The following is a 121,896-nucleotide window of genomic DNA, read 5'->3' as shown; positions in this document are numbered from 1 at the left end:
ACAATCTATTTTGCACGCAGTGGCTAGATTGATTTTCCTTGCAAATCGTTTTACATCTGCTGAGTCACTTTGTCAGTCTCTACATTGGTTGCCTGTTTTTCAACAAATCCAATATAAAATTCTTCTACTAACATACAAGACAATCCTCACATTTGCACCGACATACATCTCCTCACTTGTCTCAAAATATCTCCCAACTCGACACCTCCATTCTGCACAAGATCTGCGTCTCTCTTCCACTCTCATCACTTCCTCCCATTCTCGGTTATAGTACTCCCTCGCACAGTAAGACTTTCCTCTAGTCTTCAAACCTTCAAGCGTTTTTTGAAAACCCACCTCTTCAGACAAGCTGATAATATTCCTCAACCACCCTCTTAATCTCCCTAGGTTACCCTATTACCACCCTCTACCCAGCTAACAAGACAACAACCCACTAAACATACAGCCCACTAAATACTTTGTAACCTTTGCATTCTAGCTGGACAAATATTCATTATGATGTAGCACTTACTCTTGTGTATCAAACTATTGTCCCATAGATTGTAAGCTTGTGAGCACAGCCTTTTTACCTCTATATATGTATGTATTACCCAGTATTGTTTTATTACTTTTTGTTCCCAATTGTAAAGTGCTACGGAATCTGTTGATGCTATATAAATAAATGTTGATGATGATGAAATACGTCTATTTGTTAAAGGTTTCAGCTCTTAATTTAATCTCGGGAGTGGATGTGAGAACTAGTTCTATTATTAAATGTGAATACTATGGGGGATGTTCAACCCTGTGCAACGTGTCTGAGTGAAGATTCCTACCATAATGTTTGGCAATGTGTGCAGCCGGACATCACTGCGAGCTGTTTCAAATTTAACAAATAAACCTATTTCTCTCCAGTACTGTCTGTCCTGAATCTAGTGAGACAGTCCCAAGTTTGGGTGCTTGTCCCTCTCAGTCAGGATATGCTACTACTGTGACATAATATGAACTGGGGGCACTTATCTTTGGCCTAATGTGAATTGGGGTCACTACTGCATGGTATAATATGAACTTTCAGCACAACTGTGGCATAATATGATCTGGGGACACTTCTAGAGACCCTCCCCCCTAGGCGGTGCTAGACACCCCCTCCGACGGCAAGCTGAGTATCCCTCTCTAGGTTTGCCTGTATGCACGCCCTAATGAAATGTGCTGTACATGCCTATGCATCGTATATGTAGAAATGAGATTCTACATTATATAAGTGTGTAGGTCAATATGTTCAGTTTCCATAACAAAAGGCAACACTTTACTCCTACATACATCATGCAATATATATTTCCAAACATGTTGAACCCACTTTGGGCACAACCATGGCTTTGAAACCATAAATCCCAGGAAAAATCAAGAACACATTGATTGTAGCCTAGATCTGACTGTGCGGAACATTCACTGCTGCATGCAGCTGAACAGGTGACTGATTTACATAATAACAGCCTTTGTGATGTCACTCAGCTTTGAAATAAAAGTAACTGCTTGGTATAGAACAGTCAGTTATGAGTTGCTGATTTGGCATCTTACAATCTAAACAGGACTTAGGCTGGGTATACACTAGAGAAAATTTCTCCCGATGCAATATCGTAATGATTTTACCAACGACTGGGGAAAAAAAAAAAAAAGTCCGGATCAGCATGCCGATTCATGTGTACACACTGAACATGTTTTACAAGATTTACCTTCAGATCTGGGCTCCTCATCTGTCATAACCATCGGCTGAAAAGACTGTGACTCTGCACACTCCACAGAGATCTATGGACACTGCTGGTCGTCAGTGCAGACACTGCAGAATTGGAACAACATCGTTCAATCATTGAATAAAATTTTTAGTTCAGTTTAAAAATCAAATTAACCGATACAATGTGTTTTGGAATGAGAATCATTCATCTTTGAAGCGCACACACTAATTCGATATTGCCAGTCGTTTATCGTGTGATTGGCCGATAATCGGGTAAAAACACTGTAGTGTATACCCAGTCCTATCCTTGCAATGTAAATATGTAGATAATAATAACAACCTGGAAAGCCATCCAGGAAAGAGAAATCTTACACCAGATCCTGATAAAGCGGTCAGTGTGTCTGTTGAAACTAAATGTCAATCAGAAGAAGCCAAGGCCAGAGCAACACACTTTAGAAAGGAACAACATAGAGACAAACTTGCAATGTCAGTGAAAACTATAATAGAACATTATAATACAGAAGAGAACACAAGCAGAAGCCTTGATGGATCATCCCAAGAGGAAATGTCCTCTTCCCTCTATTATAATGGGCAGTAGTGATGTCCTAGGAAAGATCGCTCACCTAGCTTACATTGAAGATGAGGAAGTAACAATAATAATATCCTGACACTTGGCTAGCGACATGAACTGTGTGGTGCTGCCTGTCGCATATATAACAGGACACTGGGCCGCTAACAGGTCCTACCATTGGATTCTATTCATCAGAGGCCTCTGCCAAACTAGTGATAGCCTTTATCACACCAGTGTAATGGAAAGAGCTGATTTCAGGCTACATGTAATCCAGTATTTGACAGAGATCTCGTGCTATTCCCAGAAAATAAAGAGCCATGCAATCATTCTGGATATCCTAGATACAGCTAATGCATACTGAAAGCAGCCGGTCAAATCCTCAAATCTGCCCAAAATTACTGACCAGGGACAGAGGCAGTATCCACAGCAATGGAAAGCTTGGTGGGTTTCAAATTACAGCTCTTACTCTGGATCAACCTAGAGTGTTGATAGTTGGAGCTGCCCAGAGAATATGACATCATTTCTGGTGAAATAGATCTGTTACAGTAGTATTGTGAAGCAGTTTTTCCTATCTGAAGACCTTAAGAAGCACATGAAGACCTTTAACTCTCTGTCTATCCAGGAGAGGTTTGTAACAGAGGTTGTTAAAAAAAAAAAAAAAGATAGGTACGACTCCAAAAAATTCAGATAGAGGAGTGGAATATGTGTCTAACTGGCCAATGCCATATAAACGTGCAACAAGAGACAGCACAAATCAAACATCCAGAAGATTTAAACAGTTGAGAAGTTTATGGGTAAAGTCTGATGTACCACCTACAGGGCAACGAAAGAACATCAAACCTTGGTCATTTTAAATTTTCATTTATTCTGCATTTCTGTATGTAATCGTTAGAAACAGCCTAGTATTCATTAATAGATCAGTTCACAATTTTTTTCTGTAAGGTAAACATGGAATCTATGTTGTAATTTCAGGGGCCTGCCAAACCTGTACAGTAATGTTACCTGCAGCTGAAGGCTTTTCTTTTCCTAGGGATTGTATGCAGTCTCTACAAACACACTAGCACATATCACAGCGTCATCTGCAGATGAAAATCATTTTAAAAATATTTTTCATCTATATTTTACTAGTAGTTTAGTTTGGATTTGTACCTTTAAACCATTTATGTAAATCACCCTCATTATAAGATATTTGTTTTTCAAAAAACACTTCTAAAAATGTCTTAGAATACAAGTCAATGTAACTTAAATATGATGTTCCTATATTAAAAGGGATATCCACAGACAGAATACTTTTATATAGGACACAGAACTCAGATACTGAATTTTACTCCTTTTTTGCATTCTGGGATGGGTGGTCCTGCAGTCATACATGCTCTATAAAGCTTGATCACACCACCTACCTACTTACAAGTTTACTAGGATCCATTAAATTAAAATTATTTGTAACAGCTGGACAAAGACACAAAATAATGAAATGGTTATGTACAAAATCGCGTAAAAAATACACAGATATATGTATTAAGGAAAACAGATGAAAACATCATAAGATTACATGGATGTAAACATTAAATGAACTGGTATTTTACAGTATACCAAGGGAAGGGGAAAAACAGGAACAGAGGAAAGGTAGAAAAGAGGCAGGAAGTGAGATAGGGGACATGGGAAATGAGTACCTACACCGATCAGCCACAACATTAAAACCGCCTGTATAATATTGTGTAGGTCCCCATCGTGCTGCCGGAACAGCTCAAGACCTCTGAAGGTGTTCTGTGGCATCTGGTACGGAGACGTCAGCAGCAGGTCCTGTAAGTTGCGAGATGAGGCCTCCATGGCTCAAACTTGTTTTTCCAGTACACCCCACAGATGATCGCTCAGTGTGAGATCTGGGTAATTTGGAGGCCAAGTCAACACTTTGAACTCTTTGTCAGGTTCCTCAAACCATTCCTGAATAATTTTTGCAGTGTGGCAGGGCACATTATCCTGCTGAAAGAGGCCACTGCCATTAGGGAATACCGTTGCCTTAAAGGGGTGTATTTGGTCTGCAACAATGGTTAAGTAGGTGGTACATGTCAAAGTAACATCCACAGGAATGCAAGGCTTCCCAGCAGAACATTGCCCAGAGCATCACACTGCCTTCGCCAGCTTGCCTTCTTCTCATAGTGCATTCTGGGGGTCATCTCTTCCCCAGGTAAACAAAGCACATGCACCCGGCCGTCATGTAAAAGAAAACGTGATTCATCAGACCAGGCCACCTTCTTCCGTTGCTCCATGGTCCAGTTCTGGTGCTCAAGTGTCCACTGTAGGCACTTTTAGTGGTGGACAGGGGTCAGAATGAGCATTCTGACCGGACTGTAATATAAATGCACTCTGGGAGTACAAAAAAGAGCAGTTGTTTTCAGTGCTTATCCTGGCAGATCTGAATATAAACAGCACAATAGAAATCTAAGGTTACTTAGATGTGGTCTAAACACCACTGTGGCACATTTTTGGCAACTTAAATAGTAAGGTTAGGGCACATGATTATAAATAAATTTTAGTGACATTTGAAGAATAAATGTCACTATAGGAACTCGCAAACTAAGACCCTTCATGTTGGGTTGCAAGCTTAATTGGTTTGAAAAAAATATGAACCAATACCTTATATTTCTATTGTGCTAGATGTATTCACATCTGTACTGGTAATGGTAAGTCCTGACAGGAGCTCTTCTAATTTTGTATTGATGTAGTTCATATTCATTTATATTGTCATGCAGCTGGCTCCCCAAAAAATGCAGATGAGGCACCGAAAACCTCCCACACAGTGACAAAGTATTTGACCACGTATGTATTTTTGTACATATGACAAGCACGATTTCTCTAATACTCCATAAATGATTTTATGTTGTCTCCCTTAATACCTTACACAAAGTCTCATGTGAAAACAGTTAAATAATGATTTTCACAGAATGCTAGTTTCCTTGTTAGTGTCTTGGACACTTTTTCAAATAAATACCTTTTAATAGTGCTAGTATATTTCATAAAAGCAAATGGCTTTTCAGGGTTAATCTTAAAGGTACACTAGTCATATTTCTGTGTCTGTATTAGACATTTAATAATATTATTTTTTCTAGAATCTATAATAGTATTAGCAAGTCCACATGCAGAGTTTAGCTTGCCTACATAGTCATGTAGGGTTATAGAAGAACTTTGCTAAAAGGTGCAAAATTCCACTGAAACCATAGTAAACAATCAAACAAATTAGATGATCTGAAGACCATGTTTTTATATGGGGTCAGCTACACAGTTGACTTGTGTGACAGAATTGTAACGTTGCTTTGTAAGGCATTAAATATCTAACCTATTACGTGTTACTAAAGTGTATGGAAGTCGTCTGAAGTTACTTATGGAAGCTGTGTTCTGAATTAACATTTCTACCTAGACAGATATCTGAACAGACATCAATAGGTTACATCTACAAGGTGATAAGCTGGGTACACACTACAGAAATTTATACCAACTTTTTAAGCCGAGCGATTTTACATGCGATCGATGTTCCGATCGCTCGGTCCATGGACTGCATACATACTAGCCTTGTTTAGGACGATAAAGGGAAGAGCAGATGTCCCTTTAGCGACTTTTTACAGCCATGTTGTCAAGAGCAATGACTGTAATTTCGTACTCACTGTTGTGGATCGGTCGGAAGTTTATACACACTACACAGCGGAAACGAGATTGGAACGAAAATATTAAACGGTACGACCAACCAAATGAGGCGATAATCGTCCATTTGGGCAGACTTTCGACCATCGTGTCACTGCACACACTGACCTGACTTTTGAACGAGCGGTCGTATGTCGGCTGTTTGAGACGATTATTGGATGAAAACAGTGTAGTGTGTACCCAGCTTTACTGCTGTATAATACTAACAGTTAATTAAAATAATGCCTAAGGGCTCTATTGTTGGAAGACCTTTCATGGCTTTTACTGAGGCTTGGTACGCACTGCAAAAACTTTCGACCAATTTGTTATCACCAACTATTTTACACAATTTACCTTCAGATCTGTCCTCTTCATCTGATCCAAAGACAGTGTATTCGGTCATTCCTATCACACTGATTATAGCACACAAAATAAACTTTGACTTTTCACAATGTCATTCTAAAGTTTGTTAGCTTCTGTGATTCTGAAATTAAATACTCAATCTCGAAACCAACGGACGAATTGATTCAAATACAGCACTCTACATTTAACAACACAGACTCAGTGACAAGTTCCTACTCGGTCTCTTGGCAGACAGTCGTGTGAGTGCATACACACTGCAGGGCGGTTGGAACGATATTTTAAACAGAACTAGGAATTAAATGAAATGCCTATCGTACCTTGGAACGACTCTCGTTCATCATGTAAGTATACACACTAATGCGATATCGGGCTAAATGGTCATTTATCGGGTGTTTGGCCCGATAATTGGCTGAAAAACCTTTAGTGTGTACTTAGCCTTAGGCTGCACTTTTAAAGATAGATTTTTAAAAAATGCCTGATTTAGCTTGCAGAGATTTGTTGCACACTATTGGTATAGATATTGGGTGCTATAAAACAATCACAAGAGTAGCCCTATTCTTAAAGAAGAACGCCATCCAAAACTTTACATTTAGTTTTAAGTGGAGTTCACAAATTTATGTCAAAATACACACTTACCTGGGGTGAGGCTTTCACTCGATCTAAGATTTACCCCAAAGGCTCTCAAACACACAGCATATTGTCAGTACCTATACCCCATGAACTTCCAATTCACAAAGGGAGAGGCATTGACAACACCACTGCCTGCCTGTTTAAAATACACAAGTGGCAGTCTGAAAAGGAAATTAGGGATGTATGTCCCTATAAATAGGCAATATCTTTTCTGGGTTTTTTTTTTTTTTTGTGGGGGTGGAATCAAAAAAGTTAATTTGTAATAATGATTTTTACCAACTCCAAACAGTAGTGAGCCATTTTCCACCTCATCACAAATCTCTTTACTATCCCTGTTATTTAAACATAGCACTACCCCTCCCCACACCAACTTTAATGTCTTGTTAACATTCTTCAATTCTACATGATTAGGTTGCTAGTATATGTCCTATGTTTATTTCATTTTGTCTAAGCAGAACAAGCAATATGGCAGTTCTTGTGCAAAAATTATACCTAAATCTACTCAGAAAATCTGCACTTAGAACAATCCGTATTTTCGTGATCAATAAGAGAAAATAAAGTGAACCGTAAAGGCCTGAGCTTCTTATTTTATCCTCAGAGCACTAGACTTCTATTTTGAACAGTAAAAAGATTTATTAATGTGCAGCAATGTACATAGAGATGTCTGTTCTGCTCATCAGACTGATCGAATGTCCAGCATGCGCCTCAGCACGATACGTACGGAGCTCAGCACAAGAACAGCTATTTTGTTTTCTGCTTTTTTGAAGCTTGAAATTGCTGGGTTTTGTTCTTCACAGATTTCAGTAGCAAAGAAAGAGCTGGATCAACAGTCTTAGCAGCAGATGTCTCCGTTTTATGAACAGTCTCCAGACTTGTCTTTTGTTTCTTTACTGTCTCTGTGTAATTCTTCTCCTCCTGTTCTCGTCTTCGAGCCTTTTCTTCCAATACTCTGCTCATCGCTTTGGTTTTCTTGAAGCTGGGATCCGAAGGGTCCACGTTGTATAAATGTGATGTGTACAGCGCTTGGAATCTTGAATCTTCAACGTTTATCTGCAACAGGGAATGACAGACATTATTTTTTCTATGCAGGATGTCATGGGTTTATAAGCCGACAAACTTATAAGTCCCCCTTACATGAAAACTAACGAACATACATTTTGCTTTTCAATATCAGCAGAGTAGCGGTTTACTACAATTTAAAGCTCAGATGCTTTCAATGTCTATCTTATAAAAGAGCAACTATTTAATACAAATGATTAACATTAAAGGAATAGTAGTATTTCAAACACACTAAATAAACATATTTTGCGCTAGTTATTTGGCGAGTGTTGTCAAGATAACTTTGGTTGGTGATGGCTTCTGGAGGGACTTCATATAAACAAATATAACATCAACAGGTATACTTTGGTAGTGTCTAGCTGAAGGTTTCTAAGCTCCTGTACTCATGCCACTGCTGCCTATTAATTCAGCAGAAACTATTGACATCAATGGGACATGAGGCATTTTGTGGCTCATGTTTCAGTGATTTCATTAGTTCCTACCAAACGGAGAGACTGCAATTCTTAAGAATATTGGTTCGGTCCACAAAATGGCTGCCTCCACGTGTGTAGCTTTCAGAAAGCACCTGCAGGATCATTGTAGCACATGGCTTGTTCTCCAAGAGTTAGGAGTCAGGGCCAGAAATTTGTACTTCGCTTAGTCTTTGCTGTACAGTAATGTGAGTGAGAGTCTGGCAGCGAATCAGAATGCAGCTACATAATACAGATTCACTTTCAGACTCACAAGTGCCTCCACCCGGTAGTGAGAAGCCCAGCCTTAGAATGCTCCATTAAGGTACATCTCTCTCCTTTCACGAAGGATCAGCCTGCTATTGTCCGACATCCCTCAACTAAGTTAGTAGATAGTCTCTGCTAGTAAGGGATCGTAGGAGTTTTATTTTGACAATAACGGGTTGGAGATTCTTGTAGAACGACGAAATTAAAAGAAATGGTTGTGGATGGGAGCTGAAATAAACGGTGTTGGCAATATGTTTTATAGAGTACACAAGCGCCATCAATATCATAAAAAGTCTGTAAATAAAAGTTGTATAAACTGAGCTTAGTGATCTCATGCATTATAATGAAATACATATTTACTTGTTGCTGGTGTAAGAGCAGCTGGGCTGCAGTTCTGAGCATTCTATGGTCACGGAAGTGCACAGTGACTTAGAGTTTCCTTTACCATTTACAGGCGGGATACATTACTTGAGGCTCCCGATGTATCTTTGTTTTCCAAGGACAGCTTCCACCCCCTTTTCCAAAGGAAATCTTTAACTCACAACATTATTTTCCCGTCACTAAAGTCTTCTAATTAAATCAAAGTACTAGTATAAAGGATATTTCACATTGCACTTTATTTGGCACCCAAAGGTACTATGGGGATTGGGGTGGGAGCAATGACCTAAGAAAGCCTCATATCGTATCTTCATCCAGTTTTCATTTTCCAAATGATGGGAGCCCTAATATTGTCCCAATACACCTATAGCCCATATCCTGCATCTACTTCCAAACCAACAATTTAAATGTATTATTTCAATAAGACAAGCCAAGTAAAAACTAGGAGCCAGTTAAATTGCTAATTAATAAATGTTTGGGGTAAATGCACCGAAGATTGCAGGTTCTAGCCATAACATTATATAAAATATCCTTGGCATAATTGAACAGCAAAGTAAAAAAAAAAAAGAATACCCCAAGAACTTTGGGAGGCAGAAAAAACATTGATACAATCTACAGAAATAGAGGGAGTAATGTTATTACATTTTTGCTAAAATTAGGAAATTTATGTCTGCAACCAGCTACAATGAAAACACATGGTGTTTTGTGGGCAGAAAGGGACAGACTAGAACTAGACAACAATAGCTGAGTTTTATTTCCTTTTTAGAAGAATGCTATAATAAAAATATGGTTGGATGGACCCTCCCCAAATACTAACCAACTTGTTTCCTGTGTGTATCATTTTTTTTTTTTAAAGATTTGTATAAAGCACAAACGTTAACCACAGTGTATAATATAAAAAAAGAGTGTATAATAACCACCATCTAACCCTTTCCTTTCATGAGAATGATTTCCCAAAAGGACATGCTTAATATATTGACATTTTCATCAAACAGAATTTGTGGTCTTGGTTCCACATTATGGGAAAGACAGACAGACATAATAAAGAAATGAATGAATTTCACTAAACCTAATTATACAAGTTCATCCAGCATAAAAGTGCATCTTGTAACATATGTTCCCAAAACATAATATATGTTTAAAGCTGCAATACCATCTGGAGCCAGTTAGCTTCTCCCCCAGAGCCCCAGTGACTGATCCAATCAGCTGTTTTTACCCCAGGGCCCTGTGGTTTGTCTCCCGGCCAATAACTGTGGCTGTGTGAGCAGGAGGACCAATCGGAAGCTGCAAACACAGACATTTCGCCTTCTGATTGGTCCTTCCGCAGCCATTTTAAAGTGGTGAATGAAAATGTTCATCACTTTAAATGGCAAATGCAGCTTATATGTCTTAGTTGTGAAGCCAAATACACAATATCGTTCTCTGCTCAGCAGTTTTAACTTCAATAAGTATTGCAACTTTTTTAACAAGAAGCGTATGCATCAGTGGCAAAAATAGTATACTCTTAAAGAACTTTACTAAATCTGTCCAGCATGGAGTCTGTTCTTTTCCTTAGGTACAGCAAAAATTACATTAGAGGGTCAGGCTACTCTATCTTACATAGGCAGGGAAAAGGGGTAAGCCAGTGAGATTGTCTGGCTACCTTCCACAATAACAAATATCCTTTACAGACTGTATAACAGTGGATTTATACACAATGAAGTCAGTGATGTCGCAACAAGTTAATGCTATGCTTTGCAGTTTAACCTTTTTGTCAGACCCCCTCTATTCTAATGATTAATCTAGTGGACACGCATTCATAGAGTCCAAGAGCATTAACTAAAGCTATGGCTACCAGGCTAGAGAACTATCATGCCAACCCTCCTCTCTATCAGTATTGGCTGTTACAGTCTAATGGTATGGTACTAATAGTACTATGGTGCTATTATTATTATCATCATTGTTTAGTTATATAGTGCTAGTCATATTAGCCAGCACTGTACAAAGAATATTGAATCATTCATATCAGTCCCCAATTCCTTACCACACAGACAGTCTAGGGCAGTATTGGCTAACCTGTGACACTCCAGGTGTTGAGAAACTACAAGTCCCAGCATACCCTTCCAGAAATAAGCTGCTATATATTGGAAAAGGATGCTGGGACTTGTAGTTTCACAACACCTGGAGTGTCACAGGTTAGCCAACACTGGTCTAGGGTCCATGTTGTCAGAATTAATTAATTAACTTATCAGTATGTGTTTGGAGGAAACAGGGGGACCTGGAAGAGACTCACATACACACTGGGAGGATACAAAAACTCCTGTTCAGAATTATGACCGCAGGGCTGTGAGGCAGTACTGCTAACCACTGTGCCGCCCTTTATTAGATCTTTCATTAGCCCACTAGCAGACTGAAAGGATATATCCCTGACGCACCATAAAGGTACAGTGATGGACAGCATCGTAAGAGCACTGTCTATGGCCATACCTGGAAGTTATCTTCCAATAACTCTTCCTTATTCTTCAGCTTCCTTTTCTTCCTGCGACTCAGATTTTGTTGCTCGACAATCGTATCATAGTTGAAGTGTTTCCGGTCATCCTCGACATCATCCATCATCAGCAGCGCTATCCCTGCCTACAACATAGGGAAATGTTATGTCTCAATACATCAATGCAATTTCATTAGAGATTATTTTTATTAGTTGGAGGAAAAGTGTCCATAATGTAACGTAAACATGGTCCATATCCCATTTATTGATTCAGAGGCGGCATATGTACCATGAAACATCTTAAAGAGAATTAAACATCAATGTATATAGATACAAAAATATATACAGTATGCTTACATATAAAGGTGTAAAAATTATATTTATTGAATAGTAAACGATCCATTGATTACGGCACACGCTCTTTCTCTGCAAACCAATTTTATAGCATTACAAGTTCGTCTCATTTGATGGCAGCTTAGAGCCCCAGTTCACCAGTATACTAGGAAAGAATGGACTTTAAGTGACTCCTGAAGTGTTTCAGGCGGCCCATCACTGCCTCAGGCAATATGTCATGGCTAAGTTTTGAAATGAGGCTTTAATTGTGCTGGACCTGAGCTTAGGAGACAGGGTCACCTTAGAGGACGTCCCTTGCACATGTTGTGTCTGGTAACAAGCATTATGGGCAGCACGATGGTGTAGTGGTTAGCACATCTGCCTTACAGCGCTGGGGTCATGAATTCAATTCCCGACCATGGCCTTATCTGTGAGGAGTTTGTATGTTCTCCCCGTGTTTGCGTGGGTTTCCTCCGGGTGCTCCGGTTTCCTCCCACACTCCAAAAACATACTAGTAGGTTAATTGGCTGCTAACAAATTGACCCTAGTCTGTGTGTCTGTCTGTCTCTGTCTGTGTGTGTGTGTGTTAGGGAATTTAGACTGTAAGCCCCAATGGGGCAGGGACTGATGTGAGTGAGTTCTCTGTACAGCGCTGCGGAATTAGTGGCGCTATATAAATAAATGATGATGATGATGATGATGATTATGGGTAATACAGTATAAATGGCATCATATCTTATACGTTTTGAGCATGCGCAAGTTCCAGGCCTGTCTCGGTTACCAGTAAGCTAGGATATGCAGAGTGATACCATAAGCTGCAGCCCTGTCATGTTTGTTAGACTAAATCCTGCAGTAATGTACCGTGCACGATCACTGTCAAGAACACGACCACTTCCTTCAAACCAGTAATTTCATTAGCATGCAGTGTAAACATTCCCCGGCAAATGGGAGAAAGACAGCAGCGCGGACAAAAGGTGTCTGACTAAATAAACCAAATGGATATATAAATCCCTTGTCATGTGTTTACTCGTTTGAAACAAACCATGAAATGTATCATTACACACTGTGGTGGTTTCTGATCCGGCTGCCAGTCCACAGGCATTTCAATGAACAATTCAAGGAACAAACTTTCATTTCAGTTTCCAGCATTACACAGCAACCCTATTTTCCCTTAGCTAGCCATAAATTCAATATATTTCACTTTTTCCTTTCCGTTTCCTTAACCTAACACAGATACTTAGGATAAAATAGTTTTTCTCCCACTAAAGTTGCATTTTCCACTCATACTTAGGTTTAATGGCATTTTAGCATAGATATAATAAGCTATGTATAAACAGGCAATCTGTGGAAGCCTTGGCGATCCGTGTCATTAGTAAAGTAGAAAATACAGGTAACAGTCCACAATCAATGGAATTGTTGGGGGGGGGGGGGGGATACAAGGAGTTCTTGCCATAAGAAGTACACTAACTTGAATAAAATACCATAGTAGGCAATTTGTAATAGTAATAATAATACAAGACAAAATATCATTAGATTCATAAATCACAAATAAAAAAAATGTCAGTGCATCTTAACATAACATGGTTTACAGATTTACCGGTAGCTTAAATAACAATTTTCCCACACCCCCATTTTTCTGTTAGTGTTAATAATATTCCCGTTAGGAGTCATTTTATTTCTATGGTACTTAGTTATTTGATGTGTTAAGTTTGGCTTTGATTTCTCATGACAATAGCTACGAAAAACACTGCTTTGATTATCTAAAATGAATTTGCTTTTGCATTTTATCCATTTAGTAGATTTCATCTGAAATTAATGGTTATTTATAAAGTAAAAACAAACAGACATGGATGTTTTGTTAAGAATGTACAAATGGCAGACTACTAGGCCAAAAAGGGTTTCTCCATCTCTTTCATGCAACAAGCATAATTGAATAATTGTCTAGATTGCTGCTTAGTGTTTCGGCATAAGATCATAGTGGGGGCATTGGTAGAAACTAGTGCACAGGAAACGGGTGGGGTTGTTCATTGTAGGCAGATTGTATATTTTATTAGTGAACTTTATAAAATCAAACTCTGGTTACTTTGCATAACACACCACCTACTTTTATGCACCTTAACGATTGGTGATTACTGGGGTACATTTTGGAGGAACATCACAGCTTACTGTGTTTCTTATCTCACCAGACTGATACACAACGCTGAACACCACTCACATTTGATCCATTATCTATCTGCAATGTCAGTAAATATAAGACAGGTGTGTACATCGCTCACACTCACTTTCTGTTTCTCTCTTTCCTCTTCACCTCCAGATGACAACCGATCTTCCTCTTTTTTGCCACCCGCAGATTTCTGCTTCGGACCTGAGACACAATTGCAAATAAAATTTTTCCCAATTTAATACATCCACAGGAAATGTAAACGGACAGAATATGAATTCAGCTTTCCAACAAGCATGCAGAGGATTACGGGTAAACCGCACTGAAAATGAAACTGAATATTACAATAGCTCAGATGACTTTTCAGCAGTGGTACAGTTGATACGGCCCCTCTTTCTTACCCCTACACTATGTCCAATCATTGTGCTCTATAGCAGAGTGTATCTAGAACTTACCTGTTCTGCAGGTTCTCCATCTTTTACTTATGCCTGTTCCCCAGCAGCGATAAAGCTTAATGGTCACTGGGTTTGAACTGAGTAGTGAAAATGGCTCTGACATTCGCCAGATAACTGCATACGCCCAGCCCTCTGAAGATGAAGTGTCTGCAGAAAAGGTGATGCTAGATATACTATCTAGCAGAGTGTATCTAGCAAATGATTAGACATACAATTGGGGTAATATCTATTAAATAAATTTAAGGGTCTATCGTGCACATTAAACCCCTAAAATAGTCTACCTATATGGAGAGGGTTGCTGGTATGGGAAAAACTATGCCACATCTTCCAAAATAAGAAACCAACCCAAGCTCAAATGTAGTCAAGCTCTTAATTATGCATTGAAAGATGACTGGATCATTTGTAATATATTCGGATAATTGAATACCTGACTTCTGAAGCTCCTCAGAGAAGTATGGATCATCGAAATCAACATCAGATGGGATGTCATCTTCTTCATTTGTTTCACCTGCGCTCTCCTGCGGAACACACATGGAGCAATAAAGGTCACTTTGGCCAAATGGGCAGATATAAAATGAACATGTCTAAAACATAGACCAAAAATACCATACAATACAGGGAGAATTTACTCGAAAATAATGCCATCAGGGTTTAACTTTTTTGCAGAGCCCTATGTAGAAATCTGTGAGTCCAACTGTTCTCCTGTCTCTATGGACCAATAAAGTGCAGGTTCCTTCCAAGGATCTCTTTGAAAAGGCTTTTGAGAAAGTATGTCAAGTATTAAAGGCAAATTATGACCTTAAAAACAAGTGTTTGCCCACATCTTTACTAAATGCCTTATTTCCACTGCCTGTGTTTTTTGCAATGTAAATATTTACAATTTGCTCTAATTTGTCTACTGACATTTGTCAGCAAAGTTGCCTGGTCCCTGAGGTCTTAATCCAGGATGAAGGATTCACACTGCTTTACTGAATGCAGAAGTGCAGTGTGGCTCTTATCCAGTATACACTCATTATTCCACCTCTACCTGCTGTAATAGAACCCTACACCTGTGTTTGAAAGCAGGTGGAGGTAGCGAGTCTCACTGCCAAGCCTGTGGACTGATGAACTAATCACTGTGGTGGGGACAGGTAGGCAGAGTGTGTAGGTGGGGACAGGTAGGCAGAGTGTGTAGGTGTGGAGGGCCCAGTCAGCACTCACAACGAGTGCCCTTTAAAGATCACATACAACAAAGCTAAGCTAGAGAACAGACAATGTAAAGTAATATATACCCACTTATCCACAACTGCACTTTAAACAGATATCTAAACAGACAACTTATACCTGAACTGATGTATACAGTTAATGAGTGTTACAGCTATGTATTTCCTACTATGCTCCCCTTTCTACATGCTAGTACGAAGCAACTTACGAGCAGCCATAAATAATATTCATGCATATTAATAAGAACATGAACAGCTAATGTACTGGCAGGAGCATGCTTACCGTGATCCTGAAGTCTCATGTGACATCATCAAGATGCCAGCTCTCATTACATTGTTTGTTTGTTTGTTTTTTAAGTACGTTATATTAATAACATCTTATCTTGAACAGTGCTACAAAAATTCTTGAAAGGTACATTAGTGACACAGTACACACACATGTAATTTTATTGATCACATGAGCTCAGTGTCTCAGGAAATTCTGCCCACACCAATGTCTAACTGAATAATGCCTAAAGTATTTAAGACATAGAGAACATTTTAAAAGCTGAGTTTTCCCCTATAGTGGTATGTGTGTGTTAATAACTGTACATTGCAATTAGTCTTTTATGCAGGCTAAAATATTAAATATTAGATTTTTCAAAAAATGTATGACTTAAGGTGTTAAATAAGTCTCTGACTTAAGTATATATACGGCAAACAATGGAAATTCCGCACAGGTTTTAGGCCATAAATACTATTACGTTTAATTCCCAACCATGGCCTTATCTGTGTGGAGTTTGTATGTTCTCCCTGTGTTTGCGTGGGTTTCCTCCGGGTGCTCCGGTTTCCTCCCACACTCCAAAAACATACTGGTAGGTTAATTGGCTGCTATCAAATTGACCCTAGTCTTTCTCTGTCTGTGTGTGTGTATGTTAGGGGATTTAGACTGTAAGCTCCAATGGGGCAGGGACTGATGTGAATGAGTTCTCTGTACAGCGTTGCGGAATTAGTGGCGCTATATAAATAAATGATGATGATGATGAATATTGCAGGAGAAAGTAAATATTAGAATTACACTATGTTAAGCGTCTGTACGACTGTGTTTCAGTACTCTATCCTCGGTCTGTGTTCGTGCAGCAGTGTAGTGAGATCTTGACATGTTCGCAGACACAAATGGATTTTTTAGTTCTGAGGCCTCTCCAACATTCCAAAACACAACGAAAACAAAGATCAAAGCCGGTGCACGGCTACAGCCGTAACAAGCTTATTTTTCTCTCTGTCGCATATGTTTATGATTGATGTGCAAGCGGAGTGCCAGGCCGACATGAAGACACGTGGCAGGCAGTAGAAATATACACAGCTTCAGTAGTATGGCTTATATCTCGTGATGGATGAGGTGGGGGCCAGCAATTACTGTTAACCCTTAGCTATCAGACCTCAGTGTTACGCAAGTGTCTGAATGGTGACTGCATCCATAAGGATTAAACAAATCACAATGTATAACCGTATTCCTGTACTGTTGCTGCTTTCACACCAATACCAATGGGTCGAAGTGACAGTGGATTTAAAACACCATTTCACAGTGCTGCAGTATGTTTACAATTGTTGTATTATATATTGATCTATAAAATCCTAAAATGCTACTTTTGAGAAGTGCAATACATTTATTTTTAAAGGTTTATTGAATCAGAAAGCCCACTCAAATAAATGATGCCCTTATTAATGGAAGCAGCATTACTTCCTGACTACAAACTGATCATCAATGACAACTCATATGGTATTCCCATTATCACATAATGCTGGTAGATGAACTGAGAAATAATCTACTATAAAATGCAGCCCTGAGGGGCCCATCATGGCAGCAATTTGGGGTATGTTATATCTATTCACAAAAGTACTCCATCTACCTTCTGTCAGGTGCATTTCTTTTCTGTATGCATATTTTAATTGTATGTTCATTTATATGCATGCCTCTGAATATCGGTACCATTTCATATCTATGTGTGTCTCCTCAATATGTGTTTTTATACACGATGTATCTCTATGGTATCTTAGGGTGTACTTATTTCTGTATTTATAGATTTCTTTATATCCCTTTATCTAGCACTATCATATGACGTAGTGCTGTACAGAGAATATTTAATCACTTGGTCCCTGTCCCATTCAAGTGCACAATCTAAATGACCTTCCACACAAACGCACACTAGGGTCTATTTTGTCTCACAATCTAATTAACCTATCAGTATGTTTTTGGACTGTGGGAGGAAACCAGAGTTCCCGGAGGAAACCCACACAAACATGGGGTAAATACAAACTGCTCACACACAGTGCCCTGGTTGGTATTCAACCCATGACCCCAGTGCCGGAAGTAGTGTGTGCGGAGGGAAGTGGGGGCCAGGGACCCCATTACAGCACAGAGACATTGTTTTGTCTTTACAGATCATGTTTAGGGGACTTCTTGAATTATGCATAGGTTCACTATTCTAGGTGACTTAAAGGGGACGATTTGCGGCTTTAACAGTACATCGCAGCAATATTTTAGGTACATCCAGCAAAGTCTCATCACGCAAGGCTCCGTCGAGAGTTTGCCTGGAATTAAATCCCCCCCTCTCTTGAATGATTGTCTAAACATTCCACTTAAATTAGGAAACCCTCAAAACACGAGTCGTGTACTTAAAGAATTGTCTGAGAAGTTGTGCTACGTATTACCTGCATACGTACTCACGCATCAACATGTTTTGCCACCATTTTGCTTGGGGAACATTAAAGATTTCCTCACACACACACACCACACAATTACCTTTTTCCTCTTCTTCATCTTCCTTTTGTCTTTTTGTTTCTGCAAGTATTTTTCCCATGGAGTCAGTTGATCTTTGCCCTCAAGTTTTTTTTTAACCATCTGTTCTGCACTTTCCTTTAGCCCTGTGGAAAAGAGGAAGCCAAGTATTAATTGACACGAGTAAATTGTTTACAAGTAAAGTGTCCACTCTTATGTTGCACTGTTCCCAGAACATCGCCACCTACTGGTTGACTCCTTGTTACTGTCTGGAGCACCGTTGAGCACAGTTGAACTAATTTTAAAAGGAACTTCAGCAATCAATCTAAAGTTCAAAAACGATATTATAATGCTAATTTGTGAGCCGTGATACCACTGAAGGTTTAGGATTTCTTGATTTACTGTTGCAGTTGTAACTAGGAATATTTTATGGGTCATTTAATATGAATGCAGATTTCCTTTGCATCTGGTATCTTAAAAGAAACAAAAAGTGTCACGGTGACATAAATCAGGGTTATTTTTTGTTATCTAGATTTCAATTCCATCTTAAAAAGGCTTTGAAAATGCTGGCGATCATATATTTAATTACACGATCTTTCGCAATGCCTCATTTAGCATCGAGCCTGGAAATATATAACATCAGAAAAAGAAAATAAATTATACGTTGATTACCTATGTCAGACAGGGACGCTGGATGGGGCCAGAGACTATATTTAGTGTTAATGAACCACTTCTTCTAAGTAATGTTAGGTTCTTCTAGCAATAACAAAGTAATCTGTCTGGAAAGAAACCATCCACCTCTCTGGTCTGCAAGTCTGGATGTTTATTAGGGCCACCATGAAATATAAATGGCCGGTCCCCAAGCAAAGGGCTCATGAAACTATAGCTGTGCATGCCAAGTCCCTCCACTCCCGTAATGGGAGAAAGCAGTCAGTACCTGCATCACAGGGTGCCATATATTTAAGTACACAAGCCAGCATTTCATCCATTTAAATGGAGATAAAGTTGGAAAAATATTTTTATACATCGGTAAAGTGTCTGTCCTTGAATGTCAGAATAACTCTGGTCATTCAGAAAATTTATCTGAAGCTGCTCACTGCATGTGCAGGCATATTTCTGTGAAAGTCCATCCCGCATCCAGACGAGGCCCGGGGGGAGTCCCAGGCCAGACGAGGCCCGGGGGGAGTCCCAGGCCAGACGAGGCCCGGGGGGAGTCCCAGGCCAGACGAGGCCCGGGGGGAGTCCCAGGCCAGACGAGGCCCGGGGGGAGTCCCAGGCCAGACGAGGCCCGGGGGGAGTCCCAGGCCAGACGAGGCCCGGGGGGAGTCCCAGGCCAGACGAGGCCCGGGGGGAGTCCCAGGCCAGACGAGGCCCTGGGGGAGTCCCAGGCCAGACGAGGCCCGGGGGGAGGCCCAGGCCAGACGAGGCTTGGGGGGAGGGCCAGGTTAGACGGATGCACAGGCAGGTGAGGAGGAGACATGTTGGGTTATGGATGGTGCATGCCACAGAAAATCGAGCTGATTTTTAGGGGTCATGCACTGTCCCCCACAAACTAACTGGTCCCCTATTCCCATATGTCACCCACTGCCTCCTCATGGTGCAGCACTAACTGGAGGCAGTGGAGTATGTACCCAACCTGCACATACTTTATTTTAACAATTACGTTTTAGTGATAGGAGACACGTTACCTACCCTGTGCCCTCACAAATCCTAATACTGTCCTCAGTCACTACTTAAATCAATGATACTCTTACAAAAACAGACAGAAAATCAGAGCAGAGATAAGTATTCCTATTATCATCATCAACTATTCATATAGTACCGCTAATTCCGCAGCACTGTACAGAGAACTCACTCACACCAGTCCCTGTCCTATTAAAGCTTACAGGAGAGAGAGAGAGAGAGAGAGATCGAGAGAGATCGAGAGAGAGAGACTAAAGTCAATTTAACAGCAGCCAATTAACCTACCATTATGGTTTTGGAGTGTGGGAGGAAACCAGAGCACCAGGAGGAAACCCACGCAAACATGGGGAGAACATTCAAACTCCACACAGATAAGGCCATGGTTGGGAATCAAACTCATGACCTCAGTACTGTGAGGCAGAAGTGCTAATCACGAAGCCACAGTGCTGCCTCGCCCCCAGAGACTGGAGAGTGGTACAATAATGAGCGTCAACAGGCAACTGTGAAGCATGGTGAAGGTTCCTTGCAAGTTTGGGGCTGCATTTCAGCAAATGGATTTGGGGATTTGGTCAGGATTATTGGTGCCCTCAAGGCTGAGAAATACAGGCAAGTACATATCCATCATGCAATACCATCAGGCAGGCGTCTGATTGGTTCCAAATTTATTCTGCAGCAGGACAAGGACTCCAAACATACAGCCAATGACATTAAAAACTATCTTCAGCATAAAAGAAGAACAAGGAGTCCTGGAAGTGATGAAAGGGCCCCCACAGAGCCCTGATCTCAACACCATCAAGTCTGTCTGGGATTACATGAAGAGACAGAAGGATTTGAGCAAGCCTACATCCACAGAAGACCTGTGGTTAGTTCTCCAAGATGTTTGGAACAACCTCCCTGCTGAGTTCCTTCAAAAACTGTGTGCAAGTGTTCCTAGAAGAATTGATGCATTGATGCTATTTTGAAGGCAAAGTGTGGTCACACCAAATATTGATTTGAGTTAGATTCATGTTCGATTTATTCACTTTGTATTTTGTTAATTGATAAAAAATAAACTATTAACACTTCTATTTTTGAAAGCATTCTTACTTTGCAGATAGATAGATATATATATATATATATATATATATATATATATATATATATATATATATATATATATGTATGTTGTAAACATGAATGGTAAACCTACCACCATTACCTGTCCGCTAGCAGGACATCGGAAACGATATACAGTAATGATATTGCGTACGTCTTCCATTCATTTAATAGAGAACATTTACAGGGGATGGTAATATTTCTCGGAATATGTAAACGGAACAATTTTAGACTTATTTGTTCAATTTTATCATATTACTCAGATTTTACATTTTACATTTAGCAGCGATGCATAGTGACAGATCAAAGTGCTCTGGGGGACCTTTCATCCCCCCACAGGTATAATTACCAGACCATGACCTAAATCTCTGTCCTTTTATCAGCTCTGTGCACTATGAAAAAAGTGATTAAATTAGAATTTCCTTCACTGTCAGCGGTGGAGAAAGGTTTGATCAGAGGCAAGACGCTGGGTAAAGAGAAAAAATAAAGAAGTCTGCCTTCCTCACATGTTTTCACAAAGCACAATCAACTGGGAAAGTGGTGTTAGACCATATTAGTACCACAAAATAGGATTTTTGTACTCATCGTAAAATCCCTTTCTCGTAGTCCATTGGGGGACACTGCTATACACAGGGGTATAGTAGGTGGTACCAGGAGTCCAGGCACTTAAACACTTAAATCTGTGAGTCACACTCCACCCCTGCTATACCCCTCCCACAGGAAGGATATTCAGTTTGTGTCTAACAAAGCCCCAAGGAGGTCAACTAAATTAGTTAATAACCACCACACAGTCAACCATACAACATTCAGAGCAAGGGTGGGCACAAAGTGTCCCCCAATGGACTAGGAGAATGGGATTTTATGGAGAGTAGAAAAATCCTATTTTCTCATACGTTCAATTGGGGGACACCGCTATACAAAGGGGACCTACCAAATCTGCCCCCTAAGAGAGGGACTGCTCGCAGAACCCTACGGCCAAGGCTGGCATCCTGTGATGCAAAGCCCTGTAGCCTATAGAATTTCACAAACGTGTGAACAGACGTCCACGTAGCCGCACGGCACAGCTGTTCAGCAGAAGCTCTGTGACGCGCCGCCCAGGAAGTACTAACAGCCCTAGTCTAATGACCTGACAAACCTCATGGCAATGGTCTATCTGACCTTGAATAAGCCAGCTTGATGGTGGAGGTAATCCACCGAGCTAAAGAAACTTTAGAAGCAGACCGACCTCTCTTCTTCGCGTCATAAAGCACAAAAAGATCTGTGCTTTTGTGCAAACTAGCTGTGCAGTCCACATAACACCTGACTACATCCAAAAACAACAAAGACTGATCCCGTGACCTAGTACTTTGAGGAAAGACAGAGATAAACAATTTCTTGATTTAAATGAAAACGGGAAACAAAAGAGGGCTTAGTGCAAGCACTGCCCTGTCTTAAAGAAAAATAAAAAAAGGGGGGGTAAGAAGATAAATCCCCCAACTCAGAAACTTGGCGTGCTGAAGACACCGCCAAAAGAAAAGCCAACTTTCAAGTAAGGAAACGAAGTTCCACCGATCGTAAAAGCTCGAAAGGATCCTTAATCAAAGCCTGGAGAACCAAATTCAAGTCCCATGGCTCGACAGGATGAACAAATGGAGGCAAAATATGAAGCGCCCCCTGTAAGAAAGTATGAACTTCCGGGAGGGAGGCCAGTTTACGCTGGAATAAAATGGTCAATGCTGAAATCTGTGATTTCACCGAGGCTAAGCACAACCCTCTGTCCAAACCCGCTTGAAGAAAGGAGGCAACCTAGAAAGCTTGAAATGGAAAGTTGAAAAATGATTTGATTCACACCATACATAAGTCTTCCATGATCTGTAATAATTAGAAGCTGATGAAGTGCCTGGACTTCTGGTACCACCTACTACACCCCTATGTATAGCAGTGTCCCCCAATAGGACGTATGAGAAACATCTTTTAAGAATTGACTGTAGAGAAAACTAATCAAATCTAATGTAATGTCTACCTAAGAATAAAAATCATTCAATCCATCTACTAAAACACTTAACAGAGTTAATCAACCCCAAAGTAAGAACATTGTACTGAGAACCATACTTTTCAAATATAGTGTGCCTGCCTGGCAAATCTTAAGAGTAAAAAACTAAATAGCTGCCTGGAACGTAGAAACAAGGACTTCCCGCTGGCCAGACATAAGCTGATCCTTCCACTTGGCGGGTGCCTATACTGGACAGCTTGCGGCTGTTTGTCAGATGGACGGAGTGATCGGATATCTTCGCAACTGGAAGATTACCACACACAGAGAGATGAATGGCGGTCAGACCACAGCTGACTATTATCGGGCATTGCACTGCTTTTAGGCAAACCCGTGCTGCGCTACAGGGTCAGTTGACAGTTTTAAAGAGAACTTTTCTGTTTTGAATATTTATTTTATTACGTAGAGCCTCGGGACAGCATAAAACAGCATGCTCGCACCCAGGGAGGCTTCCTTCAGCTTCCCAGCCCTGTGCGCATGTAGGACATAGGAAGAAAGCTGCCAGTACGTATTGAGCAATATGCAGAATAACATGCTCTCAAACTGTAGGGAGTCTCCCAGCTTTTAGCACATTGGCTCTGAACAATTGTCCGAGAACAGGACAAGAGCGATGGACCACAAAGAACTAATTTGCATAATGCTGAAATTAATTTTAACAAAAAGTAGACAGAGAGGGAGGGGCTCCATTTTATAACAGATTTTCTTCATAACAGTGTGTATGTAGTAATAACACAAAGAAATGTGACTACTGAATCAGTTATCAAGGCAGAGCATCCAGTGACTCTTTTCAATGCTCATAAAGTATTGAGGCAAAACGGAGACTGGTATGAGCATCATGGAAAAGTCAGCAATAACTACAGAGCTAAAAGTTTCTCCCGTTGTGATCTATGATATCTATATTTATAACTTGTCCAGCATCAGCCAAACATCTTGTATATTTTTACGTGTAGAAATCCATCTGTTAGCATCTACCTCCATCACTATTCACAAACATCTAAACGAGAACGGAGTTACCGCCATTGAAAGGGTTACGTGCTAGGGCCCTATTTAGAATGAGGTTCCTGTAAAGAAGTCAAAATGTTTTCTCTTTTTCTTTTACCATCTTCTGGATCTTACAGTAAATATTTCCATTATAAAAAAAAAAGTGCTCCCATGAACAAACTGTTTCAAATTTATACTTCAGATGACTGGCAATTACAGGAAATCTAATCAAAATAGAAGCCTGAAAGTATTAGTGTGTTCTCATACAATATGAAGGAAATGAGGAGAATAGTTTCCATACAGTAATATGATGCATTATAATAAAACAAGAATAGACACTATGGGGCGGAGCGAGGTTCAGCTGTGCCTATTTCCAGCCAATACGGTCATCTCGCGCTGTACTGAGTTCTCCCTATGAGCGATATGCATTTGTCCTGAAAGCTAGATATGTTACATATATGTGATAAATGTCTGCCCTGTCAGTAGATGTGATCATGAGGCCACCAAAGTCAAGTGGTTTAGTAAGCAAGGAGACATCAGCCCGGAAGGGTTACTTGTGAATTTTTTTTTTTTCGTTTTATTGCAGAAATTGAGACTATTGTCCCCTCTACCTAGTGTTAAAGACTAGGTCAAGACAGGTCCTATATTGTCCTAAGCAATAAACTTCACCACTCCCCTACACACAGTGGAAACAGCCATTTTTCAGGATGAGCCACAATGAAAGAAAACGCAGCCAACCAACTCACTAGAAATCAGCACCATAGTGCCTAACGGATGCCGCAGTTTCAGCACCTTCTGAACACACAATTGCTGGTTGTATACAGCTGAGGCCCTGTTGTTCTCTAGCGGTGGTTGAGCCAGTCACTGGCTGCATAAACCTATTATAGTACACAAGTTAACCCGTCCATGATAATCATGCATTCTAGTCAAATCAAGCTACTTAAGGTGTTAAAAAGGTTATTGTCATGCATTTGGGCCATAGCCCAGGCCTCAACCACTCCCCACTGTCACCCCCGGCAACCACCAACCACTCCCAACTGTCACTTCTCCTTCAAGAAATATATATATTTTTTTAAAATCTTTATAAACACTTTTAACAATTAAATTAACAAATTAAAAACATCTTAGTATACCAAATTTCAGCCCTTTCTGATTTTTTTTCCCCACACACACTAAGAATTTAGTAGGTCAGTGTATAACTCCGCCCAGCAGGTGGCGCTGCAGCTTGGTTTTATTTTTGCCACTCACACACAGACAGACTAACACACGCCACTAGACATTTATATTATAGATACTATAAAGAAATAAAACAATACCACCATCCAGCCAATGGTCTGAATACAGAAACATGAAGCACCAATAAGCGTCCTGCACTTTGGTCTTGTAGACAGGACACATGCTTACAGGGAACTAGCAATAGATTATAATGTAGTAGTTGTTACATAACCTCCTATTACTGGATGTGTGGCTTTGCATTACCTTAACTGACAGATGACACATTGTGCTTAAAATCTCTAAATACCATAGAGAGAAATAATCTCACCAATGTACTATAAAAAGAAAGTAATAGGGACGGATGGGACAGATAAAATAGATAATTAAAAACACATTTCAGGAGCATATAGATAGTTGTAATACAACAGGAAGTCAGAAAGCAATGTATTAATATTTAAAGTCCTCTTTAAAGCAATATGTTTGAGATGACAGCTGTAATGGCCCTAAACTCTTATCCCTGTTATTAACTAGTTCATAAAGGAAAGGTATAAATTGGGACCTCAAACACCAGTATGTCATGTTTGCATTATAGTGTGAACAAACACCAAATCATTTACATCAAAGCCCAATTTACAAGAGTTTAGTGGTCTCAACCAATGTTTCTTAAACCTGGTCCTCAAGTCCCCTAACAGTGCATGTTTTCCATATCTCCTTGCTTTAGCACAGGCGTACTCATTATTGACTGACACACTGTAACTAATCCATAGGTGGTATAATTACTTCCCTTGTCACCCTGAAAACATGCACTGTTAGGGTGTTCTGAAGACTGCGTTTGAGAAACACTGGTTTAGATTAAGGGGTTGGAGACACTTCCCCGCTTGCATAAGACTGAAAAGAACCATTGCACATTTCATGTTAAATGTTATAGTGTCCCTTAGTGGTGATTTGCTGTATTACCACACCACAGTAATATTATTATAATCATTGAAGTAGAGGGATATAACTATTACCTGGCACCCATTTTACTTCCATTCCTATATCCTTGTCCTGCTGCTTCTTTTCTTTTTCCTGGATGCTTTTAAGCAGCTCCCTGTAATGAGCAATTTGTTCTTCGTCGTCTTTTGGTCCTTTCCTAGCCTTGGCCTCTCCAATCACTGCAGAGCTTTCATTGTCTAGAGGGGGAAACGGAACGCATAACAATTTCAGAAACTCTATTGCCCTGGTTTGTTTGAGCCTTACATAAGCTTTGCAGTGTCTTTATACTGGATATTTTATCTCACCTTGCTAAGAAAACCTGTCATTACTATAGCTAGGTACACACTACACGGTTTTCGTACAATAATCGGCTCAATCAGCAGACATACAACCGCTCGTTCAAAAGTCGGGTCAGTGTGTGTAGTGACACTATGGTCGAAAGTCTGCCCAAATGGACGATTGTCGCCTCGTTTGGTTGGTCGTACCGTTAAATATTTTTGTTCCAATCTCGTTTCCGTTGTGTAGTGTGTACAAACCTCCGACCGATCCACAACAGTGAGTACGAAATTACAGTCGTTGCTCACGACAACATAGCTGTAAAAAGTCGCTAACGGGACAGCTGCTCTTCCCTTTATTGTCTAAAACAAGGCTAGTGTGTATGCAGTCCATGGACCGAGCGATCGGACCATCGATCGCATGTAAAATCGATCGGCATAAAAAGTTGGTGGAAAATTCTGTAGGGTGTACCCCCAGCTTATCATTGAAAGCTGTTTCTGCATTTAGTAAGACTAATCATTGAAGATACATTGTTAGCATGCGGCTACATAACAACGGTACATAACATGTCAAATATCGTACGTTCTTTCATGCGGTGGGGAAGCATTACACAAATATTTGTGTCTATTATGGTACAGCTTTTAAACAAATTTTGTTTTGTTTTTCCCGTTAAACACTGGCTTTACAAAATACACCTACTACTCAATTATTCCTTATTTTGTTTACAGCTTCCATTTTCTTATTTTTTCTTAGTTAGTATATTTAGTATAAAGCAATGTGTTAACCAAAATAAAGTAAATTATGGTGATAATAATGAGATAGAGAAGCATATTTTGTATTTAAAGCAGACACCTAATTTAGACACAACATTCATAAAACTCACTACCCTGTTAAAATGATTGGATGATTATGCTAGAATACATGTTTGCAGGACTAACATTGATGATCCCCACTGTCACCTGAAAGCAATATAAAGAAACCATGCTAGCAATTACATTAGCTACCTATTGCATACAACCAGAAAATCACTATGGGAGTTCTGTGTTGATGGGATATAACATCTATTTAACACATACAATATTAGATCTCAGGACCAATAAAAACAGACACTGTTGTCAAAACTTAAAAAAACAATTATAAATAATATTTAAAACAATTGCAGGCAGTGTGAATTGTTGCTCCCTCTCACACTACAGCGAATACACTGTATGAATGTTGCAGGAACCTTTTCCAGTGGATAGATATAATTGCTTGTGCAACATAGTACAGCAGTGATGTTGGCATGAAATCTTATTCCTGCACAAATGAGGAAGACATTTATATACAGTGCACTAACAACTTATTTAAGTATGTTCCCTTTACAGTTTTAGAGAGAGAAAATTTTCTGATAGGCAACAAACAAAAGAGTTTCCAGCATCAACATGTGTTTTTTTTTTTATAGTACATAAGTAGATAAAATATATACTCAAGTATTAGTAAAATACAATAGAATACATATAGTACACTAACAAAGATAATTATGTAATTCCCTTACTAGATGCATGTAGCGGTATAAGTATGATGATTTTCCTGGTACAGAAATAAAATTACATTTCTAGTGAGGGGACCTCCTCTACAGGCCAGGATAACGGTGTGTGCCAGTACTCAGCATATACATGGTCTCTGGAAGCACAGGTTTAGCCTCTCCTTTAGCTAGACATTGCAGACAGTCTACACACCACACACTAGCTGATACACTGTACAAATGATGCAGACATACACATAACTATGAATGGATTGGATGAACTTACCAGGTGGAACCTCTTCTTCCTCTTCTTCTTCACTAGAGGATGCTAAATAGGCATTAAAATCCATGTCAAGAACCTCATTTTTGCTGAAGGGTCTGTTTAATGTTGTAACCCTGTCCTGATCAGTCTCATCCCAAGTCAGCTCCACCTGAAAATTGATGTAAAATAATGACTGCTATAGATAGATAAATGCAGAGTACGTTTCCATAAATAGAAGGATTTAAACTCCGTTCCAGTGAACCTAACTAAATTATTTAAAACATATATGTCAATGTTTTGTTCTTTTGTACAATCTGGTTCCGTGTGCTCCCATGCTCAGAAGAGACACTCCAGTAGTTGTAATATACATATGTATATACTACATACACTCTCTGTCTAACTGGACAATCAGATCAGTAATGATTCATGTGCGTGAGATCTCATTGGCTGATCAGGTCAGTGCATATTTTACATTGTTGTCCCTCCATATATGTGGTAGAACTGTCTCATATGTTAGCACCATAACACATAAAATAGTCTGTTCAATATAAATGAGGTGGTGAGCAAATGTATAATAGCTGTGCATTATGTTAATACCAGTGTGTATAACTGAGCAGAACAAAGCACACACAGGGCCAGGTACAGGAAATGTAATAATGATGATACATTCCTATGATCATGACACAACTGATTTAAAGTCACATGTTTTACCATTACATTACAGAAAGATGCTACCTTTTCTGTAGGTTACTGCTGTTGCTGCATTCCAGCACTTTCTTTGGGAAGAAAATGTGAGATTTTGATTTTAAATATGTCACTACATTAGGAAGTCCTCAGCCACACCACTCTTAGTAACAGAAAATATTCAGACCCGCCAATTCAGGTGATATCACACAGGTCTATTCTGTCTGGTCACAGAGGTAGGTGTAGCTAGGAATATATCTAACTATGGACTGTCAGAATGCTTAGAGCTAGAGATTACAACCATATACACCAATATACAAAGAATGTTTTGTCTCTATTGCGCTAAGACAGCTGTGATTTAAGAATGACATACAATGGATCATATAAAACGCACTTGCAATGAAGAGACAACATTATTTTAATGTTCAATTTTTCTGCAGAGATCTGTATACTAGGAAGAGTTTATACAAGTTCCTGAGGAACATATGAAATATATAGTATAGAAAGTGCCAGTGATTAGCTATACGTGCTTTTATGTCAGGTTACGACAGGATGGCCTACTTACTAACGTTGCATTTTGGTGAAGAGTTGCCCTAATCCCCAGCAGCCAATCAGTAATTTGTGTTTTTAATAATAATTCTGTATTTATATAGCGTATATATCTCCCAGGCAGCAATCTTGGACACACTCAGCTACTAGTCTATGTAATCATCAGTCCCTTCCCTCACCAGAGTATGCTTTTGGACCCATAAGAACTAAGATAGGGCCATGATAGGAATCGAAAACCCAGCGTTGTAAGGCAGCAATGCTAACCACTGTGCCATTGTTCCACCGCTTTATAGTGTCAGATTGGTTGCTATGATGTAGTACAAACTGTGCATCTAAATACATCTAAGTTAGCAAACGATAAAACCCAAGAATCGTGCAAAGTAAATAAAATGTAAATACCTTGGAGGTGACCATAGCTGCAGATGTGAACAACTTGGGCTTGTAAGCCGACAGATCCACATCTACAGCAGAGTCCTTTGGCTCCTCGTCAAACTGCACATCATCAGGAATGAACCTGCCAAGTGAAGCAGAGAGGACACTAGAAGCATAGTATTTACTGACATATAGCATCTGATAAGGCTTCTTCTCACATCATACACAAAACACGTTACATTACGGTGTTGTGTGCACTATATAGTATTTTCAGTCACTTTAAGCATTATTCCACCTACTCTGCTTGGAGTAAACACTAACTTGGTCTATGACAGCAAGATTCCATTTTATACATAGATTTCACACAATTTCAAGTCCAAAATCCTATTGATCTCCCTCATTAAAAGGCCCCTATTGCCCAGGACATACAAATACTAAACTTCTGCTTCTAAATACCAGAACAAAACATTCACCACACAAGCATGTCCTGAATTCCACACTAAAGCCATATGTTGTTATGTATGAAGAAAACATATGAGCAGATTTGGCAACAGAAGTTGTGTCCTTTTATTTTTCTATAAAATCTTCATTAAATCATATAGGCATAAGTCAATCTGTACAGAAAAGCTTAACTGCGCTTATTAACACAGTGGAAGTAGCTACTGGTTTGCTTAGACATATTAAACACAAGTTAACCCGTGCATGATACTTATGCATTCTAGTCAAATCAAGCTACTTAAGGTGTTAAAAAGGTTCTTCTCATGCATTTGGGCCATAGCCCAGGCCTCCTCAGGGGAAGAGCGTTACTTCCCGACGTAAACGCCCTTTTTTAACGTGGTTTTGTCCACATGTCACCACCTCATCATTCTTCTCCATCACCTCATCCTTCATTTTCATCGCCACATCTGTCCAGATGTCTATCCAGACACAGGGATCTCTCTCAGCGGTCCTGAGTATCACACTCCTCTCGCTCTGTCACCCCCGGCAACCACTCCCCACTGTCACCCCCGGCAACCACCAACCACTCCCAACTGTCACTTCTCCTTCAAGAAATATATATATATATTTTTTAAATCTTTATAAACACTTTTAACAATTAACAAATTAAAACCATCTTAGTATACCAAATTTCAGCCCTTTCTGAATTTTTTTTTCCACACACACTAAGAATTTAGTAGGTCAGTGTATAACTCCGCCCAGCAGGTGGCGCTGCAGCTTGGTTTTATTTTTTCCACACACACACACTAAGCATTTATATTATAGATATATAAATGCAAACAAAACTTTGCCCCTTGGTCAATATGTCAGGGAGACTGTAGAACACATGATTTTCTTTATTTGCTGTTGGTCTATTCTTTAAAGTTATTTGACTATAAAACTAAATAATTCTGACAACCCTCAGAGTTAACATTACATCCAACCTAAGTGCAAACCCTAAATGTAGAATAGGTCACAATTATAGACCAAGATCAACTTATAAAATTATTTCAAAAACTAAGGTCTTGATAACTAAAGGTTACCCTTTATGTTTTGCACATAGCTATGGGGGCCACTGATGTGGTCTTTGCCCTAGGACTACTAATGTAATGTGGCCTTAACTCTAAACATAATTGTTCAGACAGTTTACCTGTCCTACCAAGATTACAATCTAGTTTCTTGTACCTTGGGAAAGGACCTTGGGCTAGATTTACTAAGCTGCGGGTTTGAAAAAGTGGGGATGTTGCCTATGGCAACCAATCAGATTCTAGCTATCATTTATTTAGTGCTTTCTACAAAATAACAGCTAGAATCTGATTGGTTGCTATAGGCAACTTCCCGACTTTTTCAAACCCGCAGCTTAGTAGATCTAGCCCTTTGTCTGAGGTTAGAAGTGTGGCCTGTAGTAAAACAGAGTGCCATACCAACATTAATATGTACCTCTTAAAATATTCTCTAATATATGTCAAGTGAGGAAAATTAGTTCTCCTTTCAAAGATAATTCCACCCCAAACTGAAAGTTTAGTTTTGTGTGGAATATCACAAATTATACCCCATCCCTAGAGTTACCTGCCTGAGGTCCGGTGTTCTCAAGATACACAAAATTCCCGCTCATGCTCTGAATGCACAATGCCGGTCTTCTGGCTCCCACTCCGTCCAGACTGGGTCAGAAGGAGCCAGGAGAGTGTGGCAGACAATGCTGGACTCTCATGCTCCTATCAGTCTTTTACTAGACAGGTAGCATGTTGTCACTGCTTACAGAAATGCTTAGGAGCCGGGAGAGTGGTTGTGGGTGTTCACAAGACATTGAGGGATAAACCGAATCTAGAGAACGGCAGATCCCAGCTAAGTAAACTTTTAAAATGGAGAATAACTTGTAATATTCCACACACAACTGTAAATTCAAACATCACTACAGTTACCCGGGTGCAGCATTTCACAGAAACTGGCAGGTGGCCCAATGTCTTCCACTATCTAGCAATATTCTCTGCCAGTGTGGTGTCAATAACAAGACACTGCCTATATTAAAAGACCACCTTGATAGGAGAGAGGAGGGCATCGCTGGTAAGATTCTGTATAACTTAGGGACACAACTAAACTATAGACTTAAAGTCGGGCAGCACGTTGGCTTAGTGGTTAACACTTCTGCCTCAAAGCACTGGGGTCCTGAATTCAATTCCCGACCATGGCCTTACCTGTGAGGAGTTTGTATGTTCCACCTGTGTTTGCATGGGTTTCCTCCAGGTGCTCTGGTTTCCTCTCACACTCCCAAAACTCGTAGGTTAATTGGCTGCTATCAAATTGACCCCTGTGCGTGTGCAGACTGTAAGCTCCAATGGGGCAGGGACTGATGTGAGTGAGTTCTCTGTACAGCGCTGCAGAATTAGAGGCGCTATATCAATAGCTGATGACGATGAAAGATGAATAAGGCCTTTATTTTTACTGTATTTACCTCAGATCCACAAAAGAACAGCTGCTTTCAAACTCCAGCCCATCACATTCCTCGTAGATTGCACTGGCCGTCTCTGGAGTGTCACATTCTACCACCGCATAGAAGTACTTGAGACGTTTGAATTGGTATTCACGCAATTTCTCCTTATTAACCCTAAAAAAAACAATCAGAAAATCAGTGTAAAGGAGGACATTCCTTATGTAAGTGCAGGGGGAAAATAACAAACAATAGTGCTGGCATATTCTCATATAAGTGTTTTAATACCATCTTTTGTTACTTGCTATAATGCCATTTTCGGACTATGTTATAAGGTGGCAGTATGAACTTTGTATTTTATCTTCGCTTAGTAGACTGGATGTAAAATGTATTCTTGCTTTTGATGGAGGTTTGATGTTTGGCTTTTTTTTTTCTTTGTAGGTGCCATGAAGGACGTTTTTAAAAACTGGCACGTAGGCAACTTAAAAAAAATAAAAAAATATATATATATATATTTTGCTTTAGAAAATCAACTGGTAGCATGTCCCCGTTTTTATAAATGTCCAAATATGAATAAACTCTCTTTGGTTACTTGATAGTAACAGAGGACAGACGGACGTATGATTTATAACCAGCGGTGTTTTCTTCCCCCATGTTTGGCACCAAGCAGTACTTCTCAGGCTACACAGTAATTGACTGCTAAGCATACACATGAAAGAAATCAATACTTTCAGCACGTTTATGTTGGCCGGGCCACGACGGTCTGTTGTTTTTCTGTCATGTGCGTGTACAAACAAGGCCAACTTACAGCGGCTCAAGAGATGTCTCCTTTTTTGAAAAACATAGAAACAAAATATTATTTTAAGTGAAGCCATTACACATTTAATCCCCCTGCCTCCAAATGCAAATGAATGAGGTCATCCGGAGCTCTCTACACAAACTCCAACAACAGATTGAATCTTGTTAAAAGCTAGCTTATTGGGCCAGCATCAGACTGAGTTATAGAGCTCTTAAGAAAAGGCAGGGATAACGGCCATGTTTGATCTCCTGCATGACACACCGTCTGACTAAAAACATGAGGAATACGGACACGGGTGGACAGCAACATAAAAATATAATGTTTTATAGCTGGCAAGTACTACATAAAAATGGTACTAAATCAAACTTCATGAAATGTACAAGTACTATGCAAAACACAGCAACAGTAAGCTTCATATTTCCAAGTGAGAGACTGTCAATAACTCCCCACTGTGCTAATTGCTGGGGTACAGCTGGTTTTCGTTAAAGCCAGAATCTCCCCCTCTCTCTTTATGTTTTACTGTAGTCTAACGATGCGGATCACGTACAGTTGCTCTGCGGCATCATCTTCTGAAATGCTCTTTAGTTCCACGGGTCCGTGAAGCTCTTCCACCTTCAGCCTTTCCTTTCCAAACTGTGAGGGGTAAATCTGAGCAATTCATAGGGAATAAGACATAAAATGAACAAAAAGGTTATTTAAGGGGACTTTATAAAGAACAACGGTTGCATAGTTTAATACAACATAAGTTTTGCATGACTCAAACGCTCCAGGGTCACAGAGGCTTAGTTACGGCCTGGAAAAGCCAACATGCTGTTTCATGTGCACCCATCATCTACACAAAGCGGAGGCACCCATGTTATGGGCTGAACGAATAATCATCAGAATATAGCCTATCAATTCACTAATAACAAGTGACATCACTGAGGCATGTGGGACAAATAAGGTTTATCTATTGGGATTATATAAGGAAAAGAGTTACGAAATTGGTACATGATACATTTGTGCATGGTCTCATCCTTTGTTGCCCATGCAGTGCAAAGCCAGATTTATAGCCCGAACTGTATTCTATAGTTTCATTATTTATCTGGATACCAAATATATCTTCTTGTAATAGAGTTTTGGCCTACACACAATAAAGTGCCTTAATATTTAAAATAGCTAGGAAAGCTATGAAGGCATTAATATATAGCCAGAACTGTGTATTAATGAGTTGAATGATACACACAAAGCAATTGGAAGGATTACACTTGACTATGTTATTTTAGGAAAGAGATTCATATCTAACAAGGCAGACAAGCAGTGACTGACAGCTTTGCTGCAGAAATGCACTGTTATGATTGGTCGATCAAACACAGGGGTGGGCCAACTGGAGACACATGAACCTGTTTCAGCTTTGTGTTCTGTATCAGATCTCATTAGGACACGGTCCTAGTAACTGGTAGGGGTTACAGCTGCCTGTAATGAAATGTGATGAAGTGAAGAGACAATACCTTACAGAGATGCATAAAGCAAGTTAGCTGCCAGCCAACATTAATTTTCCTTTTTTTATAAATACCATTGGTTTTTTTCCTTAAGTTTTGGTCAATCAAAATCACTTACCTTCACAGAGAAAACAATTCCCCCTTTAGGTTTAAAGGAGTTTAACAGGGCGAGCAGGTCTTTAGCTTTAAGCCTATCCCAGTCCATGTTACAAATAGCCAATCGTCTGGTTACCTATAGAAAGCACAAAACAAATTGGCAACATAATGTAGCATAAACACCAAAGAGAATAAGCAATAATAAATATATAATGCATGCGTTTTCAAACATAAACTTAAAGCGTACCAATCATCTAGAGACCATGGAGGCAGCCATTTCATGGAATTAGACCCACAAAATGGCAGTTTACCCTGTTTTACTGTAAAACACAGAGTATATTTAAAGCCATCTATACCGATGGTCTGATTCCTCTGCATGCACTAAATAATCAGGCTCTGGGCATTTATGTCACTATAAAATTGCTGTATGTGGACCACCTGTTATACCTAAGTTGCCATAGAAACATCTAAGTTGCGGAATCTCAAGGAGCAGTGTAGGAAGGGATAATATGCCATTGTCCCATGATGTGGTGTTTTGTTACAAGAAATCCTCAATAACATAACACAAGGGTGAGCACAACAGTGTATAGGATCGTGGAATGATACATTACGTTTACTTGTTGCATGCTGGGAGTTAGAAAAGGTCTGATTATACACGAGTAAGGCCCCATTCATGTGGATGTATTATTCTTTATACAAAAAAGTGTTAATTTTTTTTTTTTCAGGACAAGTTCATCTTTTAATATGCATCTTACTCTAACTGAATTTCGTACCTTGTCTAAATTTACAGCATCATAAATGCACAAAAATATCTTTCTTTCCTCTTTGTTAAAGATGTGTTCTAATAAGTATGATGACACCAAATATCTGTTTATTTCCCATAACATGTGACCGTCACAGACCCCCCAAAATCCAACAGCACTAATGAGTCTAGTTGCAAAGGATTATTTAATGTTCACCTGTTCATGCAAGCAGCACCACTCAGAGAATAAAATGACGTTCGAGAACAGAAAAACAAATGTAATAAACAAGAACACAACATAAGAACGACATCATACAAGATGACATTTCCACACGCAGCAGTTTTTCTAACAAGCTATTCCTGTCCGAGACTAGTATGATGGAAGAAAGGTTAGTACTCTATCAGTGGCATCAGATTGTTAATCTGTGGCACTCCTCAAATACAGTATTTCACCAGCAGCAGAAACTGTCATACGCTGTTACTGGTTAACGACATAGGTGCCAATATAGGAACATCACCATTCTGATAATAACAAGGTTGGAGGGTTCATGTTTAACCAAAGTAAAAACTACAGCAGTTGGACATCCCCCTTTAAAGCACCATAAATGAATTAATTAAAAAAGCAATCTTTAAACATTCATAAAGATATATGTAAACATTTTCAGGACAAAATGGTTTGCATCCTATTCATCCACATTTTGTGCTCGAGACCAAGCTATTGTCCACTGCCTGAAAGCCTCCTTTACAAGTATGTTTACACAGATGTATTTTAAAAGACTGTGGCTTCTGATTAGTCCTCCTGATCCTCAGATCCTCCCACCGTCCTTGTGCCGGACAAATGGAATAGATTTTGCCAATTCTGTATTACAGACCCAGCAGAGCCGCTGGAAAACGGCTGTATGGAATAACTCCCGGGTTCCGGCTAGGGGAGGAGCACATAGATAAAAGGTTACAGGAGGCGGTAATGGAGCTTTAAAATTTTAACCTAATGGTATTTGTGGATTCTATACAATGTATGATGTATACATGCCAACTCTACCGGAATGTCCGGGAACTCCCGGAATCCTGGGAGTGCTGAAAATTCTCTCGCATCTGCAGATTAGAGCTGGCGTGTAAGGGCGGGGCTTCGTGAATCACGTCATTTTGGCTCCGACTCCAGTGACATAATGTCTGTTTTGGGTCTTTTTAACACTATACCACCACGCCTCCTGCCCTCCAGGATCTCCCGGACGTGGCCAACATAAAGTTTGCAAGCATGGAATGATGTAATTGATTAAACAAGACTACAAATTGCTTTCTTATAATAAATGATAGAGAGATTTTACAGTAGTGTTATCCATACTCGTCATATTGATAACGGGTAATTGAAAAGTACATTAAATAAAGCTTAATACCTTTCTCTAAAACATGCAATATGTATTTAATACACAGAAGATATATATTATGATGTTGAGTTTTCCAATACTCATATCTGGGTATAAGATAGTATTAGCACACATTTTATACTGGAAGATTTTAATAATGGGGAAGGAAGGATATACGGCTACCATCAGTACCAAATGTGTGAACAACCACGCCATATTTCACCTTTTTGTAATGTGATGGTTTAGCCAATAATTTATTTTCCAACTTACCTAAGGAAATGGTGTTAAATACACTGTTCCATATCCTTCATACAATTAATTCATCCCATGAAATATACCCCAAAAATTCAAAGGGAAAGGAAGTTTGGGAAATACAATTGCCACACTGTTGAATTTACACCTACAAACCCATGGAAGCAGATTGACGCTGATGTAAATTTTACTTTTATGACAGTCAAAGGGATTAAAAAAAAAAGTGAAACTACAATTAACCAACCCTCCAAGCCAAATACATTTCAGAAATGTTTTACACCACATACCAGAAGCCCAACTATGAATCTAGAAAATGAATAAGTAAATTTAATGTACAATTCTAGGCTTCTAAGTTTCACGTATAGCATAGCAGACCAAAAAAGCTTTCCGAGTGCCAAAATTACCTGGTCTCCACGAGGGGCATCTTTGTCCATTTCTCTCCAGGCGTGTTCAATTTGTACATCTTTTTCTGATTTACCAGCTATGTACTCTTCATCATCTTCATCTTCAGAACTTGTTTCAATGTTCCCTTTACCTCGAGCAAGATCAGGACCACTGTCACTGTCTTCCTCTTCTCCTGAACTAGCGCCTTCATCTTCCTCTGACTCTTCCGAGTTCTCACCATGATGCTCATCCTCCTCACTTTCTTCATCAGTCTCCCCGTCACTTACTTCATCACTCCCCCCAGCACTTTCTTCATCACTCTCCCATTCACTTTCTTCATCACTCCCCTCCTCGTCCAGGCTCATGCCAGCCCCTTCAGATACTTGTTCTTCAGACTCAATCTCGTCATTGCTGTCCTCTTCACTCTTATCTTCAAGACCTGTAAGTTTAACAAAACCTATAGTGATTAATGAACATCCAGGATACTTCTGAACATCAAATAAATCCCACCAAGTCTATTTTTATTTGGGAATAAGTTTCAGGAACACAACCAGTCCAATTTAAGAACACACAGGTGGCTAAATTGGTCAGAGCCAACCAGACACGTCAGTCAGGCCAACAGCCCAGATGTCATGGGACTCCAGTTCTAGATAAGGGCGATGTGCATGCACACAGAGCAATTAATGGCCAACTATTTTCAAATAAAAACGATTCCTCTGCCACGTCTGGCGGGCACTGGAGCCCCACAAGCTACAATTTCAAGCCAAACGTGTTGAGACTTTAAGAGCAGGAACTGTGATTAAAGAATAATAATACATCTGAAACTCTACAAGGTGACCATGTCCACAGCTGCTGAATACATAAACAGAACTTACTTAAACATACTTGTAGGTTAATTGGCTGCTATTAAAATTAACCTTAGTCTCTCTGTGTCTGACTGCGTGAGTTTGTGTCTGTAAGCTCCTATGGGGCAGGGACTCATGTGAGCGAGTTCTCTGTACAGCGCTGCAGAATTAATGGTGCTATATAAATAGCTGCCTATTATGATGACAACTCTGCTCATTGGCTATGAATGTTGAAGCAAATAATTGTTTATACAACTCGCAAGTACACAATTCCTAAATTCACTTTTCTTTTTATCTGACATTTCACTGAACTTATCAGTCATACACATGCCCCAACCACATCATTATTCTAAAGAAGTTAGTTAGCATATAATCACAATCAGTTACTTGATTTTGTTATAGATAAAGTGTATTGGAAACTTATAACCAAATGCTAATGATTTTAATATTACATACATGTCTAATATAAGGACTACGCTTTGGTGACTGGAGGAGAAATTCCAGTCATTATTTGGGGAAGCACGGTGCCACCGTGGTTAACACTGCTGGCTCACATCGCTGGGGTCATGAGTTTGATTACCAAACAGGGCCCATATTAGGGTTAATTTTGTCAGCAGCCAATTAGCTATCTGTTTGTGTTAGGGAATTTAGACTGTAGACATATATTCTCTGTACAGTGCTGCGGAATTGGTAGCACTATATAAATAAATGATGATTATTTATATTTTCTAAGTCAATTGTGCAACAGGCTATACACCACAATAACCATTAGCTCAGAAGACATGAATATAATCATCAGATTTCCTTAAAGATACCTGATTCTTCTTCTGATTCATCTTCTGATTCTTCTTCTGATTCATCTTGCTCCATCACTTCTACAGATTTTTTATTAGTTTTTAGAGGAATGTTGGTTGGTGGTTTCTGTTTGGCCTTCAGACATTCAGCCTTTCCCTTGTTTATTTCTTTAGGTAATTTACTCCCTTTCGCTTTTAGTTTAATGTTATCATTACTGTTATTTGTTTCATCAGTTGACTGTGTTTTTTTCTTTGCCTTCTGTGTTTTTTGTAATGTTTCTTTGGACTCCAGCTCAACCTTTTTCTTTAGTTTAGCTTTTTGTTTCCCTTTTTTTGTCGCTAAAGCCGTTTCTTTATCCGATGACGCATCCTCATCTGAATCTGATAGATCATAGAAACGCTTCAAATCCTCAGTGGTATTGTGGTTAATTGGCCGTCCCCGTTTATCCACTGTGTATTTAAGGTTAAACCTCTTGTCATGGAACATTCCTCGAAAGCGCTTATCAATTTTAATTTTCTTGTCCTTTTCAGACATTTCCCAAAATCTGGGATCCTTTGTGACCCTATTAAATCGCTGGTCAGAGGTGAGTTCTTTTGAAGCCATCTTTACGGTTTTCAATAAAACAGACAAATGAAGAATCAAATCTAAGTCAGAACCTTAAATGAAAAAAGAGAAACAATTTATAAATTTAGCACATGATAAGCTCATCAAAATACAGTAGAATTTACAATTTAGAGCATGACAAAGAAAATGGGCAACTGATCTAGTAATCTTCAGTTTCCCAAAGATTGATTTTATTGTGTGCCTGATCAATTCTGCCGAATAGAGACTAAATTTCATTAATAGTCTCATTGGATTGTGCATGTAGAGGTGCAGATTGCTAGCACATATGGCATGATACGCAAAAACATGATTTCCAGCATCTGCACATTAAACCTGGCTATACACCGGCTGGTCTTGCCTATCAGCCTGACCTTCGTCGGGATGGATCAATGACACAATATCATAATTATCCATATATGTACATCCGAACATTTGGCAACTGGGAAAAATATCCAGATATGATGGAGCACCTACTATGCATCCCGGTCAATAACCGGTGCCTTCCACGCCCCCATATCAGATGTAGATTGGGTGTTTTTTTATGGGCATAACCGTAGTGATTTTTGGCAAATTAGGTCTAAAATGGTACAAATGTTTGTCCAGATTACAGTGTGTATGGAAATTTTGAGTGTTAAATGGAGTGTTCATACAGGGACAGCTCCATGTGGTTTCCATTCACACAATGGTAACTTTCACATATATGTTTGAGGACTCTACAAATTGCAGTTACATATAATCTCAGCTTGCATTTTATATGTAAAAATATGTGTGTTTAACTTGATTAGCATACAAATGGTGAAAACAATTATATTTATGATATGAATTTATAATTAAGACAACTGTGACTTCATTTACCATTATTTTTCAACAAGTCTCAGTTTTTAAATTGTTTCTGGTATGAGGCTCAATAGATAATTAAAGATTCAAATATTACAAGACAATTTTTCAAGGAGCAAGAGATTAGGATGGAGGCCTGTGTATATATTTACAAAAGTAAACAATAACCTGAAATGGAGAATTATTTGAGGTCATTAAACTGCAGTCAGCCCTTGAAGAGTGCAAATCTAGGCTCTAAATAGTTAACTGACCAGGGCATCAATCACCTTTTATAGACTAGGCAGAAGGCACACTAAACAGTCAGACATCTATGTGTGAAATATGAATACAAGGAGCCTGCTTCATTAAGGATCTTAACTGGAGAAACTTCTTATTTCAGTATCCTGGACAAAACAATGTTACAATGCAAGGGGTGCAAATTAGTATTCTGTTTTGCACATAAGTTAAATACTGACTGTTTTTTCAAGTAGCACACAAATATCAACTTTAAATTTCAGTGTACAAATAAGCTATCAAGTATTTGTGTGCTACATGAAAAAACAGTATTTAACTTATGTGCAAAACAGAATACTAATTTGCACCCCTTGCATTGTAACATGGTTTTGTCCAGGAGACTGAAATAAGAAGGTTAAGATCCTTAATGTTAAGATCCTTAATGAATCAGGCCCAAGGTCTTTGTGCACTTTGAAAAAATGAGTGTCATCATTGAAACCATGCAAACCACACATTTTACCAGTTTAATCCTTTATTTAAAAATGCTAGAGCATGCAACCATAAGTAACAGCTTACATGCTTAAGTAAACTATAGACCAGGCTTGTGCAAAGCTGATGCTTTCAATCTGCTGTTGAACTACTAGCTCCAGCATGACAAGTAGAGCCTGAACCTACTTACTCCTGACTTAAGTAACTACTGCTGATTATTTAGTAAGCAGTGTAATCCCCATGTGCTATGACTTGTGCAAGTATAAGGCATGGCATAAAAGGTGCAGCCATAACACGAGCCCAGATAGTAACATGTTATTCTGCCTGCCAGATGTGTAAGAGGCCTGCACCTCACATTACACGTTATATCAGGCTGGGCGACTCTTCAGCGGCTGTACAACTACAAGAACCAGCATGCCCGGCCATGCAGCCACTTTCAGCCCCACAACAGCTGAGGAGTCTGGACACTCTCGACCATATGCCCAGTTATACCGATCTCTGGCGGTGGGTGAAGTCACAGTGCCCACCTCGGCGATACAGAGTCTTATCCCATCTACATGTAACCTGGCAGCGTTACCCACCTCTCCTGCTCCTTCCTCACTACTCACCATGTGTTTCCTTCCCACAATGCCGTGCGTTACATAACCTTTCACCCCGACTACGGCAGCCGCGAGAAATCAATATTATTCAACGCGTTTCCATGTCCTGGTCTGGTGTCCTTGGCTGTAATACTTCCATGTGGGGTATTATATCTATGTAGCACGGAGACACCACCCTGCATGCCTTCAGCGATCAGTGTGTGACTGTAGGAGGCTGGAGCTGCTGCTTTCTATACTTATGTATTTATGTGTTCTGCTCTTGTGCACAGAGCTTATAATCCATCCTCCATACAGATGCCATGTTTATCCTGAATGTCATGTGATGCAGTGTAGTACTGGTTAGTAATAATTGTTCTTAACTTGGCATAGTAGTGGTGGGCTTTGCCAGTCATTGCTATGGCCACAAGCCCTTTGGGGATGTCACTGTGCAAGAAATGTTCTCTCCTAGTTTACAGAGGGGGGCGCAGAGTACTTGGAACCAGTGGATGGCAGACTTATAATGTCACACCTCCTGATGTACCTCATTACTATTTGCCCCTGAGAGCAGCATCCACCTCTAGAACAGAGAGTGTTTTTAATGTGTTTGACAGATGCATGAAAAGGAAGCAGAAGAAGTGGGCAGCATCTCAAGCCAATGCCCAGCAGTATGACTACCTCCAGGAAGAGGTAAGTCACAGACCTGCACACTTTCCCTGTGTTGGACTCAAATCTCTCTATCTCATTATGTACAAATCTGCATGAATAAATCCGTTCATTGACTTTCAAAAGTCTTAACTTGGTTAACTTTTTAATAGCACCAATTGTGATTGTTACTCCTCTTCCTTCCAAGTCGTTTGCTCTGGTAATGATAGTGTTAAAACTGAATTATTTAGGAGAATATCTTTATGCAGGAGGGAACTGAACAGCAGATGCTCACTGTTAGCACTTCTGCCTTACAGCACTGGGGTCATGAATTCAATTCCCAACCATGTTTCTCCGTGTTTTCATGTGTTTCCTCCGGGTGCTCTGCTTTTCTCTCACACTCCAAAAACAAACTTGTAGGTTAATTGGCTTCTATTAAATTGATCTTAGTCCTTCACGGTTTGTCTGTGTGTATGTTATGGAATTTACTCTGTGTGTATGTTATGGAATTTAGACTGTAAGCTCCATTGGGGCAGGGACTGACCTGAGTGAGTTTTATATACAGCGCTACTGGGTTTTTGCCGGGGCTTGCCCATGCATAACGGGTCGAGGCTGCAGTATGAATGACTCCAGGTCTAATTCCTGGGTCAGCTGACCCGGGAATTAGACCTGGGTCTTTTGGTGGGGTAATTCTTGGGTCCGACCCGGGCCGCCCGCACTATGAACGGTGAGACCCGGGTTTTTTAACCCGGGTCTCGCCCACTAGTGTAAAAAAAAAAAAAATGTATTAAAAAAAAACTTGAAATTAAAAGAAAAAGAATAAAAAAGTCCTCTTACTACCTTAGTATTTCCTCATTGCTGACTGTCCAGCAGGTTACATCAGTCCTATTGGCCAGGGAGAAAAAGTGGACCCTACACCCGGATTACATTATACAGGCATAGGGTCCGCTATTGCCGCTTTAAATGCATAATTTTCTCCCTGGCCAATAGAAATGACGTAATTTCATCATGTAACCTGCCGGACAGTCAGCAATGAGGAAATACTAAGGTAGTAAGAGGACTTTTTTATTCCTTTTTTTTTTTCAATTTATCTTTTTGTTTTTGTCAGATCCGGGTCTTCCCGGGTTCAGTGTGAACCCGGTCGACCCGGGAATTTGCCTGTCTGGGAGCCTGTCCCCCGGCAATATCCCAGGTTCATATACCCGGGATATTGCCGGGGCGGCAGTATGAAAGCAGTATTAGTGCCGCTGTATAAACAGCAGATGATGATGATGACCCCCGTCATTTGTTCAGTGCAGCTTGGCCACATTGCTGTCCTTTATTTATATTGGGACCACAGTATAATTATTTATTAATATTATCCTTCATTTATAAAGAACTGATATATTACACATTACTGTTTTATTATTTATTACTTTAACTATTTCTTAATATTTATTTATATAGTGCCTACATATTGCGTAGCACTATACAAAGAATATTCAAATAAAGAACCATTCACATCAATCCCTGCCCCAGTGGAGCTTACAATCTATGTTCCCTACCACACAAACGTACACTAGAGTTAATGTTGGCAGAAACCAATAAACCTACCAGTATGATTTTGGAGTGATAGAAAGCATGAGCACCTGGAGGAAATCCACACAAACACGGGGAGAACATAACTCCACACTATACTATGAGGGGTTCATGATACAAAAAATGATGTACAATGACATTAATTAGAAGGTAACTATGGACCTGCCCCAATTACCTTACAATCCAAGGAGACCCTTGAAACAACTGTATCCTTGGTGCAAGGACAGCATCTTTCTCGCAGATCTTTTACTGTCGCACATCTGTAAGACAATGACCATTTTACAGATAGGGCCATCAGCTATCATTAACTTAACACCATCCCTAACAATAGCTCCCAGTACAAGTATATACTGGAGAAAGCTACATTACATAAATGTCAGTGGTTAAAAGAGAGGCAACCCCAGTATTTGACTGGGTAATTTGCCCCTACTGCCACCCCATACAGTGGAAACGCATTTTATTAGGCCAGTTTCTACAACTAACTTTTTTCATGCAATTTAGTGCTTTGTGATGTTTTTTTGCCCTGTTTTATGATGATTATTTTTACTATGTAGAAAAATTACTTTTTCCTTTCTTGTCCTTCATAGTAAGTGTTATTTCTTTTCTTACAGGTAGGAAGCCAAATTGCAGATCGCGTGTTTGATGTAGCAAGGTAAGTAGCAAAAGTTTTGTTACCCGGGTATGTCATAGTAATATGATGTAAAATATTCAAATTAGTCTTTATTTCACTTTAAACACAAACATATTGGCGTTTTAAGTGTTCCTATCACCTAGGGCAGTACAAGTCTTTCCAACCATCACCATTATCTTGAGGGACAAATCCAGGATGCCAAGTTGCCATGGTAACAGAAAAAGGCAGCTGTGTTGGCTACTTGTAAAGGGTCTGATTTGTTGCAGTATAGTATATGTGCGATCCTACTCCATTTAGGCTATCTGGCATTTAGTGGCTTGACAACTGAACTAGAGAACCTGTAACAGGTATGTTTTCACCACTTAAAGTTCTGCTTTCACACAAGATTGCTCTCATTCCTGGTCAATAGAAGGTGATGTTGGCCTCCAAAGCCCTGTGGAACACTTTTGAGTGAAGGTATCTTGTGTGGGGTGCCTGGGACAGCTTCTAAATTATGTTTAGTTAAAGTCAGACAAGTGTTAGGTTGGGGTTTTTTTCTGTTTCTTTTTTTTGTGTGTTTTGTTTTTCTGCACTGCTCGCAACCTTGAAATAAAACTGTCTGCAGTCACTTGCACCTAAGCTGCTGTGTGACTGCTGCCATGTGCCCTGTCATCCCCCTAGAGTCCCAATCCCGCTGGCTGATGTCATTACATATAATAGTATAACTCTGAAGAATGGAAAAAGATTGCTCCTCAAACATTTCAAATGCGTTCAACTTTCCCTGTGTGATTCCTTTTTATTTCATGTATTATTATTAATTTATTTGTGTGCTGTAGTACTCAGTAGCATTTGACTAGGATTCAAATAATCCTCTAAGTTAGTCACTACATCAGAACATTCTATTAGAATGTACGTTTACTGGTTGGAGTGTACAAGTGTGGGAGGAGCAATATTCTGGTAAATTCCAAAAGAATACTTTTGCTACAGTACAAATTTCTCCTGATATGAAAACCTACTAGATAAATCTATATAGGAAAATTGCTTTGGTTTGACAGAACTTAAGATTTTTACATTTCAATGTCCTCTGTTTGGAAATATTTACTTTGTGAGCTTGGTGGTGGTACTTTTCCCTCCATTAGGTATGTTTACAAAAATAAATATACAAATATGCAGTTAATGTCTATGTGATTTACTGCTTGTTTAAAGTGCGCCTGCCCTTTACACATAGTGGAGGCAACTTCATTAGGATCCAGTGATGCACCTAAATAACTTCCCAACTGTCAAAGGACTCAGAATAGCAGTTCAACAAAGTTTTCAATGATGATTTCGTATGGTACATAAAATATGGTACATAAAAGTAACGCCCCTATCAATTCCATTAATTATGAATGCTATGCAAGCTATTTCTCTGCATTAATAGATCACTGAGATGAGTAATCTGTTGCTATCTACATACCAGCTACCATTAACTCAATATTACAAGTGATTTATTTCTACAGAGGTGCCACCCCCTTGCCTCGTCATTTGCCCCCAATAATAAAAATTATGTATTTTTTTGAAGATAGATTGAAAACGGTCCCCATGCTGTCTTCGTCCCTTCCTCTGTCCCAAAATGATGTCACCCATTCTCTGTGCCACGTATGACTGTCGCTCAGGATCCATGTGATCCCAAATCTGAAAAAAAAAAAGATGCAGTCACCCCAAATTTTGTGCACACTACTGGTCCTATCCCCTAATTGCTCCCACCGAAGGATTTGCGCACAGTTCCAATATCATTTAAAAACAGAACAAAAAATACTTCTAACCCTAAATGTATATCTATTGTCTCTGGGCCTTTAATTCCATCAAGACTTGTAGATATTTGGTGTCTCTATGCTCTGGAGAACGACCTAATTAAACTGTCCATTTGCCTAAAATTAATTTTGGGAAGAATTAATCAGCGAAAATGTAATTTGGTTTTCTCATTTTCCCTTTTTGTTTTTCCATTTTTTCTGTATTGAAATCCCTTAAAATAAAAAACAAACAAACATTTATTCCAATATGCTACCATATGAAGGCCTGATTTGTTCCATAATTTTTTTTTAAATAAAATGGGCTTGGATAGATTAAAAAATAGAAATCTCTTGAACTTTCATAAAAATGAGTCTGGTGATGAAGAGGTGAAAACCCTCAGGTTATTAAGTGGTTAAGGAACACAGAATATTATCAGGTCATATCTTCCTCATAATTGTCCAGCTGTTCTCGAGTTGTTGATTTATTAAATCATGACATGAATATATTTGTATTTCCTTTGCAGAACCTTTCCTTTTGCTTTAGATCTTGGTTCTGGAAGAGGTTATATACCACATTATTTAACAAAGGTATGTATAGTACCCTTTTCTGAAATATGTTTAACACAGGTCAGACACTTTTAAATGAGTTAACCACCTTAGGTCCACCCATGTTATTTAGGGACATGCCCCCTGTTCCCCTTTCAGAGGTGGAGTACTACAAACACCCAGCCGCCCCTTCCTGGAATTAGTTTGCACTAAATACTGAGCAGAGTTTTTTTATTATACGAATAGTAATTGCTGTTTTCTTTGTGCTACTTATTTGCTTGTGGAGTTCTCCACAGTGTATAGCAGATGTGTGATGGGGTATTGAACATAACTTTGTGTGTTTGGGAGGATTGCTGTGTGTGTGTGCAGATGAACTTTACTGGCCTTTTGGAGAGAATTCAGAGTCTGTTACTACAGGTCTGTTCGCCCTCTGTGGTTTAGTGTTTCTTCCCTGTACCCTAATGGTCTCTTTACTGTTTCTAACTCCAGTTTCTATGCATCTGACAAGAAATGTACATGTTTCACTTATTATTTTCACAAATGCATATATACAAGTGTCCTATTATGGGATCATTGACAGTACAAGCAATAACAACGAAAAACGTGTTCTGAAGGTGTATTTGACTCTTGGAGCAGTATCCATGATTAATTGCAGGGGAATAATCTTTTCATTTGCAGGCAAGACAGGTGGTGGTTTCAACAGTCAGGGATGGTAATTAAAGGTGTGGATCTGTTGCTCAGAGACAGCATGACTTGGATATTGTATGAATGGGAGAAGTAAAGGAGAATGTAGTCAGTAGTCACACCTAGACTGAGAAGGATAGTATCATTGTGTCACGGTCTGGAGACAGGATAGGAGCACAGTGGCAGGGAGTAAGGCTGGCTAACAGGAGGTAAGATGGTAAGGAAGGTCAAACAAGCCGGGTTCGGTACACAGAGAGGCGGAGAGGTCCAAAGGTAGAGGCAGAGGCGAAGTGGAAGGCAAGCCGAGGTCGGTACACGAGTAGTAGATGCTGGTAATCAGGAGCAGGAGCTAGATCACAGGCACAGAGCACAATAATCAGGCACTGGAGATAGGAACTGGCCAGGCTTTTATAGGAAGTCAAGGGGTGGAGCTAAGGCATGCTGGAAGATCAGGAGATCACTGGAACTGATCTATAACACTGAATAAAGGCAAGGAACTGTCCAGCAGCCAGAATAGCTCAGTCAGTAGAGCAGCAGTCCACAGAGGCAGAAGCCCTGGGTTCAAATCCTGACACATTGACTGTTAAAGAGATATCATGAGGAGCAAACCTGGCCAACCTGTGGCTCTCCAGGTGTTGTGAAACTACAAGTCCCAGCATGCCCCTCCAGCTATCTGCTGGCAGAACTACAGGTAAAGCATGCTAGGGTTTGTAGTTTCACCTGGAGTGCCACAGCTTGGCCAGGCCTGATGTAGAGCTTTGGAAGACAATGGAGGGAATATAATCAGTTTATATTTTTATATGTTTAAATATATCGGATATAATTTATATTTTGAACCATTCCTGAACAGATGGCTGTTAGACATTTAAGATGTTGGCTAATACAAAAGGAGTAAGTTTATGAGTGGAGAGTTAATTTGTGTACAAGGGACACTGCAGCTCTTATGTGGATACCAGTTTACCTATAGAGGTGGTGTTAATAGAGGGCTTATGACCAATCCTTGGAGTAGTCCAACAGAGAGAGGTTGGGGAGAGGATGACTAATTGATGGAAACTGAATAATTGATTAAGTATGATGAATACCAGGGGTGGATCACCGATTCCCATGAAATGGAGTCTGGTGGTACAGAGAGTCAAATCAAAAGATAGATCGAGGAAGATTTGGACGGAAGATTCACCTTTTGATGTGTCTATTAAGAGATTGTTCATACATTTCTCATCAGAATGCAGATTGTTTTTTATATGTAGTAGTCTGCAATGTCACTCAAAATGTACTCGTATGAAATACATTCTCTGAACATTGTTTACATTCGTTTTGGACAAAAATGTGCAAAAGCTAGGAGCAAGCATCATGTCAGGAGCCAGCAATATTGTAGGGTGGAGACATTACACACACATTTGTGTCCCCACACACCTGCTTATTTTTTTTTATCAGTAACTAGATTAATTTACCCCTTGAAGATGTAGCTGCAGAGTGATTCCTCTCCAAGGTGTCACCTAAGGCTAGGTACACACTACAGGAAAAGTGTAACGATTAGTGATTTTAACAATGATGGGGAGAGAAATCCCATTCAGCATGCTGATTCGTGTTTACACATTATACCCGATTACCTTCAAATCTGTGCTCTTCATCTGTCATAACCATCAGCTCAAAGTGACAGCTGTCATGGGACCTTGGCTATGTGTGCCTGTACCCCCCCTCCTCCCCTTAATCTCTTAATCTGTCGTTCCAATTCCGCAGAGTGAATACATACTGCAGAATTGGAACGCTATTGTTTCATCGTTGAACATCGTTTTCAAGTCAGTTTGAAAATCTCAAACAACGATTTTATGAGCTTTGGAACGATAATTGTTCATTGTTCCAGGGCACACTACTGTGATATCGGGTCAGTCAGTAGTTTATTGTCTGATTGGCCTGATACTCAGTAGTGTGTACCTAGCCCAGTGTGTACCTAGCCTCTTCTTTACACAGGGCAGAAATATCTTGGTGCTTCTTATCAAAGCATTTTTGTAGGTTAGAGTTAGTTTTACTAATCAGAAGGCAGCAAACATTGGACATGGTTTTAGTGTTTTTCCCCAGGGCTAGGAGCTCCACATCATTATGTTCTAAAATAATTCTGCCATTAACAAATTGCTGAGTAGCATCATGTCGAATTTGTAAGTATCCAAAGAACTAATTGAAGGCACTCATTGGTCAGGGACCATGGACATTTAGAAAGTGTCTGTTTACAGTCTCCAAGGTTGGCTCTCATCATCTATGGTATTTTAGTGTCTTACAGGAGCCATGCAGGGCTGTTCTCCTTTAGGCTAGGACATGAGCAATTTTTAATATGTACTTTAAAAAAAAAAAAGTAAATCAAATTATTTTTATATAATGTGACTAAATTCTTCCTGTTTCAAAATCAGCATCTTTTTCTACCTCACAAACATACCTGGATCCCAAACTTTCTCAGTTCTAGGCACCCTTAGAGTCTCCATCATTTTTTCAAGGCACCCCTAAATCAATATAATTGCCAAGTAGTCCCCCTCCTTGCTTTCCACTGGCCCTGGCCGCTGCACTCCAGGAAGCCACGGCGCACAGTTTGGGAACCACTGCCTTACATATTGTAAACATGGAATAAAAATATTTTTAATATAGTTCTGTAAAGACACAACATTGAAAAGGAATGCTTTCTTTTGAATATTATTGTTTTGCTGTAAATCCTGTTCAGTATGTCAGATAGGAGGGATGCAAAAGCACAGTTTATTTTCTGAGGTTCTCAAACAGCATGGACAAAATAAGATACACCTCATACGTTTACCTTTTTAGAGCCAGCAGGTGTCACTGTTGCTGCTTAGGAATAAAATAAGTGTAGTTACCACTGAGTGTGTTCTAATAAGCCCCACTAGAAATAGAAGGGACTTCTGAAAGACGCATATGCGTAGAGCTGTTTTATTTTAATGTTAGTAAAAACACATGGTGTTACTAATGTTATAGACATTCCTGAAGAAAAGAACAAGAGAAAAGTGCCAGTGGGTATAGTTATACTAGAATTAATGATTTCTAGTGTCACATCTGTATACAGACATTTTACTAACATTAGGGGGCAGATTCAATTCCCTAAATATGCGCAAGTGCCTCCGTAACAGCTGCGGATATTTTTTGTCAGAAGTAAAGCTGATTTTATTTGTTCTTAGGAACATCGCGGACAATTGAATCTGCCCCTAGAAATGCTAGTAAAAAACTCATGTAAAAAACATCAGTTGGTTTGAGCCCTTTGGGGCATATTGAATTGTTGGTGTTACAGCCAAAATTAACGCGCCCTGCGCACTATTACCGTCATTACGGTTATATTGCGCGTAAATACCGGTATTACGGTACTTTTCTCGCTGGATTTCAGCTTGCGGCTCAGGGAGCTGCGAGCTCAAATCCGGCTTACTATTACCGTAATACCGATAATAGTTTTTCTGCGGCGGAAACCGCGGACAATTGAATATGCCCCTTAGAGTTTTTTTGATAAGTCTCAACTCTAGAGAATCAGACATGTGATGCAAAACAGTTCCTAATCTGACCACATACCTACTGATGGGTTTTCTTTGTGTGTGTGTTTAAAAATGTAACTCATTTGACATAAATTTGTTACTACTATTTTCAATAGCATTGAGGAGCTGTACGCTTCCTCATTGTGTTTATAATAGCGAAGAATAAAACACAATGTGGATTGCTATCACTTAAGTAACCGCAGCAGTGGAAATGATTAAACAACAAAACCATGGTTTCTAATGTCAAACCCGTTTTTCATGCGTTAAAAACACATGTAATAAGCGCCAGTGGGTATGAGCTCTTAGAGTTAAAATAGTTAGCAATACTATACCAGGATTATGTGCTGGGACAGACGTATAAAGCCAAATATCGTACAATGGGCCTGTTTCATTAAGGAAAGGAAAGCAAAAAAATTTGTACGTTTTCTCCTGGACAAAACCATGTTAGAATGCATGAGATGCATATTCGTTTATTATTTTTCACATAAGTTAAATACTGGCTGTTTTTTCATGCAACACACAATACGTGATAGCTTTATTTTTACACTGAAATTTAAAGTTGATCTAGGACATGCCCTACTCCAACTATAAATATGTCCCCACGTTTTAAATTTAGCTCCCCCTCCAATGCAGCATGGTTTTGCCGAGGTACAAAGTTACTATTTTTTTTGCTTTACTTTCCCTAATGAATCAGGCCCAATGTGTTTAATACTTTACAAAACAGGAAGGTTCCATGTTCCTTTTAACCAAATGCATGTGAAAAATGCATATGCTGCTCATGGCCAATATATATGGCATGGACCATATAGCTGAGATATATGGCAATGGGAAAGTAGTCAGATCTGCTTTTCGATGGCTTGCATTCAGGAAGACAGAGGTCTTTGCAGACGATGGTTCACCACATCCGTGAGGCATCCAAATATCTGGCAGATTCTATCTGGTCACGTTTCTCTTTTGGCTCTAGAATTTCAGTTTTCAGGGATCTCGGGCCGCCACTCTCTCTGGCATATCGTAAAAGACTTTCGATTATCTGACTTTTTCAGGAGATGTTTTCTTGGTCCTAAACTGGACAAGATGATCAACCAATGTGGTTTTTTAGTTCCTTTCTGCCTGCCAACATTCCTAGAGTGCAGTGCATTAGGCAGTGTCCTTCACACAGCAGGGACATTTAGGGGTCAGACTTTGGTGGCTCAGTCTTTTTCCATTCGTGGAGGGCAACTATGAGGAAAGGAGGTTGTGCTAAGTGCCCAGCTTCTAAATCCTTCAGAAAGTCAGTCAACATGACAGACAGGTGGTCCACCGAGTTACGCCTGTGGGTGGGAGCCCGTCTACTGCTTTTCAGACATCTGTGGGTCTGTTCCACTTCAGTCTTCTGGGTGAGAGACATTATAGATCAGGGTTACCGGATGGTTCTCCTTGGTGCATCACCCTGACGTTTTTTTCCCACCGGGCTTCCTGGCACTGAGGGAGATATTCAGGTATTTATTTCCTCACGGAGGGGTAGGTTATTCTAAAACCGGAAGAGCATAAAGGAACAGGGTTTCCTTAAAACTCTTTCTGATCAAATAAACAGGCGGATTATTTTGTCCCATTTAGAATGTCAAGTCTCTGAATTCTCAGGTTCGTCTGACAGATTCAATGGGGTTTTTGAGGTCTGCCATACATGGCATGAAATAGAACAAGTTTATGGTGTCCAGGAACACCAAATATGCTTCCTACGGGTTTCGATCTGGGAAAGCCGTAAAAATCTTAATCAGTTTCCAGTTTTGTGCTTTACTTTTGATGTGTCAACCACACTGCTGTCAGCACTCCCAATATAATACCACAGAGAGAGCGTAGTGAACTAAGTGATTTTTATTAAACACCGATTACAAGGGTTTCAGGATGCAGTACGGTATGGTATGGTAGAAAAAGCAAGAGAACTCTGTAAACAACAGATGCAGAATGCGATGGTCTGCCGGACTGAACCACGGAGTAGTGATGACACACAAGGTGCGACGGTCTGCGGAGAAAAGCACTGAAGGTAACGGACACAGGTTTCCAGCTAGATAGCAAATAGAAGCACCGGTGAGCAGGAGGTGGAGATTGCTAGTAACAATCTACAACAGGTTAGTCCTCTGTAACACTGGAGAGATGAGAGCAGGTATTGATGGTAATACTCTGCAGCAAGATAATGCTGAAACAGTGGAGAGTTGCAAGCAGGTACAGAGTCACAGACAAGCCGAGTTAGGGGTCACAGGAAGAGGTGCAAAAAAACAGAGGGAAGAGTAGAGGTCAATACCAGGAGATCAATCGGGATAGCACACAGGAAAAGCAAATTAGGTAAAGGCAACAGATGACCTGGCAAAGGCTGCTGGGACAAGCAGGCTTCAATAGGCCAGAAGCAAGTGTTTAGCATCCTGGAGTAACGAGTCAACTCTGTTAGGTAAGAGAGCAGTCTAAGTACCACAGTGGCCCCTTTGGTGAAAAAGTGGTACTACAGGCAGGATACATAAAGACAGACAGAGACACACACACACACACACACACACACACACACACACACACGTCCAACATAGTTCCTGGCAGACAGGAACTACAGGATGCAGATTGCGACAGCTGCTAGTTATCACAAAGATCAGGGCAATCCTTTCTTGTATGGAAGATCTCTTGATCACAGCGGTATTTCCAGCCTTGCTTCTAGCCCATGTACAAGAGACAACAAAGATGTTTGAGACCCATGGGGGGATTTATAATGATTGCTAGCCTAGCCTTATTCCTACTCAGAGTCTTGTACTTCTAATCCTGTGATTCGCCTCTCAACAGCAGAGGGTATTCTTGTTAAAGGACAAAATAGGCATCAGTGTGGTAAAGTCTCTTTTGGCTTTTAGTCAGACATCTGTCCTCTTTCACACGTAGGTCTTCAGAAGGATGGTCTCAACCTATCAGTCTGTACAGTTTGCACAGTTTTGTTCTAGGAAGTTATAGATGAAGGTAATTTCATAAAGGAACAAGTCAGACCACAGCTTAGTTCATCAGACTCTAGACTCGTCAGTCACTCATTGGTGGCAGAGAGTAGACAAACTGAACAGGGGTTGTCTTTTTGGTGGCTTACATCAACCTTCAGGAAGGCATCAAGAGATCCATTGCAATGAGAAAAACAAACAGGGTCTTGCATGGGGTGGAACATAATGTTTCAGCAGTATCGGTTGTGTTCATCCTAGGGGTAGCCACTAGAAGTCCGTTTTTTTCTCAGCGGGAATACCATACGTTCTGGAGAATGGTCTGCATATACAAAAGTTTTTTCATCAGATTGTGGAAAGTTGTGTCGGCCAGTTGTAGACATGTTAGCATTTTGGTTGAACCGCAAGGTGGAACAGTTTTGCTCAGTGACAGGGGATCCAATACCATACTCACTAGATGCAGCATCGGTCCTAAGGAAGTTTTTGCTGTCTGTTTTCTCCAATAGCAATGTTCCCATGTCTTTCAAATATTTGAAAGAGAGAGGTACCAGGTGCCACTGGTAGCACTGATTTGGCCATGATGGTTGTGGTATACTGATGTCTAAAAGTTGGATAGGCCAACCTTGATGACTGCATTTAAGTTAGGATCTGTTGCATAAGGGACTGTTTTCCATCATGGTTTAGAGCGGCTGGTTTTAATGTTATGGTAGTGATAGCCATGATTCTTAAGGCAAAAGGGTTTTATGACAGTTCTTGTCAAGACCATGCTTAAGAACACCAGTTTGGCAAATACTATGACAGGGTCTGGAGATGCAAAAGAAGAGTTTTCATATCACTTCTATTCAGTTTTTGATGGACGGAATAGACAATGGTTTATGACCTAGTTCTTCATAGTTCATCACCTTTCTCTTCAGCCTAAAGTGGGTAAAATTCCACTTAAATCAGAATATTGTGATTCCTGCTTTGAGCTGTGATTAATTGGTGGAAGAAGAGCCGTTTTCTTAACTTATTTGGATGTTGTCAGCACTTTAAGAATCTATGTCAAGAGGTCTCTTGAGATTCGGAAAATTGATGATTTTTTTTTTTTTTTTTTTAAATATTTCTTTTTGATGCCTTTGAAAGTGTCAAAGCCCTGTTTTTGATAATGGTAAGGCTCAATCTAGCAGGTCAGTAATCACATCTTGGGTGGCAAGGCAGCCTTGGCTGAGCAACTGTGTCAGGCAGGTTCCGTGTGTTTGTGTCCAAAGATGCCAGTTTTTGTGGGAAGGTGGTGCGCACTGTAACATATGAGCATACCCACCCTAAGGGGCATATTCAATTCTTTAGTTTCCCCGTGGCGTTAAAACTATTACCGTTATTACGGTAATAGTAAGCTGGATTTCAGCTCGCACCTCCCTGAGCCGCGAGCTGAAATCCAGCGAGAAAACTACCATAATAACGGCATTTACGCACACTAATACCATAATAATGGTAATAGTGCGCGCGCCGCGAGATTTTTGACTATAACGCCAAGAATTGAATATGCCACTTAGAGTTGGTTTTCAGATGTGCCCATGATCCCCAGAGTCCCCCAATTGAATAATAGAGTACAGGATTTTGGACACACAGGTTGTTTAGCATTTTCTCCCTCCCCTGACTTGTGCACCCACACACCCGTGCCCTCCCCTGACTTGTGCACCCACACACCCGTGCCCTCCCCTGACTTGTGCACCCACACACCCGTGCAGTTCCCTCACTTGTGTACCCACACACCCGTGCCCTCCCCTGACTTGCTTAGCACATGCAGACATTTTAAAAGTTCCAGGTAGGTGCCAGTATACCCCAAGATCTCCAGTGTCATCCAGTAAACTTAGAGAAAATGATTTTAGCAGAAGTACAAAATTACTGTTTTTAAAAAATAAACAGAGCCAGGGGCAAAACATAAAGTGCAACTCTGCATAAACTTATGTAGAGTAGCTTACCAATTAATGTTTTAGAGACAAGTACAGCAAATGAATATAAGTAATCCTAGGATATATACAGTTCTATATAGTCGCAAGAAAACACCTCAGTCCACAAGAGTTAAGGGAAATAGTGACACCGCTATCTATGTTACAGGCCATGCGTAAATAACCAATGTCTACTACTCGCCCACTGTAACAGGACTGTGGAAGTCTACATCGAAAATTAAGTGCTGCTAGGCATTTTAAACTCAATTGTTGTGGACGGTAGACCTCCGCAACATGGGAGACAGCTAGTGCCTCTTGAAGATGGGATCCTGGCCCACAAATGTGATATTTTACAATCAAATAATAACAATGTGTATTTTTAAATAAAAATGGGCTTTTATTGCTCAATATTTATTCTTTGTAGGTCCTTTTACAGAGCAAAACTTTTGTTCAAAACTGTATTCATCAATATCGCCAGCCATGGACTTTTACTTCTTTCATATCTAAAATAAAATGAAATTTGTTTAATTAAGAGCCACTAGTTTAACTGGGATAACATAGACCTTGTGCAGAACATGTTTAAATGAGGGAGGTATGACCGTGCAAAAATAAGACTGACTTAGTAGACTGAATATTTCCGACCTGCCATTAAAATCTATGTTTCTGCTATGATCTAGCTGCAGATTCTGACACAGATGTCAAATGATAATACACCCACTCACTGGCTGCTGTGGGTACTCCATTCCATCCCTAAATACTGGAGACAAGCTGTTCACAGGAACACTTGGCATTTTTACTGATGTTATAAATGAGCAGACTACAGTTTGGCATGTAAGAGACATAGTAGTTACCCCTGCAGCTTATAGCAGGTTCATGTCATGTCTGGTGAATGTTACCTGAAAGCCAGCAGAAAGAAATCACCTTGCCTTTGACTCAATATTTTGATTTTCCCTTCTTGTTTTTTTCATGCTCTCTGGAAACCATTTTGCTGTAGCAGTTCACTAATAAAATCTTGTTTATCAGTAGAGACGCCAAGTAATCCCTGTCAAGGATGCTAAACAACTTCACTGCTGTGCTTTATTTTAACTTTGTTGACACAGCAGTTATAAAGCATAGTGATATTTTTCTACTTTAATGGCTAAACTAATTTATTGCACAAATGCAATCCTGGAGCATACTTTATAAACATGCCACTTCTTGTTTTACATTTATATTTTATTTTACCTTGTTTTGGGTCCCCCCCTCCCTCTGATTTACTTTTGGAATCATTTTTGCGAGCTCCAGTGGTCCACAGTAATGCTCGCATGCATAGTTTTGCATTAATGTCTGTCGCATATCATTTACCATCTGCTGGCCTCCTTTCCATACATCAAATTGTTGTTGTAGCTTAGTGGTGAATAAACAGCACTGTTTAGTGTCTGCATGCCTGCTAGCAGCTCCAAAATAACAGAACTAAGTAGTGTGGCAAAATATGCTTCTTGTAATTTTGACATTTTGATTTAGTGATATTCTTAATGACATATTTTAATTCAGAATTCGCAACTGTCAAAAAACAATTCATGCTTCAGCAAGCAATATTCACTTACCATCATTGCAGCAATGTACAATAGATTCTGAACATCTATAGGACAAAGGACAACCTGTGACTTTCCAGCTGAAGATCTACTATAACCCCCAGCATGCTTTGACTGGATAGAGTAGATAACTGTATAAAATGGTATGTTCCTATTTGGATGCATAGAGTGATAGCAGTATTAGGAATGAGGTCTTGATTCTACTTTACAGGCAGATAAACATCATTTTGATTATTGTGTTTAGTTTTGGAAACCCGTTTAGTAGGATATTTGAAAAGATCTACAGAAAGGGTACAACAATGGTGCAGGGTATAGAACAAACATTACATGGAACACTTATGCAGAATAATTGTACAGCTTAGAGAAGAGAAACTTTAAATTACATTGTAGGTTTTACCAAGATTTAGGAGATATGTGTCTCCAGAACTATGTCGAGCTGCAGAGAAAGGGGGCACAACCTTACATTTGTGGGGGAAAGCTCAGGAGTACTGTTGGATGCAACTTGCTCTATTTATTTGAGTTCACTGCAAGTGAATGCATTGGGGTCACCAGAGTATCCTCCATTGCTCCACACCCCATCTAACTAACTACATTGGAGAGCTGCATGGTCAACACATTAAAGTGGATGCTGGAACAGGGGCTGTACTTTGCCTCATCCCTGCTCAGTCATCCAATTTGCGGTATCTGTTCTAAAAGCATCAAGAAGTATTATTGAACCATAATGTGATAATCATGTTGAGTTTTGCTGCAGCACAGTGGAATGGTATCATAAAGGATCACAAGAACTAAAATACAAGTTGCCTGATTTAGAGGAACTGCTAATAATATTCTTAATTAAGTCTGTAATGTCTATACAGAACCTTAATATTTGACTTTGTATTTACCCTTGCATCCATACTTCAATTGTTATTGCCTAAACTGGAGTCACTTCCAGACAACACTAATGGCGCCAAATGGGGCCCTGTTATTTGGATTGAGCGCCAAGTGACCAGGTTTTTCCAGTTTGTCCATCCCAGCTGGACATAGATCTGGAGGTTTGGCAATCAGCGAATTGTCCGCATCTTAATTTGTGCATCCATCTTAAGAGGATTTGTGCAGTGTCCATGGGGGAAGGGAGATTACCCACAGGAAATCTGATTTACATAGAAAAGTATCTCTGCCCATGATCTAAATCTTATCTCAAATATCTTCCATTCTGATACACTTCATTTACATATCTACTATATAAAAGCCTAGTGGCGTGTGTCTGTGTGGGAAAAAAAAAACCAAGCTGCAGCGCCACCTGCTGGGCGAAGTTATACACTGACCTACTAAATTCTTAGTGTGTGTGGAAAAAAAACTCAGAAAGGGCTGAGATTTGGTATACTGAGATGTTTTTAATTTGTTAATTTAATTTAATTTGTTAATTGTTAAAAGTGTTTATAAAGATTTTCTTGAAGGAGAAGTGACAGTTGGGAGTGGTTGGTGGTTGCCAGGGGTGACAGTTGGGAATGGTTGGTGGTTGCCGGGGGTGACAGTGGGGAGTGGTTGGTGGTTGCCCGGGGTGACAGAGCGAGAGGAGTGTGATACTCAGGACCGCTGAGAGAGATCCCTGTGTCTGGATAGACATCTGGATAGATGTGGCGATAAAGATGAAGGATGAGGTGATGGAGAAAAATGATGAGGTGGTGACATGTGGACAAAACCACGTTAAAAAAGGGCGCTTGCATCGGGAAGTAACGCTCTTCCCCTGAGGAGGCCTGGCCTAGCCCCAAATGCATGACAAGAACCTTTTTAACACCTTAAGTAGCTTGATTTGACTAGAATGCATGAGTATCATGCACGGGTTAACTTGTACTGTATATGTGCATATTGGTTGTATCTCCTTTATATAGGCCTAGTTGTACTTCAGGTTATTGGCCCTCTAAATAACAACACTCTCGATAGTATAACAGATTTACAAAAACATATAATTGTAGAGAACATTATCTTCCCACAAACCCTGCACTATGTAAGAAATATTTGTGAAGATGGAGAATCAATGAACATAGACATCACTTACATTCCAAGACATATTTACTACCACTGTGAGTTCTAAGTCTTGTCTAAAAGTATCCGTGCTTGTTCCATTTTCTGCACAAAACACAATGGGCCTGCTTCATTAAGGACAGCAAGGCAAAAAAAGGAGTAAATTAGTTTTATATATTGCACATAAAGAAAATACTGACTTTTCTGTCATGTAGCACACATATACTTGAAAACTTTATTTTTACACTATAATTTAAAGCTGATCTAGGACATGCCCTACCCCAACTATAAATCTGTCCCCACATTTTAAATTTACCTCACCCTCCAAAGCAACATAGTTTTGCTGAGATGCAAAGTTACTTTTTTTTATTTTTGCTTTGCTCTCCTTAATGACTAATATATCACAAACTTAAATAAAGCTATACAATGCACAGTGACTGTGATCTCCAATCGTGTTTATATAACAGTGTTATGGCTTCCAGTTTTGCTTACGAGATTGGAGTTTGTGCAGTACTTTGTGCTTAATGGCTGATATCTGTGTGTTATTATCCCAGTAAAAGATGTGTGTGCAGAAATGTCTGTAGTAAACATGACTGGGGCTGACTTATACTGTGATGTATGGGCAAGTTGCTGCCGGCGCCTTGGAATAATGCCATAGGCAATTTAGAAGGTTAAATATCTCTGCAAATGCGACTGATACATGGGATTCTATATATTTTGTGGTATGTGGTTATTCTTATCAGCACAATATTTGTAGGAGCTGTTTATTGTGATAGTAGTACAGACTGGATATTCATGGCCTTGTTTTCTTTTATGCACAGGAAACCGTAGAGAAATTAGTTCAAGCCAACGTGTGTGAGGAGGCTCTGGTAAGAGAGATGCTTCTCTATTCTGTAACTATTATGTTTCACCTTATAAAAGTGGACCTGTTACACACACAGGGGCAGCCATTTTGTGGGAGCCAATATTAATAAGAAGGCAGCCTATCTACAAACTAGTGACATCACTGAGGGGGCCACTTTTTGCCTCATGTCTCAGTAATGTCACTACTTCCTAGTGAATTGACAGGCTGGATACTGGTTCCACCAGCAGAATGGCGGCACCCAAGTCCACTTTAAATTCTGCACATTTTTTTTTTAATACATAATTGTTATATTTGTGGCTTTCTATGTCTCTAGAAAAACACTGCGGTTTCTGAAATTCCAACAGTAAATGTTGTCGCGGATGAGGAATTTCTGCCTTTTAAAGATAACACCTTTGACCTTGTTGTCAGCAGTCTAAGGTATGAAGTTTCAATATCTGTCATCGAAACATTTTGCATCCAATCACTACATTATTATATATGAGCAACACTACAGTCAGACAGAAGATATTTGGAGAAAGGGTTTTCCCTCCTTGTCTTGCAGAATAGTGGTGGCCCCACGTGCACAGTTTCTAGGAACCCTGTTATATCTTCAGTTCTTCAGTCACTGTGAAACACACTGAGACTGATTCATCTTCACCCACAACCTGCGCTAAACTTGCATTTAAATAACGAGCACGCAACTTGAGCATAGTTTCAACCGTATTCAAATATAAGCGGATCTCCATATACGTTTCCATTTGAATCTGGGTGTAGTACGTTCTGGCTAAACCGTACTTGACAGAACAGAGTGCAGGAAACGCGCATGTATATGTGCAATGTAATGTCCTATCCAGAACGTATGCACCAAAGAAATATTTTATATAGCAAATTAACAACTATTTATACTATAATAAAAGTATTTGTTAAAAAAATCAAAATTTTTTCTTTAATAGATAATACATAAATCAGGATGTTCTTAATGCGTACTGTACATACAATGCATTTTTTTTAATTCTGTCTTACTTGCATACACATGTTCCGTGCTATCTAGTGGCACGCATATATGTAGTTTTTAATACAAAGACGATGCCGTGAGCTTCATCACTATCAGTCAGCACTTTACTGCCCTGGAGCTGGTTCAAGTGATACGATTGAAACCAGTCATACTTAAGAGAACCCAGGACTTGAATCAGCCGCATCTGTGTTGGCACGCCCTTACTATACATTGTCTACGTTCACCTGCCGCTTGCCTCCCCCAGTTAGTAGGGGTTATTTGCATTCAGACATGAATTGTGATCCATTGCGCTCATTGGCGTAAGGTCTGTTTCTGAGCATGTGCAGGGCTATTTCATGCAAGATACGGCACACAAAGAGACTTGCTTCCAATGATGAATTATGCCCATTGTGTGTAATTAATCTCCTCTTCTTATCCCAAGAAACCACTGAATGAACTTCTCAAATCCATATTCTCTAGATCACTACCACATTTCAGGTTCTGCCTGTTACATTATTGCACCACATTCGGGAAACTCACTCTGTCTGCTGTCTGTAGCCGAGATGCACAGCCTGTGAGTGAGGACCTCAAGTGGGGTTCTACGTAGGACTTCCTTATGGAATCTCCTGATTGTCAACCTATTCTATTAGGAACCTGCCTCCATTCAAGGTCAAATATCAAGTGTGCATTGACCGTTGATGTTCCAAAACAATTCTGATATTTGTGACCCTAGTTAGAAAAAGAAAAATTGAACACTGCTGATCTTTAGTGTACTTGCTAGTTTCTAAATATAATGTGGAGAAAAAAAATTGCACGTCGTCACTTCTGCAAACATCTGTATCTTGTGCAATCAATGTATCTGTTCTCTCTACATTAGTAGTTATTATAAGTAACCAGAGTTATGACTGCAATTATTGTTTTACTTCTACCAAAAGTTAAGTGACAATTTTATTAATACGGTTCCTTTGTCTGTGTTTTTTTTTTACTTATTTGTTTCAGTTTACATTGGGTAAATGATCTACCTAGGGCATTTCAAGAGGTAAGAAATGTTGCATCCCAAAATGTATGTCTTGTACAGTTACTTCCCAGAATGCCATAAAATGTGTTTTATTTACTAAGGACAGGATGGTCTCACTTATTTTCTTACAACTCAGAGTAGTCCGTTCAGTAGATTCAGTTTTCACTTTGTGGTTCTTTAGTCGTCCTCGAACTACAACTAATTGCTTACTTTTTTAATTAGGATTAAGGACTATGCCAAGTAATTACATCTTCATTATTTAAATTACTAATAGGCTGTAGGATTTGCTTTATGAATCATATAGAAGTCACAATCAGGTAACTCACAGTGAACATTGCAGTACAGATTACATAGGTTACACCAGCAGCACAGGTAATGTGTTTATAATAGCCAGAAATGTTTGCTGAACAAAACAAGTGAGTTATGGTGTTTAGTTTCAGTATGGAATATATTTGGCACATTTTATAAAAGTCTCACGTCTCCTCTGAAGAAAAGTAATCTGACCATTCGGTTAAACCATCTGCACCTGTTGGGATCGATACAGATGACCACAGTTAGGTGTCAGCTGCCAATTCTATCTGGACCTAGGCCTGTCTGGTTGATGTAGGATCAGAGGCAGTTGGTGTAAACCATTGTCTGATAACGACTTAGGGCTAGATTTACTAAGCTGCGGGTTTGAAAAAGTGGGGATGTTGCCTATAGCAACCAATCAGATTCTAGCTATCATTTTGTAGAAAGTACTAACTAAATGAAAGCTAGAATCTGATTGGTTGCTATAGGCAACATCCCCACTTTTTCAAACCCGCAGCTTAGTAAATCTAGCCCTTAATATCATGGTGAAGTTATTTTCCTTTTGTCTTTCAGATATATCGTGTGCTGAAGGAAGATGGAGTGTTCATTGGGGCCATGTTTGGTGGAGAAACTCTGTACGAGCTCCGCTGCTCCTTGCAACTGGCAGAGATAGAACGGGAAGGAGGATTCTCGCCCCATGTGTCTCCATTCACTGCTGTCAATGACCTGGGAAACTTGTTGGGAAGGGCTGGGTTTAACATGTTGACTGTTGTAAGTAAAACAATAACCTAGGACTAGCTGCATTGTCTAGTTGTGATTGGCATCATGCAGGGGAGTGCTGGCAATAAGAGCAGACGGGTAATTGCCCATGGCCTCTCATGTTTTAACCGACAAGGGCGATCATGATAGATTGCCAGGGCTTCCTTGAGTCTTACACACAGTCACTCCCCATAATCATCATAAGCCCATATGAACAATAAACCGGAGAACTATTTATGGGAGAGGAAATATTAATAGCCATCCTGCACAGCTTCTGAACCATGGCAACTACTTACCTTTATATACCTTCCCATAATAACCTATGAATATAAACCTGTAGGTGGCGCTGCTGTTCCTTGGGCCACACACTACTGGTTGCAAGTTACCAGCATTCCCCTAACACCATTGTAGTACTTGGTGGACCAGAGTACACGCAGGTTTTCATTGCAATTCCTTCTGAGGTTGGTGATGTTCTAATTAGATTTCACTGTGTCTTGTAACTTTAACAACAAAAGCTACATGCTTTCAAAAGAAATGACAACTCCGTATGAGAAGAAGGTAGAATAAAATCTTCCAAATACGTCCTTGACGGTCTCTACTTGATGTATTGTGCATCTGCAGCAGATAGGGAATGTCAGCCAAGGTTATTATTATTATTGTTTATATAGCATCAATCATATTATACAGCACTGTGAACGGATATGTAGTCATTCACATCAGTGAATAACACATGCCCCGTTGGAGCTTGCAATCTAAATTCACTATAACACACAGACTAGGGTCCATTTTGTCAGAAGTCAATTAACCTACCAATATGTTTTTGTGTTTAATTCTATCTGGCCAATGCCATTCATTTTATGGGCACACCATAGAATGTGATGAGACCCCTATAAAGTTATTACAGTCCCCTCTTTTTAAACCGCCGCTCCCAGTACATAACGTATAAAGACTTTGCCGTGCCACAGTGTTTACATTCAGTTGACAGGTAAAAGATGAACATAATCAGTAATGTAGGTTTGTGTAATAACACTCCTATCTGTGCAGGATACAGATGAAATCCAGGTTCACTATCCTGGAATGTTTGAACTAATGAAAGATTTGCAAGGTCAGTACCCCCACTTATCATTTTTACTTGTTTCTGAACATTGATCAGGTTGTAAACTTGCCGTCAGCCATGGCAACCAATCAGATCATTTCTTTGATCAGTCTAGTGAAATGAAATTACTGGTTGCTATGAGTTTCCAGGCAGTGAAAGTCTTGATGTCATTATTGGACCAGAGACCCAAATGTGACGTATCTGAAGCCTGGGTTGATTGCTGCTGACAGTATAGCAGATTTTAAAGACCAGATGCTATAGTTTGTGTTGCCCAAAACTTTCTATTATCAGTCATAACAAGCAGAAGTAATCATGACAGATCTTTGTTCACGGCCAGTATGTTAATCCTGACAACTGTGCAGGCAGCAAAAAGCTGAAATCTGTATCCGCTTTCCAATATAGTATAATATATATCTGCCGTATAACATATTGTTGGCGGGAAGTCATTGAAAAACACAGACCTAAAACTAAGTAATATTCTTACTTTAAAAGCTTAGTTTTGTTCCATGCTATAGATTACAGTTTCCGCGGTGTGCTTGTTTATAGGATGTTTAAAATTACTGAAAATGTTGTAGTAAAATTGCATAAAGTCACTGTGACCTATCTTATAACTTCTACTTTCACCACTAGGTGGTGGTCAGATACAGGATTAAATATTCATTGCTGCTAACCCAGTTTCACCGCTGTCTGTTTTACTTTGTCAGATAAAACCTAGTTTGTTTCATGGCTAAAAAAAATTCTTCATATGTGTATTTTATTTTCAAAAAGGGCCTTTCACTTCCAGAGCAGCTTGCAATGAAAAATTATGACTCTATTATATTTTTGTGCTCATTCCTAATGGAATTAGCACTATATTATCGGAATCAGTGAGCAAACTTAAAGTGTAAATGTGATATGTAATAAGTGGATAATGGTATTTCAAATAGCAGATTTGTTTTAATATATTGCATTTTTTTATATTGAGGCAATATGTGTAGTTCTGTATAATGTGGTATGTATATATTAATAAATGATCACTAGACTGTATCCTGAATACTGAGCAGGGCTTGTTAATCTGCATCTCTCCTGGTAGATGTATGCTGACAGTAACTGAAGAGAGACAGGTCTCTTTCATTTCATAATAGTTCTATTTTCTTCCCCCGTCTCCTGTTGTCTTTAAAAAAGCTACTGACAGATGGGGGCATATTTACTAAACTGCGGGTTTGAAAAAGTGGAGATGTTGCCTATAGCAACCAATCAGATTCTAGCTATCATTTTGTAGAATGTACTAAATAAATGAAAGATAGAATCTGATTGGTTGCTATAGACATCATCTCCACTTTTTCAAACCTGCAGTTTAGTAAATATACCGCAGGGAGTTGTAGTAACTTGTGTGTATTCTAGGTATGGGAGAGAGTAACTGTGCTTGGAACCGGCGATGTTTGCTGCACAGGGATTCAATGTTAGCAGCCGCAGCCATATATCAAGGTAACATTTGTGCTGTTGTCCTTGTTCTTTTATTGCAGATTTTCTACTATTTCTGTAACAGCAGATCCCATCTTCACACCAAACACATTACTTATAAATTGTCTTCAACAGTAGGTTCAGCATTCTCCTTTGTCATCTGCCAATATCAGTAGCAATGCTCTTTTATAGGAAATAACATCAACATATTTTGTTCAAAGGATAATTAGGCCTAAAGTTGTTTTATATAAAAGCTTTAATAATACCAGTCACAAATCTGTACATAACATTTCCAGGAACTCATAGGAACTGTTGAATCAATATTATGTAGTGATTATGGGGGAGATATTTTCCTACACACAGCAGACTTCCTGTCAGTAATCCCATTGAAGGACACTGCAGTCAGCCTTTCACTGAAATGGTTAGTGAAAAAAATGAAGGTTTTACTGTATTTAAATGTGTGATAATACTTTAAAATGAAATAGTATTTGTTTTGTAAAGCTGCTCTTGCTGCATAAATCAGATCCTTCCGTTGCTGGGAGATATCCTGCTGAAACATTACTAATTGATAAAAGCAATCATGTAGTCTTGTATTTCCATTATAATTGTTAGGCTGCATTCTAAATATTGGCTCAGTGTTTAAAATGGCTGCCTCCACTGTATGTGACAGGCTCAGTTTAACTTTATCTCGGTCAAGAAAGCTATGTGGATGGTTCAACTCCATACTTGCCAACTCTCCCGGAATGTCCGGGAGACTCCCGCATTTTGCGAGAGACTCACGGACTCCCGGGAGAGTGTGGCAATCTCCCGCATGTGGCAGAATTCTGCCCACTTCCTAGTGAAGTGGGCAGAATTAGGTCCAATACGCCGCGATTCACCGGGAATCGCGGCATTTGGCCCCGCCCCCTACTGTCAAATGACGCGTTTGTGTCATTACGTCACGGGGGCGAGGCCAAAATGGCACGAATTTTGTAGCCCCCGCCCCCATCACGCCCACCTCCCCTGGCAGGCTCCTGGAAGCCAACTTAATAAAGTTGGCAAGTATGTTCAACTCATGTTAATACACCTGCACATATGAATAACATAAAATGAGCAAAATATAAGATTTTCTGTGTAGACTTACTTATCTTCAACGGAAAAAATAATGATCCCCTTATTATGAATGCTCCATTTTCCTGATAGTTGATAGTGTATGTGCCTCCCAAGCAACACAATATAAAATAAGGTTATCATCTCTTGCTCTAGATACTTTTTATTGCATATAAGATACTACCCCATTTATAGTGTAAATTCTGAAGCTGTCATTCTGATGTTCCAACAACTTCAACTACTATCGCCTGATCTTTAACCCCTTCACTGCCGAGACTGTCTTTTTGGGAGGGAGGGGCTGCTTCCCACTCCTCTGCTGAACCTATTTTGGCACTGTGTGGGCTGCTCAAATTCCAACATAAATGTTATATTTATTTTTTTCGGTGCTCACCCACCAATACCCTGTACACACATCACACCTTGTTTTTTTTCCAGATAACCATTACTTTCAATGTATCCCAAAACTAGTTTCCAACAGGTGATAAAATAGTGGAAAAATCATGTTTTTCATACATCTGTATTATAAAAGTTTAGAAAACGTTCACACAATGTGGATTGCTGAATAGCTTAAGGTCTCTGTCATTTTTCTTTTCTTCATCACACATTCATGTATACGGGCTCTTTTTTTTATTTGCTGTATTATAGTGGTATATTGCCCAGTGATCCTCAGTCAGTAACTACTAACGTGCCCTGCTGTTTACAGGATCAAACTCCATTCTTGTAAACAAGGGTGTCCCTGTATCTTGTATTAGCCAGGATGAGGGTGATAGAGGCTTTTTTCAGAGCAACCTCTATCACTGGCCCCTTAGCTCCCATTGCTTGCAGTACTTGGACTATGACAAAAAGAGGACTGATAGAGAACAGGCAGATAAAGTGGAAAAGTTTAGAACAGTTGCTATTGTGACATCACTGGCCACGTCCCTGTGTGGGAATCCACCAGTCTGTACAGTCCATTTCTCTTAATTAAAAGGCTGCAAACCTGTTACTCAGGTGTCCGTACTGCCCCAGAGTGATGCAAGATAATATCTGCCATCTGATCCACCTTTTAGCAAAGGGATGAGACATAAAACTTGAACAGATTATTAAGTTCAATAATGCATGGGCTTTCATGTATAATAATGTTCAATAGGGAGATTACTGGTTCTTAATGATCGTCATGAGCCAAATGTAGTTAGAAAACCATTTTCCCAAATATAAATAACATGTAAAAAGAAACCTGGTTAATTAGGTCCTGTGACTGGAGTGAGCAAATATTTCAGCTGTTTCCGGAACAGCAGATAAGTAAGTATCTTATTCCTTTCATGCAAACGAGTCCCAACAATATGTTTTCTCTTTCTGTAGAGATGTATGGAGAGAAGGATGGCTCCGTACCAGCCACATTTCACATCTACTGTATGATCGGGTGGAAACCTCATAAATCACAGGTAATAACTACTTATACGGATAATAAAGATGATCAATCACTGTTTGCTAGATTCTTATAGATATTGGGTCAGCCAACAAAATGGCTCCGTCCTGTGTGTGTAAATCGGAGTATCTGTTTATGATTACCCATAGTAATAGTATTTTTATAAATGCTCTGCAATTTTATCAAAATTGGGTGCTCTTGGCAATCACTTACAGCCCACATGTCCATCTGCTGCATTTACCAGTACCAGCAAAAGTTCAATAAACCTCCAACTGCTCTTTGGCGCCGCTCCCAAGGTGAGAATTATATTTACCGGAACTCTGTAACCATCAGTAAATACTACCATGACAACCCTGTTATAAACAATTTCTTTTGAAAGCTATTGCTTGCAGTTGGACATGCCCCTTTTAATTACACATTTTCTACTGGCTGGCAGTGGTATTACAACTATTTAATTCTTCTTGACAGTAGAAGCAACATGAAAGTGTCCATTCTTTAATACATAAATTTCTAATAAAGTGTATATTGTGTTGAATATAACTATGTATCTTATCATACCCCAGTGCTCACTGTGTACAAGATGAGTATTTAGGGATCTATTACATTTACATGCCGTACATGAAGGAACTGTTTTCCATAATAAAAGTGTCCACTGCTATTAATTATTCTTTTTACCGTTTGAGAATCTGAGGAATACAGTCATAAAATGGCGGCATTGGTGTTTTAATGTTGACGTGAACGTCGACAATCACACTGTCAAGTTGTCCCTGCAATGGAAGTGTCTGCAGTTAGCCTGCCAACATTTTCATGTCGACAGGTTAACTGCCGACATTTCCTGTGACCGCATCCACTTTCAGGGTGTCTTATTTGCTACCCTCTCATAAAAGCCCTTTTTTTGGAAAGCCTTGTAGTTTTTTATACATTTACATTATCTTAATCACAACCACCAATTTCTGTAGCTCTTCAATGTCACAATTGGTCTTGTAGTAGCTTCTCTGCCCTAAGATGCAACTACAAGCCTGATCTAGGCACTGTGGCTGTAGTTTTGTACTTACGCTTTTGTACAGTGGACTGCACTGACGTATGTTTGATGCCTTTGCAATGGCTAGAACTCTTGCTCAGATTTGTATTCTCATATTTTTGACTTGTTTGGAAAGCTCTTTATACTCAGCATTTGCTAGATGATGGTTCCATTGATGGCTCATTCAAAGTACTATAAAATGTTGCATTGTTTCCTCCTGATGACAACCCAGAGGACAATTCCTATCTGAAACATTTAAGAATTTTAAATTACCTCTGACAAACATCTTACCATGCGATGAAAACCAAGCTACTGTATGTAGAAAAATCTTTGCTGGAAGTCTCGACCCATTTAAGAACTTTTAACTTTCCTGAAAAGTTCTATCCACACAGTCTCTGAGTGCCAGCTGGGAACAAAAGAAGGTCCTGTATAATTTAAAATATAGTTCTTTACTTGACTTATTCTCAATATACTTGGTCTCAGAGACATGAGACCAGATTCCAGATATGGTGGGAGGTAGTTCTGTGTCCATCTACCTCTTTGAGACTACCACCTCACAACCAAAATTTTCCAAAAGGCAATATCCAATTCTCAATACTGTTAGTCCACAGAGAACTGACAAATGAGTTCAAGTTTCTAAAATTTGCTCATAGAAACAAGGAGCCTGAGTCATTAAGGAGAGCAAAGCAAAACAAAAAGGAGTAACTTTGCACCTCGGCAACAACCATGTTGCATTGGAGGGGGAGGTAAATTTAAAAGGTGGGAACATATTTACCGTTGATGTAGAGCATGTCCTAGATCAACCTTTTAAATTTCAGTGTAAAAATAAAGTTATCAAGTATTTGTGTGCTACTTTACAAAGAAGTCAGTATTTTCTTTATGTGCAAATAAACTAATTTGCACCCCTTGCATTGAGACATGGTTTTGTCCAGGATCAAATGTACTCCTTTTTATTGCCTTGCTCTCCTTAATGACTCGGGCCCAAGGAGTCTAAGGAAGCCCTTGGTCTTGACATATTCAAACCACCTTCTTTTCACTGTAGGTAAGTAATCCTTCTTTTTATTTTATGCAGTCTGTTGCCCCATAAGAGTTGGAAGAACAGACTAGAGTTTTGCTGAGAAGATTTTGGCAAAGGAAAATTTACAGCAGCATACAAAATAACAGGAACCAGGAAAGTCTTTAACATTGCCATCCTTTCTCTGTAGGTCAGCCTCCAGTTTTTTCATCACTGAACCTTTGCATTTTCAGTTTCCAACTTTGCCTCCCAATTTAACTTGGCATTATCTTCCTTATCGAATTTCACCCCTAAGATCTGTATATGGGCAGAGGCCTTTGCAAATTCAGGCAGATCAAAATCAAGATCACCTTGCTGTATCCAGAAAGCTTCACTCTTTTCAAGGGTGACCAGAGACCCTGAGGCCCCTAAATAGCTTCTGATGGGTACAGATAACCTCTGACCCTCAAGAGGCTTAGACTACATTACACTTGCATCATCCGCATATGTGACTACAGTCAGAGGCAGTCGGTGGGAGAGCGGTACCCCTATAAAACCACAAACTTGTAATGACCTCAAAAATGGGTCAATGGCAAAAACATACAAAAGTGGACTCAAAGGGCAACCCTGCCTCAGCTCTGAAAGTGTCACCCTGCCAGCTATTGGTCAGAGGGAAGCTCTCCGCCTCCATTATACAAAGTTTTTAACCAATGTCCTGGGATACCGTACTTTGACAAAGTTGGTCACAGATAATCATGGTCTACTCTGGCAGCAACAACATACTACCCACACCCAAGGGTTTTGCACCTCTCAAACATCTCTCTTATTGAGACATCCGCTTCAGAGATGTTCTGCCGTTTTACTGTGCCAAACTGACAGCCTGATAATAATGGCGGGGACAGACACACTAATCTAGAAAAGAAGATTTTTGCAACAATCTTCCTATCAACATTCAAGAGGGTTATTGGCCCCCAATTATAGATGTTGCCAGGCTCTTTATCCTTGGACAACAGAATAAATGATGACACCATCATGGACTGAGGCATCCAGGGCTTTCAAAGCAACTTTTATACACATCCACCAGAAGTGGAGCAAGGAGGTCTTTTTTTTTTTTTGTATAAAACTCGGCTATTATACAGTCTTGTCATGGTGCCATCTTTTGACGCAAGTTGTCAAAAGTCTTCTTAACCTCTTCCACCGTTGATTCTGCTGTCAAGAGAAGAAATCCAAATTATCAGTATCAAGTTCAGGAGTCGCTTTCAAGAATTGAGCAATCTTTTATTTATCCAAAACAAGTCAGTATAGTATGACTTCACGCTCCCAAAATACCCACCCAAGACTCCTGTAAATTACCTTGGGAGTCAATGAAACCTGCTATTAATTTTTTTGTTTCCCTCTCTCTCTCTACCCTGGTGACCCATGATCTATTTCCAAGATCAAAGATTTGTATTCAGACTTCAGCCGGTTAATCTTTTGTCCAGCATCTCTCCCCTCTGAAAAAAGTGACTCCAATTCTTTACTTAGATACTGGCTAAACTTCCCTACTAGCTGACAGAATATAGAAACAATATCTTTCTTGACATCCACCCGCCAATCAGCACTGCTCTCATAAACATCCAGCCGTTCCTGTTGTCACTCTTAAGAGGGATTTTACCCGACCCTGTACAACAAAATCCTTTAACAGAGTGATATTAAGTCTTCACAGCCCTTTACATACATCTGGGTGCTTTCTTGGACCCAGGCAGAAATAGAGGGCCACATGATCAGAATCAGGAACTCATTTTTTACTAATCCTATTAACAGGTCTCACAAAAGCCAGATCTATTCTACTACTTCTTCCATCATTAGAGTAAGTGAAGCCTGGTTTTTCTACCATCTTGTTCAAAAACATAATCGGCTTCCAAAATAATCCTAGTCAGGACCTTGAAATCTTTTTTCAACATTCTACCAGAGGATCCACTTGGCATCCTAACAACATTAAAATCCTCAGTCATAACCACTAGAACAGATGTAAAGAGATGCTGCTTAACTTCATGGAATAAACTTGATTCTTTCTGGCACTGTCTGGGGTCCATAAATATTGATGAGCCTGAGTCTCCTGCCCTCAAGGGTTACCTCCAAAGCAGACATCTACTCATCACAACCTTTGTCAACCAGTGGACAATCACATTCTGAGTGTATGACAGCCAGCGATCAGAATGATAGACCTGTTTGCCTATCTCTATGAGCTTCACGTAATTGCCCTACTACTGTATATAAGCGTGTCTGCTGTAAAAAGAACACATCTGCATCCAGATATTTCAGATGGTCATAGATTGCATGTCTGATTTTCCTGCGCTTAATGCTATTCACATTACTGAAGATCACTCGTAAGGAAAAATCTGCCATTAGAGTAAGAGACAAAAAAAACAGCAGAAAAATGAGTATCCTCATTATAAATCAGAGTCAGAGCTACTTTCCCAACCTCCCGTTTACATATGTGACTCTACTCGCTACTTCTCCGGAAGAGACCTTTTTGTTGGTGGGTCATCTTCTGAATTTGTATCGCATTTCTGTTCCACTCTTTTCAACTCCTGCTCCAATTCTAAAGCATCCAATCAACAGGCATCAGTATCTGACTCAGAGAACACCTCATATATATTGGAAGTAACTGTTAGTTCTACAACTGCTCCTGCCTGAAGTTTTTTTTCTTTTTAGCTGGTTTTTGGACAACACTCCTTTCACCTTCAGGCTTACAAGAGGATTTATTTTTTTTCCTCCCCTTATTCTCTACACCCTTACTCTCTCCAGAAAGAGACACTGGTGAAGAAGAAGATGGTTCGATTGGTCATTGCTCAACCTGAATTACATTTTCTATTGACTGTTGGACAGTTTATGTCTCCTCTTCCAAAGCCTCTTCTTCTACCACCAAACCCGCATCCGGAGAATCCTTATAAATGTTATGCCATGCATTTGGCCAATTCTTCCACATAAATTGCACCTAACATTCACACAGGTAGCAATTACATGGCCAACCTCACCGCACAGATTACACTTAAGGGCTGTGCAAACAGTGGGCACTTGACCAGACTTCCCACATTTAAAACATGTCCTGGGCTCACCTGCATAGAAACACGCCCCTCTTTCACATCCAATGAAGAAAGAATTTATCAGATGTTGGGTTACTTGGTTATACTGCCCCAGTTTAACTAAACCAACCAACCACCAATCTAGACACCATCAGTATGGAGCTTGGAACAAAGCTAAACTTATTCTGCCTTCTGCATCCCTAAACTTGCTGAAAGTTGCCCAGAGTTTATCCATATCAGACATAAGTTTAAAACTCGCATCATTCCCTTGTCTATCTGGTAGGTTTATTACTGCCAATATGTTTGCTGGTACAAAACCCATTTGGTGACACAATAACTCTCATATGACATACCTTCTGTCTGGCAACTCCTCTCTGATATATTTGTTCCTGAATCTGACCATATTCCTCCTAAAAGCCTGGCTTGTATACTTTGTATTAGAACTAAATGTTTGTGACCGCGGCTCCAGGCATTCCCAGGAGGAACCGGGCTACATACACTACTTGTATTATTTCCTTGTGTACCATTTTGTGTATGGTCCAGAGCAGATTGACCACTCACTGTTTCAGATATATCTGCTGACACTTTCCTGCTCAAAATAAAGGGGGGGGGGAATCTAGTGTAGTATTCTCTACTGAAACTTCCATCTGATCTCTCTGTGTTCTGATTCCCTAATTGCTCCACTAATTGTTCTATTTCTGTGGAGGATTCAACTTCCCACATTTTATTGCAAACCTTCCTCGCCTTCATTTACTATCACTTCCTTACTACCTTTACTACCATCTGTATATCCTACTTTATCAGCATCAACTCCATTATTATCCACAATATTGTCACCATTATCACTATGCATGACAGAAGTCTCCTGTATACAATGCTCAGGTATTTCGTCTCTACCCAGCTGTTACGTCTCTGTGCTGGGATCCAATTTTGTGAGGTGTGCTGACATCTCCACTCATCTGTTGTTTACCAATGTGAGGCTGCAGGATTTCCTTTGTTTGAAGCTGTTCCATTTGTTTGCTGCTAGTTTGACTTTCCAAACCTTTGTCTTGTTTAGTAACTGCACTTACTTTCAATGTCACATTTCTCCATACTTGCCAACTCTCCCTGAATGTCAGGGAGACTCCCTGAAATAGGGGTGATCTCCCTCACTCCCTGAAGAGTCTGTCATTCTCCCTGATGCTGAGCCAGTACAAGACGTGGTTGGCTTCGCCATCTGTGGCATGATGACACAGTTCAGAAATTGTGTCCTATGTCCATGTATTGATGCCTATGGAGGTGGCCATTTTCATGGAGACCAAGAGTTAATCAAAGACTGACAGGTAAGACAACATGACTTGAGTAATGGAGACAGAAATGTAAAAGACACTTCAGTATCTAGAGGTTCATTAGCTGCTTTTCTTTAACGCATAGTTGCCTACTCTCCCGAAATGTCCGAAAAACCTCCCAAGAGAGCTGGGCAACCTTCCGACTCTCGGGGCTTAATGACGCAAATATTGTCATCTTAGCCCCACCCCCTGCTGTAATTGGCCAAAATTGTTACATTTGTATAGGGGGCGGTGCCAAAATGGTGCGTTTCATCAAGCCCCACCCCCGCACTCCCACCTCCCCTTAGGTCTCCCTGAAGCAAACAAGGAAAAGTTGGCAAGTATGCATTTCTCTTTATTTCCGTTATCCTTTCTTTTTCCACAATCACTGAACTTGCTCTGGTGACATTCACCAGATTCTCTGGCTGAAAAGTAACTTTAGGTTTTGAAAGCACATCTGTTTGGACCTGGGAGTTGTTTCGCAGAACAGGCCTAGAGGCCTGGGGCTTGCCTGAGGCGTTTACCTGCCCACGGAGGCCCAGCCCAGGGCTTGAACCAGATATAAGACTTCCATAAGCACACTTCCTATCAGGAGTTACAGGGAGTGGCTACAATGAAAGCAGTAGGAGAAGTGGCGTTATGGCATACCACCATATACACCCCCACTTCATTTATCCCTATTTTATCTTGTGATTTCAGTGTTTTTCAGTATATAAAACAGCATAACATATATTACATGTAGTGAGCAGGATCAGATTGTGTAGTGATTCAATTTAGTGCTCCACAAGAAAATTGTAAACAGACCTGAAAATATTTTTTTCTCTCTCATTTTGTACTTGCAGGCAAAGCCAGCCAAGAGAGGTTCTGCTACAATGTCATTTGGAGATCTTGGAAAAGTAAATGAAGTTATATCGAAATCAAAAAAAGATGAAACCTAATAATGCCTCTTTTCACAATACATTGGTCTGAACAGAACAGTAGAAATGGTTTTTATAATAAATGTTTTCTGAAATTGATAACCTTAAATATGTTGGTGTTATGCTTGTATAATTAAAGTGTATCGGTCATGTGGTTTTGAAAAATCTAGTAAAGGGCTCGTTCACACTTTTCCCACTGCTAATGCACTTTTCATCCACTAACTAATGCCAGAAAGAGTGTTAATTTCAGTGGCACAACTATAGGTATATATAGATGTATGTGTGTGTGTGTGTGTGTGTGTGTGTATGTGATATATAGATGTGTGTGTGTGTGTGTGTGTGTGTGTGTGTGTGTATATATATATATATATATGTATATGTATATATATATATATATATATATATATATATATATATATATATATAATATATAAAGAAATGTTATGGTATATTGGTATATAAACTTAGCTTATCAGACAGGATCAAATCATGAGAATGCACCTAGTATATAAAACAAGAAAAGTAGTCCTCTGCAGATGGTCACTATTCACGGAATGTAATATACATTTATTTAGTTTGAAAGCAATTATCTGACTTGTCTCGGTGAGTAAAACTACACAGCCGTGTCTTGGAAACGCTTTTTTGAAATGTAATTTATCACACCTGGCTGGGCTGGTTAACTCTTCTCTTTGTAACCAAGCTTTTACCCTCCTAATGTACAACTCAGAATTGGTGTGAGAGCTAAACATCTCTACCTGCATTGACCTTCTCTTTAGCATTGTATACTGACAGAGATGTATCTGAATTCACTATCCCAGATACAGAGGGGCTTCTGTAGAGTTGGCTGTACTTCTGTATTAACGTAATACGCATTTCTGTACTGTGCATGTGCACCAAAAAAGATGGACGCATACATCTGTGTGCAGATTTTGTTGCATCTCTCCCTTGTGACTCCTTACAACAAGGCGTAGAGGCATGTCCGCGTAATTGCGACTGACGTAGCCCTGTATATAGATGGATATGTCCCTGCCAGCAGGCGTACCTGTTGCGGGTGCAGGAGGGATGGTGCAACAGGACACAATGCTGATGACAATAGGCAGCACTAAGTAGCCGTTTCAGATTGTATGTTTGCAGATTCACATCTCCATTTGATAGTACTTAATTAATTATAATGGCTGCTATAGTATATCAATTTGTGGCTTTCTTTTCACAATGTTTTATATTTCCATTTAGACTGCAGCAGACAGCCTAGATGCTATTCTCTGTTGTGTATTTGAAACATTTACTGGTTACACTCTCAAACCACATCTCTGCGCTTTCTCTACGTTACGTTTGTTGCTTGCACCATAAACCTGCTGTATAAGCTTGTGTTGTAGAGCTTGATGCATTTAGAGACATGTCTGATCTGATCATATGCATGTACATAAACTGTTTAATGTGTGCGTCATTTACTGCTAATGGTCAGGGGGCAAATGCATCCAAGTACGTGAGGCACTGAGTTCTTTCAATACTCCCTCACTTCACTTGTAAGGGTGGCAGTGCTTAGCATTGCTAGGTCCCTGCTGTAATATACATACCCAAATGTACCTAATGTGCAGTCAGGTGGGCAAATATGTGCATATTCATTGGTTTCAGCTTTGGATTGGCAGAATTGTTTGCTGTTTGCCACACAGGTGGATTTGAGTTTCAATGACTCATCTTTCACTATGCTGCAGATGTAAAAATAAATGAAGGTCAGAACCATTAAACGTAAGAATAAGTTGTATTTCTTTCCTTGCCTTACTTGATAACAGAAAGGGATAACAATTTGTGCTAATAATATGGAGGAAATTTCAGGTTATTGATTATTAATGCTCATAATAATTATGGCACAATGGCCCCAAAATTAGGTTCACTGGCTCAACCTCATCTACATTCATCCAACAATGGAATTGTATTATATTGCAAGCTCTCTAACCTACAAAAAAAATGCATATTGTACTGCTACAGAGGACACATAATTGATTCCAGCGTCTAGCCAATCACATCTCACCAGAAAGAGCAGCTTAGCAAGCAGTGACAATGCTAACCCTTAGCAGTGGTACCTCCTAGTGGAACCTATGTTGCAGGAGCAGCTGTACAATCCTGGGGCAGAGTGAGTACTCTGGCAATGGATGTGGTGATATTCATGTGCTATATGGTGCATTATAAAACAATGGGAAGGTGATTGAGGCTATATGGTAACATTTAGGGTTGTATGATATAAAGGGGCATTATGATGTTATATGGAGCATTATAGTGGCAAATGGTCAAAATTAGTCTATATTGTAAAATTAATAAGATTAATTAATGGCTATTAGAGTCATTAAAAGGTTATAATATTGCTTTGAGGTATATGGAAGCATAATGAAAAAATATATTGGCATTATTGGGCAGTATGTTAGGGCATTAAGATATACTGCATTACCTGGAAATTGGTCTGATGTGCACAGTATTTACTTTTGTGCCATACTACTCATGTTACATTCTAAAATCTTTGCTGTATACTAAGTTTACACAATACATTTTGCCTGATACCTGGTTTTGCCAAGGTTCAAAGTTACTCATTTTTTTGCTTTACTTTCATCATCACCATCATCACCATTTATTTATATAGCGCAACTGATTCCGTAGCGCTGTACAGAGAACTCATTCACATCAGTCCCTGTCCCATTGGAGCTTACAGTCTAAATTCCCTAACATTCACACAGACAGATAGAGAGAGAGAGAGATAGACTAGGATCAATTTTGATAGCAGTCAATTAACCTACTAGTATGCTTTTGTAGTGTGGGAGGAAACTGGAGCACCCGGAGGAAACCCAGGCAAACACGGGGAGAACATACAAACTCCACACCGATAAGGCCATGGTTTCCTTACTTAATCAGGCCCATTAAGTTTACCTTATGTTGCAGTAAGTATTTTCTTTATTGCTTTGCCACACATACCAATGATATGTTAACTGTGTTGCAGGTGGCATATTAAGTAAATCCTTCTTGCTGTAGCACAGTGTACTCAGCACAGAGCTAATTATTTAAACCTGCTGTGGGTGATGTCCTAGTTTAATTCTGTAGTTGTATCATTTACTCACACTGTGAACATTTTTTGAAGTTCCACGTTTGCAACACTCATATTGTTTAAAGGGCTATGTGCACTTTTTTAAAGCTATACAAATAAAATATTTTATTTTATTTACCTTGAGCTGCGGCTCGTTCCTGAAGTAGTAGCATCAAGTAATGAACATAAATTCTCCAAAACTCGAGTCTTGTCTTAATAATATACAGAAATTTCATCTATTTATTTTGTTTTTTTAACGCAGTAGTTTTGTACATGATTTTACACGTAAAACAAGGAAAAATAAAAATAAAGCAAAAATGGTATACATGGCATTATATCAGTTTTAACATTTTTACACAATGGATATTAAACATATGCAAGTATTACCCTGAATCTCTAGAACCCATACTTCATTTTCCAGGGTCCTCAGTTTGTGAGCAGTCTTATGTTCATTTTATTTATATTATTATTGTTATTGTGATGTATCATATTAGATGAATTACATAGGTGATGAATTAATAAAAAAAATATTTTATTTACATTCAAACTCTGCTGTTTCTGTATTGATATCCAAGTAAGTCTGTATAATATATATCTGTAAAGGTGCCCCTTTCTTTATATATTTTTGGTTTTCTCCTTGGGATTGGCATGCCTAAGAGAGGGTGCGACATTAGATACATTATACAACATGTATAGCATAATACACAAAATTTGTATGGTGAATCATCAGCGCTTGAGAGTTGTCAATTCTTTATTATGTTCATTTTAACTCCACTATAAAAAGTAATTTCAAAATGCAAATACTGATGTATCTTTTCACAGGGACTGGGTTGTTTTTTTTTTATTTTAAACTGTGCACTCCCTTAGTCTAAGAAGGGCCAGGATCCTGATATGTGGGTGGGGGATTGGGAGCGAAATGGCCTGGAATTATGGGTCTGTCCATGGCCTAAAAGAGTCCAGTTCCACCATTGCTTAGATTTCTGATGGTTGATCCCTCCCCCGGGACTAGCCACCTATATACTGTGACATGGAGTAGTCACCCATTCCTCTTCTTCCTTCCCCTCTCTATATCCTGTTCTCTATATACATTGCCTACTGGGCCAGACTTCTCCGAACAGTAGATGGGTGTACCTGGGTCCCACTGTTTTTTTCCAGTTCTGAGCCGAAGGGCTGGAGAGCGGTACAATAATGACTGTCTGCAGGCAACAGTGAAGCATGGTGAAGGTTTCTTGCAAGTTTGAGGCTGCATTTCAGCAAATGGAGTTGGGGATTTGGTCAGGATCAATGGTCCTCAATGCTGAGAAATACAGGCAGGTACTTATCCATCATGTAATACCATCAGGGAAGCGTCTGATTGGTTCCAAATTTATTCTGCAGCAGGACAAGAGCTCCAAACATACAGCCAATGTCATAAAGAACTATCTTCAGCGTAAAAGAAGAACAAGGAGTCCTGGAAGTGATGATATGGCCCCCACAGAGCCCTGATCTCAACATCATCGAGTCTGTCTGGGATTACATGAAGAGACGGAAGGATTTAAGCAAGCTACATCCACAGAAGATCTGTGGTTAGTTCTCCAAGATATTTGGAACGGCCTTCCACCCGAATTCCTTCAAAAACAGTGTGCAAGTGTACCTAGAAGAATTCATGCATTGATGCTGTTTTGAAGGCAAAGGGTGGTCACACCAAATATTGATTTGATTTAGATTTCTCTTCAGTTCATTCACTTTGCATTGTGTTAATTGATAAAAATAAACTATTAACACTTCTATTTTTGAAAGCATTCTTACATTGCAGAAATTTTTTGTACACCTCCCTACAACTTCTGCACAGTATTGTATATGTTATATACATATATATATATATATATATATATATATATATATATATTGTACACGTTAAAATGTTAGATATTAGGAGAACAAAAAGAGAATTTTGGGCAGGGGAGACTGGCAAATGTTAGCCTTGGGGGCAAGACATGATTTAGCTATTAGGAACATTTTAAAGGGAAAAAAATGCAGGTGGCCCAGTGACTTAGCCCAAGGTATACCCCCCCCCCCCTTCCCCCAGGCACAGCCTGCCCCTGATATTGGGCATTTTCACAATCCACCACTCACCTGAGCCTGTGTGACAAATGGTTAATCAAAAGCAACCACCTGGTCTGTTTAAACATGATTAAATCAGTTGACTTACGATGGACGGGACATTGAGTATGGCCGCTTTTTATCTGAACTCTGTACTCTGTAACACTATCTTGCTCCATCTACCCCTCTATGGTGGCTAATTTCGATACTTTTACCTTTATTGGTGCTGCAACAGTTTAGGACAATACATTGACACAGATTTGTGCTTACAGAGTACTACTGATTTCCAGGAAGTCCGACCACGCTATAGTGGACTACACAGACATTCTCCCGTCATACTGCCTGCATAGTTCCCAGGAGGGCTAAGTGGACTATATTACCGGAGATCATCCATCTGGCTAATTTATTAATCCCTGAATAATCCTCATCTGACACTTTGGATGCATCCTGCATATTCCAAAATGACAGGGGAGATAATTTGGTTAGCCAAAATCGAGACCTACCTACCCCATATCCAACTGCTCCTGCACAGGAGAGATCATCCCAGCAGTGAGTTACCATCCACTTAGGGATACTGTCTTGGGATATTTTCACTGAGTAGATGTATGAACTGGTCCAGAGTGTTGTGCAGTGGAACAAATACTGCTGCCGCAATTGGTGAAATTTACTTTCCAGCTCTGCGACATCTAGTCTTCATTATTGAGATTGAACCCCCTGTAACTGAATTGGTTGCACAGGCTTTTCTCGCACTGTGGGATTTACTCCTGAAAGAGTTAATGATTTTCTTGCTCAAAAGATAAATAAGTATGAAATGAAACTACAAGCAGTTTAGTTTCATTGCCTGCATCTGTATTTTGTCACTTATTAAAATCAAGTTTTGTTTAGATAATACATTGTTTCAGTGCCTGGTACAATACACAATAGCTCTCTGTTACTTGTTGACCAAGGTCGTATGATGTATATAGATAAGGCACCTGTGTGTTAGAGGAGTTTCTAGAAATACGTTATAATATCATTATACCCACTGTTAGGAACCCCTCCAGCCGGCACAACACAACCCGGAATCTACTCTGCCAGTCAGGTGTTCACTGGAGCCCCTGATGGTGGGGACAGACTGGGCTGCAGACTAACAGGGTCGTGAAGTGTGTACCGGCTGGGGAAAACCCAAGCAAGCGGAGTGGAATCCAAGCAGAGGTCAGGGGCCGGCAGCAGACAACAGTACCAGTATACAAGCTGAGGTCAAGAGTCACGAGCAGACAGGGAGGTCGGTATTCAAGCCAGAGGTCAGGGTCACGAGATTCACAAGCAAAGTCCAAATCCAAGCCAAGGGTCATACACGGGTAAACAACAGCAAGTCCAATAGACAAGAACAGGGCAGAGAACAGGTACAGCAGACTGGATACAGAGACTATAACCGGCAATGAGGCAGCAGACCTCATTGCCTTAAATACAAATACAGACCAATCAGGAGTAGGATACACTGCTGCAGGCTAATTGCTCATAAAGAGCAGGGCCAATCAGGGCTTGTCCCTGAAATACACAGATGCAGGCTAATGCCTGTAAATCAGACCTCTAATCAGCCCACAGGCTGCCTGTCATGCGCACGCGCCCGCCTACCGCCAGGATGCAGCGCTATAGTAGAGGCGTTCGGCCTTTGCCCTGGTGACGGCCCTGCAGGAAGAGGAAATGACGTCCCGGTCGTCAAGGTGACGACCGGGACGCCAGGGACGAGCCGCGGCGAGCCAGAAGCGAGCCGCGGCGGCTGTGAGTACCGCCGCGGCTCGTGACACCCACATCTAACCTATTTCCTTTAGTCTACTTTGCCTTGATATGTACTTTTCTACTCGTTGGCATAATGCTATATATTATACGCCTGCATGATTGTGATATGTCTACGTAATGTGAACTTTAAAACTGATGTCTTTTGCCTGAGTAAGTCAAAGTTCTTGCAAACAACATACCTGTGTTTCTTAACTCCCAGGTGACTGTATTGATCTGACCACTCAAGAAATAGCGCTATCACTCCCTTGCTGTTTGTTTAACCCTACCATCACCGCTGCTCAGCGCCCCAAAGAAAACTAGCTGGGCTGTTTGAATGCAGCTGCATGACTCTGCCTGCTTGGTAGACTAAAGTTGGACTCCCTTAAAAGCATCTCATTTTACTGACAAGCCGCCGTGGATCTGTTTTCTGCATCGGTGGGCACCTGCCGCCTACTTGTACTGACTCGGATTCTCATCAGCACTAGTGAGCTTCGGTAAATGGCATTCCTCAAGAGTCACACTGCAGGCTTGTTTGTTACTAACTGAGGAGCTAAATCCTCTGTTTGAGCTTCTGCATATGTTGCTATTACATTCCTTGTTCACTGGACCCTTTTTGCTTTCCTTGTGAATACCAACCTTACAGGTTACAGGCAGGGCCAGATTAACCCGAGGTCTAACTGGGCTATAGCCCAGGGGCCTCGGGCATCCAGGGGGCCCTTCAAAGTCCGCAGCAGCATTATTGATCGGACTGGGGGCGCCTAATGCTGTTGAGCACTGTCAGTCCAGTCCTCCGTCCCCGGCGCTCAGTACTCTGCTTACTGAGGAGATCTCGCGAGTGAACTCTGTGACACCGTCCTGCTCATACACAGTACTCTGCTATTTACACCTGCTGCCCTGGGACTACAATGTCACATTCTTGTGACAGTCTGCTCAGAGCTCTTCTTGCAACATCCCCTTATCTGATATAAAGATGGGAGATACTTGGGTTACATCGTTTATAGTGTACTTTTCTTTGACAATGGTGAAACTCACATTTTTACCAATTCTGATCGTGCCAGAGAATTTATCCATGCTATGAGCATACTTGAAGATCTGTCACGGAGGTCATTACCATAGGCTTAAAATGTGCACACTCTACATAGGTTTGTTCAATATGTTTTAGTTATTCGTTTTTCATTCTCCCGCTCTGGCAAAATGGGGGCATGATTTCTAATTGTGTTGAAAATGGAAAAATGGAGTTGAAGGGAGGCAAATACGCTTTGTCCCAGACTCTGTATTCGTTTCTGCATGTTTTACTTACTGTATATTTTTTTGATTCAGGACATGTTTGGTGTTTACAAAATGTTTTTGGAAAAATTTAACTACATCAATGTTCGCTTTGTCTGTTCCTTTCAATTAGATGTACTCTGTTTTGGTTACACATCTTTTTATTCTATTTATTCAGCTTGGTATACCAAGCTGTCTGACACTTAAATTCATAAGAACACAGAGACATCATTTTGATTTAATATGGAAAATAAATTCACAATGCTTAAGTTGAAAAACAATTAACAAAAATGACATACATATATATGATAGAATAGCTCCTTGGAAAATAAAAAGGAGTAAGCAACATAATGCAACACTCACGAATCATCAGATTTCTTGTTGCTGGGAGAGCATGAAAACACTGGAACACTTCTCAATATGACTCCCAAAAACAAACAACTGTGTTAGATTTACAGGACATTTTAAACATGCTTACAGTGACCACAGCACCCACCCCCTTCCAATAGGATGTCAGCACCAGAAAGTCTGTGTTCTTGCAAATGAGTTTTATGACCGTCTATTCACAACACCTTTCAAAACAAGGATTCTTTACACTAACCTAACTTCTTACCAGAATGGCCTACAAAGATGATATTACCTCAACACAACAGGTCATAAGTTTCCCTTCATTCAAATAATAGACATGACTCATGTAAGATATTTCAGAAAATAGGAAGTATTACTGTGTCCTTATTTCCCTTCATTCATACGCATCCCAGCTTCCTGTAACCAAGTTGAGATGTCCTGAGATATCACAGAGCCACAAAGAATGTGAAGAGTCTGTTGTTGAAAATTATACCCTTAGACCCTTAAAGATAACTTAACTTAGTTTCCTCCCTCTCAGGTTTTAACCCATGGTTGGAAACAGAGTTCCTGTGAGCTACACTAAGCTAATACCGTGAATTAAATCACACACACCTACTTGCAGTTTTATATGACCAGTAAGTAGCCTGCATATGACAGGCATGTATAGGGTAAGTATTGAAAATAGACTAGAGTTCCAGGGCACAAATAAGTATGTATTGGAGGATGTGTGATGGTTATGGGTAATAGTGAAAGTGAATGAAGTTTAATGAAATGTGATTTTTATTAAAACTATGAGAAATCGAACAAACAAAGCAACTATACACTAGGGAGTAGTTTCCCTTTACAATGCAGCGCCGCTTGAAATTTAATCGCCGAACATGCGGGTGTTGAAGAACCCGCATGTTCATACATTTACCCCTTAGAAGTGCATAAGCAAGGAAATGTTGACAAGGTAATAATCACAAAGTTCTGGCCAGAACAACATAGCTAGGTAACAAAATTACTTGCAAGCATATATGTAGGTACCTATGGTAGCTGGGGCAGATACACAATGATGAAAAATGTGTGAACAATTCTATTATCAAACTCCCAAGTGGAATGTCCCACAAAAGAGAGTCCATCAAACATGCAAAAAGCAAGGAGACATGTATTCAAATGGCAGTCCAAGGTAACTGTTGTAGCAAATGGGCAGTCCCTTGCTTTTAGCTCCTTGGCATCCTCCAATGGAATGATTCACGGGGCTAAAGCACCCTAATCAAGCATATGGTCTGCAGAGACCTAGCCCATATAGTTACAACAAGTGTGTAATGACGGTATGAAATCTGAAGAAGACCGAACTCCAGAGTTAGTGCCACTGCTGTATACGAGTCTCCAAGAAAGTAAAATCTCCACTTCACCAACTAAACCAGCCTAGAGAGGGTAGAATTCTTAGACCTTGAGATCTGTTGTTGAAGGCCATATTTAAACCTTGCATACTTGAAGCAGGTGGATTACAACTCCTTCATACCTGCTTAAAGCAACCCTCTCAAAAGATGGCTCGACAATATTCCCAAAGGACAATTCACTCGGGTCAGGAGAAACTGCACCAACCTTACACTCTTTGATAAATAAGCTGAGACACTTAAACAAAGATTGATAGAAAGGAACTACGATACCAATATTGTTGATCAGGAATATGTACTTGTATAAGGAAGTCAGACAAGTGGAGAGCGAAACACTCCTCAAACCCAGAGTAAAAAAGGTAATATAGGCCAATTAGAATCTACGTTCATTACTAAATATAGCCGAGATCACAGAAAATTAGAGAGAGTCATCCAGAATAACTGGAAAGTATTACTGATGGATGAATCATTGAAAACTATCCAACCCGACAACCCAAAAATCATCTATAGAAAGTCAGAATCCCGTAACAGTAAACTAGTCAAATGCTGTATCCCCACCGGCAATAAAAGTAATATAAAGGAAACCTGGCTGAAACAGAACAGTGACGGTTTCTACTTTTGTTATAGGTGCCAGACATTCAGAATCACTAGACAGAGCAGGACCCAGTCTATCACCCATTTTCATTCCAATGTTACAGGTGAAAATTACAGAGGCAGAATAAGTTGTGACACTATTGGGGGTTGTCTACCTGTTGGAGTGCCCGTGCGGTAAACAATATGTTTGCCGCACGGTCCGCAAATAACATATGAGGATGTCAGAACACCTGAGCAATATCAGAAAGGAGGAGGAAACACATAGTGTGTCAGTCCATTACTCTGCATGTCATAACCATGATCCATCCACTTTAAAATGTATGGGCATCTGTAGAGTACCCAAACAATGGAGGGGGGGAGTTTATTTTGCCCACATTTCAAAAGAAGAGGTAAGGTGGATTTTCAACCTTAAGACACTTACTCCCAGGGGTCTAAATGTGGACTTCGATTTGGGCTTCTTCCTAAACCCATAACACATAGCCATATTAATCAACATTCAATGTCTGCTCCTAACCTGTTTAGGATGAAATAATTAGTTAGAAAAAAATGACCAACAACAGGAATATTTCATGCAGATTTGGTTTATTGAAGTGGACAACACCGCTCAGTCCAAATCCCCGTATACTGCACCATCATTTTTGGTAGACAGCACATTGGGTTCAGAATGATCTCGGAATTATCTTGGAATTTAACCTAGTAGATATTATAATAATGCAATCATGCGGACATATGTGGATTTACCACAGAATAGTTTTCCCCATCAGTGTCCTATTAACTAGGACACAACAGCTCAATCTACAAGATTTTCGACCTCTGTTGATGAGTGCAATCATATATATACATGTGGATTGACATGACCTATCTAGTACATATCATCTGAGCCATGTTCTTGTCATTCACTGATTGATTTACATTTCATTTTAAATATATATTTATTTTATGTGACCCCTACCACTGCACCATTAGGTGAGCACAATCTCAACCGAAAGACTTATTATTCAGTGTAACCCTTTCAGGAAACCACATAGAGCTCCGCCCACCGCACTGAACAACACTTATTGCCTCCCAATAAAAGCACATTTGTTACCCATTACCGCATATAAATACTGGCAAGGATGGCCAGAAACTCACTATTATTCCTGAGGAAGCCCGCTATTGCATAAGGGGCGAAACGTGTTGGATATTATTCTATCCGATACCATACTACCATTTGCTAATACACTGTCCTTTGGTACAGTCTACTAACACACTTTTTGTCTCCGTTGAAGCCTGCTATGCTATGGATCTACATTGAGAATGGCCGCAACCACCAGCAGCTGACAGCCGAGCTTACATCCAGGGCCGCTACGGACTACTACGACCCCTCATTTGGACCTTGAGACTGCTAGCAAACGCAGCCCTCCACGAATTCGGAGAGGTAAAAGATGTGTTCCGGAGGAGAATAGAAGAGGGGTATGTCTACATAGCCTCATTAGGCTGCATCACTTCACAACCGTAATTTCAGCCATTCTCTACTATGAAAGACTTTCATGGAGACTCATATACAACAGTGGAACAAATTCTAGAGTTCGGTCTTGAACAGATTTCGTACCGTCATTACACACTTGTAACTATATGGACTAGGTCTCTCCAGACCATATGCTTGATTAGGGTGCTTTAGCCCCGTGAATCATTCCATTGGATGACGCAAAAGAGCTAAAAGCAAGGAACTGTCCATTTGCTACACCAGTTACCTTGGACTACCATTTGAATACATGTCTCCTTGCTTTTTGCATGTTTGATGGACTCTCTTTTGTGGGACATTCCACTTGGATAAGAGAATTGTTTACACATTTTTCATCATTGAGTATCTGCCCAGCTGTCCTAGGTACCTACATATATGCTTGCATGTATTGTTGTTATCTAGCTAGTTTGTTCTGGCCAGAACTTTGTGATTATTACCTTGTCAACATTACCTTGTTTATGCACTTCTAGTGTATAGTTGCTTTGTTTATTTGATTTCTCATAGTGTGAATAACATTTCACATTTCATTAAACATTTCATTAAACTTTATTCACTTTCACTATTACTCATAACCATCACACATCCTCCAATACATACTTATCTGAGCCCTGGAACTCTACTCTACAACTCCATTTAATACACATATGCATAGGAAATATTTAGGGATGTGCACCGGCCACTTTTGGTGTCTCGTGTTTTGTGTTTTGGATTCGGATTTGCTTGAGGTTTTGGGTTCGGATTTGTTTTGCAAAACACCTGACGAAAGGTTTTGGTTCGGATTTATTTTGAAAAAAACATAAAAAGTGTTAAAATCAAGTTTTTTTGCTTATTTTCACTCCAACGCTATTATTAACCTCAATAACATTCAATAACAATCATTTCCACTAATTCCCAGTCTATTCTGCAGAATCAGTGAACTTTGTAATATTGCAGTACCAATGGACTTATACTGCAGGATTGTTTATGGATATTTTTTTTTAATTTCTTTTTTTTATAACTTTTTTAAAAATTTTCGTGCTGGGCTGTGCTGGGCTGGGCTGGGCTGTGTCCTTCTAAGGGATTGTTATTTCCCCAGCACAGCACAGCACGAGATATAGCAGGACAGAGGACCACCTAACACATCCTCCCTCAACCCTGATCAATGCCGAGTGAAGATGGCGGCGACTAGCGGGGAATTTATAGGATCCGAGTATTGCGAGATCCGACAGCGGGATTACGACTCATAGCCTCGGTTTCAGTTTTGCAATTGGCGGGAATACCCGGATCTGTCTCGGATCCGGCTCGGATCGGCAACGTTCGGGTGGGCTCGGATTTCAGATATCCGAGCCCGCTCATCTCTAGAAATATTATTATACTGAATGGGAAGATGTCTTGACTCCACAGCTTCCTGTTTTTAATCCATGAAAACATGTCATGTAGCTGATATCACTGGTTACAAATATATACATAAGTCTTCATTGAACATGCATTATGGAGACTACTGCTATGATACATTAGGTTTTCTATATAAATATACAATGCACTTTGAGTGACCACAGCTATTATCCTTTGTGCTTACAAAGGAATACCCAATCTTGTTGCATCTGTGGCTGGGCCATAAACCATAGGTAACTGGCAGTTTCTGACACTCAGGCATCTCTGTATAAATATTAATGCTAGGTTACACATAGCAGGTTTCTGCAGTAGATATCAGCATACATTAACCCATTTTCTACTTACACACAGTAATTTCACATGTTAAAAACAACTCATATCTTTGGGGGAGATCAGGACCACATTAATATTTTATTTTCCTAATTCCTGATAAATCCATAATAAAGACAGGGCCCATGAGTCATGGGGCATCCCATGCTGCCCCCTTTCTATATGCTGGAGTGAAGCTGCTGCTCCTCCATGTTGGTTATGGGCTGAGAGTGTGGAGGGTTCCCTGAAGGGAAGGGGGGTGCCGAACAGGAAGTGGGGGTGCCGCCAAGAGTGTCCAGGGGACACTTGCTGGTATTGGTGATGAGGTATTAATGTCAATTAGTTGCATAAAGTTATGTGAGGATTGGTTATTAATGTAATGTGCCAATTGATGGCAACCACTAAAGCATTGTGGGGGTATTAATGTAATGTGTCTTCTGTCGAGGACTATTTATGTAATGTGAGGGCTGGCAAGATGTTATTAATGTGATACAGTGGCTATTAATTTAATATATGTCTCTTTATTAAATGTGAATGATATTAATTTGTTGGGAGCTATTAACATATTGTACTGGCTAATAATGCAGTGTGTTTGTCTTAAATTTGAGGATTTAATGTCAGTGTGAGTCACCGGTGCTATGTACAGAGTTCCTTCACACATGGTGCAGCAGAAATGAGAACTGCTTTGGCTTTGAAGACCAGATCCCTCCTCCACCAGATATCAGAGCAAGTAGGAACCTATATAACATATTCCATCCCGACTCTCCCATTGTCACATATGGCCCCCACCCTCCCTGGGAGAGAGGTCTCAAGCAATACTCTTGCACATATCCACTGAATTCATAAAACACCACTGGGCAGTATGTAGCTTAGTGCAGTCTGGAGGAGAATGAATAACTGGGTCATTATATAAGTTATAGCCAGTGATACTCCTTGTATTTTCCTAATAATTTTGGACCAGTGTTTGTGTTTGATTAATGATCTCAACATCTCTTGACCACTGACATTTCTTCCTTATCACTCTCCTGTCAATGCCTAACTTTCATTATCAGTGGCTAGTTCTTTACTGTCTTGTACATCCTCTACAGTCCTCTCCAGTTAGTCATGATGTCCTCCACATCCCTTATCAGTCCCATTTATCACCCCCAGCTTTCTCATTTTCCCTTGCCATTTATGATTCCTGGACACAGAATGGTGTAGTAAATAATTACACTGCACTGTCACTGTATATATGGATATTTCTAATAAAATACTGACTTATCAGATGCCAAGATACATGCGGCACTGCTTTGTGCAACCTCGTACTCACTTTCTGCCAGTAATAAGTGCTGAATGAGAGAAATTAGTTTTTGCTCCTAATAATTGTTCTATACAGACGCAAACATTTCTCACCACATATTTATAGAGCTAAAGAAACAATATATTAAACTATGATTTATTTATAATAAGCAATTATACAGAATTCAGCTGTGATTGTGTTACTTGCCAAACATTACAGCATAGTTTATATGACATTAACAAAACATGACACTTTTTAAAGTAGGATCTATCTATCTATCTATCTATCTATCTATCTATCTATCTATATCTATCGATATCTATCTATCTATCTATCTAACTATTTATATTTCTGTAGATCATATTCTGTTCATAAGTTCTAACTATTTCTCCTTCTTTCCCTTAGGAGTAAATATATGGAAGTACTCTCATTAGTACATCAAATTTACCTTATATTTAGTTTATAAATGGGAGGTAACATCAATCAAAGGTTTAAGTTCTATAATATATTTTATAATGTACAAGTGACATGAATATATGTAAAATACACATAGGGGGGCATTCAATTCCCCTCGAAGTACCGCCGCATTATAGATATTACCATAATATTAACCCAGCTTTATTATTATTTAGCAAATTATATTAGAAGTCACCTTAGAGTTCAGTGAGGTCACTAGGCCATGTGCATTTACATGCTCCTTATATTTTACAATGGGGGTACATTAGTCACATGATCTATAATGTACCTTGCAAAATTAATGGCATCTTAGTGAACATTATTAGTTCCATGTTTGAAATTACCTGGTGGTTCAAAGCATTTAAATCAGTGTTAACATTTCCATGACCGTTATATTATGGTCAGTTATTATTGTTTCAAATATTCTATTTGTTACAAAAACCCAACACATTCCACTAAAAAAAAAAAAATCCCTCTGTGACTTAAACGGAAACTTCAAGATACCGAACAATAAATAATAGGTATGTTACAGCAAATTAAAATATTTTTGCGTTTGGTGGTCATTGAATCTCACAAATGGGAAGAAAAAATATATATCACACTTTATATAAACTCTTATACTGGGCAAATACTGCTTGTCTGGCTTAGCATACTGATTAAGCAGTTGCTGGTGTTATTAGCAATTATGCTAATGATTACCATACTTTTTTATAGATAAGTCTGACTTACGTATGTTTACATATGTGGTATTAAACAATAATCAAAATTTAAAAATATATTATTTTGCTTTAATAAATGTATTATTACTCTTTTAAATTAATAGTGTAATAGTTCCCTTTAATTATTTGAAATGGGGGAGCACCACATTATCATGATGACTATGGGTTTCATCCCCCTACTTACAATTCCTGAGCCCTGTTTCTTCTAGATTCTATTACTGCTAGGTTTGGAGAAATTTAGCTAGGAGTGGCAGTATGGAAAATGTAAGTGAATGGAATGTGGTAGCTTCACAGTGACTGCAGTAGTAGAAGTGGTTGTATAGCATTAGTTATATAGATATTAACTTCCTCTTTTTGTATATAATGCATTTGTAAACCCCATTTGTAAACCTGCTTTCCCCCTCATTAATTAGTGGGTGTAATGCAATTCCCTGTTTTCAGTTTCTTTTTAGGGTTAGGATCAATTTATCAAATGCCTCTTGTAAAAGACTGTTGGGGGCATATTCAATTGTCCGCGGGATTGCCGAAAATCCCGCGGTCCGCGCAGGATTACCGTAATAACGGTAATCCTGCGCGGAAAAACCATTAATACGGTAATTTACTCGCTGGATTTCAGCTCGCAGCTCAGGGAGCTGCGAGCTGAAATCCAGCAAGAGATTACCGTATTAACGGTAATAGTTTTTCCACGCTCGAATCCGCAGACAATTGAATACCCCCCTTGGAATGGGTATACTTTGTTTGTATTTTTTCCAAATATGATCTATATTTTTATACTTCAAGTGCAGTTTTTGGTTCAGACTTAGTTAGGCCTGGCATGAAACTGAAGGAGGAAAATTCCTTTATCTTTTATTGTGTCATCCCAACCTTTTGGGGTCTGTTTATCAAAATACTAAAAAGCCCATCGAAAACTATTGATTGCTATTGCGCGGTCTGTCCAGCTAAGATTGCCCATGGATATCGAAAGTACAAGTAACGCCGCTGTCCTCCTATGGCTGTTGCCATCTGAGGATAAATAAAGCAACTTTAATAAATCATTTTACTGTTTTTTTTCTAATTTGTTTTAACCTTTTTTCCCCATGAATCTGGAACTGGAAGACCAAACCCTGCAAGCTGGAACAGACTCCCTATACTAACCAGACAAGCGGTCAGGCTCCTCTCACTGCTCCCAGCTGCACCGGGGAACTTTTATTAATAAATGGTGCTGCTGAAGATTTTCTATTGCTGCGATAGGTAGTGACAGGAAGTCTTTGCACCCACAGGGTTTCGATAACTAGACCCCTATGTGTCTTTTTGACCAGTTTGTTTTAGTTACAAGAGGGTGGCATTTTGTGTGGTCCTTATTCACATTATCATCTTTTAGAATGAAGATGTTGTGCTATGACATAACCAATATCAGTCTCTGATTGCACACTGTTTTGCTCCTGTTATGTCTTCACTTATCATAAGAGTGACCATGTTGTGTTATTGGTTAAGTAAGGGCAACATGACCCACCATTGTTCATCCACATCTTATCCTGTTGGTAATCTAACAATAGGCAATAGGAAGGCCAGGGAAACGGACCAGCTGGGGTTGTGTTTGTGTCCTAGCTGTAAAAGTGGGGGAGGTGTGGCAGACCTGCCCTAAAATATCCTCCTTTTGGGACCCTCCTCTCCTCCCATGTTCCATCCGGAAAGACCTGTGGTCCTTTCTCCTCTGATATCCCCTGACTGACGATGACAGACAATCTGCAAAATTAGCTTCCCATATCCTTGCTGCAGCGCAATGCTTAGTGGCCAAGTCATGGAAACAAGCTGAACCCCCCACTGTGGTGGCCCTATGCTCCTATATCTGGTTTATTGCCCAGTGGAACAGATCACACACCATTTACACGATAAGGATGATAAATTCCACCAGATTTGGGCTCTCAGGCTTTACTTGTAACCCCTTAACTCCTTCACCAGCTCCCTCCCTTTAAGTGAACCCCATTTTGTCCCCATTGCCGAGCGGCTTTTATGTTGTCTGATCCTCGGAGTTGTCCCCCTAGTTTTTGTGAAGTACTTTCCTCTGCACTCTATTTTCCTCCTTCGGCGACAACCAGTGTCTCCCCCTTTCCCACCTCATATTCTTGGAAAATGTTATAGAGTTTGAGCAATTGGTGCAACAATTGTTCCTCATTTGTTTCTCATATGACAATGTGTTTTTGTTTTTGCTGTTTTTATTCGACTGTTTGCCTTTTGCATCGTTATCTACCTATGCCTCTTCTTGCAATGTACTAATTGTTGATTCCTGTTTGTATATCAGTGCTATTTTTCAAAATACATAGTTAAAAAAAAAGTGGGGGAGGTCTGATAGGAATGTGTGGGATGTCAGATGGGCAAGTTGGGAGGTCTGATGGGCATGTGAGCAGCATGTAGGGATGTCTGGGGGGCATGTGGTGAAATCTGTATGGCATGTGAGGAGTTCTGAGTGGCATGTTGGGGCATGTGGGATAGTTTGGTAGTACATGTGGAATATGAGGGCTTCTGAGGGTCTGAGGCCACGTGGGTCTATTTTGGGGCAGATTGGAAGTCAGAGTGGCAGGATAGCGTGCAGCCATTTTGAAGGTTGAAGTCCCTTGAAGTACACCAGGTCACCCAGCACAGGTATATAACAATATAAATGCAGGAAACGTATAACATACAAAACATACATAATACTTATTATTAATATTAAGAGGTCAATAAAAAATAATGTAAGGTGATGATAAATTAATAATGAACAAGATATGCATATATAAATGTGTAAAATAAAAATAATTTCGTAAACAAATATATACAAGATAGAACCAGAAATAATCGCTGCAAATATTTAGGCATCTACATTATTAGCATCAGAAGACTAGCGATCATTACTGTAAACTAGCAACTTAATTCATTTTTACTCCCTGCAGCTTTAACAATCAGCTGTGATTAATATTTATTGACAGACAATTAATGAAGGCATTTCAGCAAACTTGATAAAATTTCAGTTTATTGCATTTTAAATTAGACAGCTTGTCCAAGATGTCTCAATTGCTCAGCTAGGTGATTACTGAGCTCTTAGATGGCAATGATTTAGGTGCACGCTTAAAAGCAATCTTATTACCATCACTTCTCTAACCTATTCCCGGCTGATTAAAAACACTCATTGGAAAATGAAAATCTATTAGAAAATGAAAGTGGAAGTTTCAACTGAAATGTCCCCTTGAATGAGAATGTTAATTTACTTTCTAAGGAAATAATAAGTCTAATTATAATGTTCATGTTTGCCTGCACTGCATTATGACATGACTATGAAACTCCAGTTCATGTTGCATAGATCTGAGCCAAGTAGATATCTGCCAGAACATGTATGTCCTATGAGGCTATCAGGAAATATCTATATAATTTTTATTATTTGTTTTGTACCCAGACCAGCTGTAAAAGGAATAGTGTAATGTACTTTAATGCAGGACCAGATTAAGGGTGGGGGCACAGGGACCCCTCTCTCAGGGGGCCCCTCGGGCTGGATTTTTTTAAACATTTTTTTTGTCCAGCTCACCCGCAAACTGGGGAGGGGGCAGGCGCGGGCTGGCAAATTTCAGCCCGGGGGGCGCACAGGCGGCCGCATAACATGACACTCGAAGCAGCCGCGACCAAACAGCGGTCACTCTGAGCGGCCCGGGGGGGGGGGCGATGCCCCCCGGCCCAGCCTGCCCCTGGTAGAGCGGGTGGGATGGGTCGGTAAACTGACTGGGGGAGGGGTAGTGAGCTGACAGGTGGGGTATGTGATAGCGAATGTGAAAACCCCGACACTAGTTACACCGGTATGGTAATCACGACTGACCTAATTTTCGACATCACTTGTAAGGGCGGCAGTTCAATTCATGCTATTAAGCGGGCAATGGAAACACCCGCCCACTGTATAATGTACAAGCCTTCCGAAAAATCATTATACAGAGGGCAGGTGTTTCCATTGCTCCTTTAACTTTAACAGCATCAATTGAACTGTCGCACTTACAAGTGATGTAAAGGTCACTGTTGCTATGTGTGTTTGCCGTAATTATTCTATGTCAGTATTTCAAGATGTCTAATTTGATGACAGTCGGAAATTAGATCAGTCGTGATAAACATACAGGTGTAACTAGTGTCGGAATTTCCGGCTTCATTTTAATAACTACCCCCGGAGCCGACAGCTGTCAGCAGCTCCCAGTACCCAGACAGTGTGTGACATCACACACTGTCCGATGAGCTCTTAGTTTCGTGATATTTGTTAATCTCATGAGATTTACAGCTTTCCTGCTCAGGCAGTACCAGCAGCTCAGCTTGAATGCTGTTCTGGGGGGGTAGTTATGATGTGTCTGAGGGGGTTGTGTGTGTGATGTGTCGGGGGGGTTGTATTGTCGCTGGTGTTTGGTATGATGTGTTTGGGCAGTGACATGATGTGGCTGGGCAGCGGCGTGATGGGGCTGGGGGTGTTATGATGTGTCTGGGGGGGCAGTCTGTGATGTATCAGGGAGGTTGTGATGTGGCTGGTGTTTGGCATGATGTGGCTGTGCAGTGGCGTGATGTGGCTGGGGGTGTTATGATGTGTCTGGGGGGGTAGTCTGTGATGTATCAGGGAGGTTGTGATGGGCAGTGGCGTGATGTGACTGGGAGATGGTGTAATAAATGTAATGTTTTATTATCATATATGCAATTATACTACGTGATCTGTGTTATGTTCTGTGCTCACTTTTTGCTCGGTTTTCAATATTTTATTTGCCTACATAATTTCCAAACAGGTCCCAACATTCCAGGATCCATACAAGAATCCAGTACCAGGTTGTAAAAGCTGCATTAACAAGTAGGTTAGAGCAACACTGTTTTGATACATAATATGTTATGTTTAAAGCGACACAGTCATGCCCCATGTTGACCACACCTCCAAAACTGTGGCCACGCCCCAGGGTGTGTGTCATCACACACCCTTTTACCTTCTCTTCTAGAGAGGGGCAGCCCAAGTGTCTATTACTTGGTGGCTGACCCCTCCCCCAGGACTAGCCACCTTACTTCATTGGCTGTGGATCCTTTTGATCCTTCCCCTATGTGTGGCCTTCGAGAGACCCAATATCACATGGGACGCGCACCACATGACAGGTGCCGTCCCCTGTGTGAAGAGCATCAAGACCACTCGCGCGCGGGTGGAACAAGTTAAGTAAGAAGGGGGGGGCGTATGTTAACATAATGTGTGTCGGGGGGGGAGAATGTTAATATAATGTGTGTATGGGCAGGGTATGTTAATATACTGTGTGTGCAGGGGGGAGTATGTTAATATAATGTCTGTGGAGGGGGAGTATGTTAATATAATGTGTGTGTGGGGGGAAGAGTATGTTAATATAATGTGGGAGGTAGACAATTTAATGGTGGAGTGCAGGTGGGGGCGAATTATTTAATGGGTGCTATTTTATTTGTGGGGTGATGGTGGGGCAATTTAATGTATTGCTGAGGCTATTTAATTTAATAGTGGGGCCTATCAATTTAAGATGGGGAGAATGGACCTTTTAATTTAACGCTGGGGTGGTTGGGGCTGTTAATTGAATATGCGGCTAAATTTTATGGAGGAGGGCTTTTTATTAATTGTGAATATGAATTATTTAATGCCGGGGATAGTTGTGGGAAATGGTTATATGTATTAAATGTAAATTATTGCTGGGACTGTTTGGAGGGACGGCAATGGGTTTATATATTAAATGGGAATGCTATTAATTTAATGTTGGGGCTGGTTGGAGGGAAATAAATCTATTTAGCAAATGTGAATATTATTATCTTAATGTTGGGGCTGATGGAAGGCCTGATTATAAAATGTGGGTGCTATTGGGCTGGTTGGAGTTTTCTAAATTTCATTTACCCATTTTTTTTTCCAAATAGGGCCTCCAACATTCCAGGATCCAGGCAAGCAGCAACTGATCTAAAGAAACCAGCAGCCACAGGTGGTCAAAGTGACAAGAACAGGTAAGAGAGAGCAGGACAGTCTGCCAACGGTCATGAATCTGTGGGGCAGTCCTGAATTTGGGTGACTGTCTAGCTTAGTCAGGATTTGGTCCGACTGCAAGGACAGTTGGGAGGTATGTCCCGCTTCACAGTGTACTGCTCGTGAAGGCAGAACTGCGTGCATATAACACTAGTGCACACAGTATTGCCTGTCTATTTGTCTAAAGTGATGACTATATTACATCATAGGGGCCCCCCTGTCTAAAGTGCACCGGGCCCCACAGAGCCTTAATCCATCTCTGCTTTAATGTACTTCTCATTGAAGGAGGTTTCATGTGAAATTGCAACACTGTGGGTCATTGATGGTCAAAAAGAATTGCAGTACATTTTATATTGCACAAGATCATCTATTTTTTCATCATTGGAGAACTCCCGTATCACTGTTCATTTGTGCAGATACTTTGCACAGCATTTTAGAGTATTGTCTACTTGCATATTTGCACAACTCTCTTAATTAATTGGAACTATTACTTTTTTATCCTAAAATAGTCTTCCTTTGATGATAATTTAAGTCATATATAACATGTGACAGTAAACACTGGTTTATCTGTGTAAAGTGATGTTGTTCCTTTATAAGGCCAGGATATAAATGTTTTGCTCCTTTAAGTCACGTATATGAGCGGCCCCAAAGCTCTGCCATTGTCAAAGAGTTTTAGGCACCCGAGCTCCATTACATCCCATTTTTAAAAACTGTATAATTAGATGTAAATACAAATGTTATACAAACATGTGTAAAATCTATGTTACTAAATGTAATTTACCCCATCATTAAAAAGAGGCGTTATAGGGGCCTATTTAAGAAAGGGAGAAACACCAGTTTTCGCCGGTATTAAGGCTTCTTAGTATTCATGAAAGGGTTGTGGTCACTCCCATTAGCGGTCCTCAGGAGCCAGTTTCAGCAATAACTACTCCACATGCAACTCATCAGCACCTTGGACAGTGTCCAGAACTTGGATCTGTAGCTCTCCGGGGTTACCACAAAATGGGCCAAGAGTGTGTTGTGGACCTTGTGTTGATCCTTATAATTGCTGCATTCAATGCATGGAATGCCTCGAGTACATGATCTGACACACATGGACCGAGGTATCTGGGTTAATCTGCCTCTTCAATACTGTGTACATCCATCATGGACTCAAACACCAGAAGATGGGTATCAATATCCATCAATGTCTAGTTGCAAGCAGGAATGTCCCAGTATCCCAGACAAAGTCCCAATCTGATGTCTCATCCTTCTGAGCAGCTGGATGTGGAAGTGCTGGTAACTGTATAGGCAAAAAAGGCCCTGTCTGCTAATCCTAGGACTGCCAGGAGCCTCCTTAGCAATGCAACAGTGTAATTGGGATCCTCTCATTTAGATACCCGCGGGTCATATATGTGAATAGGTGGATGCGCCACCCCCACCTTTGTGTAGTCATCATTGTCTCTGTGCTCTTGGTCTCACTCTACTAGGCAACTGATCAGCATTGCCTTTATAACTGCATGGCTATATCTTATTCTGTATTGTTTACACAGATCCTCAAGGCTTTTCTTGTTCAGCCCTCAATAGGACTCCTCAGCGCTTCTTGCTGTGCCCTCTCTGCGTCTGTTACAGTGTTCCTCACAACTCTCACTTCCTGCGACATTGTGTGACATGCTAGATAGGGAGGACTTTTTAGTTAACCATGTGCGCTATATGTTAACTATGAGCGACACAAGGAGGAGTGCCTCCCAGGATTGAGTACTGTCACCAAATGTGATGGGGTAATGTTTAACCCTGAAACCCCTCCCAGCCAACTGGTCTGCCTGTAGGTCAGCACAGCACATCATTCCCGGCACTTCAAAGTGGGTTAAATAAATCACCAAAGCAATAAGCGGGTGAAAGATGTACCCTTTTATTATACATGGAAAACACACAAATCCATATATAAATATGTGACAATACCAGAACGTTCAGCACACTGTTTATTACACACTCCTTGACTTCACCAGCATCTTTGTCTCAGTCAATTCAATGCACAATACTGACTGCTGAGCCACACTTTAGACTCCTCTAGCCACATGCACTCAATGTCCTCCTGCTTTTTCAGGTCCACAAAGAAAGCACAATCCACGGAGGCTTCGATGTCCACACATGATCCTGGACCAGTCTGTCAGGAGTAGTGGCTCCTAGTTAGCACTGCCCCTCTGCACTGAGTCTGTTTATTTTTAAACCCTGCGCACTTTATCACTTCCCAGGGGCGGACCATGGACCTCCCCCAGTCCTCAAATCACTTGTAGGCACCCCTCGGTGTGTCTCTTAGTGGGATGTATGCTGTCTGCGTATAAATACAATGGCCAGGAAGCATATTACACTACAGGAATACAATAGGAGCAGTGGGTGCAAACCCACCTGGCAACATTTAAAAATATACAATAGACATAAAATACATACATACATGGCTAACACACTGCAATCATCATCATCATCATCTATTTATATAGCGCCACTAATTCCGCAGCACTGTACAGAGAACTCATTCACATCAGTCCCTGCTCCAATGGAGCTTACAGTCTAAATTTCCTAACACATATACACAGACAGGCAGAGAGAGAGAGACTAGGGTCAATTTGTTAGCAGCCAATTAACCTACCAGTATGTTTTTGGAGTGTGGGAGGAAACCAGAGCACCCGGAGGAAGCCCACGAGAACATACAAACTCCACACAGATAAGGCGATGGTCAGGAATTGAATTCATGACCCCAGTGCTGTGAGGCAGAAGTGCTAACCACTAAGCCACTGTGCTGCCCACTGCAATCCAAGCAATAGTAAACACAGTTTGGATGACAAGGGTTTCAGCAATATAAACTCCTAATTTCAATGTCCTGACAACCCAATCTCTCACATAGGGGCATATTCAATTGACGACGGGATAGACGAAAATCCAGTGCTCCAAAAATATTACCGTTAATACGGTAATATCTCGCTGGATGGGAGCTGCGAGCTGAAATCCAGCGAGTAAATTACCGTATTAACGGTTTTCCCGCGCAGGATTACCGTAATAACCGTAATATTTTTGGAGTGCGGGATTTTCGGCGATTCCGCCATCAATTGAATATGCCCCATGTGTCACAAAAACAAAATTTTGATACCCCTGTAATAGTCGCCCCCTTGGAATGCAACATACGCATGATATAACCCTAACAACACAAAAATTGGCTTATACCATCTCGAAAGAAAAGAAACTGCTTTGTACTGAGCCTCCCCAGTTTTCCACACTCATAAATACTTTTAAATAGCAAGAGGCTAGTAAATCTGGTGTATTTTCTGCAATTTGAGACAAATTGTATTAATTTACAACTATTTATATCTAGTCAATTTTCATTTACCAAACTTCATATTTCAATGCAGAACTTATCGTTCCTGAAATTGATACTTACAACAGAAACCCTTTGCCTGCCAGATAAACCATACATAGACCACAGAATCCAATAGGAGCCACGGTAATAAACAAAGAGTGATTTATATGCTTCAATAACATTGCTGAGGACTGCTTTTAATTTCACAAAAAACACAGCTCTTATGGGCATTAAAGATAACATCAAATATTATGTCATGTTCTATATTAAGTTATTTACCTTTTATTTTTACTTGATTTTCCACAAGGCAATGCTCCAGAACAGAGTTGACTTTTAAGTGTGTTGGGCCAAAGTCAATAAACTACTTTTGCACTCCAATAATTCATTTGTTTGTTTGCCTGTTTTTCTGTATATACTCAAGAAATAAGCTCTGCTCACTTGCAGTATGATAGCACAATCTACTAGTTGCACAGTGAAACATTGAACAGAATAATTTAAGACAAAACACACTTGGATATGAGGATCAATTCATATAAACTCCAAGAGGTCTATTCAAAAGGATCAAAATAGTGGAATTTCATATTTAAATTTTATTCATGGTTTACTGCATCTTAAACCGCTTGCCTCATTTTGCTTATTTAAAAAGCATTGAAAGTAATATTTGCATAATCAGTTTCAATCATTAGAATCTTTCGCAAAGCTCTGGATAAACAGACTATTAAACTTTATCACTGCTTAATCTCGGTTTTCAATGACAGACTTAAATTAGCGTTGATGTAAAAAAGGGATAGGATAATAAATTCGATATAAAGAAAAAATAATTTTGTTGGTACACAACCTGTCTCCTCACTTTATACATTGTGCGAGCAGACAGGAAGAAGAAGTGGAATTTTCTTTGTTAAATATATCCAAAAAATGCTGCATAATGTAAAGTGACAGTAATTCCCCATGGAATAGATATGTTCTCCCGTTCAAAGTAATTGTGTTACAAAAGTAATGGCTCTGTTCAAACACCATGGAGAATAATAGTTGGCGCAAAATGTATTCTGGAAAAAATAAAAAGCGGCGGTAACGATATCAATGCTTTTTAAATAGGTCAAATATGGGTAAAATAAAAGTGAAGATTATAGTAAGTTTAATACAGTATTCTATTGAAAATGAAATACTTCAGACCAATGCTCGCAATGTACACTATATATATATATACTAATTTGCTCATTTGGCCTCCAGTACCACCTCTATGCTGATGACACCCAAATCTATATATCTTCCCCTTACCTCTCTTCTTCTCTACTAACTTGTTGGATCCAACTGTCTTTCAGCTATCTCTACATGAAAGTCCCAACACTACTTAAACCTCAACATATCCAAAACAGAACTTATTATCTTTCCTGTACCAGAATCACCATCTTCCCTCAAATCTCCCTCACTGTCAATAACGCCACAGTTTCCTCAGTCTCCCAAGCCCGCTGCCTTGGTGTCACAATTGACTCCGCCCTCTGCTTTATTCCTCACATCCAGACTCTCTCCCACTCTTGTCAATTCCACCTTAAAACATTGTCAAATTATGTTCTTTTCTTACTCAACTTGCTACCAAAACTCCTATCTATTCTCTCATCATCTCCTGTCTGGACTACTGCAACCACCTCCTGTCTGGCATTCCCAACATACATTTAGCCACACTTCAATCCATCTTAAATGCTGCTACAAGACTGATCTTCCTCTCTCACCGCTCCACATCTGCTGCATCACTTTGCAAATCCCTACACTGGCTCCCTGTGTCCTCCAGAATCAAATTCAAATTACTCACCCTTACCTACAAAGCCCTCCACAACACCACCCCTTCATACATCTCAAATCTCATATCAAAATACTCTCCCTCCCGTCCACTTAGATCTACCTCTGACCATCGCCTTGTCTCGTCTCTGGTAACCACCTCTCACTTGAGCCTACTTCTCCCGTGCTGCTCCGCACTTATGGAATTCCCTACCACGCTCATTCAGGCTTTCCTACAGCCTTCAAATCTTTAGATGTTCTCTAAACAAAACCATCTCTTTTTTAAAGCTTACCTTATCCCTGATGATACTATTCACATCAATACACCCTCAAAGCTGTCCCAATCTCCACTCTAAGCCACACTTGCTCCTCTTGTTTCAGCTGTGTCCTCTTTCACTTAGAATGTAAGATCTAATGAGCAGGGTCATCCATACTCTTTGTTTTCATGTCTGTATTTATTTTGTCTGCCTTGTATATCCTTTTTTTTATGTATGTCCTGTTTTCCTTATTGTACGGCGTTGTGGAGCACTATGGCACATTACAAATCTACGATAATAATATTAATATAGACTTTCACTGTCCCACATTGCAGACTGATAAATGAACTCAAAAGCTTGGGATTGGATTCTAAGATGGTTGAATGGATAAGATCTTGGTTGCAGGATAGAAAACAGAGAGTTGTAGTAAATGGAGTGCTTTCAAAGGAGGAAAAGGTTATCAGTGGAGTACCCCAAGGATCCGTACTTGAACCAATGCTTTTTTTTTAAAAAAAAACTTTTTATTTGTAACTGCAGGTAATAACAATACAGGTCATTGAGTACATTTAAATATTAATGACAAAGACTAAGAAAGAATAAATAAATGCGTCCTTCACAATGTGTTATAATCCAGATAATAGCTAGGAGCGGAAGGTCTAACTGATGTAGATAGTAGTGAGGAACATGCCAGCACAATTGAGAGACCATGTAAGGTTGCGGATATATGAAGACTGCAGAAGACTGCAAAAGACTGCAGGTTTTTTTTAGATTTTTGTAGGGGAATGAAAGGAAAGGGAATAGGAGGGGGGGAGTCTTTAGTGTGGGTATGCGTTCCTGCACAGAGACCATTCGTTTCCAGTGAAAACGAGAAAGAGAGAGGTAGGCAGGATGGGGGGGGAGAGACAGTAGGGGAAGTGCTGAGTCCCAGAGGAGGATAGAAGAGAGGCTCAAAACAAAAATAAGAAAAAAAAAAGGAGTCAAAAGGGGAACCAGTGCTATTTAATACCTTTTATTGGTGACATAGCAAATGGTATTGAAGAGAAAGTATGAATTTTTGCAGATGACACAATGATAGACAGATACACCAGGAGGGGTAAAACAAATAATTGATGATCTAGGTAGACTGGAGGAATGGTCAAGCGTATGGCAACTACAGTTCAATGCCAAAAAATGCTAAATTATGCACTTAGGTCTCAAAAACCCAAAGGCTAATTATGGTATTAATGGCACTATAATGGAAACTACTGAGGAGAAAGGGTTTTAGGAGTCATTATTTCAAGTGACTTAAAGGCAGGTAAACAATGTAACAAAGCAATGAGGAAGGCAAGTCAGATGCTTGGTTGTATAAAGAGAGGAATCAGTAGCAGAAAGAAGTAATAATGTCACTGAATAGGTCATTGGCACAGCCTCATCTAGAATACTGTGTTTAGTTCTGGAGTCATATCTCCAGAAGGATATAAGTACATTAGAGACTGTACAAAGAAGAACAACTAAAATGGTGCATGGCCTACAACACAAAACTTACCTGGAAAGACTAAATGATCTTACTATGTATAGTTTGGAGCAGAGAAGGGAAAGGGGGGACATGATAGAAACTTTCAAACTTTCAAATATATCAAGGGTTTTAACAAGATACAGGAAGGAAACATTCTTCAAAGGAAGAGGACTATTAGAACATGAGAACATGCACTGACACTGAAGGGAAGTAGGTTCAAAGGAAGTTTGAGGAAAAATTATTTTACAGAAAGGGCAGTGGATAAGTGGAATAGCCTCTCATCTATTAAAGTAATTTTCATCATTTTTTAATAAGCATTGTCTAAGAGATTTATGTGGTTCAAAAGCACAAGCAATTTATTTAGCAAAAAGCAAAAGTTTAGCAGTTCAATAAACAAGTACAATACAGCCGATACCAAATACATACATACATACATACATACGCTACACTCCTCTGGTACCAGCTACAGTCCTTCAGTCCAGAAGACTGTGGTCAGAGATGACTGTTTATCTGGTTCCAGGGAGCTGTATATAAACACTTAATGATACAGTGAAAACAATAGAGATGAGTTGGCTTGCTTCCATAGGTTCAGGCTTCAGGAGGGTCCAGTGCAATGCAGGTCATTGGCCAGTTCAAACAACCCTCTCCAAGGGTGTGGGTCTGCTCTCCGATTTTCACACCCAGAATCCAGTTTAAACTAGTTTATTTACACTACACAGACAATATCATTCTAATAATTTATTTCCTACAATCTATAACTACCATACGCAATGTGCGTTCTGGTTGGCGATTGCACCGGATGTCTGCGAATAAATTGGGGATTAGAATGATACTAAACATTGTTTTATATATGTTTCCTGTAACCTGAACCTTAAATATCGTGTACATATAACCTTATAATATATATAACTATAAACCAAATACCATCTGCTCATAAACGACTGGGGAATGGAACCATTATAAATATATGAAATATGTACATAAGTAAATGTGAGAGTGCGAGTGTATGCGTATGTGTTTTATCGTGTGTTTGTGCCATGACACGTAACACATGGCGTACTGATCGCAATCACATGGTAAAACAATGTTAATCAATATACTTTCTTTCATCCAATTATATGACTTCGCCACATCAGAGGTGGTAGAGTCTAATACAGTAGGCACCTTGGTCTTCACTACAAGTTCCTGCATTCTTCCGGTATTTACAAAAGGTAAAACATTTATTTCTGTAACCCACTGTCTGCCTGGTAGGTGGTAGTAGGTTTTTTCTCCGTTACACTTACTATTGTGGTACACCCAGTTGCAGTTCAATCTTTCTGACCTCAGACTTTTCTGGGTGAACAGCAAACAGGTTTCCAGAGCTCATCCGTGCTCGCATTCCTCAGCTCACATTAAGGATTTGTTAGCATCATCCTGCTTTTACTGTGAATCCAGTCTCAGTACTCAGACACACTTAATTAGCAGCACAATTTACTCGAGAAGCAATCACAATGGACTGGACACAGACTTAAATGACAGTTGGTTCACTCGGTATCATTAAACAGGCGAGGTTTAAAAGCGTATAAGACTTGAGCTTAAATATATTAAACTATTCTAGTTTGGGACCCAGAGTTGCACTTTAAACACCTGTGTCCTGCAAACACTCTCAGCACACTCCTTAATGTCTCACCCTCGCTCACACACTGTTGCTTTATCTCTCACTATCAGAGAACATGACATGGTGTATTGTGTGACACCTGGAATGATAAGGCAGCATCAGAAGTTGGAGATGGGCAATGCCTACAATACACTCCAGCCCAGGGAGATAAGAGATGCCAATCAGTTTAACTATGGTGGGCAGCACATGAAGCCTGATTCAGCCTCAGAAGAGAAGAAATCCCAATCAGGGAGCTAGAAGGAAAAGAACCGCCCTGATGGATAAGATCATGGGAATATAAACTGATGCCTGAAGACAGAAGAGAGACTTAGTGATTGTGTAAAAAATATGGGAGATGAGGTATATTTCCTCTTTGCCAGTTATTTATTTGCAGTTTTTATATGTGACTAAATGTATGTTGTTCATGTTTACATGCATATGTGCTCGATCTTATTAATTGAATAAAACTTCCAATGCAGATAACATATACACACACATATATAACACTCGTATATAACATATTATATAGTACATTATTTTATATTTACTGTGAAATGGGCACTCTTCAGGTGATGCACACACAAACATATTCTTGCTTTTTTGCTTAGTTTTTTATTGTCAGGATGGCAAAGTAATTCAAAACATAAAGTTGCACACACTTTTCTTGTGACCCTAAAGTTAAAGTAACAGAGATCAGCTCCCTAGACACCGGCCACTATCTAGCATCGGTTACACTACATAATGAAAACAGACATGATTAAATACTTTACACTCCTCCTACAGCCCTAGTTTGATGGACAGATTCCCACATTGCCTTTAAAAAGGCATTATCTGCAGGTGATCTGTTTTGCTTAGCCTCAGGGCAGACACACCCTATCAGCCTACTGCTAGCTGTGGAAAGAACTACAAACCATTTCAAAACATGTAAGTTACTTTAATATTATTTTGTCACACATATGTCCTCCACCTGTATCTCTTTAATTTAGGTGCTGTACTGTGCAAATGTATAACTTTGTTTGCAGCCTTTTATGCAGACTGCCAGCTAAATACCTAAGTCCTCTTTTAGGGGCATGTGGCAAATCAGTCCTTTTGTCACATTACATTTATATATTTTATTTTATCTTTGTAAATCAGTAATTTTTATTGAACAATGTTTGTCAAACACTTTAGATAACAGCAAATTATAAAGGGGGGCAGTAATAATGAACAGGGAGTGTACTAATTTATGAAAAGAGGCAAAGGGATTAACATAGGGAAAGAATGTTACAGTTACATCATCATTAACAATAACAAGGAAACACAATTGTATATATTAGGTTAATGATATTCAATACATTGGTATTCATTATAATTATGTGAGAGAACTTGGCGAGTCTAGATGTTCAGGGTAATAGACTTATCACTGGTTCCATTTGGTCAGGAGGAATGATGCAGATGTCAAGAGGTTGAACCCAATAGTTCCCACGTGGATTCTAGATATAAATTTAGAGAGGGGATTGGGGGGGGGGGGGGGGGGGGTTACCAATTTTGGACTATTGCAGCACTAGATGCAATGAGAATATGACCTGTTACATACAGTTTATTCCATATATATTTGGTCACACAATTTTTGTTATTTTAGCTGTTTATCAGTATTCAAGTTACAGTTCTGTAATGAATATGGGCCTAAATTGCAGACTATCAGCTTTAATTTGAGGGTATTCACATCCAAATTGGAGGAGGGCTTGAGGACTTGCAGCTGTTTAATATGTAAACCCCTCAGCCGCCCGATACCTGTCTTCGTGCCCAGAGGAATCGCCGCTCTAATTCAGCTCCCCTACAAGCAACAATCCATTCCCGGCAATGCAGTGTAACGCATGTGCGTTCCAACAACAGGAAGTTCGGCATTTGGAACGCAAATGCGTTCCAAATGCCGAACTTCCTGCTTTCACATGCGGCCCACTGCATTGCTGGGAATGGATTGTTGCTTGTAGGGGAGCTGAATTAGAGCGGCGATTCCTCTGGGCACGAAGGCAGGTATCGGGCGGCTGCACCCCCTTGGGCTTGAGCCCGGGGCGGTCGCACCGCCGTCGTTACGGCTCTGACAATGACCAAAAACATACTGCAAAAGCAACCCAGGAGATTCTTAAGGCAAAGAAGTGTAATATTCTGCAATGGCCGAGTCAATCACCTGATCTCAACCCGATCGAGCATGCATTTTACTTGCTGAAGACAAAACAAATCGCAGAAAGACCCACAAACAAACAATAACTGAAGTAGGTTAATTGGCTGCTATCAAATTGACCCTAGTCTGTGTATATGTGTGTTATGGAATTTAGACTGTAAGCTCCATTGGGGCAGGGACTGATGTGAGTGAGTTCTCTGTACAGCGCTGCACAATTAGTGGCACTATATAAATAAATAAATGATGATGATGATGATGATGATGATGATGATGAAGACGACTGCAATAAAGGCCTGGCAAAGCATAACAAAGGAGGAAACCCAGTATTTGATGATGTCCATAGGTTCCAGACTTCAGGCAGTCATTGCCTGAAAAAGGTTTGCAACAAAGTATTAAAAATTAACATTTTATTTATGATTATGCTAATTTGTCCAATTACATTGGAGCACCTGCAAATAGGGCACTGTGTGTAAAATTGGTTGCAATTCCTAAACGTTTCATACAATATTTTTGTTCAACCCTTTAAATTAAAACTGAAACTCTGCACTTCGGCAATTCAATTGCATCTCTATGGTTTCATTTCAAATGCACTGTGGCGGTGTACAGAGCAAATTCTGTCACTGTCCAAATATTTCCGGACCTAGCTGTATTCATTTGGTGGCAGTCATTATTCTGACAATGTAAATGTCGGCACTTAACCTGCTGAGACGAAAATGTTCATATTCATTATATGTATAGAGCTGCAGAGGATTATGATGAAGGAGGAATGTCAGGAAGGGGTGGGAGTTTTGTTTTGGTGATCTGGTTTATTAGGTTAAAGACTTCTGCCTAAAGATTTTGAAATTTTTTGGACAGCTCCAAAAGACATGTATAAGAGATCCAAATTTGCCACATTCCCTACAACAAAATTTAGAAACCAAAGGATAGAACTTTTGTAGTTTGGCTGGCGTGGGATACAGACTATGTTTGAGCTACACTAACATTTTGTAATGATTAATGCATTTATGCATTAATATTTTTGAATACCTTTATTGATCGTTTTATAAAAAAAAAAAAAACAACGTTCTTGTGTTTTCAGCTGCTTACTGATGAACAGAAAAGCAATGATTGGTTGACTGGAGTTTAAATAGAACAATATATAACGTGGAGATTCTATTGCCTCTGAAGTAATCTCCACTAAGAGATGAAATGCATTGGACCACAAATCCCATGCTGGATCTAAGAGAGACATCATTTGTTATCTTACTACTAACACAAAACAGAATATTTACATCTGAGCTCAGAGTATTCAATATACGTTAGCTGTTCATTCACTCCTATCCTCTTGTGTACACTACCTGTTTCCAACTGCAAACAAGGTTGTGCAGTTTCTAAATAGAGGGATATTATTGCGATTTGTGATTATTTTCCACTTATTTTTGGATGGATTATAGAATTGCAGCTATTTTCCATGGTATATATCACCTCTTAGAGCTTGTGGGCTGGGACACTGGTCCAGCCAGCTCCGTTTGAGCAGTAACTGCACATGCATTTTTATTGTGACATTGGAGTTAATTCTCTATACACCAGAGTCTGATACGGTTGTTCATTCTGTGTCTAGCATTTGGATTTAAGAACTGGATTTATTACATACACTGTTGAATACCAACCCAGAGACTTGTACTTTATCCTTATGCCCATTCATCTGTTCCCACTCTGTTTAGCATAATCTGCGAACATCACCAGTGCGCCATCCGCCTGTTGCACCTATCACTTTTATTTCCAGCCTTACCAGCCAGAGTTTTGTAGGAAGGCTGCCTCCTTACGTGGAAGAGGTGTATATGTGGGTTTGAACTATACTACTTTATATGTACAATACTGTTTTGAGCGCCAGTGTTTTCATCTTATATCTATATCTATATATATATATATATATATATATATATATATATATATATATATATATATATATATATATATATATTTATTTTGGCTGTTCCTCACCCATTTTTAAGCCCCCTACATGTTTCTATTTTAATTACTGACAGCGTTTTAACCAACATATGACAATGATGACCTGTTTGGTATGATTGGTTAATCCTACAAAATCACTGACTTTGTGCAAGTGTACCTAGAAAAAATTATGCTGTTTTGAAGTGAAATGGTGCTGACACCAGATATTGATTTGATTTAGATTTCTCTTATTTTCATTCTTTTTGTTAATTGATAAAAAAAAAACTATTGACACTAAAAACTATTCTTGAAAGCTTTCTTACTTTGCAGAATTTTTTCCATACCTGCCTAAAACTTTTGTACTATATTTATATATATATATATATTTATATATATATATATATATATATATATATATATACACAAACTGCTTTTTTATTTGAAAGAATCTTGATATAAAAGCCCTAAAGATGCTCCAACCACTTTCTGTAGTTTCAGGTGAGCAAACTTCTCATTTAATGCAGTGCAGTTGTGAAAATGGGATATGACAAGCTGACTAGGAGCCAGTGTAGGCAATAATATGGTTTACTGAGCACCAAGCTTTAAAGTGACAGTCTGATTAGAGGAGATAAATAGGATATCAGATTTTTGATCACGTATTTGAAATGAAAGAATCACTCTTTTTTTTTCTTTGAAACTTTTCCTGTTGACATATAAAAAATATCACTGAAGGAGTATTTCTGCTGAAATTCCAGGAATTTGGTGTAATCATGAAGTTGAACAATAAAGCCATAAAGGTGTTTCAAGGTGACTGGAGTCAATCCACAAAATATTAAGGCTCATTTACAAACATGCAAAAGTTCAAGGCTAGTTCCAAGGACCAGAAAGGGGTATGCACATTGAAAGGCTGGACAAATAGGTGCAATTGTGCAAAGTAAGGATCAGTACATTTTTGAATTTCGTAAGAAAAAACGTGCAATACCACTTTTGGCCAGCAGGTAATACCATTCCAATCAAAGCATTTATAATTATCGTTTGTTGACTACATTAGAAAATAACTAATATATTAACCTTTTTACATTGATACACTTGTCTGTATGCTATCTACAGATGGTGCCTATTTACTTGGTGTGTTGTATGCAATATTTGAATCTAGCTGTACAAAGCTGACAAAGATGTGTCTAAATTGCAGAGTAGGTGTCTGATTATGTCACGTGTCTAACATATATGTGCTCCATAAGTATGCTACAGAATGTGCACATAAAAATGTGACGTGGCATTTTGTAAAAGGACCTGTTGTTGAGCCTCACATGCGCACACTATCCTCTTATCCAGTTCTCAGATACACTCGTTATAAAACTTGCACTTTTCCTTACACAATGTTGCCTTACTCAATCTTTTGACCACACTAAATAACACTTAAGCGTTTCAGAATTATTTATCCAATAACCACTGTATCTCAACGATGCTTCACAGTATATATTCGTTAAAAATAACCAATACTCACAACATCATCATCATCATCATCATTTATTTATATAGCGCCACTAATTCCGCAGCGCTGTACAGAGAACCCATTAACATCAGTCCCTGCCCCATTGGAGGTTACAGTCTAAATTCCCTGATATAGACACGCACTCACACAGACACTAGGGTCAATTTTTTGATAGCAGCCAATTAACCTACCAGTATGTTTTTGGAGTGTGGGAGGAAACCGGAGCACCCGGAGGAAACCCACACAAACACAGGGAGAACATACAAACGCCACACAGATAAGGTCATGGTCGGGAATTGAACTCATGACCTCAGCGCTGTGAGGCAGAAGTGCTAACCACTAGGCTATTTAAATAAAAGTATTTTACTGTTAACACAGAAAAACCTGCATTCACAGTTCACATATATATCGTAACGTTGTTCAACATAACATAGCATATCAATATAAAATTAACCCTAGGTACACCACCTTTATTCCTTACACTATCCTTTAATATTTCCCTCTGATGAAGTTACTTGTGTAATGAAACGCGTTAGTGATTCCACAAGGACTGCATAGAAGGTGCCTAATATTTTTATATATTCATTATCATCAGTTTTTGATCAGGACTTGTATTATCTACGCTCAACATTTGGAGTCTATTCCGTCTGTCAATAGCCGCACGAGCGGCTTCACTGCGGTTATTTGCATTCTTATATAGAGGTTGCTCCCTTTCCACAAGAAGCTCATCAGTTCTGTACGAATCATCATTTCAGCGGCATTACAGCCTCGGAAGCCGGTTCAGTGTTATATTCATTTCTTTGGGTTACAGATAGTGGCATCTCCACAGGTTTGCTTTATATATATACAGCTAAAGTGTGCCTTATCATTAGGAGACCTAGGCGTCTCGAGAGCGGAACATTTGAGGATACTTACACGGACAACAGACAGAGGTAACATCTTTAAGGAGCTGTATGATGTGAGCTTTAATATATACCTCTATTACCGCAGCATACACTATTAAGGAGAACAGATTGATTTCCAGTTTACGCTCTATAGCCACTGATGTGGATACGGCTGATTGTAATATTATATTGAGGACATTGCGGATCAAGATCGGATTCTTATTTATTTTTTTCTAGTGACTAAGCAACATCTCTAATAGACTTTTTAGATTTTTTGATTGGCCAATCTTATTATTTTTTAATATACATATGGTCACATATTGTCACGGGCACTAGGAGTTCTGCCCAGGATTCACCAGTTGATAATGCTTACCAGAGGGACGGGGTTTACACAGCGGTCCTCTGGCAGTAGGGTGAATAGTAGGAACGTATATAACAGCAGATGGAGAGAGAATGCCAATGGAATAGATGAGAGTCAGTGACTTGCAGCTATACTGGTAGGAGAGTCAGCGACTTGCAGCTGTACTGGTAGGAGAGTAGAGTGGACGTGAACAGGTGAAGGAAGGTAACGGGAGAGTCAGTGGTCTGCGGATAGCAAGTTGTACCACTGCTGTGAAAGGAAGACTTTTCCAGGTGCAGGTAGGTAGCGGGAGAGTCAGTGGTCTGCGTATAGCAAGTTGTACCACTGCTGTGATGAGAAGACTTGTCCAGGTGCAGGTAGGTAGCGGGAGAGTCAGTGGTCTGCGTATAGCAAGTTGTACCACTGCTGTGATGAGAAGACTTGTCCAGGTGCAGGTAGGTAGCGGAAGAGTCAGTGGTCTGCGTATAGCAAGTTGTACCACTGCTGTGAAGGGAAGACTTGTCCAGGTGTAGGTAGGTAGCGGGAGAGTCAGTGGTCTGCGTATAGCAAGTTGTAAAACTGCTGTGAAGAGGTGAGGACTTGTCCAGGTGCGGATAAGTGGAGGAGTGATAAGAGTCTATAACTGTATAAATACAATTGGAGAGCAGAGGAGCTAGTCCCAAACAGATATGCAGCGTCACAGCTAATAGTCTATAGCGGGTATGTATACCGCTGCTGAGTAGAGAGGCTTGTCCAAAGCGGATATGCAGGATAACAACTGATAGTCAATAACAAGTATGCATATCGCTGTTGAGTAGAGAAGCTTGTTCAACCAGATATGCAGCGTAACGGCTAATAGTCTATAGCGGGTATGGATACCGATGCTGAGTAGAGAAGCTTGTCCGAAGCGGATATGCAGGATAACAGCTGATAGTCAATAACAAGTATGCATACCGCTGCTGAGTAGAGAAGCTTGTCCAACGAGGATATGCAGGCACAGCAGGAGAGCTGAAAGACTGTAGCGGGTATGGAAACCGCAGGTGAGCAGAGCAGGTAATCCAGCAGACAGCTGAAGACACGAGCAGGACACAGGAGTCAGTAGCTGGTATGGGAACCGGTGATGAGCAGAGCAGGTAATCCAGCAGACAGCTGAAGACATGAGCAGGACACAGGAGTCAAGAGCGGGTATGGGAACCGCCGATGAGCAGAGCAGGTAATCCAGCAGGAAACTGAAGATACGAGCAGGACACAGGAGACACCTTCAGAGACTCACAGGGAATGAGACTCAAGATCACGCAACGATACCATGGCCACAGGTGCCTTAAATAGGGAGACGTGATTGATCCACCAATTAGGTTAAAAGCAAGGTCATAAGAGTTCATGGATGCTGCGCATGCGCAGTCCATCAAGATGGCGGACGGCCGCGACTCAGGACAGACGCCGGCAGGAAGGATAGAGAACCACGCACCAGCGCAGAGGCACTCACGGTCCGGTGAGTGACAGTACCCCCCCTTTTAAAGGTGGGCACAGAACACTTGGAGCCAGGTTTGCCCAGAAACTTGGAGTAATTTTTTTTTAGAAGAGCTGGAGCGTTGAGATCATCTGCGCGGATCCAAGAACGCTCCTCTGGACCAAAGCCCTTCCAATGCACTAGGAAGCAAAGAACTCCTCGCAAAATGTTGGCATCCAGAATATGAGTAATTTCAAACTCCTCCTCTTAATGAACTTGTACTGGCCGAGGTCCTGAAGGAGGAACGAGAAACGGTTGATGATAAGAGGCTTGAGTAATGACACATGGAAGGCGTTGGAGATACGAAGGTTCTTAGGTAATAGTAGTTTGAAGCATACCGGATTTATCACCCGAGTGATTTTATATGGACCAATGAAACGGAGAGCGAACTTCATGGATGGAACCTTCAGGCGAATATTTTTGGTAGAAAGCCATATGCAGTCTCCAACTTTAAGTGGTGGAATAGCTTGCCTATTTTTATCAGCAAAACACTTGTATCTGGCAGATGTCTTCTTTAGGGAGGATTTAACCTGAGACCAGATAGTTTTGAAACTCTGACATAAACTCTCCACTGCAGGAACTTGGGTGGGAGGGAGGGCAGGAAATTCTGGGAGAGACGGATGGTGACCGTATACCACAAAGAATGGAGTTTTTGAAGATGACTCGTGATACATATTGTTATGGGCGAATTCAGCCCATGGAAGCAAATCTACCCAATTGTCTTGGTTGGCTGAGGAGAACATCCTTATGAAAGTCTCAAGATCTTGGTTGACTCTCTCGGTCTGTCCATTTGATTGAGGATGGTAGGAGGATGATAGTCACAATCGGATACCCAAGGTCTTGCAAAGGGCTCGCCAGAATCTGGAGATGCACTGCACTCCTCTATCCGAAACAATCTCAGATGGACATCCATGAATCCGAACGATCTCCTTGATAAAATGGTCAGCCAGAGTAGATGAGGAAGGTTATCCGGTCAAAGGAACAAAATGTGCCATTTTCGAAAATATATCCACCACTACCCAGATGGTAATGCAACTTTTGCTAGGAGGAAGATCGGTGACAAAGTCCATACTAATATGGGTCCATGGTTTGGAAGGAATGGGTAGTGGTTGAAGTAATCCCGCCGGTGTTCTGCGGGGGGTTTTAAACTGGGAACAAACCTCACACGCGGCCACAAATTCTTTGACATCTCTCCTCATATAGGGCCACCAGTAGCTTCGAGAAAGGATTTCTAATGTCTTACGTTCTCCCGAATGTCCAGAAAAATGGGAAGAATGATACCACGATAATATTTTTTTACATAGAGATGGAGGCACGAGGGTTCTCCCAAATGGTAGCACCTTGGTGGAAGAAGTGGCCAGAGTCACACATTTGGGATCCAATATGGGATGATTAGGACTATCCTCAGTGTCAGAGGACGCCACAAACGCCTGAGATAAGGCGTCTGCTTTTCTATTCTTGGAAGCTGGTATGAAGGTTATGATAAGTTCAAAACGAGAAAAGAAAAGTGACCATCTTGCTTGACGAGGATTCAAACACTGAGCTGACTGCAGATATAACAGGTTTTTGTGGTCAGTAAAAATAGTTACAGGATGACGAGCCCCCTCCAGCAGATATCTCCACTCCTCTAATGCTGCTTTTATGGCCAACAACTCCTTGTCCCCGATGGTATAGTTTCTCTCCGCAGGTAGCAGACCTCGAGAGTAGAAGGCACAAGGATGAAATTTTTGTTGCTCCGATCTTTGAGATAGAATGGCCCCTAGACCAACATTAGAGGCGTCTACTTCCAGAAAGAAAGGAAGGGTCACGTCAGGCTGTCAATGAACAGGAGCGGTAGAGAACGCCTTCTTGAGGAAGTGAAAGGCTTGAAGGGCCTCGGAGAACCATTGTTTAGTATTAGCGCCCTTACGGGTCAGAGCCACTATTGGAGAAGCAATGGAGGAAAAACCTTGAATGAAGCGTCTGTAGTAGTTTGCAAACCCTAAAAAGCGTTGGATTGCTCTGAGGGTAGTTGGCTGGGGCCAACGTAGTACAGCGTTCACCTTCTCCGGATCCATCTTTAGACCTACTCCGGACACAATATATCCCAAGAATGGAATCTGGGATAACTCAAAGGAACATTTCTCTAACTTGCAGAATAATGAGTTTCTCCAGAGTCTGGAAAGGACATCTGCCACATGTTGATGATAGGTGGGCAGATCCTGAGAGAAAATTAATATGTCGTCCAGGTAGACGACGACACAAACATACAACAAGTCCCGGAAGATCTCAATCACGAATCCCTGGAAGACAGCTGGGGCGTTACACAACCAGAAGGGCATAACTAGATATTCATAGTGTCCATCCCTGGTGTTAAAAGCTGTCTTCCATTCGTCTCCGGACTTGATGCGGATTAAGTTATAAGCGCCTCGGAGATCAAGTTTGGTACCGATTTTTAATGGTAATGGCATTAAGTCCACGATAAACTATACAGGGTCGTAATGACCCATCTTTCTTCTTAACAAAAAAGAACCCCGCTCCAGCGGGAGAAGTGGAAGGTCGAGTAAAACCACGCTGGAGATTCTCCTTGATATAATCAGATGTTGCTTGGGTCTCTGGTAGCGAGAGAGGATACACACGACCCCTAGGAGGGTTCTTGCCAGGTTGTAAATCAATCGGACAATCCCACGCCCGATGGGGCGGAAGGCGTTCAGACTGGATTTTATCGAACACATCCGCGAAGGAAGCATACTGTGGAGGAAGACCCAGCGGACAGGGTGTAATAGAAGCTTGATTTATTTTGAGTGGAACAACTTGAGACAGACATCTATGATGACAATCCGGACCCCAGGAAGTGACTTGAGGAGTGTTCCAGTCAATCTGAGGAGAATGAAGTTGAAGTCATGGAAGACCAAGTACAATGGGACTGGTGGTAACCGGAAGGACCAGCAAAGAAATTTTCTCTTGGTGTAAGGCTCCGATTTGAAGGGACAATGGAGTCGTACATTGAGTGATGAGTCCATTAATTATGCGAGAACCATCGATAGCGGTGACAGCGATAGCTGCTTTTAAAGGAATCACTGGTAGGGACCATTGATTCACTAGAGAACTAGAGATAAAGTTTCCAGCAGCTCCAGAGTCTAGAAGCGCTTGAGACATAAATGACTTGGTAGCAAAGGAAACGGTAACATCAAAAGCACAGATTTTAGAATCCATAGAACATGGAGAGGACTCCAAGGACCCTAACCTTACCTCTCCAGAACTGGTTAGGACCTGGCATTTCCAGACCTTCTAGGGCATGAGTTCAGCATGTGAGTAGAGTCAGCGCAATAGATGCAGAGTCTATTTTTCACTCGTCGCTCCCTCTCTTCAGATGTTAGTTTAGAACGTCCTACCTCCATGGGTTCTACTGGAGGTGGAAGATGATGAACTTGAGATGCTGAGCGAACAGGCGCTTTGGAAGAAGTTTCTCATTCGGAATCTCTCTCACGAAACCTCATGTCTACACGGTGGCATAGAGAAATCAAGTCGTCCAAGGAGGAGGGTAACTCTTGTGAGGTCAGTGCGTCTTTGATCTTGTCGGCAAGACCCTGCCAGAAGGCAGCTATCAGCGCCTCAGTGTTCCATTGGAGCTCGGAGGCAAGAATCCGAAATTGGATGATGTACTGGGCTACTGACCGGGATCCTTGGCGTAGTCGGAGAATACTGGAAGCCGCAGAGATAACACGACCAGGTTCGTCAAAAATTCTTCGAAACGTAGAAATAAACATGGCACTATCTTCCAATAAAGGGTCATTTCTTTCCCACAGAGGGGAGGCCCATGCGAGAGCCTGTCCGGAAAACAAAGAGATGAGATAGGCCACTTTAGAACGATGAGTAGAAAAGTTGTGAGGCTGAAGTTCGAAATGAATGGAACATTGGTTAAGAAAACCCCTACAGGTTTTCGGGTCTCCATCATACTTAGAGGGAGTAGGCAGGTGTAGCGTGGAAACGGTAGACACCTGGGATGACACTAGAGAAGAAGAAGAAGGTACTGGAGGATCAACAGTAGCTGCTACATTTTGCGCAGGGATTCCTCGGGAGGCTAGAGCCTGACAACATTGGAATAACTGTTGCTGTCGAACATCTTGTTGTTCAATCCAAGTAACCAGGTACTGCAGCATCTCTTTAGCTGTTGGTTCCGATCCTGTCATGGCCTGATCTTACTGTCACGGGCACTAGGAGTTCTGCCCAGGATTCACCAGTTGATAATGCTTACCAGAGGGGTGGGGTTTACACAGCGGTCCTCTGGCAGTAGGATGAATAGTAGGAACGTATATAACAGCAGATGGAGAGAGAATGCCAATGGAATAGATGAGAGTCAGTGACTTGCAGCTATACTGGTAGGAGAGTCAGCGACTTGCAGCTGTACTGGTAGGAGAGTAGAGTGGACGTGAACAGGTGAAGGAAGGTAACGGGAGAGTCAGTGGTCTGCGGATAGCAAGTTGTACCACTGCTGTAAAAGGAAGACTTGTCCAGGTGCAGGTAGGTAGCGGGAGAGTCAGTGGTCTGCGCATAGCAAGTTGTACCACTGCTGTGATGAGAAGACTTGTCCAGGTGCAGGTAGGTAGCGGGAGAGTCAGTGGTCTGCGTATAGCAAGTTGTAACACTGCTGTGAAGGAAAGACTTGTCCAGGTGCAGGTAGGTAGCGGGAGAGTCAGTGGTCTGCGTATAGCAAGTTGTAAAACTGCTGTGAAGAGGTGAGGACTTGTCCAGGTGCAGATAAGTGGAGGAGTGATAAGAGTCTATAACTGTATAAATACAATTGGAGAGCAGAGGAGCTAGTCCCAAACAGATATGCAGCGTCACTGCTAATAGTCTATAGCGGGTATGTATACCGCTGCTGAGTAGAGAGGCTTGTCCAAAGCGGATATGCAGGATAACAACTGATAGTCAATAACAAATATGCATATCGCTGTTGAGTAGAGAAGCTTGTTCAACCAGATATGCAGCGTAACGGCTAATAGTCTATAGCGGGTATGGATACCGCTGCTGAGTAGAGAAGCTTGTCCGAAGCGGATATGCAGGATTACAGCTGATAGTCAATAACAAGTATGCATACCGCTGCTGAGTAGAGAAGCTTGTCCAACGAGGATATGCAGGCACAGCAGGAGAGCTGAGAGACTGTAGCGGGTATGGGAACCGCAGGTGAGCAGAGCAGGTAATCCAGCAGACAGCTGAAGACACGAGCAGGACACAGGAGTCAGTAGCGGGTATAGGAACCGTCGATGAGCAGAGCAGGTAATCCAGCAGACAGCTGAAGACACGAGCAGGACACAGGAGTCAGTAGCGGGTATGGGAACCACCGATGAGCAGAGCAGGTAATCCAGCAGGAAACTGAAGATACGAGCAGGACACAGGAGACACCTTCAGAGACTCACAGGGAATGAGACTCAAGATCAGGCAATGATACCATGGCCACAGGTGCCTTAAATAGGGAGAGGTGATTGATCCACCAATTAGGTTAAAAGCAAGGTCATAAGAGTTCATGGATGCTGCGCATGCGCAGTCCATCAAGATGGCGGACGGCCGCGACTCAGGACAGGCAGCGGCAGGAAGGATAGAGAACCACGCACCAGCGCAGAGGCACTCACGGTCCGGTGAGTGACACATATCTATTGATCTCTACAAGCGCTAAGAGCTGTTTTTTATATACACAGATGCTTCTTACACTTTCCGATCGGAGTGTATTGTGATCCATTGCTTTCAGGTGGACACATATACACGAGTATACTTTTGATATTGTTTTGGATGCTTTTTAACTGGTTATTTCTATGTGTTACAATTGTTTTTACTATGGTTTATGACATTAATAAATGTATAATTTTGCATGGTGATTCGTGACTATGTCATATGAACTATTCCTTTTTATTATTAGCCGGCTGGGGTTTCTAGCGCTACAATTTTGTTTTCAGTATACTAGATTGTTCACAGGGAATTTGCAACCACCTTGATTATTGCAGCTGCTTGACCATTAGGCTATATTGTGTTTGTAGATACCATTTTCAGGCGCCATATCAAAGGTTTATTTTTCTTTTTTTAGAAATCCTTGCTTTACATATGTATCCTTAATAAGAACTAGCATTTATAATATTGATTTATTTATCCCAGAATTTAGACAATAGCTACATATTTATATGTATTTAAATAGTTAAATCCACATTACAAACACATATAGCTTTATATATATATATATATATATATATATATATATATATATATATATGTATATATATATTATCAATGATACTTATCAAATCCTTGTATCCTGGATCCAATTCTTTATCTGCAAGGTAGAGAGCGTTCCTGTAGTATAGAATCCTTACCTGTAGCTTAGTGTAGGTTTTCTCTAGTATAGCGCATTTTCTGTAGTGTAGTG

General features: G+C 40.2%; 2 protein-coding genes across 5 annotated transcripts; one reads left to right on the top strand and one right to left on the bottom strand.

The window, feature by feature from the left end:
- Positions 1-7,357: 7,357 nt before the first annotated feature.
- ESF1 (ESF1 nucleolar pre-rRNA processing protein) lies at positions 7,358-42,579 on the bottom strand. 4 transcript variants are annotated; one of them, XM_075203947.1, is made up of 14 exons: positions 42,518-42,579; positions 39,788-40,423; positions 38,148-38,566; positions 35,408-35,521; positions 34,356-34,456; positions 33,034-33,186; positions 30,132-30,246; positions 28,524-28,668; positions 26,493-26,654; positions 18,504-18,625; positions 14,947-15,037; positions 14,186-14,268; positions 11,570-11,716; positions 7,358-8,000 (listed from the first exon to the last, which is right to left on the bottom strand). In XM_075203947.1, the coding sequence occupies exons 2-14, from the start codon at positions 40,368-40,370 to the stop codon at positions 7,692-7,694; spliced, it is 2,544 nt and encodes an 847-aa protein (XP_075060048.1). In that variant the 5' UTR covers positions 40,371-40,423; positions 42,518-42,579; the 3' UTR covers positions 7,358-7,691. The 4 variants fall into 4 exon arrangements, with proteins under 4 accessions (XP_075060048.1, XP_075060049.1, XP_075060047.1 ...); XM_075203948.1 differs by lacking the exon at positions 42,518-42,579 and adding an exon at positions 42,491-42,516; XM_075203946.1 differs by lacking the exon at positions 42,518-42,579 and adding an exon at positions 42,437-42,510.
- Positions 42,578-76,723, top strand: NDUFAF5 (NADH:ubiquinone oxidoreductase complex assembly factor 5). The gene is made up of 11 exons (XM_075203951.1): positions 42,578-43,174; positions 45,319-45,359; positions 47,614-47,677; positions 61,113-61,160; positions 61,470-61,573; positions 63,129-63,168; positions 64,012-64,209; positions 65,242-65,302; positions 66,677-66,760; positions 69,167-69,249; positions 76,466-76,723. The coding sequence occupies exons 1-11, from the start codon at positions 42,905-42,907 to the stop codon at positions 76,559-76,561; spliced, it is 1,089 nt and encodes a 362-aa protein (XP_075060052.1). The 5' UTR covers positions 42,578-42,904; the 3' UTR covers positions 76,562-76,723.
- Positions 76,724-121,896: the final 45,173 nt, after the last annotated feature.

The sequence above is a fragment of the Mixophyes fleayi genome, chromosome 3, assembly GCF_038048845.1.
Source record: "Mixophyes fleayi isolate aMixFle1 chromosome 3, aMixFle1.hap1, whole genome shotgun sequence".
Lineage (NCBI taxonomy): Eukaryota > Metazoa > Chordata > Amphibia > Anura > Limnodynastidae > Mixophyes > Mixophyes fleayi.
This window is presented reverse-complemented; position numbering and strand designations above follow the sequence as displayed.

Excerpts from the sequence above, each read along its gene's own strand:
- ESF1 (XM_075203947.1), bottom strand. The coding sequence starts at position 40,370 with ATGGCTTCAAAAGAACTCACCTCTGACCAGCGATTTAATAGGGTCACA. Across the intron at positions 34,457-35,407 it reads GAATTGTTTTCTCTGTGAAG|ATTTACCCCTCACAGTTTGG; the intron begins GTAAGTGATTTT and ends TGAATTGCTCAG. Across the intron at positions 18,626-26,492 it reads GGAAGTAAAATGGGTGCCAG|GGCTAAAGGAAAGTGCAGAA; the intron begins GTAATAGTTATA and ends TCTTTTCCACAG.
- NDUFAF5 (XM_075203951.1), top strand. The coding sequence starts at position 42,905 with ATGGCCACAAGCCCTTTGGGGATGTCACTGTGCAAGAAATGTTCTCTC. Across the intron at positions 64,210-65,241 it reads GGTTTAACATGTTGACTGTT|GATACAGATGAAATCCAGGT; the intron begins GTAAGTAAAACA and ends CTATCTGTGCAG. Across the intron at positions 66,761-69,166 it reads AGCCGCAGCCATATATCAAG|AGATGTATGGAGAGAAGGAT; the intron begins GTAACATTTGTG and ends CTCTTTCTGTAG.